The 121,896-nt window shown below is 32.3% G+C and overlaps 3 protein-coding genes across 5 annotated transcripts; all 3 read right to left on the reverse strand.

Annotated features, from left to right (window-relative positions):
- Nucleotides 1-12,696: 12,696 nt before the first annotated feature.
- Nucleotides 12,697-27,953, reverse strand: LOC143045886 (uncharacterized). The gene is made up of 6 exons (XM_076218708.1): nucleotides 26,752-27,953; nucleotides 19,786-20,435; nucleotides 18,735-18,955; nucleotides 16,231-17,263; nucleotides 14,865-15,579; nucleotides 12,697-13,040 (listed from the first exon to the last, which is right to left on the reverse strand). The coding sequence occupies exons 1-6, from the start codon at nucleotides 27,172-27,174 to the stop codon at nucleotides 12,834-12,836; spliced, it is 3,249 nt and encodes a 1,082-aa protein (XP_076074823.1). The 5' UTR covers nucleotides 27,175-27,953; the 3' UTR covers nucleotides 12,697-12,833.
- Nucleotides 27,954-75,385: 47,432 nt separating this feature from the next.
- On the reverse strand, nucleotides 75,386-89,956 carry LOC143045888 (uncharacterized). The gene is made up of 4 exons (XM_076218713.1): nucleotides 86,912-89,956; nucleotides 81,288-81,356; nucleotides 77,991-78,080; nucleotides 75,386-77,207 (listed from the first exon to the last, which is right to left on the reverse strand). Exons 1-4 carry the CDS (start codon nucleotides 87,938-87,940, stop codon nucleotides 77,106-77,108), a joined length of 1,290 nt encoding a protein of 429 aa, XP_076074828.1. The 5' UTR covers nucleotides 87,941-89,956; the 3' UTR covers nucleotides 75,386-77,105.
- A 3,510-nt stretch (nucleotides 89,957-93,466) lies between these two features.
- Nucleotides 93,467-121,633, reverse strand: LOC143045887 (fidgetin-like protein 1). Of its 3 annotated transcripts, XM_076218710.1 has the most exons (20): nucleotides 121,558-121,619; nucleotides 118,776-118,865; nucleotides 116,581-116,758; nucleotides 116,033-116,118; nucleotides 114,850-114,903; nucleotides 113,669-113,751; nucleotides 112,033-112,312; nucleotides 111,512-111,558; nucleotides 111,024-111,143; nucleotides 110,399-110,490; nucleotides 109,916-109,975; nucleotides 109,179-109,311; nucleotides 108,026-108,126; nucleotides 107,649-107,728; nucleotides 102,422-102,492; nucleotides 101,702-101,863; nucleotides 99,634-99,689; nucleotides 98,921-99,084; nucleotides 97,996-98,096; nucleotides 93,467-93,711 (listed from the first exon to the last, which is right to left on the reverse strand). In XM_076218710.1, the coding sequence occupies exons 3-20, from the start codon at nucleotides 116,727-116,729 to the stop codon at nucleotides 93,583-93,585; spliced, it is 1,968 nt and encodes a 655-aa protein (XP_076074825.1). In that variant the 5' UTR covers nucleotides 116,730-116,758; nucleotides 118,776-118,865; nucleotides 121,558-121,619; the 3' UTR covers nucleotides 93,467-93,582. The 3 variants fall into 3 exon arrangements, with proteins under 3 accessions (XP_076074825.1, XP_076074826.1, XP_076074824.1); XM_076218711.1 differs by lacking the exon at nucleotides 118,776-118,865 and having other exon boundaries at nucleotides 121,564-121,633; XM_076218709.1 differs by lacking the exon at nucleotides 121,558-121,619 and having other exon boundaries at nucleotides 118,752-118,871.
- Between the last annotated feature and the right edge of the window lie 263 nt (nucleotides 121,634-121,896).

A 121,896-nucleotide genomic window follows, 5' to 3' on the forward strand; every position in this document is an offset into this window, starting at 1 on the left:
ACTTTGAATTGGATGTCAGTAATGTATAGCATTCTTAAAAACTAGAAGGTAATGTGTTCCTATTGTCTTTTCGTTTTTATTTGTTTTTGTGCTTCGTATATATAATCATATTAGTCAATAATTTCTAACGACTTTTTACAAACTGTTCTTATATTGTGTTGTTTCCTTATATTTCTGGTTATAAGAAGGGAGGTTGAGCACTTCTTAACACTTTTTGATGGGAGCCCCAAACTTGAATTGTCATAATGCTCTACGTTCTGGTCTTATGGGGATGCATCTTCTATATTACGTATTTCCTTATTTTCTGGTGTTTCACTGGCTGTTATACTGAACACGCATTTCCTACTTTTATAGTATCTTTGTGGCGGTTAAATCGATCCTGAATCGTTGTATTTATTAACATTTGTTTTTTTACTTTGTAATGGTTAAACAGTAGATTACTTGCTCTGCTGTATCTATTCATCATGATAAATACGAATTAAAAAAATCCTTTTTGAAATGTGTTTTCACCGACTTTTTATTACTTTTATTATTCGCCAGAATTATTTTTAATTACCCTTGCATTTAAATGCATATATCAGTTTCCTTTTATCTTTTTTCTTCTGTAATCAGATTTAATTCTTTCTTATGTGAATGAACGAGTATTTAATTGTTCATTTTTTAGGTTCACCTTCATATTAACACCGAACCTTTATATATAAAGTTATCATCTTAGATTTCTTCAATTTGTTTTTGTTTTCTTATTCATGTTCGTGCGAAAATATACAGCTACGTATTAGTCCATACACAATACCACACCAGTAACATGACTGTATAGTGAGTTTTATGTACTATAATATGGTGTTAACAATTAAGCTCTTTGGTTTTAAGATACCAGAGGAACAGTTAAACTCATAAATCGAACATAAACTGACAATGCCATGGCTTTCAGTGTTGTGTTACATTACACCTTATTAAATACGACAGCTATATGCATTTTTTTAATTAAAAAAAACTGAAGTAAAACGAATCCCAGAATCCTTTGCGCGTCCTTAATAAAAACTGAATACATTAAGGACTTGTCTGATCGGAAGTTTGTCATTGAAGCAACTCAAGGGAATGTGTTTTTGTTCCATTATTCTCTGTCAATAAAGCGACAAAGAATAATTGACTAAAACATATTCGTCATGAGACCTATCTGCTGAGTCTGTGGTGTATCATTAAAAGAAACGGTCACTGAAAGCCGAAGAATACGTATTTACACAAAGACAATTGAAAATGTAATTTCTTTATTTGCATCAGAGAATATACCTTCTATATCCGTAAACCGTACACGGACATAGATAATGCGACTTAACAAAGGCGTAGCAACAAATCCACTTTCTATCAAAACACTTTGTACTATAGATAGAATTGATTATTCGCTTGTCCGGACACTAATCTTGGTATAAGTCTCGCTTATTATAATACTCTCGCTGATTTGTTGTTGCCTATTTCTTGCCTTTTGTTATTTTCTGTGCAAATTATTCATGTTCATCGTTTGCAGTTGTACGTGCATGGTTTTCTTTTTCAGATCTTACAAGGATGGAAGATCCATTTTTAAAACTTCCGAGGTCTCCAGATCGTCGTAAGATAGTAAACACGGTGGGTACGGTTGTCCTGCGAGAGAACGTTCTGTGCTGGTGATTTGGTCCTGTCAGGTGCTGGTGGGTCCTGATTCTGTGCTGGTGGGTTTGTTTACATTGTATTAGAACGGCAATAAAACGACTGTTTTGTTGCTTAATTTTTCTCTGATGCGTCATTAGTACCATGCAAAGTATTACAACAATATTACATTGCAAAAGTCGTGAAAGTTCGTTAAACGGAATTGTCCTGACGCGGTGCTGGTGATAAGAAAAACGGTCCTGGTTCTGTGCTCCTATGTCCTGGTTCTGTGCCTTTATATTTTAGTTAAAAGTGGCATATATTCAAGATCATTGATGCTGTACTGTTATTGACCAATTAACTGTTGTCTGCTTTCTTGAAATTGACATTGTTGTGAATCTGTTTACTGTTATTATGAGAGAAAAAATACCCCTATTTTTTTATTTTTTTTTTTAAATTAACTGTAATCTTATTTATTGGCCTGTTAATGGAACCCTTCTTGCCCCCTTTTAACTTAAAGATAAGAAAATATATTTACGATTTTCGGGATTACGATCATTTTTCAAGATCACCAAAATACGTTGTAATTTTTACAATACTTATATAAAGTAGATGATACGTCATCGTACGACCTTCAACAATAACCCATAAAATAAAAATGTAAAAGGTTTTGCATAAAAATGGAGAGCAAAAATATATATTTTTTTTTTTTTTTTTTTTTTTTACATAAATAAGGCCGTTAGTTTTCTCGTTTGAATTGTTTTACAGGGTCTTATCGGGGCCTTTTATAGCTGACTATGCGGTATGGGCTTTGCTCATTGTTGAAGGCCGTACGGTGACCTATAGTTGTTAATGTCTCTGTCATTATGGTCTTTTGTGGATAGTTGTCTCATTTGCAATCATACCGCATATTCTTTTTTATAAAACAATACAAATCTACACACACAAAAAAACTGGCTTAATTTCAACTGGTTATCAACCCGAATCGCTATAAGATCATATATAAGCTCACATGTGTCGAGGGGTTGTGTGAGGTTCATGTATGGTATTGGCGTCCGCAATTACAAAAAGATCTTTTCTGAAATTACTTGACCAAATGTTACCAAATGATTTTTCAAGAGTGAATCTAGGAAAAACATTATTCATCAACAAACATGACCACTGTCTGTTAAAAATATATTCGAGTTTTTAGTTACAGCCGATTCCATTGAGTATGTAGGCAAAGGTAATATCTTTGGTTAGCTTGCTTGTTAGCTAAACCGTGACTTTTCTGTTCAGCAAGCAAGATAACCAAAGATATTCCCTTTGTCTACACACTCATTGAAATCGGCTTTAATATTGCAATAGTTCAAGCAATTAGGGCAAAACTTACCGAGTAAAAAAAGTCAAAAGGCTAATGTCTATCTACCTTGCACATTTCAGAAAATTCAGATCAGATAACGAAACTGGGTCCAGCAACATTTATAAGCAATTTAAGATTTTGACCCCACAGTTTCCATTCACCACAAATATTCTCGTTACAACGAATCATTTTAAATCCAAAAATACCAGTTGCAGCCTTTTGTTTATCTATTAATATATGTATACGGATAAAGTTATGAAAGACAGCAGGGTCACCAGGGTGAGGAGTCCATGTCATCTGAAATAAATGCTAAGCATAGATCTAGAAAGCGACAGATAATCATGACATTAAAAAAACTCTCTTCTTTTCCACTTTTTTCGAACAAATTGACACATAAAATGAATTATATAGTATTGTGGAATTTTTAACTTGTGTTCAATTCATTGGTTACCTTTTTTAATAGGATAACAATCCTGTCAAGTATGAGCTGGGTAAAATATTTCAGAAAAGAAGATAAAAATGTGAAAGTTTCCGTGCGTCAGGTGCAACAGCATACGAACAGCTAACATGCCTCGTCAGGGTGGAAGCTAAAAAGTCCACGAAAATTTGATTTAAAACCTTTATTCGTTCCAACAAAGTTATTGAGATTTTGTTGAGGATTTAACCATCTACGACAACAACAATTTTTTTTTTAGAATTTACAGCTCTTCTATAAATATATGCAAAGCAAACTATTGATCAAATTGCTTGCTATGATTGTTTGGATGTTTTTAAACGACATGTAAGTAGTCTGTTTACTATATATTAGAATTTGTTTGGACAATAAACATTAACTTCAATTCCTGTCAGTTTATATTTGTCAAATCAAATCCCAGTATGTATTGAAACTCCGCCTACCTATTGTTTGAAAACATCCAAGCAAACATAGCAAGCAAGTCAATCAAAGTTTTTTTTTCATGCTTTTATAGAAGAGCTGTACTATATAATGCAAAGAAGCGTTTAAGTCTTTCGCCAAAAAATACTATCAATTTCTTTTTGTCCTATGTATACTTCCGTACCATTCATGATCATTAAATTGAACTGTAAAATATTTCTTGGTACCTTCTTAATTCCTTTATAAGTCTTATGTAAATATAATTATGAAAATAACTGTTGTGAGCACAAGATTCACTGCACACTTTTAAAGTTCTGCTTCATCAAACATTAAAATGTGAACTTAAGTTTTGAGACTTTTTTAATCGACACGATTGGGATTTTTGTATATGAGAACATGGTTTATCTATTAGTTGAAAATGCGGTTTGGACTAGCTTTCAGTACCTGCGAGCATTCGTTGTTCAAAAATTTGTGTCTTTGTGTTATTATTTTATGTGATAAATTGTTGTGTTGGTACACCACTGTAACAATGAAGGAGGAAATGAGGAGGGTTGGTTGGGTGGAAATGGAGAGGGGTATGCGGAGCGCTTACAAACATGTCTATGCGGCATGGGCTTTGATCATTGTTGAAGCATCAATGTAAGGGGTATTTAATATCTTAATAACACTATTCTTATTTTAGATACAATATATTGTTATCTTATATTGACGAAAGATGTTGCCCTTTTATGTAATTATGTAATACAAGTTACGATCATTTGAAAACACATATTAAACAGCCAAATGGATGCACAAGAGCTAAAATAGGAGTCATAGATCCTATTGACAACAATTATCTGCCCAATTTTATTGATTTTGTAACATTTGTTTCAAATATGACCAACTTCTTATCCAAAATCACCAGCACCGCACCAGGACCCACCAGCACAGTATCAGGACATGAATAAATTGAAAAAATGCTAAATTTAATAAATTGCAATGTTTTTTCACAAAATAGTTTTGTCGTGTGGATTGCGGTATAGAAAGCGGACTCTATGAGCATTTTTGTTTTATTTGTTCAGTTCTAGATTTTCTGAAAATGAGCATTTTTGTGTTACGCTTACTGAAACAGTGTAGATGGTCAACTTTTTAATGGTTTATATATGAACCCATAAGAAACAAAATTGAAAAATCTCAACTGTTTTCTCCCATTTTTTATGAGTGAAAATGTAAAAAATCATCATTTTCGTGTTTGTTTACATTTTTTCATTGATCACCAGCACCCGTCAGGACCGAATCACCAGCACAGAACGTTCTCTCGCAGGACAACCATACCCACCGTGGTAAAACATGTTAATGTAATCATATCTGACAAATTTGGTATCAACTGCCTCAGTGTTTTTAAGCAAACATTTGAATGTTGCACATACCTTTTGCCCCTTGAAAACAGGCTTTATCATGACCGAAGTGACAACATAAAGTAAGTACCCTCTCAATGTTTTTTTTTATAATCTACTCAACCTATTGTTTACGCGTAAAACATACATTAGCGGTAATTTTGAATAACAGGTCGGTATTTAAGTAACATCACTTGTTTATAACCTTCAGTTTTTGTTTCAATTAACTCAGTTGATAAACATAGTAATTGTAATGTCGGCCATGCATGTGTGTTGACGAATTGACACATACGTATCAAAACTTGGAACGGGTCTTGTATCTGAAACATCTCTGCAGATCACAAGAAGAAACAAATGTGAAACGCTAACGGACAGAGAATAGACACAAAGTGATAGGAACGTTCATATGGCCTTTGATCAGATAAGCTTAACAGGAAAAGTTGTCAAGCAAAGACCATAAAAATAAAAAAAAGAATGATTTGTCCCTTTCAAAAGGTATAAGATTGTATCTTTCAAAACAATTTTTTTTGTACGAAGCTGAAGAATTTTGTCAATTTGTGTGTACGTTTAGAATAAAGAGAAGGAGTAGGTCCGGTAAAGGGCCAATTTTGGCCTCAAATTTCAGGTTCATCTGACGAAAGATTATTGACACACAATGAAAGTGGCCGCATCCGTGTTCATCCTCATTCTTTATATATGTTATGTATTATCATCAAATACAACTTACATTTCAATATTAAGAATGAACACAAATGCGGCCACTTTCATTTAAGACGGAAGCCGTCTAAAATTTAACTAAAATGCTAAAATTGTGAAGATTTCAGTAATTTAGCATGACTTAATGATGCTAGTACCGGATATATGTGCATTGTATTATTAAAACCAGCCCATATTTATGTAGCAGAAGCATTCTATTTTCCAATAATCAACTAAAAGTTTACATTTAAGCAATTTTGTAAAACTGCTATATTTTGGGGCCAAAAAGAGGTCTTACTGGACCTACTCCTTTATGTAAAGGTTGAAAAATTCAATTAAAACGAAAAGATTGGCTTACATTGTGTGCATTGGAACAGATATTTGGGATGTGCTAAAAGATAAAATCACAAAAATACTGAACTTAGAGGAAAACCTAATCGGAAAGTCCATAATCACATAGCAAAATCAAATACCAAAACACATCAAAAACGAATGGACAAGAACTGTCATATTCCAGACTTGGTACAGGCATTTGCAAATGTAGAAAATGGTGGATTAAACCTGGTTTTATAGCGCTTACCCTCTCACTTTGATGACAGTCTCATCAAATTCCGTTATATTTACAATGATGCGTGAACTAAACAGACATAATAAATAAAATAGTCAAAATATGGGTACAGCAGTCATCATCGTGTAACAATTTTAAAAGGAACAAATTAACAGAACACAAAAGCATCTAACTACAAACACATTCATTGATTCCCGTGTCTGACGTCAGAAAATTTTATACATCACATATATTTGTCGTTCAATGTATATACAAAACTAATAATAATAATATAAATCAACTGTTTTACAAAACTTTGAATTATTCAAAATAATAAGGATGTTCTACCCCAGGAATGGATAATCTTGGAATTTCGGGTCATCAATGCCCTTCAACTTTATAATTGTTTAGCTTTCTGACTAGGAAGACCACAATAAATCTGAAGCAAGGTTTTAATTGATGATGAAATAGATGTCAAAATTTTAGAAAAAAGATTCCGTTGAGAATTTGATAGACTCTGCATAATATCTTTGTTTGTCAGGTCAGTTTTGTAATTAGGGTATCCAGTAGAATGAAGATCGATCTAAGTATCATCTTCGGTTGAAATATAAAAGGAACATTCAACAGACCTGTTTTCGTTTAGAATTTACTCTTACAGATTTTAAGTAATTTCCTCTCTTGTTGGAGTATATATAAAGGCAACAGTAGTATACCGGTGTTAAAAAGCCAATAATCGATTGAGAGAAAACAAATCTTGGTTACAAACTAAAAATGAGGGAAACATATCAACTATAAGAGGATTCCAAATGATTGTCAATACTGTATTAACGTAGTAGGCATTTCATATTATATAGTTTACATACCACAATGGTATTGTTTTTGGCTTTCCCTGTAGTTACAATATGTTTTTCATGGAGTAAGTCAAGTGTTTAGCAACACTTAAGCCTGTAAAGGGTCTTTAAAAAAAACAGTTGTTGGCATGACACGGGTTATGTTCTTCTCATATATTTTATGATAGTATGATACTAAACCCCTAACGGGAGGGATTGTACCTGATATTCATATGATAAAGACATAATCTTTCAATCAGTTTAATTGAGGTCTGGAGCTGGCATGTCAGTTAACTGCTAGTAGTCTGTTGTTATTTATGTATTATTGTCATTTTATTTATTTTCTTTTGTTACATCTTTTGACATCAGACTCGGACTTCTCTTGAACTAAATTTTAATGTGCGTATTGTTATTCTTTTACTTTTCTACATTGGCTAGAGGTATAGGGGGAGGGTTGAGATCTCATAAACATGTTTAACCCCGCCGCAATTTTGCGCCTGTCCCAAGTCAGGAGCCTCTGGCCTTTGTTAGTCTTGTATGATTTTAAATTTTAGTTTCTTGTGTATAATTCGGAGTTTAGTATGACGTCCATTATCACTGTACTATTATGCATATTTTAGGGGCCAGCTGAAGGACACCTACGGGTGCGGGAATTCTCGCTACATTGAAGACCCATTGGTTGCCTTCGGCTGTTGTTTACTCTATGGTCGGGTGGTTGTCGCTTTGACATATTCACCATTTCCTTTCTCAATTTTATTTATAAACCTATTTACAGTTATTAATTCTGATTTGTATCATCCATCCACAGAGAACAAAAAATGACCTCAAATGTGAATTCAAAAAGGGGAAGCCTATAACAACTGTCAAAAAAGGACTATAAACCAAGAACGAGTGAAAAAAACCTATCATATTCTTAACTTGCATTTACCAACGTGCATTTACCAAAATATTACTTTTTAACGCATTGCGTTAAAGGTGTTTTAAATGTTGATTAAGTACAACAGCTTATACGGTGTGTAGTCTGTAGTCGGCACTTCTGTGTTGACGTGAATTATCATCGATAGTGTCATATTTATAAATAAACTGTTTTCAAAACCTTTAATTGTTCAAAATGGTAATCTACCCCAGGAATGGATAATCTTGGCAACAAATTAAAAAAATTTTTTGCTCATTTTGCTCTTCAACTTCGTGCTTTATTTGGCATTTTTGCTTTTTTATTCATCTATGGGTCTTTTGTATTAACGAGTTTTTTTTTAAAGCACAAGGTTTAATCAAATATCAATTTGATAAAATCAATCATGGGATACAAATTTCATACTGTTTGGGATGCATATTATAAACTGTATATATGTGATTACTACTTTAACTTTTAAATATCGGTTGTATTAATTAATTCGTATATACTTATACTAAGAAATACAAGAAAATGTATATGTGTTGAAACACATCAATATTTCTTATGCTGGGTTACGCCATACGAGCGTTTCGTCTGCACAAAACTCATCAGTGTCGCTAGATTAATAAAAGTTTGAATGACAGATCAAATAAATAAAGGAAGTTAATGCATTACAAGCCTAATACAACTAAAACTATATTTGTTTGTGGGTTAAACAAACTGAAATGTAACGAATGTTTCAAAATTAAAAGTTTACACAAATAAATCATCCATATATCAGCAGGGGCATCAAATAATCAAACTAGTGTTTGTAAAAACTAATCAAAGAAATAAGGCTTACAATGTTTTACGCCAGTCAAGCGATTTGGTATACACAAATCTCAACAGTGTCCGTCAAATAATAAAGTAAGAAGGTCAAAGCAAACAGGAATTTGAAGGCCATTTTAAGCCAAAAAATATGAAATTATGGGCTTTATATGGCTATTGTCAGCTATACCGGAGGACATTAAAACCTTTTAGAACATACTCACCCCTTCTCGTCCAATGAAAAGTCAGTTTTTTGTCCTCTAATTTTCATAGTATATGGTTTTCCTTGCACATTGTCAGTTAATTATGAAAGCGAACTCTTAAAAGCTGCACTATCGAAGTGTACAATCACCTAAGGCATTTTATATACCTTACATTTGAGGGATTTATTTTTCTTTCCTTCAAAAAAACACAATGCCAGACTGCTTATATATAAAGCAAAGGGTTGTTTTCGGAGAAACGCAACACATTTTAATTTATCAATAAAAAGTAAGCATTTTATGTTGAATGGTCTGAATTCAAATATTCATACAGAGAGTTATATATCTATAAAAAAAATCAAATTCACAAAAAGGGATTTATATAATATTGTGTTGCTTTTTAAAATAAAAAAAATGTAAAGATATATGAGTATTAAAATTTACCTGAAGCAGAAATAAAACAATTTATCCTTCACAAACTATGTCCGTACTATTTCATTTTATTCATTGAAATGATCATTAATTACATATGTTTTATATTTAGTTCATTATAAAAAGTGAACTCTTATTTCGGTTTGAATATTACAATGGGAAAGGATAGTTTTGTAAGGTCACTCGAAGTGTGAATATGTTCTAAATTGGTCAGACAATACTTGGTCATTTTTTATGAAGATTTAAGCCCTCGGCTTCGCCTTTGGGCTTAAATCTTCATAAAACATGACCAAGCATTGTCTTACCTATAAATAGTTTCGAATATTTTACAATTGAATAAACAAACAATGATATTTCATGTCAAGATGAAATGCTGACTAATGAGCTGATGATACCCTAAGGCTCAACCAACAGTGACATCGACCCAGTGGGTGTCAAAACTCGTTAAAGATACAAGGCTAAACCAATACTCAGTGGCACTCGAGTACAACCCATGACAATTGTTAGTATCAGCTATAAATATAAATATCGATATCGGTCAAGGTTGAAAAGACTTCATCACACCTTTTATAGATTTAACACCGGTATGTGATATGGTTTTTCATTAAAAATTACCGTAACAAATATTTTATAATTTTCCATTCTGGTTAAGACATTTTTATAATATGAGCATAAGGATATGTGATGTGATTGCGTATGATACAAATATCCTATCGGAGACCAAAAAAGTTGAATAATAAAAATACAGAACTCAAAAAATTCAAAACAGAGAGTCACTGATCAAATAGTAAAATACACCTCCAACACATCAAACGATTGAATACTAGTAACAATTGTCATATTCCTGACTTTGTACAGGTATTTTCTGATGTAGAAGAAAAAGAGTGGCGAAAGATACCAGAGGGGCAATCAAACTCATAGATTAAAAATAAACTGACAACGCCATGACTAAAAAAGATAAAGACAAACAGACAAACAATAGTACACAAGACACAACATAGAAAACTAATGACTAAGTAACCCCACCTTAAACTGGGGGTGATCTCGGGTGTTCCGGAAGAGTAAGCAGACATGCTTAACATGTGGCATCGGAAATTGTGGATTAAACGTGGTCGTATAGCTAGCTGAACGACAATCGCATAAAATTCCATTATATAGACAACAATGTGTGAACAAAACAAACAGACATAATAGAAAAAAACAACTACAGGTCAGTTGTTAAAAAAATAATCATACCCATATCGTATACTTAGCTATAGTTAGGTCCTGGCATTTCTTTTGTCATCACTAATCGGGAAATGACGGAGTTTCAATAATCTCTTATTTTAAGTTCAACGTGTCGTATTCGTGTTGTGTATTAAGCTTACTTTTAATCGCTTTAATTTAGGTTAACATCACTGGTTATCCACAGGCATAGATAACCATAGCCGTATTTGGCACAACTTTTTAGAATTTTGGGTCATCAATGCTCTTTAACTTCGTACTTGTTAGGCTTTCTTTACTATTTTGATCTGATCATCACTGGTGAGTCTTATGTAGACGAAACCCACGTATAGTGTATTAAGTTATAAGCCTGGTACCTTTGATAACTCTTAGCATGTCGAAATGTCATATTGTAATGTTTATTTGTGTATTTCTGTGTCCTGAATGTTCAATTATTTGTACTGTAGTCTTTGTTGTCATTTTACTGTTATATATAAATTTCAAAAGCGCGAGGTTTGGCTAGCCGCAAAACTCGGTCCAACCCGCCATTTTTTTCTTAAAATGTTCTGTACCCAGTCAGGAACATTTTAAGAAAAATGTCAGTTGTTATCATATAGATCGTGTTTGTGTATCTGTCGCTTTGTTTTTTTGTTGCGCTTCAGTGTTTCTGTTGTTTCGTTTTTCCCTCTTATAGTTGATGCGTTTTTCCTCAGTTTTACTTTGTAACCCGGATTTGTTTTCTCTCAATCGATGTATGACCTTCGAACAGCGGTAAACTACTGTGTTCTTTATTTATAACGGCATCATTTAGATTGTGTATATTCTTTCTATTTTTTTGTTAGTTTATTTCTAATTGTGTATGTTCATTCTCAGGCAAATGTTCGACTTCTATGCCAAATTACGATTTTGACGGTTCAATTAACATAGACAATTCTATGTGTTTGCTTGAGAAGATGCGGTATTATTACACATGAGACAACTTTTCATCAGAGACAAAGTTAGTAACTAAATGTCACCGTTGTCCTTTATCTATTAGCATTATCAATATCGTAAGCTAGTTTTTTTAGTTAAAATAGTTAACCATGAAGTTGTGATCACATTAACTTGTAAAGCATGTCCATTGGGATGCAACGTTAACAAAACTATGCCAAACTATAATTTTGACCCCAATTCCAAGGTTTACGTTTAACATGGACACGATTCTACCAGTGTTGCACGGTGTCATCTGGACATATATTCTTGTTTATTTTATCATCATCCCCTTTGTTGTTTCTGGTCTGTTGTTATGAATCATTGCAAGAATAAGTTGAATGGTTTTTTTTCTAAAATAAGTAAATAACAAGAATAGTGAACTCCAAGGAAAATTCAAATCAAAGACATTTTCAAATAAACGAATTACCCATAAAATCGTAACGATATAATGCATTAAATTGAAAACATGAATCGCATAAAAAATAAACGATCAAGAACAACAGACCACATCAACAACCAACACCAAATCCGAAAAAAAAAACGAAATACAAAGAGAATCACAACGAACAACACTTAGAACAGGCTTACACTACATTGGGATCGATCCAGTTTTCCGTCCGCACAAACCTCTCTCATTGTCTAAATTTCAAGTCATTATAGGCATTGAAAAACACAAAACAAACTGCCGTATGTGCAACGAAGCAATAAGTCTCTTCCATTTTGTGAAAAAAACATATTGGAGCTAGTGTACCATTTGATCGTTATCAAATCAGCTTCAGTGCACGCTACACAATTATTGTGCTGCATAGACGTTTTTATCTGACCCTGGATGCCAAAAAGTAGTAGTAACCATATTTTTTTGCTGTCATGCAATGAATTAATAGAGACCGACGAATCTGATTTTTTTTCAATTTATTAGATAGTCATGCATTATTTTTGAAAAGAGATCTGAACACTTCATGTAACCTTAAAATATGCATGGCGCATAGCACTGTTCAATTTTATATCTATTATACACTATACAGTACATGTTTACTTAAACAAATAGTTTATGGTCATCCCTGAGTAATTTCGAACTACAGTGGTAACATGACATTGACCGTTTCCTGCTGTTCTGCACTTCGCGCGTAATAGCGTCACTCAAAACAATAGCTGGTCCAACTTTCATCCCCATGCCTCTGGTCATGTGGTCTGTGGACAAAAATTGAAGTGACATTCCGGTAACATTGTGCTGTCTGAATTTCTAAAACAAAAAGGTAACATTAAATGAAGATGATTATATTTTAAATTAGGTAAAATATTACGGATTTTTTAAAAATTTTATATATAAGGTAAACCTGTAGTCATTATTGTAATGTTTAATGTTTTTGTTCGGTGTTCCGCGCAAGGTATTTACAATATCATTATTTTTCACATTGAATAGGAAAACGTCGCATTTCATTTCTATATTGCCTCTCTGTCGAAGTGTTTAATTAGTGTATTCAAATTTAGCAGACGATCGTAATCGCAACATTTCGTCTATTGCCATCAGTCATTTTCTTCACATCTCAAATGGAACATTAACTCTTCTTAAATTATAACAACTAGTTTTAACATGCATACTTCCATTAGTAACATGTTCATAATATTTTGGTTTTGAATTGTTACGTGACTAGAAGAAAGTATTAAAAAAAACATGTGATTTTCTTAGCGTTAAATATCATTATCATCCGGAAATAGAATTAGACACGAACTGATTACTAGTGAAGCTAGTTCAAATATTGTTCATCGCTGGTGAATTATGATCGATGATCCCAGAAACAAACAATACTTTTTATCCATAAATAAGTAATAAGTGATTCTACAGAATCGAATTCTGTCTAATACTGAGATGTACACTTCTCAAATGATAATCAATTTAAACTAAATGTGTTGTTAATAGACTCTGTGTTTCTGCATTCCTATAAAATTTGATATTAATGAGAGATGAGAATTAAATGAAAATAGATAACTAAACACATTACTACTTTCGAACAATAATTTCAGCTAAAAAGTGAATGAAAGTTATCTACGCTTACTGTATCGTTTAGATTAAATAGGAAGATGTTTACTCTACTTAGCAGAAGGGCAATGAAATCAATTACCAATAAAACAATTCCCATTTCCCAGTTGTAATCAATTAAAAATAACCTTATTAACAGAAGAAAGTACGTGTATGAAAATACGTAATAAAATAAAATACATGCTGTTTTGATGCGATATTCTTATAACACAAAAGAGATGATTTAGCAAATATTCTTTATACGTATATACGTGATGTCAGATATAGAATATAATGACTGCTGAGATGTATAAATTATAATGTGTGTCCAATTTACTCGTTAAACAGACGTCAGTCATTATGTTTATCCTGTAGGCGACTTTTTCATACGACTATTTTTTCTAATTGTTAATTTTCATTCATTGACTTAGTGGTCCCGTAGTGGAAGACTTCTCGCCCCGAGTGCGAGAAACCGTGGGTTATATCACCGGTCAGGTCAAACAAAGACTTTACGATTGGTATTTGCTATTTCTCCGCCAAGCACACGGTTTTTAGAAAGAACAAAGACAAGGCGAGTCCGAATCAGAACAATGTGTCTATGTCTTTTTGAGGACTGATATCTTGTGAACTAGTACGTTCAACTCAGCATATCGATTTAGTAAAACTTTGAATTTTTGAAATACTAAGGCTTATCAACATCAGGACAGATTACCGAAGCTGTATTTGGCAAAACTTTTAGGAATATTTGGTCCTCGATGCTCTTCATCATCGTACTTTATGTGGCCTTTTTAACTTTTGTTTTTTCGAGCTTCACTGATGTCACGGATGAGTCTTTTGTAGGAGAAATGCGCGTCTCGCGTAACTGATACAAAATTTTAATCCTGGTATTTATAATAAATTAATTTAGATCAAAAGGCGGTTGATATTACATCACATGAACATGTTCTCGTCTTGATATGTACGTAATATTTGCCAAGATGTAAAATCCAACCTATCATCACCAATTCTTCTTTTTTAAATTACAAACTGCATTTAAATTATACATACCTCGGAATATGGGCTGCATCCATCCAGACGTTTAATGAAACTGTAAACTTGATCGACGCTCCAATGTTCTAAGTTGTCTTTAAAGCAGGAGCATTTCTCTGGAATACTTAGTTTTTGCTTCTCACTGTCTGTTTTATTAATCCATACATTTTTCAACTTTTTATGTTTAGAAACAGTTTCTGGATTGTTTACCCGATCGTTTCGATTGTTTTTATAGTTTGTAATTTTATTTTTGTTAAGATCGGTAAAAGTGGAATTTTTAAGATGATGATATTTTGTCTTTTTCATAGAAAGATCAAGTGGTGTATCCCATTCGTTAGAGCTAAGTTTCATGTTAGAACACAATGAGTCAGGCATAACTGAATGAGCTGGTTTTATGGTTAGACAAGATGATGTTGTATCTGTTGATGATGATGTACATTTTGAATCTATTGATTTCTCGTGGAAATATTTTGGGTCGGGAAACGAATCCTTTCCGTTCCACATATTAGGCACAGTTGGTAACTTTTGAATATCAAAAGATGGCGGAGATGTGGCTAAATACGGAGACAGCATCGGAGACGAAGTTGGAGTTATAAGACTTCGTGGATATGATTCGTGGTCTGGTTTTCTTGCAGGTCCTAGCAGTGGTGGATATGGTGACATGAAAGACGAAGTTGGTATACTCATTCCTTCCAAATGTCTCGGTAATTGGAAAAACGGGAAGTATGGATTCCTAAAATTATAAAAACAGATAAAAGAATGTTGTACAAAATCAACCGAGCTAATAAGTAGGGAAGAGATATTTTAAAAATCATTAATAAATGTCCTTTTCTCCTACGTTATGAAAAAAAATGAAATGAATGTTGGATCCCAATCCTATCCGGTATCATACATTGGATCGCAATCCTATCCGGAATCATACAATGTACAAATTCAAAATGTGGGAAGTGAGAAATGGTTGAATATAACGGCACACTTAGTGCGAGTGAATAGAAGTTCGTTTTTAAAGAGAAGATATTAAGGGGTTTAATAGACAACCATTATATAGTTGAAAAAAAACGACAAAAAGGCAAAACAACAGTCTAAAATCGCCACGGAATAAACCACCTATTCAGCAATACGAATTAAATACACGAAACCGAGATTTATTTTGGTACATCAGAAGGGTAAGCAGTTTTAGCTCAACTAATGACATCCCGCGTCGGATTCTTCTGTTAAAATACGTACAAAAGCAGATTTTGGAATGATATTTTACACAAACATATCACATATAAAATGTTATCGTATTTGTTTCAATCACTGCAAAGTGAAATAGATTTCCTTACATACACTTGTTGCAATATACGCATTTTTAAAATTCTGTAGAATTTACTATTATACATACCACGAAGTAGACGAGTGTGATGCCTCAAGTCTTCGCATATAATCGTCATAGCTATTTTGAAGTGGTGATCTCGTTCTGGGGTCACCATTCATTCGAGGAACGGTAGCTGACAAATTTATCAGTGAATTTTTGTCATCTTTTGTAGAAATCGTAAGCGTTAAATTAGGATCTTTGTTGATCTGGTTTTTAGATGTATCCATACGTGAATCCAATCTGTTTTCCATGTTTGCGATTGGTGTCTTCATCGACGATTCTTCTTTGATACTTGTTGGTTCTTTTTTCTTTAATAAATTAGTTTTAATCTTCTGTTGGACAGTGTTATCTTGTTGACAGAAAGCCCTAGCATCATTTGACTTTCTATTGCAATCTTTTGACATTTCCTTATTTGATATTTTATCTATTTTCCTTTTTTTCTGTTGACAAAAGTTATTGTCTGTATCTTTTTCAGAATCGATTTTTGGTCCTGTTACTGTTGGAATGTTGTTTAATATTGTGTCGACTTTCTTCACATGCTTTGTTGAGCGTTTTCGCTTTCGTTTGTTCGGTACTTTGGTAGGATTGGAATCCATCACATCTTTAATATCTTTGTTGTCGGTGCTAACACTAACAACAGAGTCAATAGTTTTTGAAGAATTATCAGAGATCAGTTCAGGGTCCGTTGCATTTACGACGTCGTCTTTCTGTTCATGTTCACAATGGTTGTAGTGGTTTGATTCTTTCTGAGAATCTTTTGAAAAGTTAGTTTGTTGCTGTGGTTCTTGGTGGTTGTCTTCTGTAAAGCTGGTGTGTTGTTTTGGTTCTTGCAATGTAATCTTGGTGTCTGAATCCTGTCTGGACATTTGGCAAACATTTTTCAAAGGCAATGCCAATACAATTCTCTTGGATGGTGGGACTCCTGTATCGTCGACAGTGCTGTCAAGGTCTTTAGTAACATGTAATGGAGTCAGTGATTGAGATGGCGAAGCTGGAAGGATCGTCTGTTTAGCTTGAAACCCAATGATTTGTGGTTCAAGTGTTGGTGGCTCTTCGTCATCTGAAATCAAGTGAATATTATAAAAGGTTAGTTATTGGAACTGAGCTCTGAAGTCTCATAATGTTTCATGTGTTGATATATTATTAATCTAAAAGTTATATCTTGGTTATATTTTGTTTGTATTCAATTCCTCAAACAACTATATGTTAATATGACAGTTAAGTTTATCATTACTCCGATTAAGTTTAAGAAATACACAAAAAGGTATATTCAAACTCATTTGGCGAAAAAAAAAGACTTACAATGGGCGACCAAGGCAAAAACGAAAACCTAAACAAGTTATGATATCAGGTGGTTCGGAAGGGATAAAAGGTGGCCCGGAAGGGAAATTGAAATGGTGGAAATGTTAACATCCAATGGAAAACAAGTCGGCAAAAATCTATCACAACCCTTCATGACAAAGGTAGCTTGAATAGTTTTTTTGAGAAAACTTGTATAGCATACGGCTCTTATGAATAATATATAACGGCTGTTAAACAGCGCGTGGACACCTAATCTTTTAGATTTACAACGACGTGTTTACTGTGCAGCAGGGCAGAAGCGTATGTGTATGTGTGCGACATATAATATAAAATATTATCAAATTGCTTTCACTCATTGATTTCTCAGAAGTACCGTGGAAATAAGAAAGCGTTTTAACATCTGTCTTTTTCTACTAACTTTGATTATAAAGACAATAATGTTTACTTTGTACTTAATCTATACACCAATAGATCTATAAACCGTAATGGTGAAAACTCTTGATGTGTATTGATCTTTTTACTACAGTAACGTGCAATATTCGATACTTTGTTATTTATGGTCGATTTATACATTTAACCCTGTTCTTTATGATTAAATACTATCAAAGTGCAATCTTGTTAAATGGTTACCCTGTAGCAAATTGTACCTTTGGATTATCTATTCGTATAAATGTATGCTTTTGTGTTTATGCGTGTTTGCTTTTGCTTGTGTCGAATATCCGAATAAATTCAAAGCCGATAACTTGTTTAACTGCAGAAATATACATGTACTGTAAAACTCCAGAATACAGATTTAACAGTACTCCTAAGAAATATCTAGTATATTTTACTATAGATCCTAAAGAGGCGGAAGTTACTATAAGAATAGTCAACATATGTCGAAAACGAACTGATAATTCCATGACGAAAAAAGAATAGAAGACAAACAACAGACAATAGAAAAGAATAATCTGTCTCATGTTACGAATGTCCCGGCTCAGGCTTACTTATAATGTGTGAAAATATTGGACGGACGGATTGACAGACGAAAGAACAAATGGAAAGACGGACCGAAAGAAAAAAGGACATACGGGAGAAAGGAATGAAGGACAGAAAACAAATGAATGGTCAAGGGTAACACTTAATACCCCCTAGCGGCGACGGCATAAAAAAACAACAAAGATTCTATGAATTGAGCAACACGAACCCGATCAAAAACCTGGGGTGAGCTATAAGTCAAACTTAAATACCTGAACTGTATAAATCCTGGTCGATAGGCCTTGGGCCTGTTATATTTTCTGGCTGTTGACATACACCGTCCGGCATTGCATCGCTGTCACAATCCATTCTTTGTTGGGGACTTTCAACTCCGTCTGCGCAATGAGAAAACTCCTCTGTTTTATTCATTTCTACTTTTTGACCTGTAACATTGCTGTCGTCGTGACTAGATTCCATAAGTGTTTTCGATATGCTATTAAAATGAAGTAAAATATCATGAGTTTTTAACAATAGTGTATTATAATTTGTTAGTTTTGAAGTTTTTTAAATGTCGCATTCTATAAAGACTTTAATATGAGATAACAGTAGAGATAAAAACGATAATTTATCAGGTTTCACACTGTAAACTTAACGCATCAATACAGATAAATTATACAATACAATAAAAATAAATGCAAATAAGGTCATTTGTTATACATCATTGTTTGTTGTCAGTGCCCTCAAGATTTGCAAAATATTCAAACTTTTCAAGCAAAATTATCATGCGGAAAATAAAATTTCTTCCGTAATGAACATAAATTTAGACCAAAGGAAATATTTACGGAAAATCGAGGTTAAATGTGTTGTACTTTCATATATTAGATCATTTTTATCATTTCAATGAACAACGTAGATTATTCATTTGTTTTTCAGGGCAACAAAAATATGTATTTCCTTCCGTATATTTTAAATTTGATAAATGACGACAAATTCGTCATTCGTTGATACTTTGCAATTTAATAAAACGATTGGTACGTTGGAAGTGCCTGCGTTCAAATGAATATTATGTAAGTCGAGTGTGAGATCGTGCTCCGTCAATTAACATTCTTTTTCATTTACGTATCTGCATCAACACATAAACGACAGAAACAAATTAAATGCCTTGCGTTTTTTTTATCAAACTGTCTTGGGAAGTGCAAATAACTGCATGACAAATCTTTCTGCTAAATCGAGCAGGTATTTTTTTTCATTTTGAATTTCATCATGCAGTGCACAACATATTATACAACATTATTAATTGCATCAATAAGTATTTCACCATACCTCTGAGCGCCATCACAAAGGACTAATTGTTCTGGTACTTCTCCATGTTGTTTTTCAGACAAACCATTGTGATGGTTAATATCAGGAATATCAGCATCAACATTTGATTCACGTAGTTTGATAGTATTATCTTTTCCCGCATTTTCTGTCGTTTGAAATTCGGATTCTGTCTGATCGCTGTAACCACTATCTCTATATCGTTTGTTTATTTTGCCTGAAGATTTTTCGCTGTTGTCACAGTTTTTATCTTCGGATTCCTTATTTTGAATAAATTCAGATCCAATATTGTCATCCTGTTTGTTTTCTGTAAAATTATTAATACTTTTTTCGTTGCATGAATCTTTCGCTATCGTTGCATTCGCATTTTCTTTTTGGAACTCGTTTTCGGAGTAATAATTTTCTATTGTTTCGTCTGTTTCATTGCCGTCGTGGCTCTCGTCAGTATAGTCTGGACTGACCTTAGATTCCACATCTTTCCCTACATCATGTTTATTATCTATGTCGTTTTCGCTGATATGTATTTCATTCAGATGACCAGGAATGTCAACAAGCACGGGTTGGTTGACCACTGATTTGGCCTTTCGTCGTCTCCCCTTTCCTCGTCGTTTCGTTTTGACCTCCTTGCATTGCACGGTCTTTGATTCATTGTTCTGAAAGGATAAAAATACATACGATAAATGAATGAAACAATCTGCAGATTACGATTTTATTTTTGATCATTTTGACACTTTTGTTTGTTACAATAATAAAAAGGACTACCGCGTGGAATATGTCAAAGATACAACAATCCAAACCGACCAAAGAAAACTACTTCAAAATGAAAAGTGTTGTTAAACAGGCTTGTTTTCGCCTATTCAAGATTCATACTCGTGGCATCATTGAACTGATAGACATGATGCTAAAAACGGGATAAGACCTAACATACAACGATGCAGTTATATGTTGTTTCATTGATAGGTCTAGAATTGACCGTGACAATGACGATAAAAAAAAAAAACTAGGGTCTAAAGATAACATTATGTATTTAACATTTTTTTGATAATCATTTTTCACTATAAAAGCATTTCTTGAGCAAGGCAAAAAACAAACCAATTTTGTATGTTACAAGAATCACTAATGATTCGGCTAGAGCTTATTTTAAATTTGCAAACTATTGAAATATGACTGAGATCAACACAAGTTCGATCTTTATACCTGTGTGTTTCTACTGTTGATACAACACCTGTTTTGTATGATATCTTTGTGTAGGCATGCTGTTATTACGACTTGATAGTATAGCGATATCATCATGATCATACGACCAGGAAACCATAAGTATGCTTATGTTTCATGACTCTCAAACAACTTTTGAAGGTTTTAAGATTTAAGGTTCATTAGGGAGAAACCATTTAACTTCAAGAGGAAAGGGGTATGTTTTTTTTAGTCAGAATTAGTTTTCGTGCAAAACGCGAATATTTTCATTTAGTTTTCCAACGCTTTCAATCAATCGGGATTAGAATAAATTGTTTGTGTGGAAAAACTAGAACCCTACCCCTGGAAGTTAATTGTCGTTCCCTTGATTATAAACAAAGCAATAAATACAAGAAATAAAGTATCAGTGAACTCAAACATCGCTCTAGCATAATATGAAGTATCAATGACCACAGATCATAGAATAAAGTTATATTGACCACTAACAGAGGATAAACAACAAGTCACTAAATTCACAAATCAATTCAAATGTAGGATGATACAAAATATCCTTCTCTTCCGACATAAAAAGAAATAAGTTTCCCAGACTACATGTAAAGAGGATAATATAAATATCGCTGACCTCAAATAGGGGATGAAGTTAAGAGTCCCTGTCGACAGACAGATAAGTATCGCTGACCACAACATAAGATGAAATAAGTATCTCATATATATCTCAATGTTAAGACTAAAGAATGAAATGAAGTATCGCGGATCTCAAACAGGGGACGAAACTAAAATTCTTGTCGGCAAACAAGAGGATAATATAAAGTATCACGAACCTCAAACATGCAGGGGACGAAACTAAATATTCTTGCCAAAAAACAAGAGGATAATATAAAGTATCGCTGACCTCTAACAGGGGACGAAATTAATCGACAAACGGAGGATAAAATAATGTATCGCTGTCCTCTAACAGGGGACGAAATTAAGTATCATTATCGACAAACAGAGGACAAAAATTACCCCACCTCAAAATTAAGAATAAATAAGTACCCCTGACTACACATACAGAGGATAGAATAAATCATCGTTGAAACCAAGACATGAGATGAACTAAACTATCCCCGTGAATATATTGATCTGATACGATATATTACTGCATATCTAAAACAATTATTGTTAGTATTGCAGACTTATTGGAAGTTTGTGACTGTTTTTAATTAATTTTGTCATGACTGTGGCGAAGACAAAACAATGTTATGCAAATATTACGCCTGCTGTTTTAAATCTGAAAAAAGGAACATATGTGCCGCTGCATCTTATAATACAAAATTAAGGACACCCGAAAATATTTCAGAACTTTTTTTTAATCGAGTATTAATTTTCTTCAATACTATTTGATCTACAGCATCATGCCGAGTTTGTTAATAATGACATTAATTATTGGACTGTTTTATGCATCAGACGATAGCGTGACTTTCATATCGTACAAGGAATTTTCTCTTTATAAAGCGCTTTAACCCTATTAAAAGGCAAATTGAAGAATAAAGCCACGGCTCTGTTTGAGCGGTGTTAATAACCGTATAACCTTAAAATGACTATTATCGATTTATCATTGATAGTTACCACTATAGTAAATGGGAAAATTTCTATAATTACAGTTTCGTGGATAAACTAAACAAAGACAGAATGGTTTACTCTTGTAACTGTGTATGACGATCTGAATTGTTACGGCCCATGTATTAGAATAAGCACGTACACCAGATAGATTTAATAAATGATTAGGACGTTGGATTTAAGTAATTGCAAGCAGATAACCGGAACTTGATACAGATACAACAGTACTGACGACGATTATTCGAGAAACTTAATAATAAAAACGTGCCAACTATAAAAACAGATTTAACAAACATCTTCAGCCTACGCCACTTAAATATACATCTAGCACTCAAAATGTACGAATTTCGTTATATCGAACAAAAACTACTACTGACAAACAATTAATTAAAAGCTAAACAAAAAAAGAGACCATTTTCCGTCATTGAAATAAAAAACAAAATCTTCAAATGATTAATGCACTGAAGAATTCAGTTAAATAACGATTGCAAAATTGAGAAGATATTTAGTAGCGTGTAACTGTTTGATGAAAAGAAGGAGGATTTCCTGCGGATTTAGACAGAAACGGATGTCCCATAATGAAAAATCTTTACACGTACATGCATTCCTAAGTAACTGACTTCCTTAAGCGTCGTTTACTTTTATATCATTGAACGTGAGGGAATGATAACCAACGTTATAAAGCGTCACGATAACATTAATTAACTTCACCATTAATATAAATTAATCGTAAATTAGTTTCGAACGAGTTCGGTCAATAAACAAAGACATTCGTGACGCTAATACAATAGAATGTATGAAAAATACTGCGGCGATGCACGTCATCTATTAACTGTCCGTACTTGAGAAAAAAGAATATAACACCGATAATATCTGCTTCTACTGATCATCAAGACTACAGCTGTTGTATTGAATTAATGTACGATATTACAAATCCTTCTGGTAATAAATGTGGCGAAAAGACGAAGAACCGTTTGAGCACGTTTCTCTGACAAAAATAAACATTTAACACGTAAAGAGTTTTGATTATTTCTAAAGAGAAACCTTAGTTTTATAGTTATATCACTGATTTACCATGACTTGAAATGTGTGAATGACGCAAAATGAGCAATTATTTACGATTCTGTTTCTGCCTTGAACGTTATTCTAGTATGTTTTCAGTCTGGTAAAATAAATATAAATTGCAAATATGTAGCAATAAAAATCATTAATCTTTGTATTGATGAAATGAATATTCATTTTTGTCTAAACGATGATCGAATATGTATTAGTTTCATGTTTTCACAGACGAACGTTTTTTTATAAAACTTTAGTTAAATTTTCAGCTGTTGTCGTCACGTGTCAACTAATGTTCTAAGCACACAGACATGCGCGTTCAAGCATACAAAATTGACACGAGCAGTAGAGATTTTAGTGTTTTTGATTAGAACAATTATTTCATTATATACAGCTTAGCATTGATCGCTTAAACATCATTTTAACGATTTTGTAGGATGTCATGATACGTGAGAATATAATCTTTTGTTCTGTCTTGGGGGTTCCGTTCATACCTAGTCGTTAGTTAACCAATGATTTGTCGATATTTTATCAATAATCATTACGACAACTGTACACCCAGACACGCAAAACTCAAGTTTATACCTATTTTAGTAATAGAATAAACATTATTTGGAAGTTAGTCAGTGACTCGAGATATCTATTGATTATTACACTATAAACTAATATGCACGATTAAATAATTATGTTTTATTCGTTGCATCAAAAACAACTCCAAAGCATTTGTAAATGATATTTTATTAACTTGCCTTTTTTGTTGACAATGTGTAACAGTAGTAAGAGTGTTCTAGTTGACAATGAAGGGTTGGGATACATACCAACTCAGTTACATTTTGGCTTTCCGCAAGTTGACAGACGATTATACAGTTTTGCGACAAATGATAGAAATCGTGTTTTTATTATCCTAGAGAAAAATGTAATTTAAAGTATTGAATGCTTTTTTTGATAATTCTATAGGGTTGACCGTGCCGCGCGCATTTTTAGAATGATGTGCATCCTCATACAAAATATAATTCAGTCAACCGTCTTTTATACACCAATATAAATTTACAAAAAGGAGCATTCGATTCTTAGATTAATGAAAGACTTTAAGTCATTGCAAGTTGTGATACTGAATTCAAATGATTGTTTGGTCGTAACAGTTGCATTGTGGGTAATGTCGTTCTCGTGTCGGACTCGATTCTGCTAGTTCTGGAAATTTTGTCATGTGGCTTCAACCAACCGGAAGAAATGTATCACGATTTTATATTTTGAATTGCCGGAGATGTTTTTTTTTTATTACAAATGTTGTTTAATAATTGCTTTGAACTTGAACCAGAAATTGGATGTTTTTACACCCGGAAATCTCAACAATTCATTTCTATTGGTTTAGTTGTAGCATTACACTTTCGAATGTGTATATATATATATATATATATAGGTTCCTTTTTTCCTAGAAACCATTCAATCTACTACATACATATAGTGCCATAATAAATGTAGACGCGTTTACGGAAAAGCGTTACATGACGTACGCAACGTATTGAAATCGTTAAGCAGATGATATACTTTAGATAAATAATTTTGACAAGGAACGAATTGATATACTTCAATTTTTGTTTCTAGGTAACCAAAACAAAATTTCCGTATAATCTATATTACATTCAGATAATATTGTCGTGAGGAATTAAAAGTCTACCCATATGTTTTCCGCAACATTTGCACAGAAAATCGTAAAGAGAAGCGTTTATCGACTTGCCCGTAATTATGTCTGCTGAAACAATTCTAATACAGCGTACATTGTATAATGACTTCAATCTGTTGCGAAGTCATACTACGAAGATCGCATTTCATTTACGTTGCCGACAAGAGCAGCGACCCTTTGCAAACTTCTTTTAATTTCAAAATCTTTCCGTATGCAGAATTTGCTTAAGAAATGCTTGGATAAATGCCAGTGAAATCGTGATAAATTAATCAATATATACTTTTCTAAACTCAATAAGTTTTATTGCTATCGTCTTTCGTCTATTTTATTTATTTTAAATAACAATGCCGCCACATCTTTTCGTGCTTAATCTATTTCCGACTTTGAAATAAAGGTCTCATTTATGTATTTAATTATTTATGTAACGCCCATCGGTTACGGAGAAGCACACAAAAGCCATAAACTGTATTTTACGATAACGCTTTGTTATCGCATGCACAGCTAATCAACCTTAGCCAGGAAATATCGCGTGCAAGAGTAAGGCGTCTTATACAAGAAAATGTACTAAATAAATTCTCCCATGAAAAATTATTAATGTGGTGTTATGAATACGACGTATCAAATCTGGTAATGCGATTATAAATAAATTTTACATTTTTCTCTTGAAAAGCGGATATCCTGACGCAAATGGTTTAAAACATGTACAATCGTAAATTTTAAATGACTTTTAAAATGTGACCATTTTACTACGCACATAGATCAAATGATAACAATTCATACATGAAATATATAATATATAGAAGTCTGCATGCTAAGCGAAAGGGAGTTATATCATTGTTCGCAGTATTATCGCATCCTCGCCTTGTTTTCCAAACACTACGAACATAAAAACAGAAATAACAAAAAGTAATTTATTGAATAAACGTGACAAAATTTATCCTGTTTAGAAAAATAATCTATATTTTTAGTGCAAGATGTCGGCCTTTAACACGCATATTACATATGCTTCAAATAGGGATCAATAATGACGGATGACGGACGTACGTTAATAAATGATTCGAAAGATAAAACTCTGTCGACATGAAACAAAACCCTACTTTTAATCTTCTTTCCCGTTCGTGACAAGCATTTTCGATTACAAAATTAGGATTAATCTTATACATACTCGCTATCTCGTCGATAACAAAAATATGTTCTCGGTTCAATATCGTAATCCCACACAAAGAAAAGAAAGGATAAATATTTAGTCGATAAAAGATAAAAGTATTTACAATTGTCTAAACTTTTCTTTGTTTACTTTTCCTGACAATAAACACGTACACACACTTATTATCGCCTTCACCTATACCAATATTGTATTCATTTCCGTACTGACGGAATATTATATAAAGTGTGTAGACAGATAAATATAACAATATTAATTAGTTTATACTTACACCGCTGTCTGTCGTAACTTTCATATAACCCTTTGAAAGAAGTAATTTAATGCTTTTTCCTTGGTGTCGGATTGAACGTTTCCAGTCTTTTGCCGTTTCCCTCCCGCTGACATATTGAAACTCATTTGGTGTCAACCACGAACCTTGAAAATGTATACATGGTCCTTTACTTCCTTGCCACAATTTATCAAGTGTTAATGTAGCCGTATTTGTTCCGCACTGTACATCTAAAACTGTCTCTCCATCTTCAATACAAGTCACAATATAATCTTCAGCATCAGAAACATTCACTTCTTCATTAATAGAATATTTTCCCGCCCTGTGCTTTCGTCTTCTCTTCATTGCTAATTCACTTTTCAATTCAATGTTCTCTGTACCTTCAGTTTTCTTTTTTCTCTTTTCCGTAAATGACTTCGCCTTCATAATATTTACATTGAAGTCGATTCCGTAGACAAATTGTAATATGATCCTTCAATGATCTTGCGTAAAATATAGCATAATCTCTAATTACTTTATTTTACGCAAATGTTCAACACACGCAAATCATGAATCTGTAACTTACTGGAGATGGCCTCTTTGACATTTACATGTGTTGTATATATTTTCGTAGCGTCTCTTTTCCTCGTGTCTCCCAGTGCTGTTTAAATACGAACTCACTCCGCCTGTATATACAACAAAAGTGGCTTAGAAAGATTAAAATTGGGTCGTCATAAACCGCCAGTTAATGATATGCGATGATTAAACAAGGAACAAAACTCTAAATTGAGATGATATATACAAGCACAAACATCCTGCAGGCTTTTAATCGTCGTTAACGCATTGATTATCAATAAAAATAATTCACACTAACGCTAGCTTATCGCTCATGTCCAGAAAACTTTGAATAATGCACGCACCAATACAGAATACATTTATATCCTGTACAAACAAAGCGACATGTACACGTGTAACATATTAAAAAGTTGGAAAAATCTATGAAATCTAAAACCAATCGTGTGATTGTTTAGGCAGAAAACCGTATCCGTTCTGCGTGAGTTACGGAAAAAATCTCTTATAAGTAATATGAAATAGTTCGTGTTAAGTTTTATCATCAATTGCCTATGTAATGTACAATGTTCAACAAATAGTCATAAAACGAAAGTATTTAAAATCGTATTTCTATTTGAAAACGTTTTTGCGGATATTATCTGTATGTATAATTCGTGGTTCAGTCGGCATTCTATTTGTAATCTCCTACTGATTATTTAAGTAGACAATATCGCTTTCTTTCGTGTCGATTCTTTTGTTGTTAGAACCGTTTTTCTGATTATTTCTAAATCAATAAAAACTCACAATTCTAGCTCCATGTCGCGCCGGTATTTGTTATTCAATCCTCTGACGGAAAAACATTCACTTAAAATTTATATCGGTTACAAAAAGTACGGATGATTAAAAACCCTTTACACGTCTCCGTTATATCTAAAAAGTTCTTAAGTCCATCTCTCATGATGTTTTAAATCGCTCTTTATTCATAGTTTGACAACACACTTAGTTATGCGTGCTACGGAAATATTTTTCCGTGTTAATCTTGAATCAATCTTGTATTACGATACTACTTTAAATTAATACAATAAAAGTCTATATGTCTAGATGAAAATACACACCCTATAAAGATTTAACGCAAATGTTGTTTTTTTTTTTTGCTTAGAAAATATATAATGTTCATATGAAAGCAGCCTTGCATAAATCAATATACGTGATCGAACACCGGTAATATAACGTTAAAATTCCGTAAATGTACAGAGTTGATGTAATATAGAAATCTTTTATTAAACTATTTTGTCCTTGTTACGGAAAATCGTGTTAGGTATAATTTTACACGCCGTTTAAACGTAAACAAAACTACATTGTGTGATATAGCAAAAAGTTTCAATAGAATTTAATCAGTCAATTTGATACAAAAATAACAACGACGGAAAACGATCTCCTACTTCTAAGATCAATACCGTGGACTAAAATATCCCACTTCTAGATGTATAATTTACAATAAAAACGATAAAATGACAACTAACGTGAAATTACCAAAGTACGAATACATTGCATACAATTGATTAATAGCTACATACTATTTTACTTATATTATCACATGGATTGAATACCAGCTTGTATAATTAATAAATACAGAACCTTACTTCAATTGTAACGTTATATAATTCACTCAATTATTTTTAATTGGTTTTGTTTTTGAATAGAGCTCTTACAATTATCAATAACTAGATTATTTATAAGTCAAGCCGAAATTTGGTAAAGAAAACAGAGGAGATCGTTACTCTTTCTCTCGGAGCAATAACAAGTGAGAGAGAGTTCCTTTTGACCTCGTTCTGTAGATTGAATAAGCAATACATAAACGTTAAGGATATGTCAAAAAGAATTATTGTCATATTCCAATAACACATTTAAACTGAGATCTATACAGCCTTATACATCAATATTTTATCGATATAATTACTGTACGAGTATTTTATTTTGATGAAACACCATGTGTCTATTTTACAATTTTACGCTTTATTATGTGGCGGATCCCGCTTTTTGGGTGACATAGATGGTCCATTTGATAGCCAAAAAATTCAACAAAAATATCATTTGTTTTATGATATATATTATATATATATATATACATTGTTGGGTTGATGTTTAGACGAGTTGTTTATATATATATCTTTAGTAAACTAATGTTAAAAAAATAATAAAAAGATCTGTATCTATAATTATTGGGAGGTACCTCCATTAAAAAATCCTGGATTGATCACTGTGCCTTCGTATTGCTTTTTCCATTTTATTATTGAAAAGCGAAATGTTTATTTTATTAATCTCCATTGTGTGTAGAAGGTCACATTTGTCTTGTCAATTTGTAATCCTTTTCCGTGATCCGTTTATTAACATTTCCCGCTATTCGCCATAATTGACGTAATATTACAAGTCTTACTATCTGTCTCGAATGTTGTATACTTTTATTATCTATTTTAGTTGAATTTCACGCATATCTTAGTTTGTTTGACAAAGTACTTAAACATTTTAAATTAACGTTCATAAATCTATGTGTTCTATATGTTTTTAAAATTTACAGTATTTAAATAAAAAAAACTTTTACGTCAATCGTCCGTTGAATATAAAAGCTATTCACCCCTAACGACTTTACGAAAGGCGAAATGACACGAAATTATGTTTTCTGTAATGTAATATTTTATTGTATGTGAATAATATTTGTAAATGAATAACTTAAAGACGAAAACGTAGAAAAAACTACGTCATCTACAGGTATATTTTACTTTTCACAATTTCTATCCATTTCATTACTATTAAGGATATTTCTATTTTAAGGCTAAAAACTTAAAAAAAAAGTTGTCGTCTAATTCTAATTTCTTGCCGATTGTTTTTTTTTTGTACTCTTTAATCATTACATTGAATTTCCGTTTTGTAATCTTTCTTTTTACACAAGTAGGGATTAGTGTCAAAACATATATCCTTTCAAATACCTGCATACACTTTCAGGCGTGTAATTATATTTCTTGAAAAACACATAAAAAAAGAGTAAAATATAAGGTAATTGTCATTGAGACAGCATCCAAACGACACACACATACAATAGATAAGAAAAGCAAGTATCTAAAATAATTAGTATTCAAGAGGTTTTTTTAAGCATTAAACACAAAAAATATCCCACACAAACAAATATATGGCCTTCTTCGCAGTCACTTTATTGAATTGGTGACGAAGAGAAACAGTATATATACAAAAATAAAACAACAAACAAGAAATATAGTTGGACTTGATATATCCCAACAGAAAGTTAAGTGATGTTCAATGAGATATACCGTATACGTATAGGAGACAGCAACCGTACGACACATACACATACACACGTATCCTCGTGCATTATTGAAGACACATTAATTGTCGAAATGCGCACCTGGTGTAATGCATACTTGTAAGATTTTCGTGAATATTACAGTTCTTAGTATTTTTCAAGTGCATGAACATAAAGAAATGCGCAACCAATCAATCCAACTTATGCACATGCACAGTTACGTTCACACAGAAAACTGAGCTGAGAAGAAGCCACCCCGAAAAGGAGCATCCGTTTGCATACGCGAGATGTGTAGACAAGCTTATCGCCGTTCTATAAAGACGCGGTTGTGCGGACGTGCACTCAGTTAGCTGTACGGACGGACAACGTCTACGGAAGTAAAAAAAATCCTTTATTTTCAGCTAAATACCAAATGCCTTTATCAAGCAATATTATTTGGATAAACAGAAAAATGAAAATAGACGACGTGCACTTAAGCATACTACTAGTATATATATTTAGATTCTGTGGTAATTTTAAAAGTCCCCAACTATTCGATGTAAGACGAACAGCTGTTATATGATACACATTTTCATTTGATACGGAAAATTGTGTTGTGTTTTTTAACGCAAAACTGAAAAATCAGTTAGATAAAAAAAATGTGCATAATTCCAGCTATTTCTCCTCAAGATTTTCTTAAGTTTAAGTTTTATATAAAAAGGGATTAAAATCTACGACAGGTTAAAACACAAGATGTCAACCCTCTTGAAATATTTTTACAATGATTTATTTTGTCGTGCCAAACCCATTTAAACATACAAACACGTACACATTTTAAAAAGAATTGCAAGAAAAAATATTTTTAAAATCGTACACATTCGCTGATATAAACATTATTTGAGCAAAAATATTAACGATACATTACGTGTCGAAACCACGTAACAAGCACATACAATGGATCACGACATAAAAAAAATGTATATTGTGCATTATATGTTATTATATTATTATTAGAAATTTCTTTTACATTATTGCATACTACATATCGGTCTAGACGAATTAATACCATTAACTGATTATATCATGAAATTGTGACGCATTTCTACATCACAGCTTGCGCTCCCTTATTTTTCTAAGTTCAATTAAAAACCCTATTCCAGAAATAGTACGGACATATGTCGACGTTCTCTAGTTAATTGACAGGGTGTTAATCTCTCATCTATTGTTTTGTATGTTAACGGTAAGTGACCTAAGAATATAATTCATTACACAAAAATCTACATGTTTCAGTCAGCAAATATTTCATGTATAGTAAACTGCTTTTTATATATAAATACTATCCCCTCTAAAGTTATTAAAATTTGAATTGTTTACACCAATGCAGAGTGTCGGGGAAATCTACAGCTATATTAATTAAACAGCTTCATTGGGATTCATTGTTAACCAACTTATCTTTTTCTTTGTTTGTGAGTTTTACGTTATAAAGATCTCTGTAATTTATCTCTCTCTAACTCATATATTTATATATGCACTTATTTTATATATAAATATGTATATATTTGAAATAAAAAAATCAATGCTTTGGTGACTGAAATAGGTATCAGCTACGATTTTGACAAAAAAATATTTCAAACGTTAATAAAAGCGGAATATCGAAACAATAATTGACTATTAGCAGTCAAAAATACGTTCCAAGTGAGGTCTCTATCTTGCACAAATTTATAAATTATAAATACCTAATCGGAGAAAAACTAGTTCTAGCAAATAACATTACCGTTTAAGTTCGAAAAGACAATCAATTATTGAAGTATACAATGCAGTGCGGGAGGTTTGGGATGCCACAAAACCAGGTTCAACCCACCATTGTTTTCTTAAAATGTCTTGAAAATGGCCATTGTTAAATTATAGTTCTTTCTGTGTGTGTTACATTTTAATGTTGTGTTTCTGTTATGTCGTTGTTCTCTTCTTATATTTGATGCGTTTCCCTCAGTTTTAGTTTGTAACCCGGTTTTGTTTTTTCGAAGTTTCGAACAGCGGTATGCTACTGTTGCCTTTACTATTCAACAAAAGCCGCGCTGGTTGCATAAGTTAAAATGGAGAAATGAAAATTATTTGAAGAAATGTTAAGAGGTTAAGACTTATTTTCCTTACAGTTGATATTAAAGAACAACATAGCTGCAGAGAAAAAAAAACTAATATGATCATTCGATAGTAGAATTAGGCCTGCTCCATATTTTGACTTACATCTAGAAATTGACGGTTAGAGTCGGATGGGTACTAAAATTTATAACAGACATTTCTATTTTCACATTGTGAACTTTCCGTATATATTTATGTAGCAACATTCCAGAAGCACCTTTATATGATATATGGAAAAACAAAAATCTGCTTCCACAAATTTAGATCTAACATTGTTGGGCTGTTATTTAGAAGACTTTTATATTAATATGCAAGTCTAAATTAAAAACAACGTTCAAACCTATGTTTGCGTTGGATAAAAGCCGCAATTTTTATACGTGTGCATGCACAAACAAATGTTGGTAGAAGGGTCTTAATACAGAACAAACAACACTTCTCAAAAGACCAAAAAAGTGAAGAAAAAGTATATTTGAATAAAACGCATTTGACTAGCAGGTCGAACAACGGACTTCCATTGACGATCACTAAAATACAGATCACTAGATGTGTCAAAATGTATCTTTAAAATTAATTTAATACCAAACAGAAAACAATAAACTTGCGGAAAAGATGGTAAACGGCCAAAAAAGTTGCAAAACTCAGTACACCATATCCAGAATTCGATAATAAATGTCTCTTCAGTGATGTTAGGAATCGAAACAGTATTTGGAAGGCTATATAATTTACTTCAATTTAGGATACACTCTTGAATTTTGAAAAGTCGAAAAAGGATGAACAGATCATATAAACTCGGAGGCAAATTTAATACAATCTCAAACATAAAGTCTAAATTGAAAACAAAGTTAAAACCTATGATTGCGTTGGATAAAAACCGCAACTTCTATACGTGTGCATTCAAAACAAATTACTTGCAGAATGGTCTAAATGCAGCACAAACACAACATTTCTGAAAAGACGAAAAAAAAGTGATTACTATATTTTAACAAAACGCATTTGACTAGCAGGTCGAACAACCCTGTTGACGATCACCAGACGTAACAAAAATGGATCTTAATAATTAATTTAACACCAAACAGAAAAAAGCAACTTGCGGAAAAGTTGGTATATCGCAAATAAAAGGTGCAAAAATAAGAAAACCATATCCGGATTTCGACACTTAATGTCTCTCCAGTGATGTTAGGAATCGAAACGGAATTTGGAGGGCTATATAATTTATCTCAGTTTAGGATAGACTCTTGGATTTTGAAGAGTCAAAATAGTATGAACGGATCATATAAAACAGGTGTAGCACGAGTTCGAATCCCGGCCATGGAAGAACCAAAAAAATAATAAATAAAATCTGCGGAATACATAGCTAACATTGTTGGACTGATATATATATATATCTATCTATGTTGATATGATAAGCCATGGATTTCGAATCATACAAGGATTTTCTTTATACATACCACCATTTTTACATAGAAGCTAATGAATCAAGGGTTCACAATGGTAAATTTGAAATCATCTTGTCGACAATTGTAGTGAGTGATTATAAAATCTAGAGACGACAGTTGTGGAACAACAACATGGATTTCATCGTTAAAATGGATAACTGTACCACATGCATGCAAGAATGAAACGTTCACATATCATATTGATTAAGAAATAAAAAAATTACGTAACTATGATAAATCTTAATTGTGATAAACATCACAATACCTATAAAACATCTGTGGTTATTTGTTTTCCAATTTCAAGTTTTTATAGCTTATATATAAGTGATGAAAAGGTTTTGAAAAGAAAAATCAGCTTTGATACAAAAATCCTGGACAAGAATAATATTCACGGACTGCAATTTTACAAAAAAAAAAAAAAAAAAACCGTAAAGAAACGAAAACTAGATATGTAACTCATCATTAAACACATATGAACGAAAACATTAGCTTAAACTGTACAAGCAATACCAGCGAATTGTTGAATATTAGAGGGACGGAAGTTGAATGGCGGGGGTACAAATATTTCGTCAATTAAGAATTGGTCGTTAGGTCCGACGAAAAATTGCAGCCTTGCAGTGCTACAATGTAACTAGACAGTTTTGAAGACACTTCTTATTTCGAGTATATTAACTCCGTGTTTTTTTAATGAGATAGGCTTGACTGAGCTATTGTCATCTTAAATATTTTAATTTGTTGTTTAAAACCCATTGAGAAATGTAAACGTGAGAATGCTTATTAAACAATATTGCAGCTCACTCTCTATATTTCAAAGGTCCATAATTCCCGTAAATTATCAATCGGCACATATTTTAGAAGTTGCCTGTCATTATTGCTGATATGAATCTGTCATTTTTGGTCATAGTTAGTCAAGAAACGGAGAAGTGATAATTTTTACAAGATAGTGTGTCACGTGAATTAAATCGCATAGACGAAAACTATCGATCAGCACCAAATTTCAACTCGGCTGAGAAATTGCCGATATCAATCTTCACCGATTTTCGACCTCGACTGAACTGTTACTAACATAAATATATCATATTTCGTCGAAATTTTTCTATAAATGCAGACAAGAGAGTGCCTAGAAGACTGCGTTCGAAAAAAACCCATTCCAAATTGCCAAAAACTCTACCAAAAGCTTCGAAACCTTTTTTCTGTTGCCTTCCGTTAAATATTAAAGAAAAATTGATCGAGAATTAAAGGCATGATAGTGCTTTAAAACTTACAAGTCGGACGACACTCAGATAGACGACCATCACCTCAACGACCAATAAGTAGATTAAAACAATCTGCAGCAAAAACAGGTATCACCACATATGCCAATTTTGAGACAGTATTATGCAACTGAACTACGAGCAGTATATTAAAATCAATCTATCACTATGACAAAGACATATATACTTTTATAATTTATTTTTGTTACTGTAAGGAAACATAAACATGTGCAGAACATAAAGGTAGAGGCTATATTAATGTTCTGGTGTAATACAGACCTAATTTGGCCCAGAAGTTTTATTTAGTATATCATTTTTTGCCAATGAAATTGAAAAATTTAAGGTAAAGTTTTATAAGACATTCTATTATTAATAGAGAACTTATGTCTTATAAATCACACAGCACAAACACGTACATCTATAAAGGCAACACCAGTTTACAGATGCTCAAATCTTATTTATTCATTAAGAAGACAGCAACAAACAAAAACAGAGGGAATCATATGAACTTTTAAAGGTACGTACGAGACAGGATGCAAAATGATCAGCTTCTCCTGTAATATTCAAATCTGAATCATAATGAGTAAATGGCCAATAGGACACAGCCGTTAAAATAGTAGATTAGAAGATAAGTTTGGTATTGGAAGATCTAAAACTGAGAAAACATGTCACTAGTGAGCTGAGATTCAGACACACAAGCGTCTACTGCTATGCATGTATAATGACAATCACCGTTATTTAAACCCATACTCAGTCAAAATATCAAAATCAAAGATAGGACACAATCTTTAAACTGATAAGAGTAGACGCATATTCTTGTATATAAAGATTGGGAAGTTAAAAGACAGACATATCATATCAGTCAATTCGTGAGGTTGATCGTAAAACGTTCGAAATTTCAGTTGTTCTTCCTCATAATTTTGTTGTAATAGTTTTTTGTGTAAAGATCAGGTTTGTGTTTGTGTCCTTACAAACAACGGCATATTGCTGGGTCTTCCAAGTGCTTCACGAAACATATTTCTAAATTATTAACATCTATTTTATCAGTAATTAAAGCCGGGCTTCAAAGTTATTGTGAAACTGCCTATTCTAGAGGTGGCGTAGATCAGATGTGGATAATAAAAAATTCCAAAGATCTTTTAGAGTACATACAATCTAACTCTCTTTCATCTTGCAATAGTATTAAAACTTTTGACTTTTCTACACTTTACACAAGTATTCCACATTCCAAACTAAAAGACAAATTGGAAGAGTTGGTATTGCTTTGTTTCATCAAAAAAGAATGGCCAACGTAGTTACAAGCATCTTGTCTTAGGGAAGGATAGATCCTACTATGTAAAGGATCACTCTGATTCAAACAAAACATTCTCTGAAACTGACATTATCAATATGCTTGATTTTTTGATTGACAACATATTTGTTACATTATAAGGACGTGTGTTTTTTTTTATCAGACTGTCGGCATTCCGATGGAAACCAATTTTGCCCCTCTTCTTGTCGACATGTTTCTTTATTATTATGAGGCTGACTTCATACAGGAACTTCTTAGGAATAAAGATAAGAAGTTAGCAATATCCTTTAACTTTACTTTCCGCTATATATATGATGTTCTTTCACTAAATAATTCAAAATTTGGTGACTATGTTCAACGCATCTATCCCATCGAACTAGAGATAAAGGATACATATACAGTTAATTCAGCCTCATATCTTGACTAACGTATATAAATTGACAATGAGGGTCGGTTGAAAACCAAACTTAACGACAAAAGAGATGATTTAAGCTTTGCAATTGTGAACTTTCCATTTCTAAGTAGCAACATTCCAGCAGCACCTGCATACGGGGTATATAACTACCAATTGATACGATATTCCCGTGCTTGCATTTCCTATCATGATTTTCTTGATAGAGGGTTGCTGCTCACAAGGAAGCTATTAAGCCAAGAGTTCCAAATAGTGAAGTTGAAATCATCCCTTCATAAATGTTACGGACGCCATCACGAGTTGGTTGACCGTTATGGAATAACCTTTTTACAAATAATATCGGATATGTTCCTTACTACAATCCCCTTCCCTTTCATGAATGTGATCTACCGAATTAGACTGTTTATCGGATTGTTATAACATGAGCAACACGTCGGTGCCACATGTTGAGCAGGATCTGCTTACCCTTTCGGAGCACATGAGATCATCCCTAGTTTTTGGTGGTATTCTTGTTGCTTATTCTTTAGTTTTCTATGTTGTGTCATGTGTATTATTGTTTGTCTGTTTGTCTTTTTCATTTTTAGCCTTGGCGTTGTCAGTTTATTTTTCGATTGATGAGTTTGACTGTCCCTCTGGTGTCTTTCGTCCCTCTTTTACACCCTACTAATGAAATCCGCATACTAGTAGTTTTGAATTTGCAAGCGTAACGTGTAAATTGAAAGATGTGAACGCTGTATGATGGGACAGAGGATATGTTACTGGTAATGAATGGGCAGTTGAATATTGAAAGGTTAAAATGAAAACGTTTGTCATAGATTCTAGTTTGAAGTCGTCCATCTGTGTCAATATGATGACAAGACCAGTAGCCATTTTCACAAAAAATCGTAAGTGTAAAATTAATCTTACGATTAAAAATATTTAGTTGAATTGTAAAGAATATTTTAGACTTACGATAAATTTTACACTTAAGATTTTTTGTGAAAAGGGCTACTGGATAAGAAGTATAACGTCTAGTTTTAGTAGCAATCTTGAACGCAAAATCACAGGATATATGAGATGCAAATGTGAATCATTGAGTGACAAGTCATCATCAATATATCTAAATGTAAAATTAAAACACTTTGAAATGTGTGTTTTGTTGTCTTTTAGGAAATTTTGTATAAATCTATTGTATATTATTAAAAAAGTAAGTCAGGCAGCGGAGGTACAAGATATGTCCCCATTAGAATACCAACCGAATGTTTAACATGAATCCAACAACATGAACAAATATCTTGTTGATAAAAATTCCTAGCATTTTGGTGATATCATCCTTAGTGTATTAGTTTTGTAATTCAATTTCCATTTCAATACACACGGCTCTGTGGAATAAATTGATATCCAAAAGTATTGTATCTGTTATAAGAATTAAATTCTTAAATAATTTGTCAAAATCTTGAGGTACATTTTTATTTTATAAAAGAAATTAGGTTTTGTGTTATTCAAGGCACATTTTTTTTATGGTTTCTGTAAATTACACAAAAGACACAACCCCCAGTAGGTATACCATGTGGTGTCATTTGCGGAATCGGAATATAACACCTTAACTTAAGTATCGTCATAAAGTTTTAATGTATTTTAAGGTGTACAGTTCTAATAAATGCATAAACATTTTAGGATGTCGCTTTAATGTTCTCATTTGACTATTACGCACTCAGAATGTTTCTGATCAGTTTAATGATGAACTTAAAAGATGTATACAATATATAAATACAATCTAAGTGGAAAAATACTTATCAAATACAGTTAATACAAGATTATAGTTCTTTATGTGTGTTATCATAATGAATTACCATAGAATAAAGTATTTCTGAAAAACAATCATTGTTCAGGATAATAAAACTTTGTTCACATTTACAGATGTTGCTTCACTATTAATATGCTCATAAGAGGCATCAGCAGAGTAACGATGTTCAAGCCTTGCAAATCCACATTGAAGATACAAATATAGGGATAAATAAACTCCAATACATGTAAACAAAATCTGTGACAATCACATGAACTCTAAACGGAGCGACACCGGGTGTGGGTTTAAATAAAGGCAATAGTAGTATACAGCTGTTCGAAAGTCATAAATAGAATGAGAGAAAACAAATCATGGTTATTAACTAAAATCGAGAAAAACAAACACGTCAACTGTAAGAGGAAAACAACGAAACAACAGAAACACTGAAGTGCAAAAAAAAAAAAAAAAGACAACTCAACACACACAGAAACGAACTATAAGATAACAGTTGTCCTCTTCCTGACTTGATACAAAACATTTTATAAAAAACAAAATGGTGAGATGAACCTGGTTTCATTAACCAACTCCGTGCTACGCATGCATCATCCTTAATGTGCATTCACACTCAACCTTTTTTATTCAAAGGTCCTTGGTGAGTATTTTGTTGATGAAATACGCGTTTGGACCACTCAATTTTAATCCTGGTTTCTATGATTAGTCTATCTTTCAATAAACAACCAGAAAAAAAACATTGAGGTTCAATGGTGGAAAACCAAACGAACAAGGGGAAATCTCAAATCAACCTCCGCAATATTCCCTACTCCCTTTCTTATGCACCTACCACCCATCATGTATATGGCATAGCCTGATCTTTAGATTTGTTTTAACCTGCACTTTTAGCTAGGCACACATTAACTTATGTGTTTGGATTATCTCCTACTTTGATAACACCCGCCCCTATTTGTTCAAAATCTCACACAGATCAAAATCTTGCATTTGGTTAAAACTTCATAAGGAAACTGAACTTATTTTCAAAGAACAGGAAACTAAATATATTGTCAACATGAAAAAGTAGTCTAAATAAGTATTGATAAAACTGACAAATTATATTCAACTTAATGTAAGAAATGCAATACGGTCTGAATGTAAATTATATTTTACCACAACAAAAGTAATCGATATAATTGTTTTGTCTGACCTATTTTTTAAACTAGACAAACAATCATCATACAAATTGTTTATCTCCCAACAAGTATATGATAATAAAACATAGGCTCACGAGACCCGATTCGCTCAATACGCAACATTGCAACCTTTTAGAAACAGTGCCAGCTATAAAATACACAAAGATTTGACCAGGTTGATTGAGTTTCACTCGGAGAACGTAAAACTTCTGTCTCTTGATTTTCGATTTTCTTGTTTATCATGCCTTGCCGGTCAATTTAGATGTTAACTGTTTTTCTCTACCGGTTATACTTTTTAAATTTACCAGAGAAAAAATAGATAAGATAGCAATTGAAGGTCAATAACTCTTTAAATAGTAAATTGACAATGCCGGTTATTCTCTCAAATGTGTACGTTGTGCTTTATGATTCAATTGATCTCTCTAATATATTTATTACAATTGCATGACTAAATTGAATTATGGATGTCAACCAAGTCAATTCTTTTCTGTCCCATATATTTGCGTTGACTTGACTAAGTTGATAAAACGGATTCAATTCAATCGAGTCAATTGTTTTGTATTTGTATTCTTAGGTTCATTTGTGGATGTCACGCTAGTCAATTATTCTTCGATCATATTGTCAAGCCCAACCTAATCGACTTCATTGTTTTAAAAGAGGGACGAAAGATACCAGAAGTACAGTCAAACTCATAAATGGAAAATAAACTGACAATGCCATGGCTAAAAAAAAGACAAACCGACAAACTATAGTACACAAAACACTTAGCAACACGAACCCAACAAAAAACTTGGGGTGATCTCTGTTGATCCAGACAGGTATGCAGATCGTGCTCAACATGTGGCACCCATCGTGTGTTTCTCATTTAAGTACAAATCCAGTAAGAATTGTTTCCTACAGTACTATTGTTAAAAATTAAATCAATTTAACTAGGGATGAAAAACAAGTTTTTTTGGTCCATTTATGATTTCATGTAGGATCGACTAACCTGATTTAATTGATAAACATCAAGTCGACTAAAGTGATCAATGGATGTATGATTATTCAATTGCTTTTAAGTTCCATTGACCATGTTTAAGTACACAAAGGCTTAACTTGTTTGAGTAATGTTTTCAATTGAACATCCATGATCAGCTGTTTTAATTGAATGAACTTTAATCAAGTTTCGTAAATGTTTAAAAGAGGCGAAAGCTACCAAAAGAGGACATTCAACCTCATAAGTTGAAAATAAAGTGACAACGACATGGCAAAAAATCAAAATGACCAAAAGACAAAGAACGGTAAAAATACATTCTTTTGCTTCGAGATTGCGAGTGAAACAATTGTATAAATCGAAAGTCGAAGTCCTAGATTAATTAAATCCATTGTATCAATTGATGAAGAGGCTGCCAAAAGGTAAGATGTGCTAATGATATGATTGTAGTATATACTTGGAGCGTACATTTAAGAATGTTGAAAAATCTATATATCCGTATAGTAATTACACAATACAATTTCCACACTGTTGGTTGATATGTCGGCCGCTGAGAACGCGAAAATGCTTTCCGGGATACTTGAAGTGTATTTGTAATCTCAGAAATTGCCATACTATCAACCGTTTAATCAATTTATAAATAATCTGGAAATGTGAAATACGAAAATGTATTTATTGAAATAAAAATCAAGTACTATTATCTTTTTGTATATTTCATAATACATGTAATACAAAGACCATCTTTAATTGCCTTGTGACAACACCTTTTGAATTTTGATGGTCTGGAAGATTTCCAGTTATTCAAAATTCGTTGTTTCAGACTCAGTTTGAAGGAGAATTATTTGCCGTCGTCTGATGCAACTAATTTTTAATCAAACTTTACTGGTTTTATACGTGCACGACGTAATATGTATTCCCTATGTTCGATCTTAAGTTTTATCAATTCGATGGTGACAAACAACTATAATGTTACGCGTACTCTCAGGATCTTTGAAAATATTATGCAATTTACAAGTGGTACTTCATTCAGTTTGTATAATAATTGATGCCTACTATAAGTCTTTTATATATAGATAACAAATTACTATGGGTAAAATTATTTCCATGTTCAATTCGTTCAGTATTGTTAATAAGTTTACCTTTGATTATCAACAGTATTCGTAATGTCAAATTGATTAAGTTTTAGATATATTCCCCTGTCTCATAGTATCGTCATTTAAACCTTAACGATAGTCTGTTTGTAGTCGTTTAAAGCAAGGATAGTTGGCTATTTTACATAGAATCTTTAATGTGATTTTCAGGGTTGTTTCAGAACAGTGTCGAGAAGGTGCCTCCGAAAAAGCCACGTTCGATTATAGTTTATGTGTTTTCGTGTCGAATATCCATTCAATAAAGGCAACAGTAGTATACCGTTGTTCAAAACTCGTAAATCTACAGACAAAAACAAAATCGGGGTAACAAAACTAAAACTGAGGGAAACGCATTAAAAATAAGAGGAGAACAACGACACAACATTTAAATGTAACACACACAGCAACGGACTAAGCATTAGACAAATTCCGATGAGAATAAACAATATAACATCAAAACCAAATACATGAATTTGGGATAAAAAAGTACCAGTTTGGCAATTGCCAATTGTTGCTTAGCAAACTGAATTCAATCATTCATTCAAAAAAATTTTGATCAAGAAGTAATTTCAGATTTATTAGCACTAAAACCTTATAACAGATTTACCAGGCTTACGATTTGGTACGCGATAAGTGCATTGTGCTCCAGAACACTTATCAGTGGCAGTCGATAACATACAGTTGAAAAACCAAATATAAAACAACGTTGAAGTTCATTATAAAATCTCAAATACGGAAAACTGTGCAAAATACGACACAGCCTAAATGTGAAGGTATGAAAACCATAGTGTTTCGAATAATGCAACATTTCTTAACAGTAAATTTACAGAAAAAGAACATATCAATGATAATTCATGTGAACACAAAAGTGCTGGCGACTGGGCTGTTGATACCTTCGGGAACAAAACGTCAACCAGCAGTGGCAACAATTCAATGGTTTTAAAAACTCATCAAATATACTAGACTTATACTTTGGTACGCTAGATACACATTACGTCTGGTTTCCGTTTTGATCTTTCCTTTGAGGTCGGTATTTTTGTTATTTTACTTTTTTCGATTATATATATTCCACGAAACATTCACTGACCAGCGTTTTTTTTTTTTATCATATCCCTGGTTCATTAACTTTCTGCGTAGACACTGGTGACGTTTTATAACGTCTGAATAGCAGCTACAAGCCGTTGAAATCAGATGAGTTAACCTTCCAACTAAATTCGTTCTAACGCCACTGAATGATGCAATAAAGTATAAACCTGATAATTTTAACGAATTTATACTAATAATGAATATGGTCATCTTTAACAAAATTTTACTTTAACTGCTACTAAAGTCCCGATTGCCAAATTTTTACGTTGGTTATTGCATTTAATACGAATAATACAAAAAGACAATAGTATAAAGCACACTAAGTTATATTATTTATGAATGATAAAGTAAAGAGTAACAATAGGACATTCAAATCACAGATGTCTAAAAAAAGCCTAATAAGCTCATTGCAACAAACGAAGAACGAGGTATGACGAAAGGACAAATAAGTTCTCAATAGAGCTTTCTTACAAATTGACGAAAGATACGAACCAACGTAAAGGGAGCACGCATTACATTTCCAAAATAACAATTTAGAGTCTTTGTTTTATCCGGTAAAACAGCATTCATTTCTAAATCAAATTTATTTTTCAAAAATAAGCATATCGTAAATGATAAACACTTTTAATATAAGAAAATAAAGAAAAACAGTGTCAAATACACTAACGTCCGATACGTTACTTACGTAAACCACGAGTACACAAATTTCCGCGGGAATTGTTTAAGCACGAGTTTCACGAATAAAATTTTAATGGCATTATTGAAGTACGTTAGTCTAAATTTAACGACAAGCTTTACATTTATTTTTATTTTTTTTTATAGTACACTATCAGCAAATTGTCAACGTGGAATATCGAGATTTGCAAAACAATGATGCTACAATGTTTAAAACAGTTTAGAAAAAGTAATGTGAAATAAATCTAAAAAACGGATTTTGTGATCACGTTTTTTCTATTAATGTTATAAAGGTAATGTAACTCTTGTGATCGCAGGCGACACATGTGAAACTATAACTTTAACTGCAAATTCAGTTTTATATGAACGTTACAAAGTTCACGCTGTTAAACAAGTATAAAATGGGAAAAAAGAATAAAAAAAAACAAGTATGGGAGCAACCATTGAACTTCAAAAGGGGGTTATGTTTTTTTCTTTTCTTAGTTTTTCGACGATATCAATCAATTGGTTTTTTTTCTCAAAATTTTAACACTATAAGGTACAGGGAAGATCTGGATTCAGACTTTTTTGTTTGTAATCAGCTAACTCGGGTGTATCATATAGACACATTAAAAGGGGGGGCAATGAATATTACCCAGGGAGAGGCAATGATTCACAAGTAATTAAATGAGCACCAGCATATGGCATAGTATGAAGGTCATCCTTTTTTCTACATTTTATTATTTTGGGCATTGTAAATTTTGAATCAAGGAGGTATTTGCTTTTTTTATTTTCTCTTATTTTTCTGTAAGGGAAGAGGACAATGTATTTTCTTTGATAATTTCTTATGTTAAACAATGCAACATTGTAATTTTGAAGAGTGACGGAGGGGGTTGGAGCACTTTTTTTTAGTTTTTAGGGCATTTGTTTTTTTCTGACTATCCTATATTTAGGGTACTTTGTAGAGTTATCTCCTTCCACCTGGTGGTGTTATATTTTAACCTATCCTACGTCCCGAAAACCTATATACATGATATATATCTCAAGAAAAATATAATTTAATAAGTTGAATGAAGGGTAATCGTAATGGTCCAAAGTTCGATGGCTAATTTAGATATACCAAAATTAAGGATCCCTAAAACGAGTCTCACGTATGATTCGTCAAGCGTACGTATCTTCCGTCAATTTGTAAGAAAGCTCTAATACAACAAAATAGAAAGTCAAAAACTTATGTGCTCCGATTAGGGTATGAAAGAGTTATATTGTCATGGCTTTGCGTTACTTTCCTAATTGTAATCTGTTGGTTACTACAAGAACACAGCTCCAAAAATTATAATCATTTGCAACATCTGAACATAACGCTTTATTTTTAAGTATCTTACATAATTATACGTTATGATGGATTAGTTAAATCTAAACAATTATATAACTGAACTTAAATCAACTACACAAACGTAGAATGATTTTCCTTTTGTTTTGTCCTTTGTCCTATTTTATATAAATTTGTAAAATGTTTCTCAACAGTAAAATAATGACCTCACCATGCATGTGTAAGAATGTATTTGATTAAACGATTCATGTTTTAACAACATGAACTTACAAAAGGGCTTATAAAATGTTGTTTATAAATGATTATTAACAAATAAAAATGTGTACTTGTTAACACGATCCATTCATCTGACCGGGACTTACGATTATTCGAGAAAGCTTTTATATGCTCTGAGTGTAAGAACATTACTTTAAAATATAATAAAAATACCATTTTATTATATGTGTGCGTTCTAAACGCTGAATTTACCTCTATCGGGAACGTTGGAACTGAAAATTATGCTAGGCAATGATTTATGAATTCATGAATACGAGGTATATAACAAAAAGGGACACAAAACATGGAAAACACATGAAAATGGAGAATGGAATCCTAACACCGAAGGGATTTTTATTGCACCAGGGTGGTCAAAGTGGGTGCGTGGAAAGGGGGTTATATACATACCTCTCCCCTATTTGTACAACTTCCTCTCCCTTTTCTCACAAATTCGGTCCTTTTAAAGAAATATGATGAATTTCGTTCCATCAAATTTGCTTCTTCAATGGTGCGGGATGGGGAAAAAAATGGAAAATCGGTTTTATATACATTCATTTGTTTACGTCTACAGCGTCATATGAAATTGGAAAACTATTTGAGAAATCTAACATGTAACTAAATGAGATAAATTCAGTTTAACGAATCTATGATATAACTTTGTTAAAAGATACAAATAACCACTTGGTTAGTTTGGTCTGACCTATTTTTTAATCTCGTGGGATTCACATCATCAAATTTTAAAAACCTTATTATGATAGTAAATTAGTATTGTCGTATAATTTATGCATGTCAACAACAAAATATCTAACTTCATATATTAAAAGTGACTGCTCAATTTTCGTCATATGGGGTGTCTGAGTAAAAGTGTGGTCAGATGATTAAAGCAGAACATGCATTGACTAACTTAGTCGGAAGACATGATTTATTACCGCGACAGAACGATTATGATCAAATCTGACAATCGATATATTTTCATGACAGTCAATGCATATTCCTCAGTAAATCATACTTACTCACGGAAAGGTTGCAGCCTTTAATAGTTATAGTTATCTGCAACGTTTCTGTGAGTAGATGTAGGTACAAGGCAAAATTCTGTCATACCAAGTCCAATAACTGAAGATCAATCATTAGAATAACGCCCTATTTATTATGCCAAGAGATTAACAGAAACTCCACAAATTTAATATCAACCATTTCATTTCACAAAAAAAAAAAAAAAAAAAAAAAAGAAAATCGAGTCGAGTTGATCACATTCGGTTAAATATAAATGTAATGTCATCATATAAAGGCAACTATATTATACTGCTGTTCAAAGGCGATATTTCGATTGCAGGAAAACTAATCATAGTTACAAACTAAAACCGAGGGAAACACATCAACTTTAAAAGGGAAACAACGGAACCACAGAAACACTTAAGTGCAACAAAAGCAAACGCTAACATACATATTTAAGAACAACTGCCTTATGATCCCTGACTTTGAAACATATCTCTAAAATGACAACACAAGAATACTGTACAAGCAAACGCAAGAGCACTCAATCGAGAGAAACGCATAAATAATTAATACAATAGTAAATTACAATATATAAACCGCAGAATACAACGAACATCTTCCATTCAAGACAGTACAAGACACCACCAATAGTTATCAAAGGTACCAGGCTTATAATTCGTTACGCTAGACGTGCGTTTCGTCTACATAAGACTCATCAGTGACGCCCTGATAAGAATAGTTAGATAGCCAAATAAGTATAAAGTTGAAGAGCACTGAAGGCCCAAAATTAAAAAAAGTTGTGTTAAATATGGCTACGGTAATTTATGCCTGGGATAGGATAATCCTTATTTTTTTTGAACAATTTACACTTTTGCAAACAGTAAATTTATAAAAATGACCATATTATTGATATTCTTGTCAACACTAAGTGCTGACTACTGGGCTGGTGGTACCCTCGGGGACGAAATGTCCACCAGCAGTGGTATCGACCCAATGGTGTAAATAGTTATCAAATGTACTAAGCTCATAATTTGTTACGCCAGACCACAAACAGTGACGTATTTTTGGGACAGATATAAAATCGTTAAGTTCATTAAGTAATAAGGTACGAGATTAAAAAAATCGCAATTATTTTCACTAAACTAATTTAAATAATTATTAAAGATTATGACGACCCTGAAAGGCTTTATAAATAAACTCATCATAGATACCAGGACTAAATTTTGTATATACGTCAGACGCGCGTTTCGTCTACAAAAACTTATCAGTCAATAATGGAAAATGAAAATTAATTCGACTATGCTGACAAATAAGACATACCGTATTTATTCTATTTAAAGCCCCCCTTCTAATTAACGCCCCCTACCGAAAATCGTGCGAATTCCCGGATCCCGAAAGAGTCAATCCCGAAATCCCGAGCTTAAAAACACCCGATCCCGGAGTCCCGATAAAGGTCCTATTCCCCCTCATTACAATATTGCTAAGACATCGACCCTGTCACTCAGAAACATGAAACGAAAAATCAATAATGCCCATGTTTTAATCCACTCCGATAATCCAACACAGTGTGAACAAGTTCCAAAAATAGATCTGTCAGTTACACAGTACGCTGTTGAAATTATGTTCCATTGATGTGCACGCTTGTTCATTCGAAAATTTTAACAAATTATTAGATGAGGTCACATTACCAATAAACGCTATTTATAGATTATGGAGACAATAAGAAACACGTGTATGTTACTATAGTCTGTTTCAACAAAATTCAGGTAAAGGTCAATGAAGTAAGGTACGAAATTCGTTTCTCTAATTGACGCCCCCCTTTCGGAAATTGTCTTTGCCCCCGGGGCGTTTATTAGAATAAATACGGTATGTGAAACGTCGTATAGCAATGCTCAGCAAAACAGATCGTTGTCCCACATTCATTTTTGTCCAAATTTTTCAATAATAAAATATTATTGTTTTTTACGATCTGCACTCATTATACTTGCTTGATATGTTACAACAATTGCTGAATGTTTGGTCTTCAGTGCTTTTCAACAGACAGTTGGCATTTCTATGAGAACCAACTATACTCCTGTTTTTTGTCAATATGTTCCATTATTCGGGTGACGGAAGCTTCATTTCAATGTTTCTCAAGAGGAACGATAAGGAAGCTAGAATAACCATAATTTTGTGTTTCACTATAAAATAATTGATGTCCTTGCAATGAATAACTTAAAGTCATGTGACTATATTGATCACATCCGATTTAATTTGAAATGAAGGTTTCCACAGACACAACTTATGCTGTTTCAATGTCTGTACCGAGTCCAGACTATAACAGTTGTTTTTAAATTGTTTCATTGGTTGATAACATTTAATGTTGTCAGTTTTTATGAATTCCTCTTTTTGAATTTGCCTTTGAGTTCGGAAAATTGGTTCTGCTTAACCTTCAAGAGTACCTTGGAGCGCCCCAGTGTTTGGTGGGGTTAGTGTCGCTCAGTCTTTAGTTTTCTATGTTGTATTTTATGTTCTGTTGTTTGTTTGTATTGTTTTAAAGCATGGCGTTGTCAATTTATTGTCGACTTATGAGTTTGAAAGTCCCTTTGATATCTTTTGCCTCTCTTCTACGAACAAATATTTCATTTTTCGTCATAAATCAATTTTCGTTTAATTCTCAATTAATTTTATTTATGGGAGTAAAATGTTTTTCCAACAAAAAGTATGAGTTGGATTGATTGTAACATTAAATGACTGGATATTAGAATCCTGATTTATTCATCATGTTCCAAATATAAGTCCAACAGTTATCGAGAGTGCTTCAATTATAAGACATAAATTTTATTCATTCAAAACCGTGTATATTCAGTTAACACAAAATCAAACATACAAAGTGCACACAATGACGATTTAAAATAATGCACCAATAATAAAGGCACGATAAATGGGCAAACAATTAAATACATCATGCATATACCAAGATCACACGGAATTATTTAAAAGTAAGTTAAAGATATTTCAACTGTAAGCGCCGTTATTTAAGATGTGCTACGTTTGATCTTTGCAGCAACAGTGATAATGTTCTTTACCATCCTTATAACTTATAAACAGTCTCGCTGCTGCTGTTTTGTCCTCTGGTCTCACCTTTTCACATATTCTTCTGTATGCTAGTTATATTTGACCGAATAATTATTTTTTTGAAACGGTAAACGTACGGGATTAAGACACATACAAATGTGTATTAAATATGCCATACTCTAAATTGCTCCGAATGTAAAAAAGGTGGTGTATCACTCACCAATCCTATGTGTATATATCGATTTGTCATCCAGAAAGGTGCATATATTTACATTATCATATTAATCTTTTAATATCCCTTTACAGACGAAGAGACACAATGTATTACGCGTTCAATGATCTTTTTGATCCGGATGTATGTTTTTTTTAAAATAACTTATAGTTGTATGGTTACATTAACGCGGTTAAAGGCCTACATAAAATTAAAAAAAATATATCATTCAAATCCTCAGAGAGAAACATACAACTTCCGCGTAGAAGAGTAAAGCCAATAGCTGATATAGCCCACATAGATAGTTCGAGTAGCAATCGCACATCTCAGAGATAACAATTATGTCTACAACTTTGATCTCAAATAAAATACAACTATCATGAAATACTAATAAAATAACTTCTGATTGTCTAAAAATATATTGTGACATAGGGTAAGTTATATTACTTCAGATAATCGATAAGTGTCTTGTTCGTGTTCGTGCAAGAGATTTTCTTTTAATTTCCGTTTATTCAGGTTTTCACATTTATTTTTGCACTGATTACCCAGCCGACTTATCAAGCGATTATTCATAACAATTCCACGTTTTAGCACACATGCTCATTTACAAATAAATTCATTGTAAGTGATAATTTAAGCATACCAATGATAAGTGAAGACTTTTACGTAAGGGAGTGTGATCAGCTCTTTCGAATTGACGCATCACCAAATTAATTAGCGTGGGTATATTTTTTATTGCCTGTTAATAATTTTAAAATGTTGTATTATATTAAAACACCAAGATTGCTCTACTCTAATGCGTAGATTGTCTTAATCGTATTATAATAATTTTTCGGAATGCTCAGTTTTTAATTTGGCCTTTTTGTTCTGATCCAAGCTACCCTGAATTTGATTATCTTGGCGAACCAAATGATAATCTTGGTATCTTTGACGAGTTCATTTACACCAATGAGTCGATACAACTGTTGGTAGACGTTTTGTTCCCAAGGGTATCACCATCCCAGAAGTCAGCACTTTTATATTGACATAAATATCGTTGATATGTTCATTTATTTTGTGATATTTACTGTTTATAAAATGTGAAATTAGATGTAATTGCCTGGCCGTATTTGGTAAAACATTTTTAAATTTTTAGTTTTTATACTCCTTTAGTTCGTATTTGATTTGGCTTTCTAACTGTTTTGATTGCAATACCGCTGATGACACTTATGTACACAAAACGAGCGCCTAGAGTATAAAGGCTGGCGACTTTGATGAGTTGTTTTTCGTCAATTTATGATTATTGATTGTCCCTTAGGTGGTTTCAACTGTCTCTTTTATAATAATTCCATATATTTTGGAGTCGAAGTCACCGCAAACACAACTTCTTATGTAAAACGAGTCTGCAAATTGTCAAGAACCTTAAGGCATTTACCACATTCATACTGAACCTTTTTCAACACTATAATCTAAGCTCATTCGGAGATTTAAGAGGCCTTGTACATATCCCTCTTCTTCCAAGTATAATAGTTTGATATCGAAGATTTGGGATATTGCCAAACATATTTTGGCGCCCTTAATAATTTGTTGTTCGGTGTGAGCCAAGGCTCCGCGTTGAAGGCCGTACATTGACCTATAATGGTTTACTTTTATAAATTGTAGTTATTGAAGAAGTCAATAATTTTTCATAACAAATCTTACAGTATCTCATAGACAAATCCACATCTTTCATTCCAGATTCATTTATAACACCTATTGGATAGGAAATAATGCATCACAAAGGGCTGTTAACAAAATCAGGATTTGCATGTATGCTTTTGTTGATAGCCCAAATACAAAAAAGTAAAATCACAAAAATACTGAACTCAGAGGAAAATCATTTCGGAAAGTCCATAATCGCATGGCAAAATATACAAAATTAGACTAGTTATAGTGAGCATCCTTATGATCCACAAATACAGAATGAAGAAAATAAATTGGTCTACATAACGAATAGAATGACCCAATTTATGCTATTCTCTGGTTGTGGAGGACGAATGTTGAAAAGTTTACCAAAAATTATTATTAAGTCAGACCGTTTCAAAGAGCCTAAATTGTCGAGCTTTGTATACATTGAGGAACTATATCTCATAGATTTTCCGGTCCATCGCTATTTATAACAATATAAAATAATTGAAGTGTTTAACGATATCGACAAGGCTTAAGTTTCATATCCTGTCTCAGTGTATATAAGTTCAGTTTCTTTGAAAAAAATGTATAACTATCAGTATTCGCGCAGCTTCTGAAGCACTTACGATCATCCCCAGTTTTTTGTTGAGGTTCGTGTTGCTTAGTCTTAGTTTTCTACGTTGTGTCTTGTGTACTAATATTTGTCTGTTTGTATTTTTTGACCATGGCGTTATCAGTTTATTTTCGATCTATGAGTTTGTCTGTCCCTCTGGTATCTTTCGCCCCTCTTCTATTTATATTTTTTAAAGTTTATCTGAATAGACAATATAACACAAAGTTGTCCCAGACTACATAATCACGTTTAAATGAGGACGAACATAAAACAAATACTGTGTATTATGTCTATCCAATCCAATCCAATGTTTCTAGTACTCCTAAATGTGTATTGACGTTTTATTTGATTTGAAATAGTATCACATTGGATATCTTATTTAAAATAATTTAAGAGACCAGCTAAAACATCCAAGTGAGTATGGCTCGTTTATATGAAAAAAATCTAAACATATCGGGATATTTGAATTTCAAAAAATAAAAATCTCTGGGTTACTTTTATATTAAACGACATTATCCATTTTTGATTTTATTTTGTTGCTTCGCATATATCATAATTAAGTATAAAAGAAGTGTTAAAGTCCTGCTTCCGGTATTACTTCTCAAAGACAAAATAAAAAAAGCATCATGCAAATTCCCTTTATTTCACACTCATATAAATTGATGCTATTTCGTCATTCAACAACCCACATTCCAATAAGTGCTTACATTTTATACATCCCGGTCTGCTTGAACTTAAGGATACTACTGAAAGTAGATCTGCTCCATACTATAATCTTTTTTGTTGACATCCCATTTTTCAGCAGTAACATACCATCTGTTCCATCGTTTTGCATTTACATATCTCACTTAATGTGTTACGCTCGTACATGTCATACTATCCATACTTCATTAACAGGGGTGTGCCTCTTACGTAAGCATTTATTTTCTCCAGCAGAGTTATAAAGGAAACGACTGAAATCAACACCATTATGAATTGGCGTCTCGATTCACTAGCGATAAGTTTTTGCGATCTTTTATCTTTAGATACCAGTACAATCGTCTGATTTGTAAATTATTAAACCGATTGTCGCCTAGGCCTATTACCGATTGTGACAAGGTGACTGAGGGTGAGTTCGTGTTTAAATCTGCGGAAGCCTACCCGGTCGACTCACCAAGAGTCTCTTATTTTGGAGTTTATGTGATTTCCTCGGCGTTTGTTTTAATCGATATACGAGATTTGACCATCGATAACGTAATGTCGCCTTTATTAACTTCCATATTTAAAGCGATTTACATTTTAGTTACATAATCTTTCAGTGATAAATGGTTTTTTTTCTTATAGTTGGCTTCCTTTTAAATATTGTTGATTTGGATTTTTTAAAATTTTTCTTGGTAAAATAATGTTTTTTTTCGAAAGTTTTGTAAACAAAGAAAGACTGAATCAATTTCCAAATAGAAAATATTTGTTAGATACTTACAGATAAATAAAATGGAAGGTAAGTACGTGCCAGACATCTTATAATGTTTGTTATGAAATCGTATCTGGGAATAAGTATTCAAAATGAAGTGATCAAAATCTAACAACAAATATCATCACCAAAAAGACAGCATGCATTCACATAGACAATAAAGGAACATGGCTATGACACAGGCTGCTATAAAAAATGTTGAGTACAATGTTTGTTCAACGCCAATAGTTTATTTGTAGTTTATGATTTCTTCCGTACCTTATATTGTTCAAATACATTATCCTTAAATCATGTTACACAATATAGTTATGAAAGCTGTGGTATTTATTATAGTAACAACCCTTTTTATGACATAATTTTATCAAGTGCTAACAATATATTTATTGTTTAGACGCAAAGACCTGACGTATTGATTAGGATCAACCGAAACTTAGTACAATAAGTTTACTTTATTACAAAACAATTGACCGTGATTACTTTTTATATCTTTGTTAATTTTACGAAAGTACAATACTTTAGTAACAATTTTACTGTGAAATCATGTTACAATTTGGAACAACTAAATGATGAGAATATTTTTCAAATAAAATGGGTTTGTAAAATTTGTACTATTCTGAAAGTAAAAAGTAAAATCACAAAAATGTTAGATGGAAAACTTATATGAAACAACAGAATGCAAGAAGATGGAAGACGAGGCTAGTTCAGTCGATAAAACTTCCGTAGAGAATTGCCAAGCAAGTTAGTTTATTGACCTTGTAAATTAATACGATCGTTTCATTAAAGCTTAAACAAAAAGAGATAGTCGGGCTAGGAGAATTATTGCAATAGACATTTCAGCCAAAAATATGCCATTTAAACCGTAAAATATTGGCCTTTCAAAATGTAAATAACTTAATGCAATGGGAATTATAAAAGAAAATGAAATAAATCATTAATGTTTTCGTACGTAATTAACTCCAGTCTAAGACTAACCCCAATAAATTGTCTTAAAGATAATCACTTTATACTGCGAAAATTATTCCCAGTTAAAGATATATGGTAGAATGTCTGCTGCTGTACAAGACATTATTTTGTTGTGATTGATCTCCATGTCATCTGTCACTGAAGCTTCTAAGATGTTATGTATATACATGGTGAGACGTACTCTTTTTCTGAATGAAAACAAAAAGATATGGTATGATTGCCAATGTGCTAGACAATTCTTCACGAGAGACAAAATGTGTCTTTTTGCCAAGTTTTAGATGCGCAAAACAAAACTTGGGGTCATTTGGTCTACCATTGATATTTATATTAAAAAAAAACTCAGACTGTCATTCAAATGTTATAATTGTTATTGTTATCGGATTTTTCAACTGTCTTAACGTTTATAGTTATACATCTGATTATTTTTTCTGTTGTATTCGTGTGTTATTGTAAAAATAATTGATCATCCAGTTCATTTGATACATTTTAGTCTGGATCAAAGAAATTTACACTATATACTTGGTTTACAGTTTGATTCTGAGGAACACCGATATAGCTAGATAATACAATTGGTTATCTAATTGTTACTACAATTTGATATTAATTAGTATTGTAATTTTCACTGTTAATAATAAGCGTTAGATAAGTCATACAAATCTAATCTTGAACTTCATCTAAATTCTTTCTTAATTTTTGGGAACTCGTTTTTTAATTCAAATGTGACGTCACTTTGAGCGTCACACTGGTTATGGCTAACAAGACAGTGAATTTTTATATTTTGTCCGTTTTTGTTCTGTTTTTAGTCACTACTTCAGTTTTATCATGTATATCTATTGTATAGTCATTTTATAAAATTTACTGTTTGCAAAGGTATGATTTATTTTAAATTCTAAATAATATTTAACGATGTTGTTGTCCCAGGTGGATAACCCTGGCGTGTTGGTCGAGACTTTTTAAATTTTTGGTCCTCGATGTTTTCAGCTTTGTACTTGTTTTGGCTTTCAAACTTTTTTCATCTGGGCGTCGCTGGTTAGTCTTTTGTGGACGTTGCGCACGTCTGGCGTATTGAATTTTTAACAAAGTACCTTATGTTGGCAATTAATCGTTTGTTTCTCTGTCCTATATTTTCTCTCATTTAATTGTATTGTAGTCCTGTCGTTTTAATGTCATAATTAACATTACCATTAAAGCGGGAGGTTTGGCATGCCACAAAATGCCCTGTTCCAAGTCAGGGAAATGGTCATTGTTATATTATAGTTTGTTTCTGTGTATGTTACATTTTAATGTTGTGTTTCTGTTGTGTTGTAGTTCTCTTATATTTGATGCGTTTCCCTCAGTTTTAGTTTTTAACTCGGATTTGATTTTTTTATCTATCGATTTATGAATTTCGAACAGCGGTTTACTACTGTTGCCTTTATTCATTATTCTATGTAATAATACGTAGATAAGTTTGTCAGCTGATGTGTATTGCTTGCATTATATGTATATACATGTTATATGTTATGTTTAGCAGTTGGCGTTCGAATTATATTGAATGTTCTGTCCCGAGTAAAACATTCAAATTTGAAGTTTTGTAATCAAGACGTAACTCTGACAAATTGAGTATCTCAAATAGGTGGTAGTAATTCAATAGAATTGACTTATCATATTTGAATAAGGGCGTGATCATGCCTTTGAATGAAATATTTTGAATTTAACACCTTGACTGTGAATTCTTGAAATTTATTAAAATTGTCACTTACGTCGGTCGAAAGAGTTATATTTCTGGTGGCAATTCATGTTTTTTCTTAGATTTTGCTTGTTTTGTCCAATTATGAACTTGACTTTCGATCTCCGGTTAAAGCCAAAACAGAAAAATCATGTCATAAATCCTTTAAAACGCTCAGTTTTTAATCATAAATATTATTGTAGTAATTACAGAGCCCACGATATATTTAAATATTTATAGAAATTTAATCGCTAGGTTATTATGATTATAAATAATCTGGCCACTAACGTGTGACATGTCAATATGATGTCAGAGTCTGTGCTGGATATGTTGGCGATATTGATAGCAGATATCAAGAAAACTTATACCTGAATATAGGAAACAGTAAAATCACAAAAATACTGAACTCCGGGTAAAATTCAAAACGAAAAGTCCCTAATCAAATGGCAAAATCAAATGATAAAACACATCAAACGAACGGACAACAACTGTCATATTCCTGACTTGGTACAGGCATTTTTAAACGTAAAAAATGGTAGATTGAACCTGGTTTGATAACGCTAAACCTCTCGATCATTTATACGACAGTCGCATCAAATTCCATTACAGTAACAACGATGCGTGAACAAAACAAACAGACACAATAGGTAAAGATGTCAAAAATAGGGATACAACACCAACACAAACCCCACCAAAAACTGGAAGTGATTTTATGCGCTCCGAAAAGGTAAGCAGATCCCGCAGCACATATGGCAACCGTCGTGTTGCTCGTGTTATTACAAAGCCGGTAAATAGTCTAGTTCGGTAGGTCACATACATGAAAAGGGAACGGGATTGTAATTACGACATAGGAAATCACTGTCATTTACGAATATGTATTTTCATAATATACAAAATATGTGCCTCCGTTTATTGTTTAAATTCTTCACAGGAAAATGAATAGAGGAAGTAGACATTTGGATTAGTCCCAGAAAGGATCAATCATTCATTTGTTAGATGATATTTTGCTCGGATCGTGGTTGCACCTTAATCTGAGAGACTCCACATCTATACTGTAAACTTCAATACATCGAGTAACTTGATCTTTAAAGAGTAAAGCCGTCAAAATGATATTCCCAAATAAGTAACAAGGGGGTGTTACTACCAAATCATAATATCTAAATTTCGAAAAGTTAGAACAATTCAAATGAAATAAATAGTGATTAAAAAGCTATCAGCTCTTAAACCATGTTTATTTTTCAGCAATTTAGTGGTGTTTTTGTATTTCTTTTACTGCGTTTAAGTTTACTTCCTACCTGCAAGACAACACATTCCATAAAGTAGATAACTTATTATGTATTCTTACCCCGAAATCTGACAAAATAAAGCGTAGTTTAATGTCATACTTGAACCCTGCTTGTAGTTATTAACAATATTCCATGTATGTTTTATAACTAGAATATATCTTTCACCACAATTATTACTGCGTAATAAGTCATTATATATAATCATCTTACATAATTTTAGAGAAAAAATACGTGCGTGTAGACGAGATGAGCCAGCCTTTACTAGTTCAGTAACGCTAATCGATTTCTTATTCTGTGCCATGTCTAGCCTTATACAGTATGCTAGACCTGTCAAAACTCGTCAATAGAAGTTGATATTGAATGATGTTATAACAGATTTACTTTGTGAAAGGGCTATAGAGTAATATATCATTAAACAACAGAATTGTCGTTCAACAAAAAAAATGTATTTAGGTAAGCATATGAGATATGACTGGTGAAAAAGTTATGTTTTCGTTGTCAAATTCGGTAATTGGTCAAATAAGCTCACTAACCTTTGTGGTGTAAACAGATCCTTAAATCTCTACAGAGAATTTGCAGCTTTGTATCCTATTTTTTTTTTTATCATTATTGGAAAAACAATATATTTAGTAGTTAACATATCTAGTGTCTTTTAGTAGACTTAATATTTGCGCGTCAACTCGATTCACATTGCCAATTTCCTTGACTGCAGGTAACTTCATAGCCAGAAACCTGAACATTCATTTCTTGATAAGAAAACATTTTCTGTCTTTAAATTTTCAAATTTTACTTATACGTCAATTTTAATGCCGCTTTATCGTAACAATGATGAGTTTTTATTAGTGGATAAATGTCCTGTTTTCTTAAAGAAAGTAAAAAATTCTGGCACTCTTTTTATTATACGAGGATTTAGTCCATTATATTGTTTACACTTGTTTTGGTCTTCTTTATCTAAGTCATTTGTTTGCGCATCATTGACTTGTATGATAATACAAATGGATGAAACAAATTGACTTTTGTTTGTCTTTATTATTGGAATCATGTAGTCCAAGAACCATCTCTGCAAATTATGTGTGGTATGGAGCCTTTGGCACAAAGATGATCACTGCATGGTCCGGAGTGATATCATGATTCCTTGTGTTACTGCTATAGCACGTCAAGAAGTGCTTAAAAGAGGGATCAAAGATACCGAAGGGACAGTCAAACTCATAAATCTAAAACAAACTGACAACGCCTTGGCTAAAAATGAAAGAGACAAACAAACAATAGCACACATTACACAACATAGAAAACTAAAGAATAAACAGCACGAACCACACCAAAAAACTACGGGTGATCTCAGGCGCTCCGGAAGGGTAAGCAGATCCTGCTCCACATGTGGCACCCGTCGTGTTGCTTATGTGTTAACAAATTCGGTAAATAGTCACTATTTATTAATAGTCTAATTCGGTAGGTCACATTCATGAAAGGGAAGGGGATTGTAGTTACGACGTGAAACGGTTATTCCATAACGGTCAACCAACTCGTGATGGCGTCCGTAAAAATTACGAAGGGATGATTTCAACTTCACCATTTGGAACTCTTGGTTTAATAGCTTCCTTGTGAGCAGCAACCCTCTATCAAGAAAATCATGATAGGAAATGCAAGTACGGGAACATCGTATCAATTGGGAGATATATACCCCGTATGCAGGTGCTGCTGGAATATTGCTACTTAGAAATGGAAATTTCACAATTGGAAAGCTAAAATCATCTTTTTTGTCGTAACGTTTTGTTTTCAACTGACCCTCATTGTCAATTTCTAGATGTAAGTCAAGGTATATAAATTTCCTGTTTACAAAAGTTTGAAATTTTCGAAACACTAGGGATTTTCTTATCCCAGGCATAGATGACCGTAGCCGTTTTTGGCACAACGTTTTGGGATTTAGTGTTCTCAATGCGCTTCAACTTTTTGCTTGTTTGGCTGTATAACTATTTTGATTTGAGCGTCACTGATGAGTCTTATGTAGACGAAACGCGTGTCTTGCGTATTGAATTATAAGCCTTGTACTTTTGATGCATTTGGTTTTTTTTTTCTAAATAAAAATAAATTAAACGAACATTTAAACACATTGTTTTCTGTTCTGTTATTAAACGAGTACAGCTCAACTTTAAAACATTGAATTAAATGGTTTAAGGATTCATTTGTAGGGTTTCATAAACTGGACATTTAGCACATTTATTATTATATTTGGTAAATTAGTAACGTTACTTGTTTTTGGATAACAATGGCTTGAAGTTGTTTCATGAATATCGACGACTTATTCGTATAATTTATAGAATAAAAGTACTCTTTTAAATCCAATTTTATATAACACGAAATAGATAAAAATTATTATAATGAATTATAATGATTAAAGCGTCAGCATTGGTATGATTATACCGCTTTTATGTAATTCAGGATCTATAATACCTATCATTGCCTCGAAGAATACCTAAATAGACAATCGTGACGTCTTTCAAGAAAATATCACAATTTTCTTTTATAAAATCAATAGATAAATGTTAGTGTATTAAGATATAAAACTTATCAGTTGTAATAATCATTGCAAAATACAGGCTTTAATTCTCTAAAGAATTAATGTTCAAGACAATTATGATATCCTACATGCAGGAATGCCACTAATAGTAATTTTCAAATATTGTCTATATTTAGATATAAACATTTATGCTAGCAAATACGTACGTCATCATTTGATATATTTTTTTGAATTTTTTTTTTTTTTTTTAAACTATTGATCTATGTAAAAAATTAAAAAATACTTACGTTAACAAGATACTGTGTACTCCATTAATGAACTCGTTTTCGTAGGTCCTTTCAGGCTGTTTAAGCGACTTAAAGATATCATTGCAGAGGGTTTCAACAGATATCTTATCATTTCTTATGAACCATGCAAACAAGGTCGCGCCATGATCGTTAAAGAAGGTTGCAGCTTTTTGTTGTGAGTTGTGTTAGAAGGAAATAAAGATTAGGGGAAAAGACAGACACTTTAGTTGACACACATTACACAGAAAGCTATCGATTGAATAAAATGAACCTTTAAGGGAATAACAATAAGACAAACAAGGCCTTACATGTATTATCATGCTGGAAATATAAACTCCATATGCAGAAGCAAACAGAATTTGTTATCAATATTTCGGCTTTGAACAAAATTTTAGTAAATGCGAGTACTCTTAGAGCAGTACTTCTTGGTTTTTTTTTTTGTGCGTCGTGCCGATCTGATGAGTTAAGACAATTCCAAACAATGTTGACAGTGTGTATAATTATGTTGTACTGTTTAACCTTTTATGTAGGTAAGTTTAGGGGAGGATTGAGCGTCCACAAACATATTGAATTCCACCACGTTCTTTGTTTGCGTTGTCCCAATGCAAGAGACTGCAATTCAGTGGTTGTCGTTTGTTGATGTCAGTTTTGTATGTTTTTCGTTATAATCATTTAACATGTTTTCATGTCGGGGCATTTAATGGCTGATTATAGTAACACGGTATGGGTTTTGATCATTGTTAAATCCAATGCGGTGAAATATATCTACCAACATGGAAAGTTCACAATTTGAAAACTCTTTTGTTGTTTGCATCCTCCTTCACTGTCGACATGCATAAACGATTGAACTCTCGGCATAATAATGAAGGAAAACAACATTCACATCCTGACTTATAAGGTTAAGTGTCAGTATTCAAAGGTAAATTGCTGTAAAATAAACTCATCATAGATACCAGGACTAAATTTTGTATATACGCAAGACGCGCGTTTCGTCTACAAAAGACTCATCAGTGACGCTCGAATCCAAAAAAGTTAAAAAAAAAAAAAAAAAAAAAAAAAAAAGCACTCAACGTTCAACTTGTATGATAATAAAATGTCTGCACAACATTAAGGCTGACATCGTGACATTTGCATGTTATGATATGAAGTAAATATACTTTGATTATAAATAATGAACGTTTAATCCATAGAGTGTATTGAAGATATTCAATATGTGCTTTCGAATTACACTTAGACACTAGCATTTTTGGTTATTGTAGACCATTCTTGGGTAGATCATGTTAGGAAGAAACAACTTAGGGAAATATGCGTTTGTTGAATCTTCTAATCCATTATATGTCATACCTTCACGTACAGCTAGAATTTGAAAATGAAGGTCGATTGCAAACACAACTTAACGGCACAAAGGATGATTTCAGATTCCCATAAACTATAAACTTTCCATCTATGTAGCAACATTTAAGTAGCGCCTGTATATATTGTATATACATTGTACCCCAAGTTGATATGATCATTCTTGGCTAGCGTTTTCTTTTATCATTTCGTTGAAAGATGCTGTTGCCTTAAATGGTCAAAAGAGTCGAGGGATCCATGACGGGCCAGAATGTGCTTACCTTCCTAGGGGATTCGGAAGAGTTCGAGTCCTTAGTTTTCTATGTAGTGTTTCGAGTGTAGTTTATGTTAACTTTGTTTTTAGTTGCTTTTTTTGTAATGACGATGTTAGTTTCTCTTTTTAATGTATGATTTGGAACCACCCCTTTAGTATTTTCCATCTATGTTCTACAATAAGTAGAAAAAGCGCAAACATAACAAAAAAATGACACTAAAAAGACAATGCATACTTAATTTGTGATAGAAATTATCAGGTAAACATCTTTTCAACAAATTTGGTAGAAACAACCTTATATTTTATATGATGCCAGACAACATAAACTCAGCACCTGACTTAATTAATACACTACCCTCTTTTTACTTCAACATATTAAAGAGCTGGTACATAGCAAACAATACACCAACATCAACAAACAACACATCAATCACAAATTACAGAAATATTAGGCAGCAAATGTTGTGAGGTAATAAAAATATAAAATTTAAAGAAAAATGTTTATTTACCTAAATAGGATAAAAGACAGTATTATCTTCATTAATGACATTATAGATCAAAAAGGGAATATTTCACAAAAAGTTATATTGGAGAAATTAAAATCAAAACCTAATTGGATATCTGAACTGTTAAAATTGAAAAACTCTATTCCAAAACTATGGGTTAATACATTAAAATCTGACATATCGTTGAAAACTTTTGTAAACACAAAATTAAACTTGTCTTTGACTGTTAACAACAACAAAAAAAAAAAAACAGAGCTAATTGAAAATATGTCATCCAAAGACATATACAACCATTTAAATTACATAAATGTGGAGAGACCCATAGGATTCTCTAAATGGAAAAAAAACTTTAAACTAGAATCGATCAATCCAATAAAGAATATGTTACAATTTACATTTAATTATTTAACTAATAATAAATATAAAATGTTAAGATGGAAATTACTCCATTATATCCTCCCATGTAAACAATTACTACTACAATGGAACATACAAGACACAAGTATGTGTGACTTGTGTAACTTGACTGAAGATTACGAACACTTTTTTCTTAAATGTCAATTCTTCCATGAATTTTGGAAGAAAGTATGTACTTCTAAGCAAAATCAAGATTGGGTCACATATATTTAATTTAAAAACTTTAGTACTGGGCTATAAAATAAATGATCCTATGTATCACGATATAAATCTCATCCTAACTATCTTAATATAGTTGAAGGACGACTTCGGGAGTTTCTCGCTACATTGAAGACCCATTGGTGGCCTTCGGCTGTTGTCTGCTCCATGGTCTGGTTATTGTCGCTTTGACACATTCCCCATTTTCTTTCTCACTTTTAATCCATAAAAGTACTCATATATCAAATTATAAACAAAAAGGCATAGACGCTTATGCAGTGTTCAGAAATGAATTTTTAAACACACGAAATTAACAAATATATTAATGCTAAAAACAGCAAATTTTTACATGATGTAAAAAGATACATATGATTATGAAAAGCTAAATCTAAAATACTTTCATGTATAGAAAATTTTAGCAAAAGTTGATAATGTATCTGAACACGTGGCAATAAACCAAAACAGCATGCTTACTGAAAACGAATGTACAGAATTTTGTCTCCATTTATGCATAACTAATTAAATAAAGGTTCAATTAGATTGTCGAGACTTACCATATACAAATTTTAACTAAAGTTTTTAAAAGTTGTTCGTGAGAATCAATAAAACGCATAAATTAATAAGGACAACTGATCAATTAGCTTTAACGGCTTTCAACAAAAGGTTAAGGTCAATAATCTTTTGAAGTTTTAATCTTAAGAAACAGAACCGGACAAAACTGTACATTTCCGCAATTATGAAACAATATATATTTTTTTGTAAATGTATGTCTCAGATGTATATAGCACCTAAATGGCTGCTGTAGGTCGAGTAATTTGTCAAAACAGCAAACAAAGAAAAGTGCAATAAAGATATTATTTTAGAAAAAAAAAAAAAAAAAAGAAAGGACAAAATAAGTGAAAAGCCGTAAATAGTAATCATCGAGACGGAACAAGATATCAATAAGAAACTTCCGATGAAGTACTTATATGTAAGTACATATGTTATATAGCTCAGGATGTTGATGCAACTAAAAGGCTTGAATGTAAGTGTGTATGAAAGAATGAGTGTTGGCTAATATCTATAGCAAGATTGATGAGCGCAAACCCTTCGTCTTCGTTGGAAGGGGCAAACAGGTAATATCTAATGATCAGTGGTACTTATATTTGATTAAGTTACCAATTGAGGATGAACAATGAGTGGTAGCATCTGTAAAACATTTATCACATAGACTAGTTACAAATAAACTCATCATAGACACCTTGTTAAGACTAGCTACAAATAAACTCATCATAGACACCTTGTTAGACTAGCTACAAATAAACTCATCATAGACACCTTGTTAGACTAGCTACAAATAAACTTATCATAGACACCTTGTTAGACTAGCTACAAATAAACTCATCATAGACACCAGGATTAAATTTTGTATTTACGCCATGCAGACGCGCTTTACGTCTATAGAATACTCTTCGGTGACGCTCGAATCCATAAAAGGGTAAAAAGCCAAATAAAGTACGAATTCGAAGAGCATTGAGGACCAAAATTCCTTAAAAAAATCCAAATACAGCTAAGATAATCTATTCCGGAGGTAGAAAAGCTTTAGTATTTCAAAAATTCAACAGTTTTGTAAACATAAATTTCATAAATATGACCATATCAATGATAATTCATGTAAGCACAGAAGTGCTGACAACTGGGCTGGTGCTCCCTCAGGGAATTAAAACTCCACCAGCAGTGACATCAAACCAGTGGTTGTCAATAAACTCAATGACATCATAGATACTAGGTTTAAATTGTGTATTTACACCAGACGATCGTCTCGTCTATACAAAAAAATAACTGAAGTGACTTGAAAAAATCAAATTCCGATGACAAAATGAATAATAAACACAAGTTCATAATGATCACCACTAAATGTTCCTTCTAATTCTAGTAGTGATAGCGGAAGGGTTACATATACTTCCTCACCAGCGAGTTCGTTTCATTCCCCGATATCAAAGCCTTTTATTATTATATCGTATGACGAGTAAAACCCTAAAACCTATTATGTTCATTTTTTTCATCGTCAATAAACTTGTGGTGACGATCGTTGAGAAATCGACCATCTTTAAAAATAAAGGATGTCAACACATAAGCGTAACATGTTAGTAAAAATAAAGGTTTCTGAATTTTCAGAACATAAGTTTGCTTTTCACAAAAATAAGAAAGAACCACAGTAAGCAATTCATAAAACCTGGCAAAATACAATATATCGTCTTTTTTTCACAAGAATCTGTATACATTGTGTATCAAAGTATTTAAGCTAGATTTAACTGTACTAAGTCAGGAATATATCAATCGTTTTTCATTTGATCCGTTGGTTGATAACGTTTGATTTAGTCAGATTTAATGGACTTCCCCTTTTTGAATTTGCCTAAGACTTCTGTATTTTTGTTTATAATTATGAATGGTAGTGGACACATTTTGTTGTACATAGAAAGGCTGTTGTGCACTTTTATAGTACTGAAAAATATTACGCAATTCGATTGGAACAAGTCACAAGTAATGTTTTGCTTAATCGCTAATGATCTCTTATGAAGTCAGTAAATTATTACGTCAAATATAATTAATCTGTAGTAGAGCTGTGTTAATACAATAGTTAGGATACTTGATATATGTAGTTCAAGTGGCAAATAAAAACAACAAAAAACATAGAATGTAAAAGAATAATTACATCAACAAGGAAAAAACTTCAGTTTATATTGCATTTTCCAATCTAAAAATTACTTGGCCAACCTGTGATACCGACAATACACTGAATAGATAGGTCTTCCATCTTTTTCATCAAGTTTCTCTTCCCTTAGTAAAGATAAATAAAACCTAATTAAATGTTTCCCTGTTGACTAGTCGGAAATCTGGTCCTTAGAGGCAACGGGTGTATAAGATCTAATCACGATAGGAGCTATATCACCAAAAGGAACCCGTTCCCATAAAATAATAAATTAAAAGAACGACTTAATTTATCTAATTTCCAACCCTGCCTAAGCGAGTTAGAACATAAATTTCTGAAAAACATAAACGGTACCAACTGTTTCTGCACCAGATGTGCATTTTGACTTTAAATATGCCTTCAGTGATGCACGAGGATAAACACTGGATTAAAAAATAAAGCTTATGAACCAAAAATAATAGCTAAAGTTATACAAACTATCAGAGTTTTGCATGATGGAGATGTATTCCTCAAATTAAAATAATTCCCCAAAAACCGGGAAATTATGATAACACCATATCCATATTTTAATTTCGGTACTGGCCACCAATGGGGAATAACCAACGCTAGTTGACGGAAAGAATACTAGTTATTCTCAGTTTTGCCCAGTATTTTCTTATGTCACTGACAACTGGTACATTATTTTTAAATTTATAAGTCAACGATACCTGGTCTCACGGTCATAAAACTTTCGAGCATGATTTTTGTACTCAGACTCGAAAATCAACCAATCAAATTGCTGGATTTCATGTTTCGAGCACGATTTTTGTGCTCCAAGCACTGAGCAAAGTTTTGTGCCTTCAAGGCCAGGTCGTGATTAATATCGTAGCAGTTACGTAGCGGCTATCAATATCTATGTAGAAACTATTGGCTAGCTATACGTTCAATAGACAAAAATCTACGTAGCACTACGTAGCAGCTACGACATTGAACGCGGCCCTGGGATAGATAAGTAGTATACCGCTGTTGAATAGTCATAAATCGATTTAAACGAAACAGAAACCGGTTAAACTGATTAGGCAAGCGCAGACTTTATTTAAATTATTAAAAAATGCATATTAGCTAAAAGTAGATTAAGAGTTGTAATATCAATAGTTTTCTGTTTGCAGATGTCCATTTTTTATTTGATACAACCTTCAATTACATGTTTTCCCTTCATAATGGTATGATAAAAAGATGAGCGTTCAGTTCATGTGAAACGATGCAAATATTTTGAGACTAGAAAAAACCTTTAAAAAATTGTGGAAGACACACAAGGAATCGAATCGAAGACAAGCTAAAAACGCCATGGCAAAATCAGAAAGTGAACAAAAGTGAAACAACCGTCAAAATAGTCTACACATGTTACGTAGCCTTGAAATTAGTAAACTGGACGATATCAATATGTATAAAACAAAATATACAATTGCAAGAATAAGTTGCCAGATTTTTGTATGAGAAAAGTGTTTACTGTATGCAAACAATCTGTAATCATTTGTGTTTAATATTATGCAACATTTGTAAATATTGACTGTTGATATCTATAAACACCACATGCACGTTTCTCAATTTTTGTGTTATATTTATTTTGATCTTTATTAAATGTACATTTCTTTTGTATATATATGTTTTATTTATTGTAATAATATTTCTATCATCCTGAATTTTCTCTTTCTTTAAACGCTCACCCATGTAGGTATAGTATCTCCCGTTTCGACCATTTGAATGTCTTAATTATGTTTATCAAAACTCATATCTTGGTTAATGGCATATATATTAAATAAACTTAATAATCAAAATATCGCACAAAACCTTGACCTATAGATATGTGCAGCAATCACGTTAATATCTCGAAAACATACCCAAGAGATCAAAATTGTAATAAGCACTGATGCGAGACTTACTATTGCGTTTTATTCATTAATAGCGACAGTGAGTGAAGACTTTACGCTGGAAACCTTGTTATACCGTTAAAATAGCATATCTCTCGACTGAAATTCAAATAATGAACATAATGATATATTTGATGTTATTGTTCAAGAGAGATTTTCTTTCGAAAAATACCAGTCGAAATCAGGTAAAAATTACTTCTCAAGATTTTTTCGCACCTGCGCAGGCTATATCTCGATATTTTGTTTTATTATAATTTTCAAAAGAAAATCGAAATTTTGAATTTAAAAAAAACGAATAATTCATCAGGCAAGCTTTTCAAAATGTTCAAAGTCAATTAACCATGACTGAAGGTACAGGGTCACACAATCTCCATTAAGTTGTGATTTACCAATGTTTATGACAACTGCATATTATTGAATATTATTTACTAAGCATAAGGTGGTTCCCTTAATCTAACCTAATAACAAATTTTAACATGTAAATAAACTCCTCATAGATACCAGGATTAAATTTTGTATTAACGCCAGACGCGCGTTTCGTCTACAAAAGAATCATGAGTGACGCTCGAATCCCACAAAGCTAAAAAGGCCAAATAAAGAACGAAATTGAAGAGCATTGAGGACCAAAATTCCAAAACGTTTTGCCAAATACAGCAAAGGTAATCTACTCCTGAGGTAGAAAAGCCTTAGTTTTTCTAAAATTCAAACGTTTTGTAAACAGTTAATCTATTAATATGACCATATCAATGATAATTCATGTCAGCACAAAAGTGCTGACTACTGAGCCAGTGATACCCTCGGGGAATTAAAACTCCACCAGTAGTGGCATCGACCCAGTGGTTGTAAATAAACTCATCATGGATACCAAGATTTAATTTTGTATTTACGCCAGACGCGCGTTTCGTCTACGAAAGACACATCAGTAACGCTCGAATCTAAAATAGCTAAAAAGGCCAAATAAAGTACGAAGATGAAGAGCATTGAGGACCAAGCTATACAAACGTCTAAAAGTGAATAGATAATGACTGATACGGTGAGGCCAAATAATCTTCATGAAAATTGTTGACGCCGTCGTAAACAGCATTCCTTTAAAATTATATTGCTTATTTAATCCTTCAAGGAGAGACAAAAACCACCGCATGCATCCTATCCATATAATAAAGCAAGGACGATTAGAGACAAACGTACTAAACATGTTAGAGATTTTGTCGATTAATTCTTTACATCCAAAAGAGCCATCATAATTATCTCACTATAGGTGGAGCGCTACTAGTTTCGTGCGATCGAGCTTAGATAGAACAATATCCAACCTAATAGAAATTGTTTACTCCCAAAATGTTGTTTCTTTATATTAAAGAAAACCTTGTCAGTTTTACCGTCGAAGTCGATATATTTGTACCTATTATGGCTGTTTGTTTTGTTCACAAATTTTTGTTAAAATAATGGACTTTTTGAGACTGTCATACATAAAACCAGTGATTTAATTTACCATTTTCTAAATAAGGAAATGCCTGAACCAAGTCAAGAATATGACAGTTGCATGTTTTTCATTCGTTTGACGTGTTTGCGCTTTTAATTTTGCCATTTAATAAGGGATCTTCCGTTTTGAATTTTCCTTGGAGTTCGGTATTTTTGTTATTTCAATTTTTAAACACTATCATCCCTTAGACTCATGCATTTAATTTATAAAATGTACTTGTACCAGGGTTTTTTTTCTTGATACATGAATGAATTTAAAATAATATGAGTGTTTACGTGGTTTTTTTTTTTCGTCTTGAGAGACGAATATAATTTGAAATTGCAGACAACAGACATAACTGTAGGAGGTGTGACTGCGTAAATATAGACCAACCAATCATTACCATTTGCAAAGAACTCATACAAAGTCACGATTATTTTTTTTCAAAAACAAATCAGTATATGGAACTATAATTAAAATCGGCTTAAATGTTTTTTCCAGTTCTAATTTCCTATTGATTTCAGGGAAACGGACATACACAAAACGAATCCAATCTAGAACGGACGGAAGAACGGAAAGGGAAATTTCATATCCTCCATTGCCAAAATAGGGAAAACGACTTTAGACAGGTGATTGGTATCATTCAACAAGCAAAGCAAATATATACGCTATAGGTTTATGTTAAAGTTAAATGCATTGAAGAGTTTGGAGATAGATATAATATAAAACTTCCTTTTTGTCTATTTACAAGTGTGTGAATGGGCACACTAATTATAAAGTTAAAATCACTTAACATTTCCTTCCTTGTTCCGTTTTATATTAACTAACACGCGGGTGTTGTATACGGTACAACTAGGTTATCACATATACTGGACACATATGTGTATTTATGTAAAAAATGACGAATGAAGGAAAAGTACACACTTTCGACCATACACAATAATTTTCAGATCTGTTTTACTACATGTTTTAAGATATGTTAATTTCTGTTTCAGAAGCAATTTCTCAAAATGTCCAAACATGGCATTTACATAGGTTAAAATTATACAAGAATGGAATTGCCAATAAAACTTTTGTTTCTGTTTAACTCAAAGTAAAATCTTTTAAAATTTTAAATTATTAGAATATAAAAAGGTCTAAACTATACATTTCATTATTATGCCATACACTTATCCAATTTGTTCAAATTGTATACGGATAAACACATTGCTGCTGAAAATTTCGACAAACTATTGCAATTCTTACCATTGTAAGATTTATTTTGTATTTAAGGACATACAGGACGAAGATGAATATCACAATTTCTTAGAACGTCTACTCCATTACACACAAATAAAAGGCATGTGAATGACATATCCAATATTGATATGAAGAAATTAAAAGAACAAAAATTATTTGACGTGGATAATCAATTTCTTTAATAAGTCAAGTCGATCGTCAATTCATTTATCAAAAACCAAGTAGGATTTTTATTATCTGGGAATAAAAATTCTCTCTGAAGGTAAATTTTTATTTTGAAAGAAATGCTGTCAACTAATAAATTATTATAAAATATTATGAACCATTCATCGACATATCTTTGACTAAATAAAAACAAATTCATCTGTTCTTTATAAGTCCTCAAAATAAGTAAATAAACTATAAATGTTTATGTAATTAGCCATAATGTCTATTGATACACTATGAAAAGCGATTGCTCGCTGTCTGTAATATAATTCTGTACTTTGATTAAACAAGAGTGCACTCGCTGAAATGTCTCGCCTTCTTAAATAAACCTTGACTTTATGTTGATAGTCCTAAATATAAAGCTTTACATCAATTTTCCCATAAACTTAACATGATCCAAGAAAATAAGGGCAAGGTCATATAAACCAAACGAGAAATACATGTCGACTTTACAATCATTTAATACACCAAATATAGTTGACCTATAATTGCTTATAGTTTTTATAGAAACAGACTTAACCAAGAAAACTAAAAAAGTACTCATTGGCCAATGAACCCTGTCGGACAGACATGTATACCTTACAATCAATCTTTGCATTAAATATGGTTGACCTATTGCTTATAGTATCTAAGAAACAACTTAACATTGACCAATCAACCATGAAAATTAGGTCAGGGTCAGATGATATCTGCAACCCAGAAATACACCACTTAAAATCCTTTCTCATAACAAATATGGTTGACCAAAACATAAAAACTTGAGGTCAAGGTCAGATGACACCTTAAATAGAAGACCTAAATAGTATCGGATATATGGACTTGGCCACTATAACCTAACCTTGTTCACTGATCCATGAAATGAGGTCTAGATCAAACGAAAACTATCTGATTGACATCAAAACATTGGAAGTTACTCACATACTAAACACAGTTATCATATTACTCATAATAAGAAAGAAATTAACAATACAAAAACTCTTAACTTTTTTTTCAAGTTTTCACTGAACCATGAAAATGAGGACATATAACAGACAGACAACTTCGTAACATAAGGCAACTATATACAAAATATGAAGCATCCAGGTCTTCCACCCGCTAAATTATAAATACTATCCCTATGTCGAGCTTTCTACAACAGAAGTTGCAGGCTCGTCAAAAAATTATACCCATTTATACCACGACTTTCAAAATTTATATTAAGGCAAAGTTATCAAATTATCAGTAAATAGAGATGAAAGATACCAAAGGGATATTTGAACTCACGAAGAAGCCATGGCAAAAAAAGAAAAGACATAAAAGTCTACAAAACACACTCGACGATAAGTCAAGAGGACGAGGTTGCGGTTGTGACAATCAGGGGCGTAGCTAGGCATTCATTCAACTGTAGGCACAAATCGGCAGGGGGTCTGGGGTCCGCTTAAGGCCCCAGCAGGTCCAGGGCAGAGCCCTGGTAGGGGGTTCAGGGGGGGGGGACGGATTTCAGCCTTTTGGCTAGAAAGACACCAACCATCAATATTTTGATTCTTAAACCTTCACCCTAGCCGCACAAACACATACACACATAGTCGATGCCTAATGCAAAAGTTCTGTTCTGTTCATACTAAAGTAACAAAATTCGAGAAATTCGTATTTCTTTATATCCCGCTCTAATGTAAAATCCCTACCTGCTTAGGAATTTGAATAATTGTGGTCATTACAGGTAAATATATACTCAAAACTACTGGAAGCTAGTTGATGGATTGATTTTTAAACATCCAGTGTAAAATATTAATGCAAGTTTAGAACAAACAACAAAAACAAATTGATTATTTACAATAAACACAACAGGGAACTTAGTCCTATAATAGGTGTTGTACAGGACGAAGGTCTGGAAATTTGAAAATGCCATGCATTGGAAAATGAGGGATTATTGGATAGGAGCAGAAACTTTGCCTTTCAGTAGACCAACTACGAACTCCTCAAAGAGTGGCATTTTCTCTACAACTAGGCATAAGATTAAATGTCCCCATTCTGACAAAACGTGACTACGTATTTATACATCTTGGCAAGTCGGGTGAAGACAAAGTGGAAAGCTAGTTGAAAACTAACAGCAACTAATTAAAAATTCATGTGTCTAAGTTGAGGTTCATTCAACTTTTTGTTGATAGAATTGAAATGATCTGAACCGAAGTTCTAGTTTATAGTTTCTATATAAGGTACACACATAAAAAACATTCAATTCTATCCAATGATCCATTCACTATTAAAGGACGAGAGACTAGTGTACACATGCCATTCGATAATTAGAGTTGTGACAACTTCACTGGAGTTCATCTACATATAACGTTGTTTATTATTTTTTTTTAATTTAAAAAAAATATTTGTGAAAAAATTATGTGTAGGCACGTGCCTAAAGTGCCTAATGGCAGCTACGCCCCTGACAATCGGAAGAAATCTGTCGTCATCTGTAAAACAGATATCACACTCATGTTTGCGTCTGTAAAATTTTCAAAACTATAACAACTTTACTACTTTACCATAAAAAATCAAAAGACAAATTTGTTTTTTTTTCTGTTATTTAAAAATGAAGAAACACACTTTGCAAAGATTGATTTGAAGTACAGCAGACTATTTCAAGGTGAAGGACGTTTGATTTGAAGTTCAGTAGGTGTAAGTGCTTTTAACTTGCTTTCAGTTACTGTATTTTCGACTAAGTTATGTTGTCCTTGTTTTTGTTGTCTCATTATAGAGCGGCTGATTTTTTTCTAGACGATTTAGAGTTTGATAGACAGTGTAGATTCGGAGCGTTTTAAAGATTTACATACAGTGTAGATTCCGGGCAATCTAGATCTTTATATACAGTATATATAATACGGAAATTTATAGGAGGACTCATAGTCTGATAAACTGTTTAGACACTTAAAGTAAGTGTTTTTCGTCGTTAGTTTTTTTTTCTATTAAAGTTTATAGATAAAAGAAGATATGGTACGAGTGCCAATGAGACAGCTCTCCATCCAAGTCACAGTTTATAAAAGTAAACCATTATAGATCAAAGTACGGTCTTCTACACTGAGCATTGGCTCACACTGAGCAATAAAAACCTCAAACATTACTAAACCATTCAAACGGGAAAACTAACAGTCCAAAAGAGGGGCAAATGATACCAGAGGGACAGTCAAACTCACAAGTCGAAAATAAACTGACAAAATATTGGCTAACAAAGAACAGACAAACAGACAAATAATAGTACACAAGACACAACACAGAAAACTAAAAACTAAGCAACATGAACCCCACCAAAAACTGGGGGTGATCTCAGGTGTTTCGGAAGGGTAAGCAGATCCTGCTCCACATGTGGCACCTGTCGTGTTGCTCATATTATTACCAACCCGGTAATTAGTCTAATTCGTTAGATCACATTCGTGAAAAGGGAAGGGGCTGTAGTTGCGACATAAGGAACATATCCGATATCATCTACATAAAAAACGAGAAACGAGATACACTTATGAACCACATCAACAAACGACAACTACTGAACATCAGATTCCTGACCTAGGACATGTGCAAACAATTGCAGCGGGTTAAACGTTTAATGATACCAATCTTCACCCTTTTCTGAAACAATAGTGTAACATCACAACATAGAAAGACACACTTATAATTATTGTTTTTGTTTACATGCTTATTTTTCTTCCAGTACAGCCTCGTCGTTATATACGTCGTACACACTATTAAGATAAACATCTAAACAACAAAAGAAATAATTGATCAGTAGACATAACTGTTACTATAGAATGTAACCGGTTGTAATCCAAAAGAAAAAAACCAAGAGAAAACATACATGTTAAATATTTGTCGTCTAGTTCAGATACTTGTTTTTAAGATTGTCGTAGGCGAAAGCGTCACGAGACATAAAGATAGAATGATTAAACATTGATCAATTACAAAACAAAATCATGTAAGTTAAACGAAGTCATGATTCAATTCACAAATAAAAAATAGGTAGACTTTATACATTACCACAGCAACAAGTAGAAACTGCGTAATAAAAATAACTCATTCATACTTAATCATTAGATCATGTGCACAAAGGTTTTTGAAGGTAACAAACACGCAAATAGGCGATCTCACGGATTTTAATGGAAATTTGCATCCAACTAGAGCAAGATAAACTGCATATTAATAAGGATATATGAAAATGTAATGTATATATGAAGTCCACATACTATTTAGAATATACTTAAATATCGCAAATTTTGTTAAATAGTAATTTTGACTTAAAACCAACGATGCCACTGAAATTTCTATTTAATTAGTTAATATATGTCATAGGGCTAAAAGGCAATAGTTTTAACGTCATGTCGTGAAACTATTGTGTATTGAAACATTTTTTTCTTTAAATGTTACATACATACACTTATATGATTTATATAGCAAAAAAAAAAAAAAAAAAAAGGAATTTGTGATCCCACAAATTGGAAATCAATATAATGCTAATCATTTAGTGACAATAACATATCTATTCAAACAAAAGTTTACAAGACAAAGTTTTGAGAACAAGTGTTTTGTAAAAATCGCACCGTCAGTTTCACTCGACAAATGATTTTTGAATTTCCTCTTCGTATCTGCTGCATGTTTCGACCTGAATAAAGCCACTCTATTCAATTTATCTCATTAGATAGAGTCTCATGCTTTCTGTATACGATATCCATATTTTCCGCTCTTCATCCAGTTTGACATTTTATTTCAGGACCTCCCAATCAAATCAATTGTTATTTTCATATTGCCCGGACATAAGTGAAATACTTGCCAATGGACATCTTACCCGGAACATGCGTGAAATACTTGCCAATGGACATAATGCCCGGAACATGCTTGAAATACTTCCCAATGGACATAATGCATGGAACATGCTTGAAATACTTGCCAATGGACATAATGCAAACAATAATCAATCAACCTTTATATCGTTCAAAACTTTTATTGGATCCTTGAGAAAAATATGAGAAATTTTCACCTAAGGAGTGCTTGTCCTAAAAAGTATGTCTGGTGAATAATTAACACTACAAATGCTAAAAAAGTCACAAATTCAACACTTTTTATTTCATTTCTGTGTCTAATATAACAAATATTTGTCTCAAATAATAAGAGGTTATATCAGAGGTTACTTTACCTTTTTTTTAAACATTGAAGCAGTTAATAACTCAAAATCACCTAACCTCTAGAAAAGCTTTTTTTGTCAATACAAGGACAGATTGTCAAATATTTAACTACACATACAGATATAGTAAGAGTTTTGTGTGTCATATTGTAAGGAAGGTAACTCTTGGTCCGAAAATATTGCAGGATATCAGTAACGACGGAGAGTATCGTAGCCTGATTTTAATCAAACTGTTAATATAAGAAAATATAAGGAAACTTTATACTGATATTTATAAAAACTGGCTACTTCATAAATCTTACTAATTTTGACAATTAACATTAGGCAAATTTTAGGTTGTGTCCATTCAAAAACTTATCTATTTAATTCATTTAGTATAAATATTTCTGTGCATATGACTGCTTCAGTTTGCAGTAAAAACATTTCTATGAACTAACACGAATAACCCAGTCGTCATATATCACTCACTTCGATCACTACACTACTGGAGGTCATCGACCACAAGGGGCGCTGTAATTATTCGAGTTAATTTTCCAGAAAAGTTGCGAATAAAATTTATTAGTGACGAATAGTTTTAAAATTCGTCAGCAACGTCAAATATATAATATTATATTGGACACATTAAAACTGAGAAAATCACATGAATTCCCAAAGGAGCTAGACAGGTGCGTTGACAGGAAAACATATCCTGCTATGACTATATCACCCGTCATGCGAATCTACACTCATAAATAAGATCAGATGCACTGGAAGTTGCATTTAATAAATAATCATACGAAATTAGGTGATATACTATTTAATAATAATACCAGGTTTTAAATTTTATATAAGCGCTAATAAATGTATTGTCCTAATTCAGAGTTGAAAACACCCATCATAACCAAATTTACAGATTAAAGATTAGAAATTGCTCTCAATCTTTTCCCAGTTTTTTTGGTTATTTTATTATTAAGCTTTTCTAACTTCTAACAGGTTGACATTTACTTCATACATAAAACCAAATGTACAAACATGTATGCGGTAACTCACATAAATCCACCGCTAAGAGCATCGTGTACATTAAATTTACAATGATATATACAATACAATGGTGCGTAAAATTATATACATTTGTAGTTGATCAAACCATGGAAGTTCTATATTGTCTATATATATATAGTACTCCCATAATCATTCTAACCAACTTATCTGAAGTTAATACATTTTAGTATGCAAACCATACAAATTTAAAATGTAACCATTGATCAATCAAGTCTTTGAGAATCATCTTCAGATAACTTCCCCTTTTTCATCAATGAACTTTCATTTATTTTTAAAAAATCCAATACAACGAAATCTAAACATATCCTTGCCATTTTACACAAGCAAAACACACACATATATATTTATATACATATACATTATAATTTGTCAATAAAATCTTGAGAGATACAAAACCGCACCCGAATAATCCAAACTTGTTTTGTTTTACATAAATAATATCTCCAAAAGAGTCATCCACAAAGATATATCATGTTGTAAGGGTACAGTTACAGAGAGAACTTGTTGCATCCGATGCTGATGGTTTGAACTGAATTACGACTACGGTGTAGGTAACGATACTGGAAGCAAACTGAAAAAAAATAAAATTTATTTCTTATAATTATGAATAAATATGGAGCCGCTTTTGCCAATCTGACATATTGACAATCTATTTTCATCTATTCCTACGCATGCTCATTTTTTTTTGTCGCGTGATAAATTATTTCACTTTTGTACAAAATAATTTTTCTGAAGACCAAATTTTCATCATGTCTTGGGCAAAATTATTTTGTCAGGCCGGGAGAAACGCTATACCTTTAGAATATGTTTATTTTAATAAGGTAAGATGGGATAAGATGGGATAAGACATTTTTATTCCAATTAAAGCCGGTCGACGAAAAGCACAGTAATTTATTACAATGATTTTAATAGTGACACAATTTGATAATCATATATGAATTTGAATGATATGCTTCACTACAAGCTTTGGTATTTTTAGTTTAAATTTTGTAGAGACTACAACACAAAAAAAAGTATTTGAGGGTCAGCATTCAGTGTTCAACAATGTTAAATAATGTTATTATTTCACTTTGTAAACAAAGCCGTTATTATTCAAATATAACATGTGGGCCTGTGCAACTACTTCACTTTTAAATCTGTAATCTTTGTGTTTGCAGGACTATGGCCGGAATATAGATAACATGAAATTATAACAAGTAATTGTAGTGGTATTTCCCAAAACGTATATACATGTCATTTTTATACTTCACAGAGACCCCTGCTATATTCCTGCAATATCTATAAGTACTTACAGCAAAGATGGTAGGTTTGTCTATCGTAAACAATCCAAATGACAAAATATACAAGTACTTACAGCAATGATGGTTGGTTTGTCTATCGTAAACAATCCAAATGCAGTAAAACCAATTTGATTCGCAGTTAGTTTGGACAGAAATACATTCAGCTAAAGTAAAAAATAATACTAACTGTCAACTGCATGCTTACTTGAAATACCTCATCTACATATAAGCTGACAACCTGAAGTATTATTTGATCATTGCTTACATAATTAAAAGAATTACTTTTAAATTACTTTTGTCACTGAAAGTTCGTTTAAATATATTGGAGGTTTTCTTAGTTTTTGTTTCGACACAGTTGATAAACAACATTCTAAATATAGTAAACGATTGGAAAATCTTCGTATTTCGATCAAATAAAATACGGCAAACAAATAAATAAACTTTGTGCAATTTATAATTTAATGTAACTGAAGATAAAAGCTTTCTAAATTGTTTACAGTACATAGAGTACATACAGTAATATATATTGCTTCCACGTGCTCATGTGTTTGAAAAGTAATAAATTGTGGGCAACCTGTTTTCTGATAAATAATGATCGAACTGATCAATATTTTTGTTCATACTCTACTGGATTATAAGTAATGATGGTTTGATATTCTGTATACATAAATTTATCTTTTTTCAACTGTTCCAAGCAACTCAGTGCTTGTTAAAAAGTTAACAATCTTAATATTTGTATTTATATGAAAATTTTAAAGAGTGTTAGGATGAGCATATCTTGCGTTCATAACACAATGGTTTACGTTTTTAATTTTTATTTTAAAGAAGAAACAGAGGATTTAGGGACCGTTCAATATTTATCAGATGGATGGGCCAGTGCAAAATGGGGTGGGGCAAGCACTTTTTTTTGTGGAAATATTTGGATGGGCAAGAACTTTTTTTAAAATATTTAGTGGATGGGCCAGAACATATTTTATAGGAAAAATTTTGCTATCAATTTTATTGGTTTGTAGGATATTTCTTTTGCGGGCACTCAAAACATGTATCAACAATTTGGTAGCTTGGCTCATTTCTGTCAATTTTAAGAATCTAATTAAGGAATAAAAAGCTAGAATTTTTTGTTCAGACTATCTTTTAAATTATTTTGACCTTATAGAATACCAAATTGTTTAATAGTTTGGTGTATTGTGGTAAAATTTATGGATTTAAGTAATAGGTAAGAAAAAAAAGCACAAATTTTTAGATAAGGCTAAATTCAGATAGTGAACTTTAAATTTTTTTCTAAATTTTTCAAATCAACTTGGATTTTCCTAAAACTCTACAGTTATCTCATTTATATATTGATCTTATAGAAAGCCAGGTTGCACGGTAGTTAGGTGTATTGCTGTTAAATTTATAGATTTAATTAATAGGTAAGAAAAAAAAAGTTCAAATTTTAAGTTTAGGCTGAATCTAGATAGTCATCTTTGATTTTTTTTATAATTTTTTTAAATCAACATGGACTCTTATAAAACTCTACAGCTATTTCATTTAAATATTGATCTAACAGAATGCCAGGTTGATTGGTAGTTTGGTGTATTGCTGTCATTCTTATGGATTTAATAAAAAGGTTAAAAAAAAAAGCTCAAATTTTCAGTTTAAGCTAAATCCAGATAGTCATCTTTAAAAATTTTTATAACTTTTTCAAATCAACATGGATTTTCATAAAACTTTACAGCTATTTCATTTATATATTGATCTTATAGAATGCCTAAATGTTTGGTAGTTTGGTGTGTTTCTGTCATTCTTATGGATTTAATAAAAAGGTTTAAGAAAAAGCTTAAATTTTCAGTTTTTGGTTATTTCAAGATAGTCATCTTTAATTTTTTTCATAACTTTTTCAAATCAACTTGCATTTTCATAAAAATCTACTGCTATATCATTTTTATATTGATCTTACTGAATGCCAGGCTGTTTAGTACTTTGATTTTTTGCTGTCATTTTATGGATTTAGTTAATAGGTTGAAAAAAAGCTACAATTTTAAGTTTAGACTAAGTTCAGATGGTCACCTTTCATTTTTTTTTATAACTTTTTCAAATCAACTTAGATTTTCATAAAACTGTACAGCTATCTCATTTATATATTGATCTTAAAGAATGCCAGGTTGTTTTATAGTTTTGTGTTAAGCTGTCAAATTTAGGGAATTAATTAATAGGCGAAAAAGGCTGCATCATTTAAGTCAAAAACATGTCTGCCTATATTTGCTAAAAAAGACCATATTAAATTTCTTTTTTGAAAAGTAGAATAGATAAAGGGACATTGATATTTGAACTATAAACATGTTCTGTTATTAGGACAATAATTAGTAATTCAGTATATGATAATATGTTTACTAGTCCAAGAGTTATTGTCCCTTAATTTAAATTATTTCCTTTATTTTAAATCAATATTGTATTTGAGGCTGTACATATAAAATCAAATCTGTACATGTATATTCATATTGGTTTCGAAAATCAATAAAATGTATGGTTCTGATACACACATAGATATATACATATAGAATTAACTAGCACATTTTAAATTTTGTATAAAGTCTATTCTTTGATTTCAAGATATAAAAATTTAAAAACTTAAAAATAGAAAAAGAACCTAAATCATTTTTGATTGTCTTTATAGATTTTTTTAGATGGGCAAGGACTTTTTTTCAGAATTTAAAAGGATGGGCAATAACTTTTTTAATGAAACAACATTAAGAATGCACCGGCCCATCCATCTGATAAATATTGAAAGGTCCCTTAGCTATGGTACTTTGAATGATTTATTAACCAAATAATTTATATGATTTCAAGATAGAGATCAACATTTATATTCCAGCTAACATATATCAATGAAAGTTTGTTTTATAGGTTACCGTAACTCAAGTAATTCATTGTGTATCTGAAACCTTAAACATACAACTAAGTGTTCACAATAACGAAGTCGTAAATCTGTATTTTTACTGTCTGTCGTTGTTATCCCATCGTTTCTTTTCAAATATTTCGCCGTAAACAAAATGATATCACGTCAATGAGACTGCAACACAACATCACATAAAACTAACTATAGTTTTCGGTAATTTAGATTTTTTGTTGTTTTAGTTTTGTCTCTGAAAAAAAATTAACAATTATTTGTTTGTTATTTTTTTTTTACATGACGTATATGTTAGTTAATTCTCAAATCGATATCCCTTTGTAGAATAAAGTTTAAGAAGTTGTTCTTTTTCACTTCTTATACGTTGTCAAATCGATTGAAAAAGATCTAATATAAATGATAGATTTTTGGAAAGAACATATTTTCAGGGCCGACAAAAACAGTGATAATTCTCTGTATTATTCTAATTCGAAATAATTACCTGGTGACATTGAACTGGTCCCATCACGTTCATATCAATTCCATAAACATGTTCCAGTGCTGCATGTGCCTTTAACAAGAAAACCAGGTAAAATCAGTATACATTATTTTATAAAAGTAAAAATACTTTAAGGTGGATGTAAGGTGACGTATCAATGATACATAAAACATATTAAAATAAGACAAGACATGTCAGTTCCGATTTAAATTATCTTAAGGACGTTTTGATGCTGTCTTGTGCTATTTGCGGAAATGACCCATTCACCAATGGGTACGAATTGTGCACGACTACTGTCCGACTTGTTAATGCAGTGGCGTAGCCAGGGTTGAAATGATGTGGATGCCTTCGCCGAAATTTTTTTAAACTTTTTTTATGCAGAAAATTATATTTTTTTTTCAGACATTGTTCCTGTAAGCACATGTACTCCCTTTGAATCCGACACTGGTTAGATTTTTGTTTAATTTCAAAATACCCACCAATTCATATAATTATATTTCAAACAAAATTTTAATGTTTTCTCGAAATTTAAATTGAATGTAATTCATAATTTATTTATTTGATGTAAAAAATTTCCCACCAATCTTATATTTGACATCTCATAAACGGCCCCATCACAGCGGCACTTCTGTATAAAGGAACTAAAGTGATCCCCTTTCCTAGCATTTCTCAAAAAACGGCCTATCACAGCTTCACTTCGGAATACAGGAACTGAAGTGACTCCATTAACGCGTCGCAGGGGACATCATCGAAATTCCTGGTGTCCGTCCATCCGGTCTGGTTTGCACTCTCATGTGTACAATTCTTGCCAGATTTTTATATCATCAGCAATGACAATTTCGAAAATAAGTCCTAAGCTTTGACCTTTTGAAATATAAATTATAACGGAAATCCCATTGCATTTTCTCTGAAGCTTTTATTTCTTCATTAAAAAATAAAAGGAAAAGGAAAAACATTATTTTTTATTAGTTATTGCCCTTGTTCCTTGGTTACATAAAATAAGTGCAATACAGGGAACATAGAAACTTTGTTCTTTTATTGAAAATAAAATTAATATGTGGACCTAGATAGAAAATGGAATTAACTGATAAGCCTAGGAATGATCACACTCTACATGCCAAGAAATTGCCTCCGTTGAAATTCTGCAAATATCCCATAGAGCAAATTACATGGATGATTAATATTGACCATTTGGTATATGGCCGTGTTCTAAGCGACACGTACATGAAGGTCATAAATTAATTTCTTGAATGAAATCAAATCTTTAGCTACTAATGACTGCCGTAGGAGTCGACCGGAATTTTTAGCGAGGATTTCTTGGCATGTTATAGATTAGTTTTTTTTCACGTCGTCTTTCATGTCACAGGAAACGATATCAGGATATGGTGGTTTATATTAGTTGTCAGTTATGTTGTCAGTTGTAGAAGCCATCGCTCCGCTAGGCTCAATTTCAGATGAAACATGTCCGAGGATCTGTGCATCGTCCTCTGCACTTGCCGTAGCCGACGACGTAATCTTTTTACGAAAAAAAACTAGAGGCTCTCAAGAGCCTGTGTCGCTCACCTGTTACTGTATTTACTGATGTCAGCCATCTTGGTTGGTAGGCCGGGTCATTAGACACTTTTTTAAAATAGATACCCTAGTAATGATTGTGGCCAAGTTTTGTTAAATTTGGCCCACAGTTTTAGAAAAGAAGTTATAAAAATGACGAAAAGTTGTTCAATATTGACTATAAAGGACAATAACTCCTTAAGGAGTTCTCTGACAATTTTGGTCAAGTTGACTTATTTGTAGATCTTACTTTGCTGAACATTATTGCTGTTTACAGTTTATCTCTATCTATGATAGTATTCAAGATAATAACCAAAAACTGCAAAATTTCCTTAAAATTACCAATTTTAGGGCAGCAACCCAACAACGGGTTGTAGGATCATATGAAAATTTCTGAGGGAATATTTCTTATTCTGATGGACATTTAAATCTTGAAAGATTTGCTCTAAATGTCTTTGTTTCAAAGACATAAAGCAAAAACTGCATTTTACCACTATGTTCTAATTTTAGCCATGTCGGCAATTTTGTTTAGTAGGCTGGGTCATCGGACACATTTTTTAAACTATAAACCACAATTATGATTGTGGCCAAGTTAGATTAAATTTGGCCTAGTAGTTTCAGAGAAGAATATTTTTTGTACAAGTTACCAAAAATGACGAAAAAGTTGTTAAAATTAACTATAAAGGGCAATAACTCCTTAAGAGGTTGACTGACAATTTTGGTCATGTTGACTTATTTGTAGGTCTTATTTTGCTGAACATTATTACTGTTAACAGTTTAATTCTATCTATAATAGTATTCAAGATAATAACCAAAAACTGCAAAATTTCCTAAAAATTACCAATGCAGGGGCAGCAACCCAACAACAGGTTGTCCGATTCGTCTGAAAATTTCAGTGCAGATAGATGTTGACCTGATCAACAATTTTACCCCGTCAGATTTGCTCTAAATGCTTTGGTTTTAAAGATATAAGCCAAAATATACATTTTACCCCTCTGTTCTATTTTTAGCCATGGCGGCCATCTTGGTTTGATGACCAGGTCATCGGACACATTTTTAAAACTAGATACCCCAAGGATGATTGTGGCCAAGTTTGGTTAAATTTGGCCCAGTAGTTTCAGAGGAGAAGATTTTTGTAAAAGTTTACGGACGCCGGACGACGGACGCCACGTGATGGGAAAAGCTCACTCGACCCTTCAGGTCAGGTGAGCTAAAAATCGAGAACACTTTCCTCCGATTTATCCATCTTGTTTTATTACATGAACTAAATTATCCTTAATAAAAGACCACGTATACTTCATCGGAAATAATTGGATGTTATCCTCATATCCTAACCCTTGTTACCTCCGAGTTTAACTGCTGCGATCATATCTTTATTTATAATTTTTTCCTGTCAAAATGATGTGGATGCTTGAGCATCTGAGCATACATGCAAGCTACGCCACTGTAATGTACTCATATATGAAGCAAAATGTATACAAAGGCAAAAAAAACCCAAAAAAACCCATCTTGTACAGTTCCATAACCCACATTTCAGTGAGTGCTTGCATCTCGTATATCCCAGTAACCCGAGACTTAAAGATATATGGCACTAAGGTATGTTGCATATTTTTTCTTTTGACCTCAAACAAGGTTAAATGGCAAACGATATGAATTGATCTTAAAAACTTTCCTCAATTGTCAAATTCCCATTTCTAGGATGTATCGTACTCTTTTCCAAATCGTATACATCTAGAGCTTTTTATATATGGGAATTGATACTTTACGCTCGTGCATGTTTACAATATACAGACTTCATCACCAGGAGTGTGCTCCTTAAAAAAAGCTGTTTCAAGAGAGTTGTGAGGAAGAACGACTAAAATCGACACTACACGGGTCGCCACTAAAAATTGGTTAGCCGTTACGATACGTCTCTGTCTCAAAGCACTAGCGGCATGTTTTCGCAGTCTTAGATTCTTTGAAGTCAATAAAATCGTATTATCGTAATTTTATCATGTGCGTCTTATAATTCCCGATTATGACATTTTGATCCATATATGGCAGGAGACGCTAACTCTGTCAACACCCATTTATCTTCTTTTGAAGTTAATGAAATTCCTTCAGTTTTTGTTTTTTGACTTTTTGTCAATTTATTTATCTATATTACTGTTGTTTAAATTAATGGAGGTGGGAAAAAATATGCATAACCCTTTAACACTTAATTAACCATACTGCATTGTTTGTCTTTACAAAGTCAGGCTATTTTATATGCGTTTAAAGTAGAATTTAGATCTTAAATTACACAGTAATTTTTAATAAAACATATAGTATAAAACCCTGGAAGGATTTGCTAGTTAATACCTCATAGATTACATTTACTTTCATCTTGCAATAGTGTTAAAACATTTGACTTTTCTACACTTTACACAAGTATTCCCCATTCCAAACCAAAAGACAAATTGTAAGAGTTGTTTCATCAAAAAAGAATGGCCAACGTAGATACAAGTATCTTGTCTTAAGGGAGGATAAATCCTGCTTTGTAAAGAATCACTCTGATTCAAATAAATTGAATTCGCTCAAACTGACATTATCAAGATGCTTGATTTCTTGATTTACAACATATTTGTAACGCTTGGAGGACGTGTTTTTCAACAGACTGTCAGAATTCAAATAGGAACCAATTATGCCCATCTTCTTGCCGACTTGTTCCTTTATAATTATGAGGTTAACATCATCCATGAACTTTTAGGGAGAAAGATAAGAAGTTATCAATATACTTTAACTTTACTTTCCGCTATATAGATGATGTTCTCTCATTTGGCGACTATGTTGAACGCATCTATTTTCATCGATCTAAAGATAAAGGATACAACAGATACAGTCAAGTCTGCCTCATATCTTGACCTACATCTAGAAATTGACAATGAAATTGAAATTGAAAACAAAACTTTACGACAAAAGAGATTCAGCTTTCCATTTCTATGTTGCAACATTCCAGCAGCGCCTGCATACGGAGTATATCTCTCCCAATTGAAACGATATTCCCGGGCTTGTATTTCCTATCATGGTTTTCATGAGAGAGGGTTGCTGCTCACAAGGAAGCCATTAAAGCAAGAGTTTCAAATGATGTAGTTGAAATCATCCCGTCATAAATTTTACTGACGCCATCGCAAGTTGGTCGACCGTTATGGAATATCCGTTTCACAGATGATATCGGATATGTTCCAGATGTTGTAACTACAATCCCCTTCCCTTTTCACGAATGTGACCTACTGAATTAGACTATTTACCGGGTTTGTAATAACATGAGCAACACGATGGTGGCACATGTGAAGCAGAATCTGCTCATCCTTCCGGAGCACCTGAGACCCCCCCCCCCCCCGATTTTGGAGGGGTTCGTGTTGCTTATTTGTCTGTTTGTCTTTTTCTGTTCAATTTAGTCATGGGGTTGTCAGTTTATTTTCGATCTATGAGTGTGACTGTCCCTCTGGTATCTTTCGCCCCTCTTTTATAAGAAATTTAAATTTTAATCTGAACTGTTTAAGAAAGACTACTCAAATGCCAATTTTTTCTTTAAGAAATATTTGTAACTTTTCTTAGACCTGAATAAAAATTGTGTGAGAAGCAAATGCTAATCAGGAATATGTATTACTTAAGTACTTAAATCAAAATATAGTAAAATTTTAAACCTCTGTCTTTGTGTTGTAATGTACATGAGAGCGAGGCTTTCGAAAGTCAAAATTAAAAAAAATGTAAGGCTATTTTTGAGGAGTCAAGTTGTTGGGCATTTGTATTGTCTAATATATTTTATTTATTATCCTTATAATGTATAATAAATTAGTTTAAAATGAAATTTAAACAGATTTTAAAATTTAAAAAAGCACTGAACGTTAATAGACTTAAGGCATTATAATTACCGTTAAACTTTTATTAATTTCAATAATTCAGATTTTACCTTCTATCTCAATTTCCAAATCGCTTGAAAAAGTTAAGCACTATTAATAAAATGACAACACGAGAGATAACAATTTAAACTTAAAAAAAATGTGATGAGAGTATTTAGTTGTAATTTATTTAAGAAAAATATTCGTTCTTACCTCATGGTTAACGAAACCTCCTCCAAGAAAAACTACCATCATCTGTATGATACTGAGGCATGCTGACCATAACGTGGCTATAAACGAGAACACGTCAATGGATTCAAACAGGAGGAAATACAGAGTAAAAATTATCAACGGGATCACTGTACCAATAGATGACATTACATACATAGAAAATACTTTGTCGGCTTGAAAAAGTAATCTTGACATATGCTCATGCTGCATACGGGTCGTTTCAATGTCACCTTTAAATTTTCCATCTTCAAAACATTTCTTAAAACTCCTGTTGAAATGTCTAAACTTTTTTGTTAGAACAAGAGATACCACGAAAAATGAAGCCACGATCAAATACCATGTAGACGTGAAGTAAAAGTATGTTACCAGGAATGCAATGCGAACAATAATTCCTACTCCGAAGCTGACTTCTCCAAACGGCCCGCCAACATTTCCGGCTGCTAGAAAATAAGAACCAAGTCCAGTAAACGTGAACGCAATCAACATCCATATGACGTACAGAACTGTCGCACCTATTGCACATTTTCTTATGAAATAATAGTTAGTAAAGTTGATAGATTTGGCAACATCGTCAAACTGGACACAAAAGACTTTAAGGTGTTTGCAGACGAAAAAGTTACAAACTGCACAATAGGCAATTTGCAGAAACCACATAGAAGTGATAATTTGGTTACAGACTATACCATTAAACTGTGTGACGCTAACAAATGCTGTTAACGAGAGCGCTAAATTGTACCATAAAATCAAAATCACAACAATCGAATAAACTGTATATACTCTTCCAGAACAAGATCTAATCCTCACACGAGCTGGAGATATTTCGTTATTATCCGAATCCGTATTTCCTCCTCCTAACAACGGTATTCCGGGTAGAAGACCAGCTATCTTTAAACACCATAACAAAGGCTTTATTGACTGACTAAACGAATGTTGGTTTACCCATGCCATTTTGCGAGGTATTAAATCTATGGATGTTCTCGCCAATGTAAACGGGTAAATCTTGCTTGGCATTTTAATGGCATCTGGAAAATGGTTTATACGAACTAATATGATTATTTATACTAAACGTTTATGAATTCGTTTAATGATGACTGCATGTGCAGATTGGCTTCTGATTTCCTACTTCACCCGAACCTGATATAATACAAATCACATTGAAATAATATGATGGATTATAAACAAATAGAACTGTATGGTACATGTTTACAAAGACAGTTTACTATTACAATGGGTCAGTTTATCGCCACAATAAGCAAACATATTGTTTTCAATTAATCCGTAACGTAAATATTGAATCATGCTTAAAGAACATTTTTAAGAGTAAAACGATACATTTTCAAACTTTAGAAACATAAACTGTACCAATGTAACATGTTACTGGAAACTTGACATGGTGCATGCAAAAGCACGTTTAACCTGCCATCATTATGTAACGATTTAAATTCTAAATTCAGGACTTTGTTTTTTTATAAATGCTTAATCATTCATAGTCTACTAAAATCATAATTCAAACATATTTTTAAGATTAATTTACACGAAACAATGTTGTAGTCAACATATCATTTCACTATATGTACAGACATTGCTTTCAAATAAGCATGTCAAACCTTGTATTGACATTGACATTATTCAGAAAACACAAAGTTATTTATTGTCGCATTCATTATCCACGATTAAAAGTTCACCATGCAGACTCATCACAAAGAAATAACCTTTGCAGGAAACATACAAACAGAATCCTTTGTTGAAATGGAAATGGTAATTAATTAACTCTTTATTAATAAAAAGCATTTCTTCTTCTTTTCGGCGGAATTCAAATTATTTTCTTCTTCTTCGGAATACGGAAGTCCACCCTATTTGCAGGGTCACCGCATTAAAAATATGCTAGTTTTAGTTTGTTACCCCGATTTAGTTTTTTGTCCATGGATTTATGAGTTTTTAACAGCGGTATACTGCTGTTGCCTTTATTTAGACAATTTTTAAAAATGCATATTTTTTATAAAATATTAAAATTTCATTAGGTTTAAATATGTAACTTTGTTTTTATTAAAACAAAATAATAAGGATAAAAGGTAAAATTTGTACCTCTACTGATCACACTGCCATGAGCTTAAAACATTAGATTTTAAAATTCAAAAAAATGGATTAAACTTAAAATTAATCAGTTTAAAAATGCCCACTTGTTAAAAGATAAAAATATGTGATAAGATTTATTTATGTCAGTGATGATAAAAAGTTAACAATCACACGAGGTTCAGTTCTTCTTTAGATGTTTCATTAAAATTTAAAAACTCATTAACTCATGTTGTTAATTTATTTAAACATGTATTATTATTGATGTTAAAAATAGAACATTTAGGGTTATTTTAGATGTTATTTATCATACAGCAACAGGTTTAATTCTCTAGTTTTAAGTATTTAAGGGTGGAATGACAAACACAGTTATCATTAATGATCGTGATGATATGTTCTTATTAAGATTTAAAATCTAAATTTTAAATCAGTTATCGGTTGTCACACCATGTTGAAAGCTATTCAAAAGTTCTAATATCGACTGTCATTCAAAGAAAAATAGATGTGCATAGATGAATACTGGCCGCAAAGGAGTGGACATACACAGAAATTGAAAGGATAACTTGGAAGTGATTAATTAGGGATTTTATTACATTCAAACATGTAGAAATAGTTTCAGATTTGAATTAATCATTGATAGCGATAACTTCTTATTTCAAGGGTTAGTCGTTTGATTTATGGCAGATTTCGCTGTGCTTAAAGCACATATTTGCAGTTTGCAGACGTATCTAAATCGTATGATAGCATTAGCCTCTGATTTCCAGGGTTAATACAATGTAGCTTATCTTGAACTTTACCTTTTCATACATGATCTGCCACCTCGAACATATTCGGCGATCATCATACAACATTTTCAAAGAAACATATGCATTTCTATCACTGAATTTTTTGTTTTTGGCCCCAAAATATAGCAGTTTTACAATATAGTTAAAATATAATCTTTAAGCTATTTATTGGAAAAGTCATGCTTGATTACTGAAATCTTCGCAATTTTAGCATTTTAGTTAAATTTTAGACGGTTTCCGTCTGAAATGAAAGTGGCCGCATTCGTGTTCATTCATAATATTGAAATGTAAGTTGTATTTGATGATAATACATAATATATATAAAGGTTGAGGATGAACACGAATGCGGCCACTTTCATTTTTGACAAAAACCATCTGAAAAGTGACGTTTTTAGGCATATTTGATAGATTTTTCATATTTATTTAAAGCTTGAATCGGAGCATTTTAATCACTAAATCAGTTAAAATCTTTCACATAAACTAATCGAATCAATTGAAATAGACACTTAAGTGTTTAAAAAGTGTCTAAAATCTTTGATTAGATGAACTTGAAAATTGAGGCCAAAATCTGCCCTTACCGGACCTACTCCTTTGACCAATATGTAGTCAATCTGTGATCTAGATGTTCCTTGAAAGTATGTTTGATCAGTGGGGTATTCTGCTGGAAGTTTCATTCCATTCTCTTTACAAAATTGTTTGACCAGTTCATCTTGGGAGTCCTTGTAATGTCTAATAAATGAGGCGTTAAAGTCCCCTGCTATAACAATTGAGTGAATTTCTTGATACTTTGATAATTTCTTTAAGAGTGTCTAAGGCTGCTCTATAAGCATCATGTCCACTATCAGTACCTCTAGAAGGAAGATATTCGTTAATAAGTAGGATTTCCAGTTGTAGAAATTTCAATAGCTTGAACTCAGTTGTTTCCAGCTGGAAGTTAAGAAAACATTCAAGACATGGATTTTCTGTACAAGATTGCGATACCACCATGTCCTCTAGGTCGACCAATTGGGGACATTGGTTCATCATCATCAATATGTCTTGAGAAGGTGAGAAAGTCTGAATGATGTTGTTTCAGTTGTTCTTTTTCATAATTAAAAAGCCAGTGTTCTTGCAAAAGTATGATGTCGTGTTTGTCTAAGAGTTCATAAAAGTAATTTTTGAAGCCTTTAATGTTGAAGGAGATGATACGTAGTGGACTTTTTCCAAGGTTACATCATTAGATTCACAGGGGGCGCTATATCTGGATCTAGGAGAATGATTTGTCCTTGGTCTAAAGAAAAGGAGATCCATTTTTTTTAGCCTACTGTGAACAGGATGATTTGGATGCAGTTGAACAGCTTTCGGAAAATTTTCTGAATTCTTTGATTCCTTCATGTTTAACAGCAAAACTGTTTTTACTTTTAGTAGCAGATGAGTCGTTTGATGGGATGAACTTTATGTTTTGATGAGAATCGTGCGGTAAGTTTGAAACTGTAGAATGACGATTCTGTATAGAACTATATTTGGCGCTTCCTCCAAAACATTTTCTATGCGAACAGCAAAACAGTTTTTACTATCTTTTTCCAATTTTTATATTTATCTTCATGAACTTTAATTTTCAAGTCTTCTCTGACAGCAAAACTGTTTTTTTCTATCATTGCTCAGTGTTTTACTTATATCTCCAGTAACTTTAAGTGTCACGTTTGATTCAACATTGCCTTTTCCTTGATTCCTGTATGATTGGTTAAACAAAATTTGTTGAGAAGATGTTTGGTCGACAGCAATACAGTTATTACTATCAGAGGTCGGTAACTGAGTTTCAAGTTCACTTGTTAGAGGAATGAACATTTATCTATCTATTCATAGCAACGATTTAGGTAATGTTGATTCATTTGAAGATTTTGTCTTGCTGCTCATTTTTGTTTTTAAGATATTTATAGGAAAAAAACTTTTTACATTTAGGATCTATTTTAACCATAACAGCCATCTTGGTTGGCAGGTAAGGACATCAAACACATTTTTAAATCTCCATATCCCAATGATTATTGAAGCCTAGTTCGATTAAATTTGGCAGAACATTTTTCTAAAAATTCATAATTAAAACATAAAAAGGCATCCTTTGTATGTAACTATTCCCTCAATTGTTTTATCCCTATAGTAAATCATAGTGTTTACTGAAATTAGATAAGTTGTCGCAACAAGTACACATAATGCCAAATGAGAAATGCAGACTTTCAATTAAGGGACCAATGGAATAACACAATCAAGAAAGGGAAATATACAATAGGAAGGGAAACAGGCTTTCATTATTTTGGGCATGAAGATTAAAATGGGAAATGTTAAAATTAATGTCTCAAAAGGATATTAATCAGTTGGTCTAGATTTTATTTTACAATTAATGTCCCCACTTAACTTTATATTATAAGATAAAACTTATATGATATCATATTTTATAATTATGGCTCATTTATGTATACCAATGATTCCTGGTGGCATAGTTACATCTCTTTACTTATATTAAGGTATGCTTCATTTCTGCTACATTTTTGACAGTAACATCGTCTTTTGAATAATATTTTTTCAGTTACTAAGACCTTGATCTTACAAGTGTCTCTAAAACATTTCCTCGTTTTACATATACCTGACCACATATCAAAATATGGTTGCAGGCCAATGTGTAGTGTTGCACAAATTTTTTACTTTTTTCAAAACTTTCTGACACCAACATCAGCAAGAAGACCTTTCTCTCATTATATGTGTTCATATATCCAAGAAAAGTTGCAAACTCATATCTAGTTTTCAATTTAGAGTCTGGATACAAACCAAGCTCAGTCTAGTATGAGTAACTAATACCTCGTCATTTAAGGAATTGACCTCAAAATTACCCAACTGTATCTTCCACTCACTTTATATGACCATATATCTAAATAAAATTGTAATAATTATTCAATATTTATGCGACAGAGCATTCATAAACCACTTTTCCACACAAATATCAGTCTATTTAGTTATAACAACCTTGACTTACATGCTGATGTCAAATTAATGGATTTTTCCCTTATGATGTGTGACCATACATTTGACTAAAACTGCACTCCAATATCAAGTAAAGCATTTTGAAACCAAAATGACTAATAGACTGACAGACTGAATGAGAAACTGGTAATACAAACTATGTGCCCCATCACTACTTTAAAGCATTAGGTCTAACAATTTAGGGGTTGGTGTCCATTTTTATAATAATCTTCCACAAGATAAACAAGACCACTAATTTCAAGTTGAATTTTCATCTTACTCAATGGTTAAAAGTCTGCAAAATTTCCCTTGACAGGATCTTTCTGAATGCTTTAAAACTATTTGTCTACATTTCTATTTTGATAATGGTGCTAGATTGTTTGTTGACAAATAAGATTTTTCATGACAGTTTTGTCATCATTTTTATTACTTATTATGGCTTACTTTGATAAAAAGAGATTCGATTTTATTTAAATTTTTCCAAACAATGAAAAAAAAAAAGAATGTTGGGAATTTGTATATGAGCATTCTTTTAAAATAATTAGGATATTTCCATATTTTCATCATTTCCTATTTTAAAAACAACAAGATTTTATATTCTTTTTACACATCTTATTAAACTGTTAACTTTATTCAAAGATAATTTCATGCTTCTATCCACCCTTGTTCTTTACAAAATACAACATATCTAGACATGTTTATTTTTCAATTTTTTTTTTTTCAAACTTAACATTATGCTATTTTGGTTTTATTCTCTCACTTTTGATGACAATGTAACTGAACAATCATTTTAATCATGTATCATCTCACAGAACCGGCACTTCCATATGAATTGTTCCAGTCTATATACAAATCTAGATCTTTGTTTGATACACTGGCTTTCACTTGTGGTAAAGCATCCTCAAAATCCTCAAATTTGATTGGTCTAACCTATCAATAAAACAAACATAACTATAAATATGGATAATGTTAGAAACATTTGGAAGCTGTTTTAGTACTTTGTTAATACAACTCATAAAAGCCTGAATCTATAGACATTTAGGTGTAATTTTTGTAAGATTTATTTTCAAGATATGGATGTCCTATTGAACCCTAGTTTTCTCTTATGGATTCAAATAAAAATTTTGTTTTTTTAATTTAGGGATTTGTTACAAAAGATGCCATGGCTTGTCAAAGGCTAATTTAACTACTGGGCCAGGTGAGCATAAAAAGGAAAATATGTCCTTGGGATAAAATGGACCATAGGGTTTTTTTAAATTAGCTTTAGCCCTGTCAAATTGTATGCAGGTGAACTTAATATATGGCTTACTTGTGTCCAATCCATTTTACTTTGAGTAAATAAAATATGTTTAAACTAACTTAATATATGTCATTATGCTTATATCTTATTTAATGGATTCATAAATGTAATAAAAATAAATAAGTAAAAAATGAAAAAAAAATAAAAATGTAGAAACACATCCTCGGAGAAAATACAAAAGAAAATAGGGGGGTCATCATTCTTGTCTGCTTGTTACATAACAAAGCATATCTGTACAATATTCAGCGATTTTCTTTATTAAAGAAGAGGACTGGGTATTTCCACAAACAACTCAGGAGTTTGCATGTTTTGCCTGTTGGGCAAACTGTTAGACTTGCCCATAGAATGGTTATGTTGGGCATGGTGGGAGGCCAGTTGTTCTTTGCAGGCAGGGAAATACTAAATATCTACATTGTGTAACCAACAACTTTTACAGATTTCACCTCACATCAAAATTTCACAGGAATATTGCACACATAAAGAATTTATGCACCTGTCCCATTAAAGTTTTTTATAAATTTTTTTGAAAGATTGCAAGCTCGTTTTTTTTTTTTTTTAACTAACAAGATGATACCAATTTTGTGTAATCATATGCATTTTAGTTTTTACCTCGGATCCCTGAAAATTTTGAAGAAAGATTATTCACATACTGAAGGTGTGCACCTGCTACACCCAAATTGTTTGTGAAGATTTTCCCTCTTTCCAGACTTGGGATATTAGTAACTTTTCAGCCAATTTTATTTCTATGCAAATCACATCCACAAATGAAAATTCTATTTTAAATTGACATGGAATAATGTACCCTGCACTTGAAACTGTTGGAAGTATGTACAGTGAATAGTATGCATGAATCTTTTACAATCAACTGTATCTTTTATCAACTGATAGTCTTTTCTTATTCGTAAATTTAAAAATAAATACTAATTTACCAGTGATATTGTTTGCCTTAAATTAATGGAGAATAAAGGCTTTTTCCCCTGGAGAAAAATCCAAATTTGAAAAAACAAGAATGTGTCCATAGTACACGGATGCCCCACTCCCACTATCATTTTCTATGAAATTGGGGTCAAAACTTTAATTTGGAATTAAAATTAGAAAGAGCATATCATAGGGAACATGTGTACTAAGTTTCAAGTTGATGTAACTTTAACTTCATCAACCAGGTGCTCCGTAGGGCTCAGCTTTATACGACCGCAGAGGTCGAACCCAGAACAGTTGGGACAAGTATGGACAAAACATTCAAGCGTGATACAGCTCTGAATTTGGATTGTGATCAAATTTTTGACATTATATGGGTTTTTTACACAAAACAAATGTCAAGATTTTACAAATCAATTAAAGATTTCTTCTTCAAACTTATTTAAATCTAAAATTAAATAGTTGACACAGCATAGGTTTCTGATACAGAATGAATGTGGTCTAATGAACTTAAAAATTTTTTTTTTGCCTTTGAGCAATTCACTATGCTGTTGAATATTAATCCTCTCAAAAAAATGTTTGAAGAAATTTTCTTTTTATTTATGAAATCTGAAATGAGAAAAATTTAACCCCCCCCCCCATTTTTTTTTTCACATCCCCCTTTCCCTTTTTCCAAAACTGATATCAATTCAAATTTCTAATGGAGTTTGCAACAATAACTACTCTTAAATACATCATAAAATATTAAAATGTAAAATAAAGTGCTTGTTATCACTGAATGGTAAAGATTGGTTGGTAGTAAAAGTGAATATACATTGTATATTGTATAAAACAATGATTTAAGTTGATTTAACTACTATTCTGAACAAAGAAAGATAACTCCAATTGAAAATTTCTTGCTATTGCACAATATTGTGCAATTAGATATTTCTTGCTATTGCGCAATACTGTGCAATTGAAAATATTTGCTATTGCATAATACTGTGCAATTGAAGATTTCTTGCTATTGCGCAATACTGTGCAATTGAAAATTTCTTGCTATTGCACAATACTCAATATAATAATTTTGGATCCTGATTTGAACCAACTTGAAAACTGGGTCCATAATCAAAAATCTAAGTACATGTTTAGATTCAGCATATTAAAGAACCCCAAGGATTCATTTTTTGTTAAAATCAAACTAAGTTTAATTTTGGACCCTTTGGATTTTAATGTAGACCAATTTGAAAACGGGACCAAAAATTAAGAATCTACATACACAGTTAGATTTGGCATATCAAAGAACCCCAATTATTCAATTTTTGATGAAATCAAACAAAGTTTAATTTTGTACCCCGATTTGGACCAACTTGAAAACTGGACCAATAATCAAAAATCTAAGTACATTTTTATATTCAGCATATCAAAGAACCCCAAGGATTCAATTTTTGTTAAAATCAAACTAAGTTTAATTTTGGACCCTTTGGACATTAATGTAGACCAATTTGAAAACGGGACCAAAACTTAAGAATCTACATACACAGTTAGATTCCGCATATCAAAGAACCCCAATTATTCAATTTTTGATGAAATCAAACAAATCTCAATTTTGGACCCTTTGGGCCCCTTATTCCTAAACTGTTGGGACCACAATTCCCAAAATCAAACCCAACCTTCCTTTTATGGTCATAAACCTTGTGTTTAAATTTCATAGATTTCTATTTACTTATACTAAAGTTATGGTGCGAAAACCAAGAATAATGCTTATTTGGGCCCCTTTTTGGCCCCTAATTCATAAACTGTTGGGACCTCAACTCCCAAAATCAATCCCAACCTTCCTTTTGTGGTCATAAACCTTGTGTTTACATTTCATTGATTTCTATTTACTTATACTAAAGTTATTGTGCGAAAACCAAGAATAATGCTTATTTGGGCCCTTTTTTGGCCCCTAATTCCTAAACTGTTGGAACCAAACATCCCAAAATCAATCCAAACCTTCCTTTTGTGGTCATAAACCTTGTGTTAAAATTTCATAGATTTCTATTCACTTAAACTAAAGTTATAGTGCGAAAACCAAGAAAATGCTTATTTGGGCCCCTTTTGGCCCCTAATTCCTAAAATATTGGGACCAAAACTCCCACAATCAATCCCAACCTTCCTTTTGTGGTCATAAACCTTGTGTTAAAATTTCATAGATTTCTATTCACTTTTACTAAAGTTAGAGTGCGAAAACCGCAGCCGCCGACGACGATGACGCAGACGACGACGCCAACATCATAACAATATACGACCAAAAAATTTTCAATTTTTGCGGTCGTATAAAAACTACCTTGACCAAAAACTTTAACCTGAACTTTGCACTATCATTTTCTATGTTCAGTGGACCATGAAATTGGGGTCAAAACTATAATTTGGCTAAAAATTAGAAAGATCATATCATGAGGAACATGTGTATTAAGTTTCAAGTTGATTGGACTTCAGCTTCATCAAAAACTACCTCGACCAAAAACTTTAACCGGACGGACGAACGGAGGCACAGACCAGAAAACATAATGCCCCTCTACTATCGTAGGTGGGGCATAAAAATGGCTTAAATTATTCCCAAAAAGACAACTTTTTTCCCAAACAGTGTAGTCTCAGTAGTAATTGTGCATGAATTCAAACTGAAAAACACTCATTTATACATTTTTCATGCATAAAATTACTATATGTGCAGATTTGAGGGTCTATTTGTGTATCATCACTGACAAAAAGGGGTGTTATTTCAAAGCAGGGTTTGACTCTTGAAAGTAAATTGAAGTTTCAGTCAAATTAATGATTTATTCTAAATTTCCCAATTTGATGAAAATTATGCATATTTTCCCAATAAAAAAGGATAGAGGTAGTTTTGAAAAAAGCCAACAATATCACTGTTTACTGCTGTGTATGAAACTTGATTAACATTTCTTCCTTTTATCAAGATCGATAGCTGCTATTTATCTGTGAAAATCACGAAAGGTTCTTATGCAAAATTTTACCTGATCAGCTGATATGGATTCAATTTCACCAAAATCCATCGATCTGATTGGACCTAATGCTGCTTCTCTACATAGATTAGCCATGTCAGCTCCTGAGTAACCTAAAACATTAAATTGCCATATGTTATCCATGTCAACTCCAGAGCAATTTGGACCCCACTTGCTTTTCTTTGAGTTATTTACAATTTTTATTGATTTAATATGTTTAATGACCCATTAGCTGTCAGAGTTGCTTTAAAATCTTTCAAAAATATAACTTGCATTTTTTTAATTTTTTACTGCCCTTTGACAATATATAGTAAAAGCAGCTTCTCTGAATACGCTCATATTTATATCAGGGGAGACAATAACAAGCACATAATTTTGAATTATATCCCCTGATGCTATAGATTATGCATTTTATATATTTTTGAGGATGTTCAAATCAGGTGAGTGGGTGTTTTCATATGCTTTATTACTTTGCACTTATTGTTTTGGGGAAGGTTAACTTTCTGGTAGTAAGACCCGTCACGGCCAGGCTAGGAAACTGGATAGGTAAATACTCGCATTAAATCTGTACCGATACAGTGTGTTAAATGTCTTCTTTTTTACACCATAACCCATGGTTGTGCTCCTACTAATGGAGGAAGATACAGAAGATACAGGTTATTCCTCTATGTTGCTTTGCAAAAGGGATACATGAAAAGTCTTTCTTTGAAAACTAAAATTTTTATCATGTATTGATTTAAAACTTAGCTTACGAGTACCAATAATATAAGGATTTCTGTTCAAAATTTTAATTTGAAACAGAATATGATGCAATCTGAATATCAAATTAGAATTTGTTTTTAATGGAATGAATATTCAATATAAATAACGAGATACAGATGTAGTTCTTTGTACTGACTAGTCTAATTGATTAGTATATAAATATTTAATAACAAACCATCAGTTTTCTGACAGATAAAATCTAGTTCCTGATCAGATAGATGATACTTCTGTTGTGACAACAAATTGAGCACAATCTGTTTCCTAGCTGCACTCTCTGGTAATGGGATGTACAAACGTTTTACAAATCTACGTCTAGCCGCTTCATCTATCTCCTGGGGTCTGAAATACATTTATAAATAACAAATGTTTTGTTAAAAAAACTTAATGAATTTACATTGATTAAAATAAACAAATGCTAACATTACAAACAGAGGATATAAAAGTACTTATGGTGTGCTTTTTGTAACTTTCAATTCTCTGGTGTTCCTCTTCAAAATGCAATTAATATCAATTTGTTATTCTTCAATAAGCTTTATGAATACTATTTTAAAACAATCTGTATATTTTTCTTGTAAAATCCAGAACTTTGTCTGAGAATAGTACATCCCTTCCCAGGAATAGTACATCTCTTCCCAGGAATAGTACATCCCTTCCCAGGAATACATGTAGTACATCCCTTCCCAGGAATAGTACTTCCATTCCCAGGAGTCTAAATAACAGACTACAGCATACAGCAACCACAGTACTATATCACTCATTAATCAAAATCAAATAGTTCTGAATTCTATGAAATGTTTTAATCCCAATTAACCAAATAAGAAAAAATGTGTCAGTCCAACACCTCTTGGCAACTTTTGTTTAAACCCTAATTAGATGCATATGTCATACCTGTTAGTTGCACCTATCACAAGTATTCTGTCTTCTGAAAGAGTAGCAGCGCCATCCTACAATAGTTCACCATATTTGTAATTTATATCAAAAGTATAGATAGAGCTAAAAAGCCAAAAGGCATACCAGCAAAGTAATAAAATTTGTATTAACTGTTTTCCAAAGACATAATTTTTTTCTTATTATTTTAAGCAATACTATTTATTCAAATTCAGTACAAGGCTAAAAATTTAGGTATCATAACATCCTTATAAACAAGAATGTGTCCATAGTACACGAATGCCCCACTCGCACTATCATTTTCTATGTTCAGTGGACCGTGAAATTGGGGTCAAAACTTTAATTTGGAATTAAAATTAGAAAGATCATATCATAGGGAACATGTGTACTAAGTTTCAAGTTGATGTAACTTTAACTTCATCAAAAACTACCTTGACCAAAAACTTTAACCTGAACTTCGCACTATCATTTTCTATGTTCAGTGGACCATGAAATTGGGGTCAAAACTATAATTTGGCATTAAAATTAGAAAGATCATATCACGGGGAACAAGTGTACTAAGTTTCAAGTTGATTGGACTTTAACTTCTTCAAAAACTACCTTGACCAAAAACTTTAACCTGAAGCGGACGGACGGACGAACGGAGGCACAGACCAGAAAACATAATGCACCTCTACTATCGTAGGTGGGGCATAATAATAAAATTCTAACCATCAATGGTACTTCTTTAGGAACACATGTTACACCTAATATTAACTTTTATAAACATATCATAAGTGAAAATTGTAAATGTCCATATGGGAAAAACTCTATCTAATGCCATAATGAAAGGATAGTTATTATAAAAATTACAAATGCTAATTATTTGTTCAATATCATATGAAACCTTTAAAGTGAGGTAACAATGACTGAGAAGGTCACATCACAAAACACCTCAAACAAACTTTTGTTACTTTTGGTTAGAATACAGAGTAATGATAAGTTATAATACTTTTTGGTAATTGTTGTCGACAGTTTCAAAATGTTTGTATCACTATCAGACAAGTAATAAAGTCTCTACTTATTAATTTTCACCACATGCAAGACAAAATAGATTACCAATTGAACAAGAAAGTATAAATTACCAAACGAACAAAGAAGTATAGATTACCAATTGAACAGGGAAGTATAGATAACCAATTGAATAAGGAAGTATAGATTACCAATTGAACAAGAAAGTATAGATTACCAATTGAACAAAAAAATATATATAATATGTAGAGACAACAACATCTGGGTTACCGCAAGGTGATAGTTTTATTGAGTCGACATGTTTCGCCGCTAATGCGGCATCATCAGGACAATATTACAGAGTTTACATGTTCATAAAGTGTATATAATGCGGTTGTATTAATTATGACGTAAAAGAATAAAAGTGAAAGTGAAAATGTAAAACAGTGTTCATGATGTAGCAAGAATAAAAGTTAAAAATAGAAATAAAAACAAATGTTTATCTTGACTGGTATGTTCCGTAGTCACTGTGATTGAGGTTCATATATAAATAGAAAGTGAAAGTGAAATTAAAATAAGAATCTAGTATAGTTAAAAGTGAAAGTTAGTCAATAAAGTTATTAACGATGTGGTTAGCTGCTATTCTTGCACGTCTGCGTAGAGGTCCTCATAGTGGTTTATAAAATGTCAGTTCACCCATGGGGTGTTGTCCTATTTGGAAATGAACTGACATTTTATAAACCACTATGAGGACCTCTACATACCAATTGAACAGGGAAGTATAGATTACTAATTGAACAAGGAAGTATAGATTACCAATTGAACAAGAAAGAATAGATTACCAATTGAAAAAGGAAGAGTATAGATTACCAATTGGACAAGGAAGTAAAGATCACAAATTGAACAAGGAAGTATAGATTACCAATTTAACAAAAAAGTATAGAATACTAATTGAACAAGGACGTATAGATTACCAATTGAACAAAAAAGAATAGATTACCAATTGAACAAGGAAGTATAGATTACCAATTGAACAAGGAAGTATAGATAACCAACTGAACAAGGAAGTATAGATTACCAATTGAACAAGGAATTCTGTTTTAATTTTTCTGGAAGCTTCATGTTCTCCATCAGATCTCTGGGATAATAAAGAATCTATTTCATCAATAAATACTACAGCTGGTTGGTGTACTCTGGCTACCGCAAACAAAGCTCTAACCATCTTCTCTCCTTCTCCTACCTTAGAATATAGAAAATTTAATAATAATAGATAGACTTGCATATAAGCATTTCAAGTAAGACAGTATATAAACAGTATTATATAGCTAGTTGGTGTTCTCTGGCTACTGCAAACAAAAATCTAACCATCATCTCCCCTTCACATGCATAAGAATATAAAAAATCTTTTAATAATCAAATATTAAATATGACAATCTATAAATAGTAGAGCCAGTTTGTGTTCCCTGGCTTTTAAAAGCACATTTTTAACCAGTTTTGATGTTTTTCCACCTGCATAGCTACTTGATTTTTTCTTGCTGATAAAATCAGTATTAAAAAAACCAACATATTTCATATATAAATAGGAGGGTCAAGACTTAGTTTTTTCTATTCTGGACATAAAAACATCAACAGAGTTGCAAGCAGATTAGCTAATAATTATACCCAAGTACATGTATATACAAGACTGTATTTCCAATGATTTCATTTTTACCTGTGAAAAAACAACTGTGCATCACTGTATAATTCAGTAAAATTATTAGAAGTCTGATTATACATACTATTTTCAACATACACTTACCCATTTTGAGGTCAGAGAAGAAGCACTTATACTGAAGAAAGTAGACTTAGATTGACTTGCTATACATTTTCCTAAAATTATATATACATACACTTTCTTTACAGAGTCATACAAGAAAAAAAAACAGTTCACTTTGCTTTAACTTAAACACTGTATTCCCAATACATAAATGTGAGTCAATTTTATTTTAGTTTTTAGCAAAATCAAACAGCTAGGCAATGCGCGCATGATACACCTCCATCGTCCAGTGTGTGAAGTTTTGTGCAATAATAATAAATAGTTTGTGAGATACAGTGCCACATGTGAAAACTCTTTTTTTTTTACAAAAAATTCAATAACTATAAAATAAAATTTTGAATCATCACCAAAAAGTATACAGATCTTTAGATTATATAACTAAGAAGTGTGTGAAGTTGAAAGCAAAAATCATGAATCATAAATTGTTTTTGAGATATGGCACGAAAAAGAAACCCAACCCTTTTTTTACAAAAAAAACTCAATAACTCTAAAATAAAATTTTGAATCATCACCAAAAAATATACAGATCTTAAGATTGATATAACTAAGAAGTGTGTAAAGTTTTAAGCAATAATCATAAATAGTTTTTTAGATATGGTGCAACATGTGATACAGTCTAGTCACATAATTTCGTGGATACATAAGTTCATGGACTTCCGGAAATCCTAAATATCTCGCATGTGTGTTATTGTTATGACGTCATCAATGGCATGATTTGATTGCTATAGGATATCCCTACAACAACAACATATAAAATGAATCCCTTCGTTTCAAAGCAAGGTAAGACTTATTACTTATTTATTTAAAAAACAAAATGGCAAGATTTCTGTATCACAAAATTATTATTTTTATTTTCTTAATATTTTACAGGTTCAACTCAAAAGGCAGAAAGATAAGCAGAAAGAAACTGAAATAATGATAATGATATATACATTTGTAAAAATTGTTTGACTGTTTTCAGTTTTATTTATATTTAACATTTACTGTTAATAGTTCTTAATAAACAGGCGGACTATTTTTTGAGTTTTGAACATTTGCTTGATTTAATAAATGTGAACTTTATATTCTGTGGGAAAAAAATCATGATTCAAAAGGGGGAAAAAAAAGCTGAACTGTAGCTTTAGCCTCATTTTTTCTACAATTAATGGGAAGTAAAAATAACTGTAACTAGCAACTTTTAATTCAATTTTGTTACTTATTATTTTTTATAATTTTTAAAAAGTTAAAAAAAATATTTTCTTATTCTTTTTGGTGTTTCAAATTTTTTAATTTTTTTTAAGGTTTTCAGTCTCAATAAAAATTAAATTAAATACTTGGTCTTTAAACAATGTTTTTACTTTCACTGATTTGAAAATGTACAAAAATATGCTTGTATGAAATTACAATTATATGCTCACCACTAGGCATCCATACTGTGTGTTCTTTTTGTGTTATTCTTAGAACAAACTTTTTCCACGAAAATAGGTGATGTGCTTGGCATCATTTACCAATTTATGTACACTAGAAATGTAGGTCATATCAAATAAACTAACTAACGGAAAGAATCAAACTAACTTGTATTATTTTAATATTCTAAGGTAACATTATAACAAATGGTTGTTTTTTAGTTTTACCTCATTCCGTTTGAATAGTCTTATATCCACGAATATAGGTGAAACTACCGTACAAGAGTGTACACGCTGAAATGTCTCGCCTTCTTTACTAATCATTGATATTATATTGATAGTCCTAAATATAAAGCTTTATTACAACTGTCACATTAACCAAGAAAACTAAACTGACCAATCAACCATGAAAATGAGGTCAAGGTCAGATGAACCATGCCAGGCAGGCATGTACAGCTAACAATTCTTCCATACAACAAATATAATTGACCTATTGCTTATAGTTTAAGAAAAACAGACCAAACACAAAAACTTAACACTGAGCAATCAAACGTGAAAATCAGGTCAAAAGGTCATATAATACCTGGGAGACTGACATATAGATCATAAAATATTTCCATACACCAAACATAATTGATGTATTGGAAAAAAAGACCAAAACTCAAAAACTTAACTTTGACTATTGAACCATGAAAATGAGGTCAAGGTCAGATGACACCTGCCAGTTGGACATTTTCACCTTACAGTCCTTCCATACACTGAATATACTAGACCTATTGCATATAGTATCAGAGATATGGACTTGACCACCAAAACTTAACCTTGTTCACTGATCCATGAAATGAGGTTGAGGTCAAGTGAAAACTGTCTGACGGGCATGTCATGAGGACCTTGCAAGGTACGCACACACCAAATATAGTTATCTTATTACTTATAATAAGAGAGAATTTAACATTACAAAAAATCTTAACTTTTTTTTCAAGTAGTCCCTGAACCATGAAAATGAGGTCAAGGACATTGGATATAATGGCGGATGGAAACTTCGTTACATTGAGGCATCCATATACAAAGTATGAAGCAACCAGGTCTTCCACCTTCTAAAATATAAAGCTTTAAAGAAGGTAGCTAACGCTGCCGCCGGATTACTATCCCTATGTCAAACTTTCTGCAACAAAAGTGGCAGGTTTGACAAAAAACACAAAGTCCTGTAACTCAAAAAGTTTTAATCTTATTTTGACCAAAAAGTATACAGATCCTTTGACCATCATAAGAAACAACTATATTAAGTTTCATGAAATTTGGATAAGTTGTTTTCAAGTTACGGTGCGACATGTTTATGCCAGACAGACAGGGGAGTATACGGACGGACAGACGGTGCGACGGACGCCAGACATTTGTATACCATAATACGTGCAGTCAAAATTTTTTGACAGGCGTATAAAAAAAACAACTTAAAATTAGACTAAAAACAAATTAATTCCTTTATTCAAAGAGGCTTACTCTTGTTTGGTATGTTTTATCACAACATTGTTTTATTCCACACATGTGAAAGACAACAATAACAAAAATCCTACATTGGTTTTTGAATGACATTATGACAATTTAAACATTATCTATTGTACATGTACACAACATCCTGAATTACTGTGAGGAAATGCTTTATTTCGGCCTACATGTTTCTCTACTTATGGTGGTGTCTTCAGGACAGTTTAATGATAGGAAACAAGTGTAGAAGTACATAAAATGAGGCTCATATGGGGTTTTAAAAAGGTTAACAAGACTTAACATCACATTAATAGATTTGACAACTTTAAAATGAATATGAAAGTAAAAGTTAATAATGAATTGTAAGCATTTTTTCAAAATGGACAACACCTCACTGGACATTCCGTACCATTTCAACTGGCCTCAGTCTGAAGAGGTACTACTTCCAACTGCGTCGGGAATAGTGTGGGATGTATGGTAGCACACATGTAGGGCATTGTGGAAATTGAGTGTTTATCTTTAGTGTATTTGTGGTTATGGTACACTAGTCATGTTTCAAGTTCATTTTGAAAATGAAGTGGTGTGGTTCTGTGCTTCATTCTGTTTTGCAGTAATCTTCTTTGGTTTTTGGTGTTGTTGATAAAATAAAATAAAAATTCATAAGGGTTCCACGGAACCCAGTGTCTCGCCTACTTTTGCTGTTAATCGCAGACTCAACAAAAATGAGGAAAAACATCAATAAAAATTTCCCTCTCGATACTGCCTTTTGATTGAAAGAAGCTTCCAAGTTTGGTAAAAAATCCAGGATAGTTTATGAATCTAATGTTTTATAAACTTTAACTGCAGACTGTATGTAATGTTAACTGGAAGAAAAACTAAGTCCATTTATAAGTAAAATACGGAAAAAGTGAATTTTTTTTTTACAAAATTTACTTCTGAATAATATCTTATGATCAGAAACAAGCTTTTGTCTAAGTTTGGTAGAAATCCAGGATAGTTTAAGAACATTATAAAAATTTTAAAAACTTAAACCACAGAGTGAATGTTTTGTTTCTGGCAAAAAAACTAAGTCCATTTATAAGTAAAATACGGAAAAGTGGAAATTTATTTTTACAAAATTTTCTTCTTGATACTATCTTATGATCATAAACAAGCTTCTGTCCAAGTTTGGTACAAATCAAGGATAGTTTATGAAAGTTATTAAAATTTTAAAAACTTTAACCACAGAGTGAATGTGATGTTTCCTCGCAGAAAAACTAAGTCCATTTATAAGTAAAATATGGAAAAAATGGAATTTTATTTTTACAAAGTTTACTTCTGGATACTTTCTTATGATCATAAACAAGCTTCTGTCCAAGTTTGGTAGAAATTCAGTATAGTTTAAGAAAGTTATTAAAATTTCAAAAACTTTAACCACAGAGTGAATATTTGTGGACGCCGCCGACGACGACGGAATGTAGGATCGCTTAGTCTCGCTTTTTCGACTAAAGTCGAAGGATCGACAAAAATGTGTCTAAGGATTTGGATGCCCCCACTGAAGCTAAAAATAATTTTCCAGGTTAAAATAAGGCTTAACTCTAGAAACAGTTAATGTTTTACATTTGTGTTTTGTTCACTTCAGTGTTTCTGTTGTTTCGTTGTTTACCTCTTATAGTTGATGTGTTTCCCTCTGCTTTAGTTTGTAACCTATATTTGTTTTCTCTCAATCTATTTATGACTTTTGAACAGCCGTATACTACTGTTGCCTTTATTTACAACCCAAATTTGAAGTTTGCCTGTTGTAGTACTTACCATTGTGTACGAGTTTCATAAGATTTTGATTTAAGAAACTATTAGTTACAGTGGAGAACAAAAAATTCTAAGTTGTAAAGGGGCATAACACTAGATCTGTAAGTGTCTCATTTCCCAAATTCGAAATATGTCTCCTGGTTTTGGTAGTAAGCCTTATGTATGAGTTAATAAAATAAGGGTGAGGAAAACTTGGGTTAGAGTGGGAAATGAAAAAAATGCAATTTTCCAAGTTATAAACATGATAAAGGGGCATAACTCTAGAATAGTATGCTACTCACTGTCCAAATTTAAACTCTCTGTGAGCTTTGTGTATGAGTTTCATAAAAGAAGAATGAGGAAAACTTAAGTAAAAATGCAGAAATGAAAACATTTGCAATTTTCCAAGTTATAAAGGGACATAACTCTAGAACATTTATTGACTCTGACCAAATTTAAACTCTGTCTGCAAGTTTTTGTTCTTGGCATTGTGTATGAGTTTCACAAAATTTGCATGAGAAAAACTTAAGTTAAGAGTGAGGAAATAAAATAGGATGGACAGATGAACTTACCAATGAGAGTTTTCCCTGTGCCAGGAGGACCAAACAACAGGAGACCTTTAGGTGGGCCTCTTAGACCAGTAAAAATATCCCTACAGAGAAAAAAAGATTGAATTTTACTTTCCTGATAATATGATAACTTTGATATTGGTTGAATGAGATTTGATATTAAACCATAACTTTCAATATTAAAATAAACATGACAATGAAATGTCTAAAAAAAAATCTAAACACTTCCATTTTTTAAACAAAATTATAGATTTGTTATTCAATTAATAAATGAAACCTGTTAGATGCATATGTAAATGACCATGACTTGTCAGTAAAGCAAGACCAAATAAAAAATCTTTCAGACTTTTAAATGGATTTACGAAAGTAAAAATACTTACGGTCTTAACATTGGCCACACAACTATTTCTTTTATTGTTTTTTTGGCAAATTCTAGACCAGCAACATCATCCCAAGTCATCTGGGGTCCATAATCCATTATCTGTCAAATAAATTATATTTTGTTTTATTGCTAGGCATGCAGCATACATATCAATTCAACATTTTGTTACTTTATCCAAAGTTTATTTAGATATGATTTTTCTAAAACAATCTTCTTGCTGCTGTGTAATATACTTCTTGTTTTATAAGCTTATATCCATCTTCTGTGCAAATAAACATTGTTTATAATTAAACCATTACAGTTTTAGGGTTTTAATTCTTAACTGCTTTTACCTTTTTTCTTAATTTAGAAATTAAAAAAAAATACTCTAGAGGCAGTTTTTTACTTAAAATATGGGAAAAGGGATAGCAGCCTCTTAGTAAAGGTACACTTAGAATTTCCCCCCATAAACAAAGAATTGCAGTGGTAAAACATACCAATGAAAATACATATACACATTCATGTATCTACAATCTCTCAATACCTGCATCTTGGCATTACACAAGGTCATGTTTTTCTCTGACTGTTTATGACGTCTTTACACGAAATCAATTGGATGTTGGATGTGTACAGATTGATAATTTAGTCTTAGATGCATGATTTTTTTATTAATTGTTAGAGGCTTTGAACAAGCAATCATTTATCTGTGAGTACTCTTAGATATGTACCTATTGTTTTTTTGTTGTTGGGATGTACAAGTACCCGTCCACTTCCACTTGTATTTTTGTCCATCTGATGAGTTAAGCCTTTTTCAACTGATTTTTATAGTTTGTTCCTATGTTGTATTGTTATACCACTGTCCCAGGTTAGGGGGTGGGTTGGGATCCTGCTAAAATGTTAAACCCCGCCACATTCTGTATGTATGTGCCTGTCCAAAGTCAGGAGCCTGTAATTCAGTGGTTATCGTTTGTTTATGTGTTACATATTTGTTTTTCATTCACTTTTTATACTTAAATTAGGCCGATAGTTTTCTCGTTTGAATTGTTTTACAATGTCATTTTAGGGCCTTTAATAGCTGACTATGCAGTATGGGCTTTGCCTATTGTTGAAGGCAGTATTATGACCTATAGTTGTTCATTTCAACCTTAAACAATAGCTCTTATAAAACCTACCTCATTCATGACCAGCTCTATCATTTTAGGTTCTATTCCTTTTAATCTTTCATCTGTAGGTTCCTCAGTGTTGTTAGATCCCGAAGGTTTCCCTCCACCAAATACTGACTTAGTAACAGCATTCATAGTAACACTACAAAATAATGTTGAAGAGCAATTCTTTTCCTTAAATCTGATTTTGAATATAAATGAAATCATTTTTTCTGGAATAATTTGTGTAATAATATGTTTGCCTCATGCTCTCTTTAACTCTTATATTGTAGAGAAGTTATACAGTAGTCAAAACAATGAAAACAACACAGAACTTATATCCATAGCAGCATGTAAAACATGTAAAGCATTTGATCATTACCATCAAGAAATATAAAGTGTGTCAGAATGACTGCTTGTTTCATGACAAAACAAGAGATTCCTAAGATCACTTGCAAGGTCTTTTAATTCCAAATATAGAACTGCTATTTTTGTCTGTTGTTGTTTTGCTTTTTTCTTAGGGCTTAGTATCTTGATGACTATCCTGATTGATTGATTATATTTGACGTTTTAGCTCACTTGGCTTATCATAGTGACCAGTTTATATCTGTGGTGGAAGGTATAGTATCTTCAGTATAGCACCTGCCCCAATCAAGGTTTGAACTCAAAACATCTTGACAAGCTACTGATGGCTGTAGGTGAATTACTTAAACCACCTGGCCACCAATGCCATATTTTATTTCAATATTTTTTCTTAATAGACATACCTTTCTTCATCTTCTTCTCTGTTAGGGATTGGAGGAATGAATTTGCTGTTAAATCCTCTCCTGGAATAAAGAGTTTTAAAAAAGTTAAACTACATGGCATAGCAAATTCAAAATAAGAGGAACAATGGTAATTTTTCAATTTATTTGAGCACATCAATCGATTTTTAGAAATTTTGGGAAAAAAGAATGCTTAAAGTACATGGATGACCCACTCTCACTATTATTTTCTATGTTCAGTGGACCGTAAAATTGTGGAAAACTCTATTTTTGCATTAAAATTAGAAAGATCTTGTCATAGGGAACATGTGTACTAAGTTTCAAGTTGATTGGATTTCTACTTAATCAAAAACTACCTTGACAGACAGATGGACAGACACACAGACCAAAAAACATAATGCCCCTAGATGGGGCATACAAATCTGAATTACTCTTACTCTATATTCAGTATTGAAGTTTGAAACTAAATATAAGAACTATTCTTACCTAGTACTTCCTAGAGATTTTTTAGCATTACCATATGATGATGAACCAACTGATCCTTTCCCTCGACCAAACTTCTTGTGATTATCAATAGCCTGAAAATAAAGGTCATGTATGTAAAAATCTGTTGGCCAATGCACTATCAGGAAAAATTAAACAACAGTGCAAATGATATTAAAGGGACAAACAGATGATAAAAAAACTAACTGCAAAATTAATAAACTAATGGACGAACACAGAGACCTGAATAGAATATGCCTCTTGATCTTGTAAGGGAGCAAGAGAAAACAGTGCTATTTAACAAAATGTGTATTCTATTACATATTACAATAAATTGTAGCTCACCTTATTAAGAAAAGCTTTTCTTTTTTTAATTTATCAGAAAATTTTCTGTGCTAAAAACAAAATGTTTATCCCATCAAATAGATTGTTTTTCTCATATTATTGAAAAGTCTCACAAATAAATTGCAATTCTGCATACAAATTTGTTAGTTTCAGTAAGAATCTGTATTCATTTGAGAACAAAGATGACAAACTTACATAAACTGTTGTTAGTGTAATTGCTAACTCTTTTTAAGTTGTTTAAATACCAAAGAACATTGTTTTTTTTTTATTTTAACATATTTACCAACTGTTCCTTGGCAGTTTTGAACACATTAAACCCTCCTGGTGCAGGATTATCTCTTGTATTGTCTTCCTCTCTCTCATCTTCATTGTTCAGTGGACGTTTTACTCCACTAGAAAAGTTCTAAAAATAGGAAAGTAAGTAACATAGATTAAGAATTTTAACAGGTATCATCTTTGCAGTATCAGTTAAAAGAAAATTTGAAAAAAAATGTTTTCTTATTACAATACCTACTAAAATGTCTCTTCTCTTTGTTAATTTCATCCTTAGCTAACACTTGGGATAGAATTTCAACGGCCTTTGCCATGTGAAAATGTTCAACAACTCTATGACTTGCATGAGTTTTTTTTTAATTAGATTGATGTAAAATGATACCATTAGGTGAAATTGAATATTTTCTTATATTTCAGTTTGAGATGGACCTTTATATAAATATACAGTTGCTAAAAAGCAGCAAAGATAACATGTATAACTAACAAAACATATTTTACCTCATTTTTTCTCTGATAGCTCCCACTATAACTTGGTCTGGCAGAATCTGTGTAGTATACAAGAATATAATAAATGTTTATAGGAAATGAAATTTCATTAAAGCCTGAAAATTTTGGATACATTGTGATTTGGCTTCAGACCACATTTAATTACTTATTTTCCATTATATGTCCTTTTTTTTTCTCATGCAAAAAATAATTTACTAACAGAAAGTACATGATCTATAAGAAACTTAGTCATGGTAGTTAGCCTACTAGGTAATCTTGAAAAAATTTGAACTTTTAATTTCCATTTTGTTGTGTTTTAAAATTGAGGTATTAAAAAAAAAACAAAGGAAGAAAAGATTGTACTTGTAATAAGAACAGACTTTCCTGGTCAATGTGGAAATATCTAACAAAACGTTTGTGGATAAAACTCAAAGATACCTGAGCTATGCCAGTGCAGAGTCGTTTGTTACTTCAATAAAATTATCTGACATCAATTCATTTTAATATCACAGAGATAAATTATATAAACCTACTTTGCTGAATGTTATCAGAGGAAAATGACTGCTGAACTCCAGAAAATAATGGTTTTCTATTGTTAAAACTCCATCCATTTTTCTGTCCAGTATTACTGCTCTCCCTTTGACTGTCAATTTTCTGATTGAATTGTGGTCCTTGTTTTGAAGTCTGTTGATCTGGTTTTGAAAACCCAGTTGCAAAAGTTGGATTACTGGTTCCCTGTATAGGATCCTCCTTTGATTCAGTTGACAGTATTTTGTTTACCATTTGTGGAGGAACAAGTTTGTCTGATATTTTCTGAAAAATGATTAAAAAAACCAACAGGATATATAATTACCTAAAAACTATGATTGACAGATTTTGGCAACATGAAGTGCTCATTTAACAGTTATACCACTTGAGATATTTTATATCTGAGGTGTGTTAAAGCTATGGCAAAATATTCAGGCGTTGTTATGATTATGAGTATTGATACAGATAATTTTCAATCATGTTTTGATGCTAAAGGGAGGTGAGAAGGGTGTTTGCAAGGGGTAAACAATTCCAAGCCATGATGGCCTCAGATTTTTATTAGTTGTTATTGGCTTTGAACTAGCTGTCAGTAACTGTCTGTACTCTCAGATCTGTACTTAGTGTCTTTTTGTTGTGGGGATGTGCTCTCTGCCACTTCTTCTCTGTTATTGTTAGATTTATTTCTGATTTGGCCAAATAAAAATATATGTGTGGTTCCAGTTACATACTTTTAAAAAATAGGGTCGGTAGGTCAACAAATTTTTTTTTTTAAAATTTTTTTTTAATGTCAAAATCCGGAAAAAAATCGTGTGTTTACCGAAATTGTTTCTGATATTATACACGCCCCAACCGGAAGTCCGCCATTTTTACATGTGTTTGGTTGTAAAATAACCAGTTATGATACGTTTTTAATTAATTTTGTTGCATTCTGTTATGAATTGTTTCATTTTAGCCAAAAAAGATACTTGTGATGGAAATTCAGATGACAGAAATCTATGAATTTAATTATTTTAATTCACAATCCTCAAAATTTGATCGTTTGAAAATTTATTTTTCAAAAATGAAAAAAAAAAATTCTTGGGTCGGTCGGGTTACTGGAACCACACATATATTTTTATTTGGCCTTTGTTTCCCTCAGATAAGTTAAGTCCTATTCAACAGTTTGTATAGCTTCTGTTAAACAGTTATGTTACACCACTGTCCTAGGCTATGGGAGGGTTGGGCCTTTGAACTAGTTTAATCCCTGTATTCTGTATGTGCCTGTAATTCAGTGTTATCATTTATTGCTGTTTATCATATCTGTTTTTTGTTTGAATTGATTTACATTTGTCATTTCATGGGCCTTTTATAGCTGTCTATGTGGTATGAATTTTACTCATTGTTGAAGGTGGTACAATGACATATAGTTGTTAATTTCTATGTCATTTGGTCTGTTGTAGAGAGTTGTTTCATTGGCTATCATACCACATCTCTTTACTTTTATATTCACAAATCCATTGTGTAAATTCCTTGATAAAATAAAATCTAACTGAAGTTACTGAACTGTCATGTTAAATTTGCCTTCTTTTTATTAAAATAATAATTATGGACTGATTTGGTTATTTTTTTTTTTTATCTCGTGATACTTAACCTATATTTTACCTTATTTTTTTCTGTTATATTTTTGTAACAATCCATCTGCTTTATCTTGTCTATAGAGAGACTTGACTTCCAATTATGACTTTCTGAAATAAACAGATAATCTTTTTTTAAATCTTATAGATAAACAATTGGAAATGAATTATATTGAGTATATTTAAATGTGCAAATTAAAAAAAAATATCCCTTTAAGAATCACTGTGCACACTGCAACAAAGTCTTAAAAATGCTGGCCATGTATGTCTGACATGCTGGACATTCAGGTCCCTGATCAAAAAGTCATTTTAACATTTTTACATTGTATTTATATTTAACTTTGTTTGACTGACAACAGTAAAAGGCATTTCAACTTCATAACAACACGTGCTGCCTGTGGAAATGTTAAAATAATGCATTGAAAAACTAACGAAAAGCATGCTCAATATTCATTGGATGGTTGTACATGTAACATAAAAATGTAGTTATTAGAATAGAGTTGATTATATTTACAATCTTTATCTTTCGGTCAAAGTGATTGGTTACGTTTTTTTACCTCATTTGTGAGTTTGTATAAAATCTATATCAATTTGTCGAGCTAAGGGATGAATATTCAAATAGGGATAAATTCCTCAGGACTGCTTCGATAACTGTTTTTAAATGACAAAATTATCTACATAAGAATAAAGACATTTGAATTTGTCATGCAGTCACTATTCCTTTATCAGTTCAAAGATACAGGGAACCAGCTAGCTTATAAGATGTTTAAATGACATGAGAAGTAAAGAGTATTTCTAGAGTTGGAAATGATATAAATCAAACATATTGAAAGCTTCTTTGTATACTGTTTATATATAATTAATGATTGTAACAGAGTTGTTTGTGTGCATTTTTTTTTTAAATAAAAAATGCTTTTACACTTCCATGACTTCAAACAAAATGTGCTTCAGACAATGCTTCAACACCTCAATAAAATAAATATTTTAACCTTATTTGTGACGTTTACCTGTATTAGGATATCGTCATTTTATCCCAACATTTTCATATCAACAACATCAATATTTAATAAAGATGTTCCCTTTAAGAATTTAGCTGAAAAAAAGTCCACAGATGTTGCCAAAAATTGAAAATGACTACAATGTATAAATAAATGGTTCCCTAAATTTTCTCTGCTGTAAGAATAATATTAGTATAGATAATCATCTTACCATTTTTAAAACGACTGCATATTGCCAATGCTCCTTCTGCATAGTTATTCAAACCTAAAATAACAAGTGAAACTGCGAGCTACTGCTCACTGATGATACCCCGCCGCAAGTGGATAATATTAATAGTGTAAAAATATGCAAGTGTTCGGTAAACAGGAAGTTGTTGAGTGATGAATCTGAAAACGCATCACACAGTAAAGCTGACTTATATAAATCCTGAAACCAAATTTCAGAAATCCTTGTATTGTAGTTCCTGAGAAAAATGTGACGAAAATTTTCAACTTGGCTATCATGTGTAAAATGATACAAGTGTTCGGTAAACAGGAAGTTGTCGAGTGATGAATCTGAAAACGCATCACACGGTAAAGCTGACTTATATAAATCCTGAAACCAAATTTCAGAAATCCTTGTATTGTAGTTCCTGAGAAAAATGTGACGAAAATTTTCAATTTGGCTATCATGTGTAAAATCATACAAGTGTTCGGTAAACAGGAAGTTGTCAAGTGATGAATCTGAAAACGCATCACACGGTATGGCTGACATATATAAATGTTGATACCAAATTACAGAAAGGATGAATGTGTAGTTCCTGAGAAAAATGTGACGAAAGTTTTGTGGGACGGACTGACTGACGGACGGACGGACTGATGGACGGACGGACTGACAGACAGAGGTAAAACAGTATACCCCCCCTTTTTTAAAGCGGGGGTATAATAAAAATATATGAAAATAGATTAAAACATCCAAATGGAACTAAAAGTGTACCTCTCATAGATACATTAATTAGCATCTCTTTTTGTTCTCACTTTTCAATAACAAAGCATTTAATCACATTGTAAGTGTTTCAATTCAAAAACCTGTTGCTGTATGAAGGCACATGTATACATTTGTATGGTCATCTTTTGTAAAATTTATTCTCAACTTATCAATGTCACATGAAATAAGTACTATGACTATGACTATACTAGAAATGTGAATTTTAATCTTTAGATTGCATAATTATAAAAGGAGACTCTCACTTTTATTTTCAATGATAATTTTTCTATATATTTAAACCAGCAAAGACTCGTCCATTTTGAAATTTTGTCATGTGAACTCCCTCTTTTTTGGTTCATAATGGTAGATTAAATTTATAACAAAAACTTCTTCACTGCGTGAATAAAAAGAATAACAGTTCTCCTACCATTATTTTCCTCCATGGAGTCTACAATAGCTGCATATGAATCCTCGTATTTCTTCAAGAGAAGACCACAACTATCATCTGTTACTCTAAATATACAAATAACAAAATATTTCATTAAATATGCCACTACACACACTATTCCAATTCAAAGACATAACAACTTGGGACAGGGTTTAAATTAATACATATTGAAAGCATGACCTGATGTAGTCTACTGGATTACCTGGCTGGCTAAAAATATGTACTGTACATGTGGTTCATCTTGCAAGGAACTACATGATGTACATGATGTACATACATTGTATATATACATGATGTACATACATTGTATATATACATGATGTACATACATTGTATATATACATGATGTACATACATTGTATATATACATTTACCATTGTCTTTTTATACTGTGTTAATCAAGAATATTTCAAGCAACAAGTCAATTACATTCTTTGCACATATTTTCAGATGTTATGTATATATTATATATATGCTTTTTTCTTGTACAAGTTATTTGTAATCATGTTTATATAGTAAAAACCTACAAATTAACATTGTTTGCCACTTTTAACTCCATCATTGTCCTCCTCAAAAGGTCTGCTTTTTCTGTGGCAGTACCATCCTCTAGTTTACTGGAGAATAAAGTACTTTGGAACTGATTTAAAAACTGCTTTCCTAACTCCGCTCTGTCCATTCTTGTTAGGTTTTTATGATTTAATTTTCCTAAAAAAAATAAGTATTTAATATCTTCAAATACAGTTGTGTATATTTTTATGATATTTGTTACCACATTTATTCAAAATAAACTTTAATAAAGAAAAGTTATCAAAAGCATACCACATACAATTTACTAATTAAAATAAGATGTGGTATGATTGCCAATGAAACAACTCTCCACACGAGACCAAATGACAAAGAAGTTATGCCATTTCAATAGTAATGCCATTTCAATTGATATTTTATACTGTGTTTTTCTATGTTGTGATGAACACATGCTACACTATTGTTTCTGGTAAGGGTGAAGGTTGGTACATGTACATATACCTTATTAAAACTTTTTAACCGGATTAATTTGTTTGCACCTGTCTTAGGTTGGGAACCTGGAGTTGGTTTTACAAAAAAACTTACGACTAAGATTGGTCTTAAGTCATGCATAATTCAGTATACTTATGATCAATCTTAGTCGTAATTTTTTTTGTGAAATCGACTCCTGATGTTCAGTAGTTGTCTAAAATTGTTGATGTGGTTCATAAGTGATTTTACACAAATGTAGTTTCCCATTTTTTATAAAGATTAGACCATTGGTTTTCCTGTTTGAACATGTTGAGCGGTTTTAAACTACCGGTAGCAATTTTTGGGCCCTCTCTTATTGTCTATAGCTTACATTTTTACTGTTCCGTATGAGCCAAGACTCTGCACTGAAGACCCTACTTAGACCTATATAAATTTTTCTTTTACAAATTGTGACTTGGATAGAGAGCTGTTTTCATTAGCACTTATACCACATCTTCTTATATCTATAATGTGTGTCTAATTTAAGTACAAAGGAAAAACTATATAAGTGATTATAATTTTACAAGAGAGGATAATTTACAAGAGTTACATCCCAGCTCCTTTGTTCTTACAGGGGTGATCTGAGCCGGATCACCCCTACAAAATCACCCCAGTTTGAGTTTCTTTGTTATGCATGCTTTCCTTTGTTCTGTAACATTTTGGCGGGAATGTAAAATCCACTATAAAACTTATAATTAATTATAAGGAAAAGACTATCTATCAAAATTCATGTAGAAAAAATCCAGTGTATATGCTGGGATTCGAACTCTAGACCTTTAGCATATCAAGCCACGACACATACCACTACACCAGGACGACTGGGATACGAATTAATAGTAATTTGACATGCTTAAAGGAAGCAAGATCTTTTTATAAGAGGGGCGAGTTACATGTATAAAACCTTTATTCAGTGGTTTTTAAACCTTTTTTGTTAATAACATGAATAAGCGAGCTTTCAGACTGATTGTTCAATTTGATTTTACACTTTTTCAAAAGTGGGGCGAGTCGGTAAACAAGAGTGGGCGATTTTTTTATAAAGTGGCGATATAGTGTGGGGGATTGGCAAGTAGGGCGAGTTGACATTATTTGATATCTACTCATCGTGTTTGAGGGTCATTAAGGGTATACATGATATAGTAATATATAAAGTATATTATAATGGTTGTATGGCATTCTAAACTAGATTTTATGACTTGTAAATGGTTTTCCGTCTAATCTAACAGCTGGGATGTAAAATAGTTATCCCATTCGGACTTGGTGTGTCAGTGTTAGATCACCCTCTGGCCTTGTGGGATAACTATTAAAGATTACCCTGCCATCACGACAAAGATTGAAGATTAGGGTCTAAGAGTGATGTGTGATTGGCTGATTTTTTAAAAGTGTGACATGTGAAAGTCGAATAGCTAAGTGTGAATAGGGCAAACGAAGACTGGTGGGACACAGGAAGTTACTATATGCCTTATATTGTGGCAACAAGAAGCAGGATACAGGATTTCCTCGTAAATATAAGTGGGATCAGGGATCAGACCACCTATAATTATTCGAGACCATGTCTTTTGCCTCAAATTCATATTTCTTTTTATATCGTCCTTCGTGCTATAAAGGACGTCATAATTTCTATTAAAAATGAATGCATATCCAGCTATGTTGGTAAGTCGTTCACCTATGGGCATTTTTTCTGAATTACTTTTAATCAGAAAGCGACATTATAACGTTCAAAGAACAAAATTTGTACTGCATCTTTCCATCCTTTCCTTCATCCGGCTGTGGGGAGTTAGCTAACAGTGGCGTAGCCAGGGTTGAAATGATGTGGATGCCTTCGCCGAAATTTTTTTAAACTTTTTTTATGCAGAAAATTATATTTTTTTTTCAGACATTGTTCCTGTAAGCACATGTACTCCCTTTGAATCCGACACTGGTTAGATTTTTGTTTAATTTCAAAATACCCACCAATTCATATAATTATATTTCAAACAAAATTTTAATGTTTTCTCGAAATTTAAATTGAATGTAATTCATAATTTATTTATTTGATGTAAAAAATTTCCCACCAATCTTATATTTGACATCTCATAAACGGCCCCATCACAGCGGCACTTCTGTATAAAGGAACTAAAGTGATCCCCTTTCCTAGCATTTCTCAAAAAACGGCCTATCACAGCTTCACTTCGGAATACAGGAACTGAAGTGACTCCATTAACGCGTCGCAGGGGACATCATCGAAATTCCTGGTGTCCGTCCATCCGGTCTGGTTTGCACTCTCATGTGTACAATTCTTGCCAGATTTTTATATCATCAGCAATGACAATTTCGAAAATAAGTCCTAAGCTTTGACCTTTTGAAATATAAATTATAACGGAAATCCCATTGCATTTTCTCTGAAGCTTTTATTTCTTCATTAAAAAATAAAAGGAAAAGGAAAAACATTATTTTTTATTAGTTATTGCCCTTGTTCCTTGGTTACATAAAATAAGTGCAATACAGGGAACATAGAAACTTTGTTCTTTTATTGAAAATAAAATTAATATGTGGACCTAGATAGAAAATGGAATTAACTGATAAGCCTAGGAATGATCACACTCTACATGCCAAGAAATTGCCTCCGTTGAAATTCTGCAAATATCCCATAGAGCAAATTACATGGATGATTAATATTGACCATTTGGTATATGGCCGTGTTCTAAGCGACACGTACATGAAGGTCATAAATTAATTTCTTGAATGAAATCAAATCTTTAGCTACTAATGACTGCCGTAGGAGTCGACCGGAATTTTTAGCGAGGATTTCTTGGCATGTTATAGATTAGTTTTTTTTCACGTCGTCTTTCATGTCACAGGAAACGATATCAGGATATGGTGGTTTATATTAGTTGTCAGTTATGTTGTCAGTTGTAGAAGCCATCGCTCCGCTAGGCTCAATTTCAGATGAAACATGTCCGAGGATCTGTGCATCGTCCTCTGCACTTGCCGTAGCCGACGACGTAATCTTTTTACGAAAAAAAACTAGAGGCTCTCAAGAGCCTGTGTCGCTCACCTGTTACTGTATTTACTGATGTCAGCCATCTTGGTTGGTAGGCCGGGTCATTAGACACTTTTTTAAAATAGATACCCTAGTAATGATTGTGGCCAAGTTTTGTTAAATTTGGCCCACAGTTTTAGAAAAGAAGTTATAAAAATGACGAAAAGTTGTTCAATATTGACTATAAAGGACAATAACTCCTTAAGGAGTTCTCTGACAATTTTGGTCAAGTTGACTTATTTGTAGATCTTACTTTGCTGAACATTATTGCTGTTTACAGTTTATCTCTATCTATGATAGTATTCAAGATAATAACCAAAAACTGCAAAATTTCCTTAAAATTACCAATTTTAGGGCAGCAACCCAACAACGGGTTGTAGGATCATATGAAAATTTCTGAGGGAATATTTCTTATTCTGATGGACATTTAAATCTTGAAAGATTTGCTCTAAATGTCTTTGTTTCAAAGACATAAAGCAAAAACTGCATTTTACCACTATGTTCTAATTTTAGCCATGTCGGCAATTTTGTTTAGTAGGCTGGGTCATCGGACACATTTTTTAAACTATAAACCACAATTATGATTGTGGCCAAGTTAGATTAAATTTGGCCTAGTAGTTTCAGAGAAGAATATTTTTTGTACAAGTTACCAAAAATGACGAAAAAGTTGTTAAAATTAACTATAAAGGGCAATAACTCCTTAAGAGGTTGACTGACAATTTTGGTCATGTTGACTTATTTGTAGGTCTTATTTTGCTGAACATTATTACTGTTAACAGTTTAATTCTATCTATAATAGTATTCAAGATAATAACCAAAAACTGCAAAATTTCCTAAAAATTACCAATGCAGGGGCAGCAACCCAACAACAGGTTGTCCGATTCGTCTGAAAATTTCAGTGCAGATAGATGTTGACCTGATCAACAATTTTACCCCGTCAGATTTGCTCTAAATGCTTTGGTTTTAAAGATATAAGCCAAAATATACATTTTACCCCTCTGTTCTATTTTTAGCCATGGCGGCCATCTTGGTTTGATGACCAGGTCATCGGACACATTTTTAAAACTAGATACCCCAAGGATGATTGTGGCCAAGTTTGGTTAAATTTGGCCCAGTAGTTTCAGAGGAGAAGATTTTTGTAAAAGTTTACGGACGCCGGACGACGGACGCCACGTGATGGGAAAAGCTCACTCGACCCTTCAGGTCAGGTGAGCTAAAAATCGAGAACACTTTCCTCCGATTTATCCATCTTGTTTTATTACATGAACTAAATTATCCTTAATAAAAGACCACGTATACTTCATCGGAAATAATTGGATGTTATCCTCATATCCTAACCCTTGTTACCTCCGAGTTTAACTGCTGCGATCATATCTTTATTTATAATTTTTTCCTGTCAAAATGATGTGGATGCTTGAGCATCTGAGCATACATGCAAGCTACGCCACTGGCTAACCTGGTTGGTCGTCTTGATTTTCAGCTCAAATATTTCGCGCCGTATTTATAAATCGCCTCTTTAATGGAGACTTTTTCTCAGGGGTTCATCTAAAGACCAAAAAAAAGTGAGATGAAAAGTCCCAAAAGGACATAAAAATTATAGATATATGAAAAATTAGTACACGGGTCGACCGATATATTCAAACTTAACCAGTTTTTTTTTGTTTTTGTTTTGTTTTGTTTTTTGGTGGTTTTTTTTTTGGTTGGGGGAAAGGGGAAATTGAATTATGAAATTAAACATATTTATTAGGCACTGGCTACGGTTACATGGAAATGTAACAGTCGTAACAAT

Source organism: Mytilus galloprovincialis, chromosome 9 (assembly GCF_965363235.1).
Source record: "Mytilus galloprovincialis chromosome 9, xbMytGall1.hap1.1, whole genome shotgun sequence".
Classification (NCBI taxonomy): Eukaryota; Metazoa; Mollusca; class Bivalvia; order Mytilida; family Mytilidae; genus Mytilus; species Mytilus galloprovincialis.

Bases quoted from the DNA above. Each gene is read 5' to 3' on its own strand.
- LOC143045886 (XM_076218708.1), bottom strand. From the start codon at position 27,174: ATGAAGGCGAAGTCATTTACGGAAAAGAGAAAAAAGAAAACTGAAGGT. The intron at 18,956-19,785 runs GTATGGTGAAAT...TCATTTTAATAG, and splicing joins CTTTGTGATGGCGCTCAGAG to CATATCGAAAACACTTATGG. The intron at 17,264-18,734 runs GTATTTAAGTTT...ACTTGATTTCAG, and splicing joins CCAGGATTTATACAGTTCAG to ATGACGAAGAGCCACCAACA.
- LOC143045888 (XM_076218713.1), bottom strand. From the start codon at position 87,940: ATGCCAAGCAAGATTTACCCGTTTACATTGGCGAGAACATCCATAGAT. The intron at 78,081-81,287 runs GTAATTATTTCG...TTTTTACTTTAG, and splicing joins GACCAGTTCAATGTCACCAG to CTGAATGTATTTCTGTCCAA. The intron at 77,208-77,990 runs GTAAGTACTTGT...ATTTTTTTTCAG, and splicing joins ACAAACCAACCATCATTGCT to TTTGCTTCCAGTATCGTTAC.
- LOC143045887 (XM_076218709.1), bottom strand. The intron at 113,752-114,849 runs GTAAGATGATTA...TGTTTATTTCAG, and splicing joins ATGCAGTCGTTTTAAAAATG to AAAGTCATAATTGGAAGTCA. The intron at 108,127-109,178 runs GTAGGTTTTATA...TTTATTTGACAG, and splicing joins TAGAGCTGGTCATGAATGAG to ATAATGGATTATGGACCCCA.